General features: G+C 37.6%; 2 protein-coding genes and 1 long non-coding RNA gene across 16 annotated transcripts in view; 2 read left to right on the top strand and 1 right to left on the bottom strand.

Annotated features, from left to right (window-relative positions):
• The window catches only part of IL31RA (interleukin 31 receptor A), a 105,495-nt gene extending 77,454 nt beyond the window's left edge, over nucleotides 1-28,041 (top strand). Inside the window, exons 11-16 of the mRNA XM_056821114.1 lie at nucleotides 4,494-4,595; nucleotides 7,427-7,573; nucleotides 10,812-10,952; nucleotides 14,628-14,721; nucleotides 17,680-17,758; nucleotides 20,123-28,041. Of these exons, the coding sequence (XP_056677092.1) occupies nucleotides 4,494-4,595; nucleotides 7,427-7,573; nucleotides 10,812-10,952; nucleotides 14,628-14,721; nucleotides 17,680-17,758; nucleotides 20,123-20,587 (1,028 nt within the window). The 3' untranslated portion in view covers nucleotides 20,588-28,041. The remainder of the gene's footprint in view (nucleotides 1-4,493; nucleotides 4,596-7,426; nucleotides 7,574-10,811; nucleotides 10,953-14,627; nucleotides 14,722-17,679; nucleotides 17,759-20,122) is intronic.
• A 15,374-nt stretch (nucleotides 28,042-43,415) lies between these two features.
• IL6ST (interleukin 6 cytokine family signal transducer) lies at nucleotides 43,416-110,899 on the bottom strand. Of its 14 annotated transcripts, none has more exons than XM_056824896.1 (17): nucleotides 105,074-110,899; nucleotides 101,357-101,480; nucleotides 83,461-83,542; nucleotides 80,844-81,149; nucleotides 76,990-77,110; nucleotides 74,760-74,923; nucleotides 73,970-74,124; nucleotides 72,419-72,578; nucleotides 60,626-60,708; nucleotides 58,916-59,126; nucleotides 57,487-57,669; nucleotides 55,327-55,428; nucleotides 55,033-55,182; nucleotides 54,597-54,737; nucleotides 51,057-51,153; nucleotides 50,378-50,459; nucleotides 43,416-49,580 (listed from the first exon to the last, which is right to left on the bottom strand). In XM_056824896.1, the coding sequence occupies exons 3-17, from the start codon at nucleotides 83,528-83,530 to the stop codon at nucleotides 48,834-48,836; spliced, it is 2,772 nt and encodes a 923-aa protein (XP_056680874.1). In that variant the 5' UTR covers nucleotides 83,531-83,542; nucleotides 101,357-101,480; nucleotides 105,074-110,899; the 3' UTR covers nucleotides 43,416-48,833. The 14 variants fall into 14 exon arrangements, with proteins under 14 accessions (XP_056680874.1, XP_056680876.1, XP_056680875.1 ...); XM_056824898.1 differs by having other exon boundaries at nucleotides 57,487-57,666; XM_056824897.1 differs by having other exon boundaries at nucleotides 101,357-101,441.
• Nucleotides 106,033-138,939, top strand: LOC130458542 (uncharacterized). The gene is made up of 3 exons (XR_008917949.1): nucleotides 106,033-106,165; nucleotides 133,250-133,317; nucleotides 138,668-138,939. It is a non-coding gene; the product is annotated as an uncharacterized LOC130458542 (long non-coding RNA).
• Nucleotides 138,940-144,179: the final 5,240 nt, after the last annotated feature.

The following is a 144,179-nucleotide window of genomic DNA, read 5'->3' as shown; positions in this document are numbered from 1 at the left end:
GTCTATTCCACTGATCCTCCTTTCTCTCTTAGCCAGTACCAAATTGTTTTGATAACCACTGTTTTATAGTATAGTTTGAGATCTGGGACTGCAAGGCCTCCTTCCTTTGAATTTTTTTTTTCATAATTTTCCTGGATATCCTTGATCTTTTGTTCTCCCAAATGAACTTTGTTATTTTTTTTCTAATTTGGTAAAAAAAAAGTTTTTTGGTAGTTCAATGGGTATGGCACTAAATAAGTAAATTAATTTGGATAGGATTGTCATTTTTATTATGTTAGCTCATCCCACCCATGAGCAATCAATTTTTTTCCAATTGTTTAGATCTAGTTTTAATTGTGTGGAGATTGTTTTTTAGCTGTGTTCATATAGTTCCTGTGTTTGTATCAGCAGATAGATTCCTAAGTATTTTATATTGTCTAGGGTGATTTTAAATGGAATTTCTCTTTCTAATTCTTGCTGCTGAAATGGGTTGGAGATATATAGAAATGCTGATGACTTATGTGGGCTTATTTTGTATCCTGCAACTTTGCTGAAATTGTTGATTATTTCAGATCTGGTCTTTTCTTTACAAATTCTTGGAGTCCTTCTATTTTGTTGAATGACCATACTTTCCCCTGTAAGAATATAGTTAGTTTTTCTGGGTAGTTGATTCTTGGTTCTAGACCTAGTTCCCTTGCTTTCCGGAATATCATATTCCATGCCTTTCGGTCCTTCAGTGTGGATGCAGCCAGATCCTGCACTATCCTCACTGTGGTTCCATGGTATCTGAATGACTTCTTGGAAGCTTGTAATATGTTTTCTTTGCTCTGATAGTTCTTGAATTTGGCTATAGCATTCCTTGGTGTTGTCAGTTGGGGATTAAGTATGGGAAGTGATCTGTGAATTCTTTCAATCTCCACTTTTACCTCTTGTTCTAGAATATTGGGGCAGTTTTCTTGGATAATTTCCAGTAGTATTATGTTCAGGCTTTTTCTTTTGTCATGGTCTTCTGGTAGACCAATGATCCTTAAATTGCCTCTCCTCAAACGGTTTTCTAAATTCTCTGTTTTGTGAATGAGATGCTTCATATTTTCCTCATTTTTTCCATTCTTTTTGTTTTGTTTTATAGTGTTCTGCTGCCTTGTGAGGTCACTTAATTATAGTTGTTGTATTCTGGTTCTTAAAGACTGGATTTCATCCCTGGCTTTTTGGTCATCCTTCTCCGTCTGGTCTGATTTTCTTTGGAGGTCATCTTTCATCCTCTTTACCTCATCTCTCATCTCCTTTGCCTCATATTTCATCTCCTTTGCCTCATTTTCAAGCTGGTTGATTTTTGGCTTTCAGGATACTATTTTCTTCTTTTAGTTCAAGTGCCTCTGTTTCCAGATGACTTATCTTAGTTTTAAAATTCTTTTCCCAATTGTTTTCAGCCTCTCTTAATTGTGTTTTGAATTGCATTTTGAGTTCTTTCAAAGTCTGTATCCAATTCACTGGGATTGCTGTTTTATTGCTTGCCTCCTCCTCTGTTCCATCTGCTCTTGGTTTGTTGCCTGTACAAAAGCTGTCAATTGTAATTTCTTTTTTTTTCTGTTGTTTGCTCATATTTACCCCTTATTTTCTCCCCATATTTCTTTACTCTCGCTTCTCTCATTTTTTTTGTTTTGGGGCTTTCTGTCAGTATCCTTTCTTGGAGCTTTGAAAGAAGCTCTCTCCGTGCAGTCTGTGGGGGAGGGGTGTTGGGGTTTGAGCTTCCCTGTTCTCTGGAGGCTTTTGATTGGATTAAAGTCCAGCAGTCTGTGAGGGAGGGGTGTTGGGGCTTGGACTTCCCTGAGCTCTGAAGACTTTTGATGTGATTAAGTTCAGCTGGGTTGGGCTGGATGTGCTCTTAGGCCAAAACCTCCTGGAAGGCTGGAGCAATATGGAGGGTCTCCGAAGCTGGTCCTGGGACCTTCCTTCTGCCTTCCCCTTAAACCTGAGTGTTCTTGGATTCCAACTTTGGGGGGGGCGTACCTTTTGAATTGAGTCCAGCAGGAGGGTTCATTGGCTCTGTCTTGTTGTTAGGTTTGATTTGCAGTCCCCTAGGAGCATTCAGTTTGTGATTGGTAAGAAAGGTTTTTCAGAGGTCTGAACTTTTGCTGCTTCTAAGCCGCCATCCTGACTCCGCCTTCAGCTACAAGCAGTGGATCATTCTTATTCTGAGTGGGTTCTTTTGTTTTGAGAATTCTTAGTTCTCCCGTCTTAAATGGAAAGCATTATTAATAAATAAACAAGAAAGCCTCTTTGCCAGAAGTGCACCCATTTCCAATAATGAAGCAATTTATTAAAATATCAGAATTGGGACAGAACATTTCCAGAAAGAGTTAAAAAAGACCTTAGAGCTTATTGTTAAAGAAAACAAACTCAGGGTGTGTGTGTGTGTGTGTGTGTGTGTGTGTGTGTGTGTGTGTGTGTTTATTTTTTACTGGGGTGTGGATGCTAAAATCATCTTGGCAGACAGGTTAAACCAGGTTGAGAGTAACCAACAGAGATATTTACTCTAAGCATGTGAAGACTTCCGCCCATTGGAATGGGTGGGTGAGAATACTTTGTTCCACTGGCCACAAAGACAGCTGAAGTAGGTGCTATGGAGTTCTTAGAGCTTGGACATTAATCAAAGAGGCCAGGGTTATCTACTGCATCCTGCGTGCATCCTGGCCATCACTAGTTCTGAATCTGGCTTTGCCACTGAGCTTTGATGACTCTAAAGAAGGGAGAAGTTGATGTTTTGTGCAATGTTTGCACCTCATTTAAATCCAGTTTACATGCAGGCCAAGATATCACCCTAGGATGACAATGATCTTCTTAAAAAACAATGGATGAGCAACAACAGCATACATGTTTGTTTTTATGTATATACATGGATATATGGATAATAAGGGAAAGACCTATATCTTAATTGGCATAAGGAACTCCTAGATGGTTACCAATGCAGGCTGCCATTTTCTCTGCAATTTATAATCTTAGAGAGTTGACTTGATTCCTCACTGACAAGATTAAGTGGTTTGTTCATAGTCACATAATTAGTACATATGTGAGGCAAACTTGAACTCCTTGTTTTTTAATTCTAAGGTTGTCTTTCCAGCCACTCTCCATGCTGTCTCTCTCAATAAATCCAGTAAACATTAACAAAAACAAATAGTCAAATAAACAAAAATTAGAAGTGGAATCTTATTTTTAAAAAATGCTTATTTATTATGATTACAACCAAATGAATTAACCAACAACAACCAAGCAATCAATGTTTCAGGATCAAGCTGAAGCTCTGTTACCATAGGCAGCTTGGGTAATATATTGCATATCACAGTGGACCTAGAGTCTACAAAAATAAATTGGTGAGTTAAAAAAATAAAATATTTATTGAAATATTTAAGGGTAAAAAAGGATTTTTTTCTAAGGGATTCTAAATCCACCCCTGGTTCCACAAGGAACTGCTTCTTCTGTGTTTCACATGCTACACTAATCCTCCCTGATCTGACTAATCCAAATTTATACTATTTAAATAAAAACTACCACTATTATCCTTATAAGTCTTAACTTTGCCTTCAAATTATAAATTAGCAAAGGCTAGCTGGTTGAGTCTCAACAAGAACCAAATGAGGACTCTGAGCCTTAACAGACTCAGAGTCCAAACCAAAGACCAGGTTTTTCTTTGGTCTTCTCAGAGTTAAATTAATCTATAAAAACCACAATAGATAGTCAATAGTGTTTCCCATGTTGGAAAAGGAAAGCACTGAGCTCCTTCAGATCTTTCCCTCAGACAGAGAGAGAGAGGCAAAGATGTTACCTCCTCCAGCCCTGAGAGTCTCTGAGAGTGTGTCTCTGCCAACTGCCAGAGAGCAACTCCCCACTGCCAGAGAGAGTAATTGACACAGAAAAATGGTTATAACTGTCAGCAGTTGAAATTCACAGGCTCTCTCAGCTCTGCTTCAAACTCCAGTTCTTTTTCAAGCAGCCACTTTACTTCTTATCCCTAAACTACTAAAACAATACTTATTTTCTAATATCATCCTTACAAGTCCCAATGACCTGAATTCAAACCCTGCCTCTGATACTTTCACTATCTGAATAACCTCAGGAAAATCACTTACACTCTCTCTGCCTCAGTTTCTTCAACTGTAAATAATACCTATATCCTAGGATTGTTGTGAAGTACTGTAAAGTACTCTATAAACCTCTATATCAATATGGTACTACATCCATTCTATAATAATAACAATAATGATATCTACATAGAATTTATACAATATATCTTGCATAATTATTATAATATAGAACAATTAATATCTTTTATTATAACAACCTTTAAAACTGATGAAGTCCAATCCTCATAATGAGCAGAGGAGGAAAACGAAGTCCAAGAAGGTTGAAGTGATTTCCTCGAGGTCAGCACAGCTACATTGTCTCCCGACTCCTGGTAAATGATCTTTTCCATTAAGCTATGCTGTGGATTTTCATGTGTGTTTTTCTTTTTACAGACAATTTTAAGCCATTTCAGTGTTATAACATCTCGGTGTATCCAGTGGAGGGAATGGAAGTTGGAGCTCCACATTCCGTCCAGGCTTATTTCACAGAAGGGAGTATGTATGAACAGTACTGCATCACTGGCATTTGGAGGGGGGAACCTAGACCTGAGCCCCTTCCAATAAAGGGACAAGGATGGGGCCCTCCAGAGCAAATTTACTGCCCACTTTGTTGCTTAACCTTCCACACTGTGAGCCTGGACTGAACATTCCAGGCCAGAAATCACAGTATGGTCAGTCCTGTGTTTTAGGATAATCAATTTGGCCTCTGAATAGAGGAGGGACTAGAGATGAAAGAGACAGCATGGGTATGGCTTTTGACAAAGGAGATGCTCTCAGATGTGGAAGGAACAGAGCGAGGCATGCATCAGAAGTAGGAAAACATAAGGCATTGCTGTAGAGTTGTGTATGGCTATTTGGCTAAAGGGGCAGTGGGAAATGAGGACAGGAAGGGTATTTGGAGCCATATTACTGAGGGCCTTGAATATCAGGTTGGGTTTGAATTTTAGATGAAAATTTTGAGCCTTTGAAAATTTTTGAGTACAATAGTGGCCTGATTGAGCTTCTATTTAAAAAATAAATTTAATTATTTCTTTTAGAATTAGAGCATTATCATAGATAAAACTATTGCATATATTCATTTAAATAAAACACCAATCCATTAACATTCGAGAATGCTGTTTTATGATAGCTGCCACTGTATTAAACTCTCAACCTCCAAATGACATGGAATGAAAAGCTATCAAAATGTAAAGGTTCCAAAGGAAGAAATCAAAACCACATGGGCTCAAGAAGTACTGTCATCTCCATCATCCTGTCTGCTTTAGGGGATTTCAGTGATCTTACAGATGATGAGTTACCATCCCAAAACTTTTATTTAATGACGAAAAGCACTCATTTTATCCATTTGTATAATCATTCATATATGAGTAAACATAAAAGAATAATAGCAGAATAATAACTGGTCTCCAGACCATTTCTATCTGTACTCCATGTAAAGGATGAGAATGAGATGACATGATAAAACGATAAATAGGGTTGATTCTGCTTCACTTTAAGTCCATTATCATTGCTACTAAATGGAATTAAATATGGCTTCTAAATTAAAGAATGAATCGAACAAAATACCTTGTTGATTATTAATGATATTAAATTACTATAGCTCCTCCAAAAACCACATTAAACAGCTTGTTCTTCTTATGAAATCTTCCTCCAGTATTGTCAAAATGTCATTTGGACTCAATACATGTAAAATGATTTTTATATATATCAAGGTAAAATAGAGACTGAAAGCTTTGTACTTCAATCTGAAGGTTATATTGAATGAACAGATTGGGATAATTAAAAACTCCAGAAGACTGGCTTCTGAGTAAGAATATCAACTTATCGAAGAAGCTAGCATTGACCAATAAATTAATTGCTCAGTGATCTCTGTTAATGATCAAAGACCAGGAAGTCTCCTCTCATGGTTTCCTAAATACAGTTTGGGAGCTCATTATTCAGCTCTCCCTTAGACACCCCAAGCCACCTTGAACTCATAAATAGACAATGGGGAGGTGGTCCATTGAAACTCTCAAATCCTCTCCATCCCTGGGTGATGGTGGCCATCCCGTCATTAGCAATAACTCCTAATCTAACCCAGTTCTTATTTACTGAGCAAGATGAGTTCCAATATTTCCCCTTTCTATTACCAGGCTCTGGTGGGCAGAGGGAGAGGGAGAGATATTCCTTGGGGCTCCTAAGAACAAAGGGATGTGTACAAAGGTCAAAGAACTGATTTGAGCCTCTAATTCAAAACCCAGATATAGAAATTATTCTGTATATATTAAAAAAAAATCCTCTCGAGATAAAGGTAGGGCTTCCATGTCCTTTGACCTCCTCCATATAAAACACAGAGAGGAGAAAGCCTGGTTGAATATATTTAAGAGACTTACTGGCATTCTGAAATCCAGATTGGATAAGAAGGACATTTTTAAAGCAATTGTCCCCAACAAAGAACCAGTCTTAGTGTATACTTATGGAACCGTTAAATAGATTAAAACAGATTTGGAAGGTATCACTAAAATAACCCATATAATTTTAACAAAACACAAAGCCCATTACTCTCAGGCATCTATAGCAAGAATAACACCTCCTCAATGAAAGGGAAGATGATTGATAGACACCCTGAGAGTGCATTATACACCTTTTCTCTGAATTTCATCAAAGATGAGAAGAAATAGAATAATAATAGAAACTGGGCAGTGTATCACTACTGAAAACTAGAAACATTTTACTGTTTAGTCTGTCTAACTCTTTGGGATCCCATTTGGATTTTCTTGGCAAAGATACTAGAATGACTTGCAATTCCCTTCTCCAGCTTATTTTACAGATGGGAAAACTGAGGCAAATAAGATTAAGCGACTTGCCCAGGGTCACACAGTAGTGAGTCTCTGAGGCTAGATTTGAGTCTTCCAGATTCCAGACTATCCCCTGCACCACCCAGCTGCCTATCCTGAAAATACACCCCTCAAAATGTTCCTGAAGAACTCAATGCAAGTTATCATGGACGGAATTGTTGCCCACAATTAGCAAGGCATCATTTTGGTCCATAAAAAGTAAAAAAACATATTTTAAATAGGTGTCCCCACATGGCATGCTCATAATCTCTAAACTACAAGGAATTAAAAAAAAGGCACAACCCTAAAACCTTTGAAATGTAGAGACCTAGCCGTGGCCCACGGGGATATGGGATTGCCTCATGGTCCCAGAAGAGGTGAACTTGGGTGTTGAACTCAGGTCTTCCAGCTTGAATCCTATCTGAGTTGAGTGTTCATAGGAGAGGAGGCAGCAAATGTGGTGGGAAGTCAGGCTAATGCTCACTGTCCATCTTCTTGTCCTTTTAAAAGTCCCAGAAGAAGGTCCACGGGCGAAAGCTCAAAATATCAGCTCTCATACAGCTACAATAAAATGGGAAGAGATTTCCAAAGCCCAGAGAAAAGGCTTCATCCGCAACTATACAGTGTTTTATAAATCTGAAGGAGGAAAAGAATTTGGTAAGTGTACATATGGCTTAACTGGGAAAAAACTCTCTTTATCCCAACCAAGTAGTTTGACTAAATCAACCGTGATAGCTGCATTGATTTCTGATCTGGGCAATGGAATATCTCAGAGGGAGATCTGTTTCCTGGATGACATCCAAACCTCCTCCTTCAGTTAATTCATTTCCATTTAGTCAGTGCATATTGAGCTATGTTCTAGGTGCCATTCTAGGCACTTTGGGGGATACAAAGAGGAAAACTGACATAGTTCCTGCTCTCAAAGAGTTTGAATTTGTTGTTCTATTATTTTCAGGGGTATCTGATTCTGTGATCCCATTTGGGTCTGGAATGAACTAGAATGGTCCAATAAAACATACTAGCTCCTTGAAGGCAGAACTTCTCCTAAAAATTACCTTTGTATCACTAGTGCCTAATTCTCAGGCTTATTCTACCTTGTACAGGATATATGCCTCATAAATAAATGCTGTGGAATAGAATTGAATTAAATAGTCCTCCAGACACCCAGATTTCATGCAGATTCAATAATGCTTCCCCTTTTTGCTCCTGCAGAACTGAGTCCAAAGCGGATGTGTATGGGAGAGTAGTCGCTTTTTTGTAAAGATATTTTAGCAATTACGTGCAATAACAATTTTCCACATAAATTTTCTAAAGTTTTGTGAGCCAAATTGTCTCCCTCTCTCCCTTCTCTCCCCTTTCCCAGAGCTGGCAAATAATTTGATCTGGTTCCATGAGTATTATGGAAGAAATAAAGAAATCTTTGGGCCATAATTCTGAGCTGAAAAACTGACTTTACTCATGGATAAATGGAGTCAATAGTCCTATCATTTGCAGTCTGTGATGAAAGGCATCTTGTGGATGTTCTCAGTTGTTTTTATAGACTTTCTACAGTTGATACAAATCACTGACTGACAAAACTCACATCCTCAAAGTACATTAGCTAATCACTGACAAATTCTAGTACGAGGTCCAAGTGATTCATCGCTCTTAGGACTAATCCCCTCCGACTTTAACTCTTAGGAAGAGACATAAAGGTCAGCAGAGCCATCTTGCTGAGTCACAAAGTCTGAGGACCTTATTACTGACATAAATTCCTAGAAAAGCAAATGCTATTCCTGCTTTCACAACCGACTCTATGATTGCTTCCGTTATCTTTACTCAGAATTAGGAAATAGCAAAGATGTATTCTTAACATAAGAAGGTTTATAACAAGAGCTCTTAAGCTAACTCTCTCCTTATCCATCACAGTTCATTAACCACTGGGATTAGCCTTTTGAACACTCTAGTTTTATTTATATTGCTTAAAGGATTATATACGATTAATTAGTTTTATACCAAATGACCTAAAAAGAAATTAACTGAAATGAATGCAAGTTAAGCTTTTCAATGATCCTGCAAAATATATTTCCGTATTGTTCATTTTTGTAAGAGAATACTCATATAAAACCCTAAAATAAATACCCAAATAAACTACGGTGAAAAATAGTCTACTTTGACCTGCCTTCTGACTCCACCAGCTCTTTCTCTGGAGGTGGAGAAGCATTTTATGTCATAAGTTCCTCAGAATTGTCCTGGGTTATTGTATTGCTGAGGGTAGCTAAACCTATCACAGTTGGTCATTCCACAATATTGTTGTTACTGTGTATAAAGTTTTCCTGGTTCTGCTTATTTCACTCTGCATCAGTGCATAAAGCCTTTTCAGCTCTTTCTGACATCATCCTGTTCATCATCCTTAGAGCACAATAATATTCCATCACTACCATCTACCACAATTTGTTCAGCCATTCCCCAAGTGAGGGACATCCCTTTAGTTTCCAATTCTTTGTCTCTACAAAAGAGCAGCCATAAATAGAAATATTTTTGTACAAGCAAGTCCTTTCCCCTTTTTTATGATCTCTTTGGGATACAGACCTAACTTCTGCCCAGGGTCACACAGCTAGGACGTGTCCAAAGGCAAATTTGAACTCTTGCTGTTAATGGTCTGTTTCGACCCAGAGGGTAAAACTTGGAGCAGTCAGATGAAGTTGCAGGCTTGCGTTTCAGATAATGAAAAACCCTACCATCTCTGACAACTGGTCCTCCAGTGAGGAGGAACCCAGCATCTCCTGAGGCAGCCCATTGTACTTTTGGACAGCTCTAATTATTAGAAAATGTTTCCTTTATCTGAAGACACTTCCTAGCTGTGTGACCCTGGGCAAGTCATTTAATGCCCATTGCCTACTCCTTACCACTCTTTTACCTTGGAACTGATCCTTAATAGCAATTCTAAGACTGAAGGTTAAAGTAAAAAAAAAAAGTTTTATTTTTTATTTGCTTATTTTTATTTTATTATTATTTACTATAATAATAGTTAATATTTACATGGCACTTACTATTATATGTGTAGATGTTTTATACACACTGTGGAAGTGAGAAATATATAATATGTATAATATATAAACATATAATATTACTACATTTCCGGAACTATGGTAAGTGCTTTTACAGTGATCTCATTTGATCCTTACAACAACCCTGGAAGTAGATGCTATTATTTTATTTTTATTTATTTTTTATTCAAAGATATTTTATTTTCCCAGTTACATGTAATAACAATTGTTCACTTACGTTGTCCTAAATTATAAGATCCAAATTGTTTCCCTCTGCCCCTTCCCTCCCCCTTGCTGGAAATAATAAGCAATTTGATCTGGTTTATACATGTATTATCATGCAGAAATGCTTCCATATTAGTCATTGTTGTAACTGAAAACCCCAAATAAAACCATAAATAAATTAATGTGAAAAATGGTATATTTTGATCTATATTCAGACTTTTTCCTCTAGGGGTAGATAGTATTTTGCCATCAGCAGTAGATGCTATTATTATCCCAATTTCCACGATCCTCATTTAGATTAGAAAACGGAGGCACGGCTTAAAAGAGTTATCTAGGGCCACACAATCAGTAGGGATCTGAGACCAGGTTTGAACTAGGTCTTCCCAACTCTAGCCCGCACTCTATCTGCCAAGCCCTCTCCTTGCCTCCTTTTCAGGAATTCTGTTTTCTTGTCTCCACGTTAATCTTCCCCCTACTCCAAAGTCTTCAATGCTAACTTGGATATCCAGGAAGTTGGGGTACAGAGCAATTGGGGTACCTGGCAATTGTCCATACCCCTGCTCTAGTCACCACAATGTTCCGTTATCAGGATTCCTGGACGAGTACCTCTTTTTAAAAATTAATTGTATCTTTTCTTTCAGCCCAGATAGTCAATTCTAGTGTCTTGCAATGTCAACTGGAGTCCCTGGAAAGAAACACTCAGTACACCGTCACGGTTATGGCAAACACCTTGGCCGGCGGCAAGAATGGAACCAATTTCAATTTCAAGACATTATCCTTTAGTGAGTAACAGTCCAAAGGGGCGCTCTTTTGGGGTAATGATTGCATTTCTTCCCAGCTATGGCTGCTTAGCTTGTACGTTTTTCCTGTGATGATTCCTCTTGAAAAAGGGGAGAAAAAAGCAAGCTAAGGATAAGGATAAGGATAAGGATAAGGATAAGGATAAGGATAAGGATAAGGATAAGGATAAGGATAAGGATAAGGATGCTTTTGTTTATATGGAAAGAGCCATACCGCATCCCACATGTTGGTATTCCAGAATGGGATGCAGAAAAATGAGAGAACTGGAACATTGAGAATTGAGTTGGGAATTACCAGCCATTCTGCTGCATCCTAACCCTCTTTGTGTCCCGGATCGGACTGAGCCATTCATCTCAGCAATAACCACATGTCTTCCTTCAGTAGATTCTGCCATCATTAGAGGAGAGGACGTGTCTGCTTACCACGTCCTGCGGTCCTAGTGCTTATCGTAGATGCAGGAGCTCTGTCTAGTCGGACTCCCTCATTGTACAAATGAGATAACCACAGCCTAGAAAGGAGGAAGTGATTTGCTCCACATTAGAGTTAGGAAGTCATGGAGGTCGGACTTGAAATCTGGTCCCATCCTTTGCCCTTGGTATCATACAACTTGAGTCCCAAAAAGGAAACTAATTTGTTATTTTTGATTTTTTTTGGTGGAGAAAACCAGATAAAAGGGTTCACTCATTTCCATGAATGTAAAACGCTATTCGATAAAAACAATAGTTTAGAAGAAATGTCCTTCATTTCCATCTTCATGCTGATGATGAGTCAGAATTAAGGAATGTGAGGAACAAAGGATACTTGACAGACAGAGAAGCAACAACATTCTATATCATGTTCCTAAGAGCTAAAGTTTAGCTCATTTGTTAACAGGTAAAAATGCATCTTCTCAGATGAAAAGAAATGAGTAAATATTGGGCTTTTTATTCTTTAAAAAAAAATGTTAAATTCCTGCCCAAAGTTTGGAAATACTAAAACTTTCATCTTCATTGGAGATAACCTTTGTGACCTAGTTTGCAAATAAGGAATGCCGGATGTACTTTTGCCAAGAAAAAATGGCCCTCAGTTTTCATGGAGCAACACATCCTGTCTTGTGGTAATTTAAGGAATAGTTTTATTGCTGCAAATGCTTATTAAAAAAACAAAACAAATCGAAATAATCAACAACTTTAGTAAAGTTGCAGGATATAAAATAAACCCACATAAATCATCAGCATTTCTATATATTTCCAACACAGCTCAGCAGCAAGAACTAGAAAGAGAAATCCCATTCAAAATTACCTTAGACAAAATAAAATACCTAGGAATCTATCTCCCGAGACAAACACAGGAACTATATGAACACAACTACAAAACACTCTCCACACAATTAAAACTAGACTTGAACCATTGGAAAAACATTAACTGCTCATGGGTAGGATGAGCCAATATAATAAAAATGACCATCCTACCCAAACTCATCTATCTATTTAGTGCCATACCCATGGAACTTCCAAAAATTTTTTTTTACTGATCTAGAAAAAACCATAACAAAGTTCATTTGGAAGAATAAAGGATCAAGGATACCCAGGGAAATAATGAAAAAAAATATAAAGGAAGGAAGACTTGCAGTCCCAGATCTCAGACTATATTATAAAGCAGTGGTTATCAAAACAATTTGGTACTGGCTAAGAGACAGAAAGGAAGATCAGTGGAATAGACTTGGGGTAAATGACCTCAGCAAGACAGCATATGACAAACCCAAAGATCCCAGCTTTTGGGACAAAAATCCACTATTTCATAAAAACTGCTGGGAAAATTGGAGGACAGTGTGGGACAGATTAGGTTTGGATCAACACCTCACACCCTATACCAAGATAAATTCAAAATGGGTGAATGACTTGAACATAAGGAAGGAAACTATAAGAAAATTAGGTGAACACAGAATAGTATACATGTCAGACCTTTGGGAAGGGAGAGGCTTTAAAACCAAGCAAGAATTAGAAAGAGTCACAAAATGCAAAATAAATAATCTGGAATACATCAAATTAAAAAGCTTTTGTACAAATAAAACCAATGTAACCAAAATCAGAAGGGAAGCAACAAACTGGGAAACAATCTTCATAAAAACCTCTGACAAAGGTTTAATTACTCAAATTTACAAAGAACTAAATCAATTGTACAAAAAATCAAGCCATTCTCCAATTGATAAATGGGACATGAACAGGCAGTTCACAGCCAAAGAAATCAAAACTATTAACAAGCACATGAAGAAGTGTTCTACATCTCTTATAATCAGAGAGATGCAAATCAAAACAACTCTGAGGTATCACCTCACACCTAGCAGATTGGTTAACATGACAGCAAAGAAAAGTAATGAATGCTGGAGGGGATGTGGCAAAGTGGGGATACTAATTTATTGCTGGTGGAGTTGTGAACTGATCCAACCATTCTGGAGGGCAATTTGGAACTATGCCCAAAGGACGATAAAAGACTGTCTGCCCTTTGATCCAGCCATGGCACTGCTGGGTTTGTACCCCAAAGAGACAATAAGTAAAAAGACTTGTACAAGAATATTCATAGCTGCGCTCTTTGTGGTGGCAAAAATTTGGAAAACGAGGGGATGCCCATGAATTGGGGAATGGCTGAACAAATTGTGGTATCTGTTGGTGATGGAGTACTATTGTGCTCAAAGGAATAATAAAGTGGAGGAATTCCATGGAGACTGGAACAACCTCCAGGAAGTGATGCAGAGTGAGAGGAGCAGAACCAGGAGAACATTGTACACAGAGACTGATACATTGTGGTACAATAGAATGTAATGGACGTCTCCATCAGTGTCAATGCAATGTCCCTGAACAATCTGCAGAGATCTAAAAAACACTATCCACAAGCAGAGGATAAACTGTGGGAGTAAAACCACGGAGGAAAAGCAACTGCTTGACTACAGGGGTGGAGGGGATACAAACACTCTAGTGCAAATACCAACAGCATGGAAATGGGTTCGAACCAAGAACACATGTGAAACCCAGTGGAGTCGTGCGTCGGCTATGGGAGAAGTGGGGTGGATAGGGGGTGGGGGGGAGGAAAAGAGAATGATCATTGTTTCCAATGATTAATGTTTGGAAATGACTAAATAAAATAACGTTTAAAGAAAAAACAAACAAAAAAACAAAACAAAACCCAACTGTGATCTTGATAGAGACATGCAGGACCATTTCTATAAACAAAAAATAAACAGAAAAAGGGGATTGTATGTGAAAACTAAATTTTAATTGTTAATAGCTGATTTAAAAATACATAATACATTGAATATTGGTCTACGTGCCTATTTGCTAAAGATATTTATAGTTTTTTTTGTATTTGCTCCTCTGGAGGCAAAATGGAACCCCTGTTTGGCGCTTGTTCTGAGTGTCAGATTAAAGTAAACTGAATCCAAAATGAATCCAGTCTACACCTAGACTTGGGGCTATGAGCGATGAAGATAGACTTGGTGGACAGTGTTACATGTTATAAAATAGGGTTAATGAGGAATATACATTAGTTTAACTAGCTAAATTAATTAATTTATAATTTATAATTAGTAAATTAATTAGTTTAGTTCTCCTTCTGGACTAGCTTTACTGAAAAAAGCACAGAAACCTTCTTTGTGGTTAAATACTCTTCTTTTCTCGCAGGTATCCTCGAGATGGTCCTTTTCATCTCTTTCACTGGAGCTGGTCTCCTTTTTCTCGCTATTTTGTTGATGGTGTGCAGTCTTACCAAAGCCAAGTAAGTATTTCTGTGTATTTGGGAAACGGAGATGGGAAAAATTGTCATTTTTAATAAAAGTTTGGCCCGTTGCTTACCTAGACAAGAGGAAACTAGTTGTAGGTCTTTTTGGAGATGTGATTTATTCATTTCTATTTTTTTGTTGTTGCTATTTTGCACTGGACAAGCATTAGTATGCATGAATATTTAAATTAACAAACATTTATTTTTACCCTCTCTTTTCTCTCATCCATTAAAAAGAAAAAAAAAAGACCAATCCCTCTCTATCTTTATTTATGGATAATAAAGCCGAAATTCCTAAATTGGCAATATCCAATGATCCATGTTGCATTCTGTATATTGAGCCCATTTTCTCTCGATTAGAAGGTGGGTAGCCAACTTAATTATTAAAAGTTATTAAATTGGGGGCAGCTAAGTGGCTCAGTAGATTGAGAGCCAGGCCCAGTGATAAGAGGTCCTGGGTTCAAATCTGACCTCAGACACTTCCTACCCATGTGACCCTGAACAAGTCACTTAACCCCCATTTTCTAACCCTTCTGCTCTTCTGTCTTAGAACTGATATGCAGTATTGGCTCTAAGACAGAAGGTAAGGGTTTAAAAAAAAGTTATTTGTTAGAGTAGAAATGCAGGCGATGACATAGGATTTATCACTTGTTTCTTTGGGATTTAGGTCCTATAAGATTATTTGCTTACAACAAATGAATAATTTGGAAATATATTTTGCATGATAATACATTTCTAACACAGACTGAATTGCTGTCAGCTCTGGGAGGGGGAGGGAAAGAAGGAGGGAGCTATGGATCATATAACTTTGGAAAACATGGAAATATGTGATTAAAATAAAAATAAAAAAGGAAAAAATAAAATAAAATAATTTATGTAAACTGTGCCTAACCTCTGACCCAGATATACCACTCCCAGGCCTCTGCCCCAAAGAGATCCACGCAGTAACAACTAGAAACTAAAAGAGTTTCTATCCATCAATCGGGAAATGACTAAACAAATTATAGTGTATAAATGAATGGAACATGGACATTTCCTTATATAAAGAAGAATCAAAAGAGGGGATTGTGAATGAAAGGGCAAAATTCCATTATGCATCGCTTTTTGTTTTTTACAAGTACATGAAAATGAAGTTTCGAAGCTGCCCTGATGTCTAACAGAGCCCTCTCCATGGGCTGAGCAAAGGTCTTCTTTCTGCTGGACAGAGGACCGTCAGGGGTGATGCAGAAATGGCCAGAGGTGCCTTCTGCTCTCTAGAGATGATTACTTAGTAGCACCAAGGGACCACAGAAGGGTTGACCCTCTTCCCTAAACTACTAATGTGAATTAGAGGGGGGTACAGAGTCAGGAGCAGCTAGGAAGCACAATGGATAGACTGCCAAGCCAGGAACCATGAAGACTCATCTTCCTGAGTTCAAATCTGGTAGGCGACATTTCCTTTCTGGGTGACCCTGTTTGCCTCAGTTTCCTTATCTGTAAAATGAGCCTGAGAAGGAAATGGCAAGCCACTCTGGTATCTTTGTCAAGAAACCTCCAATGGGGGCACAGAGAGTTGGAGACAACGGAAAATGATAAACCACAGAATCAAGAAAGAGCAATCTGTTTTCAGAGGTGGGGAAGGATAGAAAAAGTCACAGATTATAGAAGTGGCCCGCATTGGATTGGGAGGGTAATTTGCTTTGCCATTCCTCTTCTCATATCCCATATTTTTCTGATGTTGCTCTTTGACTTAACCTGCTGGGAGGACCCAGTTCTGCTTTGCTGGATCCACCGGGCACCTAACCCAGGACAAAAAATGATGATACATTAAAGGATGGGAGATCCTTTGCCCTTCCTTATCTTAGACTTTCTGCCTGCTCTGGTTGAGTGGCTTGAATATTGTAGACACTTGGCCAAGTCTCTAATTTCTACATGTCTCAAGTTCTCCTATTTCCAGTGGGAATAATAATTTTGCCTCAGATAATTAGTCGTGTCTGTGGACTCCATCTGGGAAGATTTGCCTGTAGATCAAGAATTTAGTAGTGAAATTAGGAACAGCTGGCTGAAAATTGTGAGTTGGTCATCATCTTAAACCACGATAAATTCCAAATGGATTAATAATATTAATGTTCAAAAAAGCACGTGATTTAAAAAAAAATAGAAGGCATGAAAAGGTGATCTCTTTCACAATTGCAGAGTAGAACACGCTTAACCAGCTAGAATTTAGACAAAATTATTAGGGACAAAAGATCTTGATTATATCTTTTTATATAATTTGGAAAGAAAAAAACTATGTATCCAGAATAAGAAGGAAAAAAATACAGATTGAACTTTGCCTCAAACATTTCTGATAAAAACCTGATATCTATAATTTAAAGACTTGAGACGCATTATCAGGAGATAAGGGGTCTAAGAAACAGTTCTTGTAAGACAAGATGATCAACAACTACTCAAAAAAGTGTTCATACTCCTTAATTATCAGGTAAATCAAAACTAAAGCATCTCGGAGGTGCTACCTTAAAACTATTACATTGCAAAGATAGAAAAGGATGATAAGGGGGCAGCTGCGTGGCTCAGTGGATTGAGAGCCAGGCTTAGAGATGGGAAGTCCTGGGTTCAAATTTGACCTTAGATACTTCCTAGCTGGGTGACCCTGGGCAAGTCATCTCACCCCCATTGCCAAGCCCTTACCACTGTTCTTCCTCTAAGACAGAAGGTAAGGGTTTAAAAAAACAAATAAAAGGATAATACAATTCCATGCTGGTAACAGTTGTAGGAAAAGTGATATGCTAATATGTTATCAGTGGAACTATAAACTTATTGAATTATTTTGGGAACAATATAGGGTTAAACAAGAAGAATAACAAAAATGTTGATATCCATCCATCCAGACCTCTACACAGGACTGAAGTCCTACCTTTGGCATGGAGGGGGGAAGAATATAAAACCTCGCCAACTTTTCTTTCTAATTGGCAGATTGAAACGACTGGTTTGTCCAGAGATCCCCAATCCTGCAAAGAGCAATGTAGTCCTGTGGCACGGTGGCAGTCTCCAGGTAAGAGGTCCTGTATTTATTCCTAAAATCACTTCGGCAGCCTGGGAGGGACAGGGTGGGCAGGGCAGAGTGGGACAGTGAGCTGGGATGGAGCAGAGTTATGTGACAGACTCCTAGAGGGACCATCCTGGGGAGAAGTCAGGAGAGGGCAGGTCGAAACATTAATTAAAAATTAAAAATTAAATTAAAAATTAAAGTTTTGTCCTTATGATTCTGATTTCCTAGTTAAAGAAAGATAAAGAAAGAGTTAAAGAAAGAGAGAATGCTAATGGCATAGGAAACAAGAGCAAGAACCCATTGGAGGCGGGATGTAACTGAGAGTGATTTAATGGAGGAAAAACTCAGTTTATAAATTCTGAGAGGGGCAGACTTCAGAGGGAGCCTCATGGGGCACCGCAGCCTAATGACCTCAAACCATGCCCCACGAGGATAGACTGGAGGAACATACGATGTGTTACCTCCGGAGGATGTGAGAATTGATAACTGAGAGACAACATGGTACCATGGAAGGGGAAACTGGGTCTTTAAATCAAGGGTCTGGGTTCGTAATCTAGTTCTGTGGCTTCCTCCCTGTGTGAATTTGGAAGAGTCACTTTCCTTTGTTTTCTCATCTATAAAATGATAGAACTGGTCAACTCTATAATTGCTGCCTCTCTTAACTCCAATTCACACCTGAGTCAAGACATCAGCCATGATGCCATTGGTCCTCTTTAAATGGAAGGATGAACAAAAAGAATTGGATAATTAGAAATTATTAAATAATTAGATATAATAATTAGATAGATATAATAATTAGATAATTTCTAAATTCCTTTCGACTCAAAGTTACATTAGCCTCTGATGTATTTGAAGAGCTGTTATGTGAAAGATGGCTTAGAGGCTGGGTGACCCCATTATCTTTGCCAAGAAACCTCAAAAGGATTATGAAGAATGGCATATGACTGAAGAACAACAAATTAAGATTTGCAAAATGCTTTGGATGTGTGATATCATTTTATTCTAACCTTTGAGGTAAGGGCTTTTATTTTATAGATGAGGAAATTAGACTGAGAGATTAAGTGACTTGCCTATGACACACAGTTAGGATTCATTTGAGTCAAGATTTGAACTCAAGTCTTCTTAATTTCAGATCTGGCACTCTATCATCTATACCACTTAGCTGACTGGAATTTTTTCTTGTTGGACAGAATTATAGCAACATCTCCATTAAGTGGGAATGGAGCGTTATGGTTAACTTTTGTCAAAAACCCTTTTTTTCCTCAAGATTATAATTCAAAATTTTGTTAGCCAAAGTGAACAGAGGGCACTGATAGTGCTTCTGGCTTAGTAGAAGTAATGAACCTTTGTACTGTTTGGAAGAATGATGAGTTAAAATTAGGAAGCTACCAAATAGTGTTTTCTCCCCTCAGGTCCTTCTTCCCCAGGAGAACTTCTTTTATGGGAAAAACCTGGTTCCTCCCCTTTACCGGTAGCTGCCTAACCAGGCATGCCTTGGAATGACCCAGAGACATTGGGGTCTCATGTCCTGTAGTTCTAGATCCTTTCCTGAGGTTTACCCTCCACCGAATTTATTGTAAGAACTTGATTTGGAGACTTCAAATTGCTGTTGCTGTTTGCTTCTGAGCACATTTTATGGTATCTGACCTAGGTTTTAGATGAGGAAATAGTCTTTATTATTAGGGCTGAACTCTATAGCCTGCGTCCCCCCCTTCAGCATCATCATTTCCCTTTTAGTGTGTGTTACCTTTCAAAGAAATGTCAAAAGTTTCTGTGAAGAAAGAGGCATTAGGAACCGATGGTTAAAGGGCTGGCTGGGCAGCCAAGGCACAGTCCCAAACCTGGTTTGCTTGGTACCATTGGACAAATCTTAATATGGTGCAGAGAACACTGGATTTGGAAGTCAGAGGACCTGAGTTCTTGGCTATTCTTACACAAGCCACCTAGCTTCTCTAGACCTCATTTCCTCATCTGTAGAATAAGAGGTTGGGCTGGATGATTTCCAAGCCCCTTCCAAGTATAAGTATCTTTGGTGCTTTGGTCTCCATTTTTTCATTCTTAAGACAGGGTTCAAGGAATTTTGTGACAATAAGTCCCAGAATCCTTTTGAGCTTTCTAGAAGAACAGAACTATGTAGATGTATAATGCATAACTTTTGTCAAACTCAGGGGAATTTATTGCAAAGCCCATTTGTTTGCCACAGTGGAAGCATCGAGGATGGATCAGGAAGACTTGGGAGGGTGGAATGAGAGAGGAGACTGAATTCTTGTCAGAGTATTTTAGAACTCACTGTTATCAAGATCTTTGTCCCATGTGGCATCCTAGTGACTCTTGATCGGGGTGGGATGTTCCTCTTTCTTTTGACAGTCCAAGATGCACCTGGGAGAGGTCCAGTTCCAAGGCAAGACAAAAGCAATTGATGAGAGAATTCCCAAACCATTCTTGTCTTCCTCTGGCGACTTGATTGACAAGTTAGTGGTGGACTTTGAGAACTTCCTGGACAAAACAGAGGCTCAGAGAGTAGAATTGATGAAGATGCCGGAAAATGTGTCAAGTGGGGAAGAGAAGTATGTGGATACTCCATATAGTCGTTGCAATCCCTCCGGGGAGGTTTTCCAAGCTCCTTCGTCAGCTTTGATTTCACTTGGAGGAACACAAGAGCAATCTTCGGGAAGACCAGAAGAGGAAGTCAAGGATAGACTCTTCCAGAGTCCAAGTTCTAGTGAAGCTCTTGAACTGGAGCAGGAAGAAGCTGGATTGAATCCATATTTGAAAAATTCAGTGACAACAAGGGAATTTCTCACTTCTGAGAAGTTTTCTGATCCAATCTAGAAGACTGAGCTGCAGCCATAGTTTGGATTTGTTTACATTTTTGTCTATTTGTTTTGGGGGGGGAATAATGGGGTAGAATGAATCTTTGTTAAAAGGAATGTGTTTGAATTTTCCCAGGCCTTGTTAGCCACAGGATCGAGTAGAGGAGTATTTGCTTATTTCTTTCCCAGTTCATCTTGTTTATGGGTTAAAAAATGAATTGACTTCCAATGCTTAGGAACACATGGTTGTATCCTCAGTTGACAATGACAATTATAGTATATTGGACTTGGGGAATGTAGGAATATCAGGAAATATTTTTCTTTTCCCTCTGTTAGAGAACAACTCATTCCTTTGATTTCCAGGCACCAGGCTCCTCTTTGTTCTTCCTCTTTAGCTAAAATTCACTGGAAATAGTCATCTATTTTTTTTTTTTCATCTACTATCAGCCGCTTTGGACCGGACACCAGACTTTCCTAATTTTCCATCAGGAACAGTGATGATGATAATAAAAGGTCACATTTATATAGATCTTTGAGAAGTGCAAAGCACTTTAAAATACTATTTCAGGGGCAGCTGGGTGGCTCAGTGGATAAAGAATGGCCTAGAGAAGAGAAGTCTTAGGTTTAAATCTGACCTTCCGAGCTGTGTGACCCTGGGCAAGTCACTTAACCCCAACTGCCTAGACCTTATTGCTCTTCTGCTTTGAAGCCAATACTTATTATTGATTCTAAGATAGAAATTAAGGGTTTAAATATATATTATTTCACTTGATCCTCACAATAATTCTGGGAGGTAAGTAATATTATTTCCCCCATTTAACAGATGAAAAAAGTGATGACTTGCCCCCAAATCACCCAGTTACTACGTGTCTGGGGCTGTTTTTCAACTCATGTCTTCCCGACTAGGAGTAGTCCAATGGCTGCCTTTGTGGTGAATTGGAAGCACAGGGTCTGGCAATTGTCAGCTGTCGTTGGTTTCCTAGCATGTCATTTGCTCCTCTGGCCTTCCTGATCACGCTTTATTGTTCAGTTGCGTCTTATTCTTCCTGACCCCATTGGGGGTTTTCTTGGCAGAGATACTGGATTGCCATTTTCTTTTCCCAGCTCATTGAATGGAGGAGGAAACTGAGGCAAACAGGCTTAAGTGACTTGCCCAAAGTCACACGGCTATGGTCTGGGGCTAGATTTGAGCTCAGTTCTTTCCTTGTTATTTAAGTGGGGACAAAACAGGGCAGAGACTTTCCTTTAGAGAATCCTGACTCAGAGTCCAGGGAAACATGGTGGCAAAGGCATCTCAGGCCATCTAACCAAGCAGTTTGTAACTCCTTTGGAACATGCTGGGAAAGAGTTCCATTCATTCAGTACTGTTGAATAATCCTAACTTCCCTTGTTAGCCCCAGCAGCAAGGAGAGATGAGCCTGCCTGGCTCTCAATTTGTGAGAATCTCTCCTAAAGAGCCGATTCAGAAACCCACCGTAGGAACTGGGGACCTGCTTGAAACCTAGTACAACACTGGCCTTACTTCTGGGCTTGGATCTATTTTGGGGAGGATGCTGATTCTCTTTGGCCCTTGGCTGACCCAGGAGAAGCTCAGAAGAGGTAAGCGAGGCGCACCGAAGCAAAGCTGACTCATGGAAGCTTCCTACTCTGCTGTCAGGGAATGAGGATTCACATTTAGAAAGGCAGATTTTTTTTTTTTCCTAGAAAATATCTGCATACTTAGTTCTGGTGAAGTGTGGGTGGGAAATACGGGAATTTTCTCTGGATTACAAATGGGGTGCTTTTAAATTTGATGCAGAAAGGAATGGGGAGGTGGGCAGGATACTCTCTTCCATGGCCTGGGGGAGGGAAAAGTTCTCTCTAATAGCACCCATTTTTTAAACGTTTACAAATTGATTTTTCTTTTATTTTTAAATGTTCTCAATTTTATTCCAGCAACACGTGTACATATAATTTTTCAATGGTTACATGATTTACGTTGTTTCGCTCCCCACTTCCAGAGCTGACAAGCAGTTTCACTGAGTTATACATATATTATCACTCAAATCTTATTTCCTTATTATTTATTTTTGTAATAACCCCCCACATCATATACCCATATAAAGAAGTGATGAATCATGTTTTTATTCTGCATTTACAAATTTTTAAAAAAACATTTCATTTTTTTTCTTATTCTTATTCATTTTTAACTCACTTTGATTGGAATGTATACAAATACCCTAAATACAAGCAGCTAGGTGGCCAGTAGATAGAATGCTGAGTCTGGAATCAGGATGCAAACTCAGGCACTTACTAGCTGTGGGACCTTGGACAAGTCACTTAACTTCTACAGTTTCCTCAAAATGAGGATAATAATAGCATCTTTCTTAATAGGGTTGTGGTGAGGATCAAATGAGATTATATATATATATATGTTCTTATTTCAGTGTTTTATATAAAATAGGTTCTTTTTTACATTTAAAAATTTTTAAATATTTTTCTATGTTTACATATTTCATTTTCTTTCCCTTCCCTTTTCCCTTGCCTCTCCCAGATCCAATAAGCACTTCCACTGAGTTATATGTCACTTCATATCTTAATAAATGCCTCTTTCCTTCCCTTCTCAAGGATTCACATTCTTCATTTGTCCTCCCTTCTCTCTCTTTCCTCTTATCTTCTTTGTCTTCTTCCTCCCAAGAATCCTTTTTGTCTTATTTATAGGATTAACTTACTTTCTAAAACAATAACAACAACAAAAAAAACCAGTTTGATAGGACATTCAAGGCTCTACATTTGCCCTGGATTAGGGTCCAAAACAGCTTTTTTGGAGTGACTGTTTTCTTCCTATAAGAAGGCCTTGTGTTCTAAGCTTTAGAATTCTCAGAACTCCCCAAAATGCAGCTCTTCCAAGGGGCAGCCTGGGCTAATGAGTCGGAAGACCCATAGAGTTGTCTGCCCCAAGGCTGACGCTGACCTCATGGCCACAAATGGTCAGCTAGGTCTTAAGGCTCCACTGTGTGTCATCTCTGTTTATTTTTATGTATTTGTTTTCATAAGAGAGATTAGGAAGACACAAAACAGGAAGACTCTCGATCCAATAAGGACTTTTGAAATGTAAACTTTAACAGAATTCTGGCCAAGGGACGAGAATCTGAGATAAATTCGGACATCCAGGGTAATGTAAACGACTAGGCAGTTCCTACCCTTTTCAGTGTCACAGAGCCCTTCTGCAATTGGGTCAAGCCCACGGGCTTCTTCCCAGCATCCCACTTTTAAATAATGGAAAGAAATACCAAAGTTTGATTAGAGATGAGTCAAAAATAAAAATGTAATTGTTTTTTTCTATCCAAGCATGTGAGTCCTCTGAAACCTATCTGTGGATCCATTAGAGATCCACAGAGGCCAAAAAAGGACATCCATGTTGTAGCACTACTAGACAGAAGAATTGCAAAGCACAAGTGAAGGAAGAGCAGGGTTTTGGACCAACGATTTCATTGGCATAGAAAGTTTCTGGGGTGGAGGAACTGTAGTCCGGCACCTTGTTTTACAATTTATAACTTTAGAGAGTTAGTTAGAGCCCAGAGAGAGGAAGCCACTGGCCCAAGGTACAAATCAGAATATTCAGAGGCACACTGGAATCCAGGTCTACTTGGCTAAGGTCAACTGGCCCAACTTTCCCAATGCCATGCTATGTGTAGTAAAGAAGGGAAATCCTTACTGTTGCTTTCTTCTGGAAACAGCACTGGATAGGTAGCAAAGGCAGGAATGCAGATTTTTGAAAGGTAGGACCTTAGGAGATAGGGCAAAGAAGGAGAGATTGTGGCCAAAAGGACACTAATATCTTAGGATTTAGAGCTGGAAAGAGATCATCTAGTTCAACTACATCACTTTCCAGAGGAGAAAAAGGTCCACATTGGGAAAGTGACTTGCCCAAAGTCAGATAGGTAGCAGAACCAGAATTGGAGTCAACGTCTTCTGATTCCATATTCAAAGCTCCTTCTAATACACCAAACTGGTTTGTACATCTAATCACCATCAACTGCTCCTCTCCTGTCTGCTAGAATGTATATGGAAATAAGCAATCTTTTGTTGTGTTCCATCTTAGGAATCCTGTTTTCTCTTCCTTAGATGGTCCCAAGTCATTTCTGTTACTGCTGCTCAGATATAGACACACACACAAACATACACTATATATACACATATTTATATATGGTAAATATACATGTTTATATGTATATATGCTATATGATCCATTATCTATCTATCTATCTATCTATCTATCTATCTATCTATCTATCTATCTATCTATTCACCCATCCATCCATCCATCCATCCATCCATCCATCCATCTACCTGTCTGTCCATCTGTCTATCTATCTATCTATCTATCTATCTATCTATCTATCTATCTATCTATCTATCTATCTATTCACCCATCCATCCATCCATCCATCCATCCATCCATCCATCCATCTACCTGTCTGTCCATCTGTCTATCTATCTATCTATCTATCTATCTATCATCTATCTATCTATCATCTATCCATCTACCCATCCATCCATCCATCCATCCTTCCATCTACCTGTCTGTCCATCTATCTGTCTGTCTATCTATCTATCTATCTATCTATCTATCTATCTATCTATCTATCTATCTTTCTATCTATCTATCTATCTCCAGATAACCAGCATTCATGGCACCCAAGATGGGACTCTACTTACATGAGCACATCTTGGTGTTTTACAGAATGCAGGTATCAGAGATCTTCTCTGGATGAAAGTATCCCAAGTCCCAAATTAAATTGAATTTTTTGATGAGGTTGTTTTTTTCTCCTTTTTCCTGACTCTGAAGAAGGAGTTTAAGTTGGGTTTGAGCTTCCACTCGGAAGTGATCTTGACATCTGGAGGTGCAAAATCTTTGGCTTTTCTAGGAGCTAAGGCTTTTGAATGACCAAAGTACAAGAGGCCAAGAGATGCAATGGAATTAGACTCGAACCGTTAATGAACTTGATCATTTTGGCATTTAAAATACATTTATTGTAGATTATTTATTTAGTTATTTAGAAGCTGATGTAAATAATTTTCAATAATTAACTCATAAACATATGTATTATTTATCAGTATAAGGAGCAACTAATTGACAAACATTTATCAAATTTTCATTCACCATGTGCCAGAGAGTGTTGTAAGTGTTGGGGATACACAAAAATAGTCTTTGCTCTCAAAGAACTCATAGTCTAATGGGGAAGGTAGTTATTATACATATTTACATATAATTATTTGTCTCTACATCTAATAAATGCATTGCATATGTATACATGTGTCCTCATCTGTATGTATGTATATACACACATATATAAAAAGCGAAATACAAAATACATGTCAAGTATGGTATCCTTAGGAGGCTAGACTCTAACTACAAAGAGGAAGAAGAAAAGCCTCCAGGGAAGTCAGGGAGGAGGGACAAAGACTCAAAAGGGAGAAATGGAATATTGTATGTGTGAGGAATAGAAAGTAGGCCACTGTGGTTGAATTATAGACTGAATAGAAGAGGGCAAAGCATCAGGAAGCCTGGAAAGAGAGGGAGGCAGGGACTAAGCTATAAAGAGCTTTAAATACTAAACAAAGGACTTGGTTTCCCCTGGAGATAATAAGGAGCCCTTTTTGAATAGATAGGTGACCTATTAGACCTATACTTTAGGAAAATCACTTCAGCAGCCATGCAGAGGTTAGATTAGAGGAGGGGAAAGACATAAGGCAGGGAAACCAATTAGGAAGCCGTGGCAATAATCTAGGCGAAAAATAAGGACCCGAACTCTTGTGCCAGCCTTGGGAATAGAGAGAAAGGATGGAAAGGAGACAGGTGTTGTGGAGAGTAGAAGAGATGCCAAGATTCGGAAACTGATTGGCTCTGTGGGACGAGGGAAGGGAGGACTTGAGGATAATGCTGAAGTGATGAACATGGGTGACCGGAAAGATGTAATGTCTTCCACAGCAATTTGGGTAGAGGTGTGGTTTGTGGGGAAAGAGTGAATTTAGTGAGTCTGTGCAATACTGATGAGACTTCCAGCTAGAAATGTTCATTAGACCATTGGTGATATAGTCCTGGGACTCAGGAAAAAAGACAAGGGATCTGATGGATACGTATATCTCAAAATCATTTCCAGAGAAATGATAACTGAGCCATGGAAGCTAATGGGCTCTCCAAGTGACAGAGTAGGCAGAGAAAAAAAGGTTCCCAGAACAGAGAAATATCTGATCAGTGGAGAAGCAATCTGGCATTGTAGAAAGAGTCCTGGACTAGGAGTGATGCTATTTGGGCTTTACATCTGGTTCTGCCCAGCTCATTATATGTGTCCTTGGCAGTGGAATGCCAAAGCCAGCTCATACCACCTTTTGAGAGCTGATTTTTAAATCTGAATTTGGAAATCAGCAAATGCTACAGAGGAGGGTTTGATTGATTGTTTTCTTGATTGCCTAGACAAGAAAGTGATGGAGAAATTGTTAATAAGGCAGATTAAACTTAAAAAGTGTGCTGTGATCACATTCCCCATTTCCCCAGAGAGATGGGTGTTAAACATTTACCAGCACTCTGTTAGACTTTGGACAAGTCACTTCACTACTCTGTGCCTCAGTTTATCCATCTGTAAAGTTGAGGTGATCCCTGCTCACAAGAAGCTTACATTTCTAAGTTCCATTCCCCAACATTTACTGATTCCAAGTCAGTTTATTTTAGGTCAAGTGCTATTAAAGAGAATCAGCTCTCCTAGTCGGTATTTTGTGTTTATCAGAATGTTGCTAAGGTCTTTGATTTACGTTGGAAATCATAGAGACACTCCCTTGAGTTGAAGTTTTAAGTTTAGGCTGAGGACCAAGTATGCACTGAATGAGACTCCTGCTTTCCACACCATAAATTCTTTGTGGCAGAGGTCCAGGTCACAGAAGGGGAAGCGGGGAAGGAGGGGACTGCCGGTAAGTAGAACTAAAATGAACTAGGTAGAGATCACCAAAGGAAGATTGCCATTCAGGGAGAGCAGATGAGTATTTGGGGCCATGGCTTGCTACAGGTGCACAGTCATGGAGTCATGGCACCTTTGTTCGGGCTTCCTCCTGGAAATCTTTTGGGATGGAGCCTTACAACTTGGATTTGATGTATTAACCACAATGACTAGAGTTAGAATCACTGCCTACATTAGTAAAATAGAGGCTTAAACATTCTACTCAGAATCCTCTTTGTAAGCCTAATGTTCACACTCTATCAAGTATGCTCCTAAATGTTATTGTAATGGAAGTGATTATGAAGGCATTTATTTAGCCTTGGTTTTATGGCTTCCTTAATATAATAAAATGATTATAGAATGAATATGACTGTATCTTTTTATTATTCCTCCCACACTTGGATGTTCAAAGTGATGCTAAAGAAGTTGAGTATCTAACTCCTTTAATGAGTCGTGGGGAATCCTAGGATGGTAGAACATGAAAATTGGAAGGGTCATCAGTAGCCATCCCCTTTACAACAATAATCAGCCCCAAAGCACCTACTAAAAAAAGGGGGGGGGGCAGGTTACCTATCAATGGATAGAGAGCCAGGCCTGGAGATGGGAGAGCCTGAGTCCAAATCTGACCTCAGATCCTTCCTAGCTGTGTGACCCTGGACAAGTCACTTAACCTCAATTGTCTAACCTTTAACCGCTCTTCTGCTTTGGGACTGATACTCAGAATTGATTCTAAGACAGAAGGTAAGAATTTTTTTTTTTACTGCACCTACTATGTGCCAGTAATGGTGCTAGACTCTAGGGTTATAAATACCGAGAATGAAATAATCTCTACTTACATTTTAATGGGGGAAATACCCAATACAGACCATACAAGGCCTTTCAGTTTTTGTTGGAATGTGTCCATTGAAAGGGAACCCACTACTTCCAAGACCTCCTCTTACAACTCTGAATAACTCTAAATGATAGAACGTTTTACCATACAACCAACCTAAATTTTAACCCTTAATTAACAACTATTCTACCTGGTCCTGACTTCCACAGGCAAGCAGAAGAAATCAAATTCCTCTGTCTAGACTACTATCACATCCTTTTCTAAGTCTCTTCTTCTCTAAGCATATTTACTTCCTTTGACCCATCTGTATTTGGTTTGATGTCCAGGAGTCTGCCAGATGCTCTCTAGCTTACCAATGGACTTCCTAAAATATGATATGAAGAACCCAACACAAGATTGCAGATGGATCTGACTATAGTATGGCTTAGTGTCTGGATTCTTAGCCTCTCAGTGCCATTTATGCTCATACTGGCATTCTTGGCTACCATACCTAGAGCAGAAATTCCCCCTAGACTTCACGATGGTCAGTTGTTCATAGAGTAACAAAAGGAAGGAAAACAAGTGTCTTCTTGGGACCCCATTGTCTCCAAGTGCTATGGAAAAAATTAAATGGACCACGTAGAGGACCTGGGAGGTGGTTCTATTCTATTCTTATGGCCTTCAGAAAAGAAGGAAATAGGAGAAAAGGAGAATATAATGGGGAAGAAAAGAAGCAAAAGAGGAGATAACTGGTGTCACAGGATGTATGAGACTAAGAATATGGAGGAAAGGATGAGAGAAATGGATATTCCAAGAACCTGACTTTTACCTGGACCAGATAAAGGAAGGCTTAACACTCACACAGACACATATATTCATATATTCAAACAGAATGTTTTAGAAATACATTAATCTCAATAGGGAAATGGGAGGGACAGTGTGACATCGGACCCAAGCCAGAGCATGATTCCAGAGACTGAATCTGGTGGTCAGAATTAGGAGGTCAGAGAAGAAAGCAGCCTGGATGCTCAGTTTATGGAGACCAATTCCATTGATGCCATTAGCCATAGTGAAGGGAATAGTTGGGTGCAGGGCATTCTCCAGATTCAACACACATTCGAGGGTTAACTCTTTGTGTTTCTCCCAGGATGTGTGCATTTGTAAATATAGGCAACAAAAGAAACCCAGAATGGGCAATCAAAAGAAAACCCTTTGACTACAGGGATACTGCTACGGATTCGTCTCTAGGATCCTGGTTCAGATGACCAATTTGGTGTTTTTAATGTGAAATGGAGGTGTCAGCCAAGACCAAAGCATCCATTCTCAGGGGACCAGTGTGGAGAAGCTAGTTAGGCAATGGGTATTGGAAATATATCTATCTGATCTAATCTTTTGCTGTTGACGTTGACTAAGTGTGTCCACTGGTTGGTTGTTCTGATAAAGGAAATATTATTGGGTGGTCATGAAAGCTGATCAAAAACATGCCTTGAATCCGGGGAAGGTTTCCAGAAGAATCCCCAAGAGAGCACGGGTTCCTGGGTATAATCAGAAGAATGGAATTAGAGCAATAGCAATGTTCTTGCAGTAATGAAATCAGAGGATAAAAGGAGTTTGCAGTTTAGTGGCAGGATGATTCACAGATTCTCCTTGGAGAGGCAAACAAAAGAGTAGGCAGACTGGTTTCATCATGTGCCTTCTGGCAGGAGCGCCATCTGTTTTGTGTAGGCTGGGTTGGCTTCTTATTAAAGGGGCAGGACACTATCCTTGGGATTCAGAGCTTGAACTATTGACTTGTCTGTTGCCCAAGATTTTAAAAAACCTCTGGGGAGGTTGATGTGCCAAAGAGTTAATGAAATTTCTACTGTGCTGCAGGAAATAGAATTCAACTTGGTTGGGAGAGGGTTTGAGGAGAGGACCTCCACACGCTTTTGCTTTTCTCTCCCTTCCACTCCTGCACAAGCATGCATGGTCCATTTGAATTGCCAGTTTAGTAATGGCATCTTTTTCAATTTTTTCTTATAAGCCAATATATTTTTATTGACTTTTATGGTTCACAGGTGTTATATCCCCAACCTGAATGGCTACACTGGTCCGGCAGAGCTTATGCCCAAAGGCAAAGCAAAGCATTATTTTATGTGACATCTTGTCATCTTGCACTACAGAAGTCATGAGGAATATATAAGCAAAAGGAGCCATTAATGTACCAATAAATACTACAAAGGAGGAAAAGGTAGAGACTTTCTGCAGAGAATTTTCTAAGGGGTTCCTAAACTATTTAATGCATATTTTTATCTTTGATGACTTCAGTGTGAAAGTAGGTATAGAGAAAGCCAGAGAAAACCAGCGGAAAATATGATTCAAGTCTGAGAAAGGGGCTTATAGACTATTCAAAAGTCACAGCTACATTTTTTAAAGAGAAAGTTATAAGGTGTTGGCTTGGTCAGACTTTACTACTACTGTGGGATCTGTTAGTGACATCAGAATCAGCTCTCTGTGCAGCCAGACTACCAATGAATGAAGGTCAAAGTAGCATCATATTAAGAAGGAACGATAATGATGAATACAAGATACTTCCTATAATTGCATTAACTTCCAACTTAATTTATTCAAACAAGTTGCTAGTGCCAAAAAAGGGAAGTGTATATATATATATATTTAAAAATCCTTACCTTCCATCTTGGAGTCAATACTGTATATTAGCTCTAGGGCAGAAGAGTGGTAAGGGCTAGGCAATGGGGGTTAAGTGACTTGCCCAGAGTCACTAATGCCAAATTTGAACCCAGGACCTCCCATCTCTAAGCCTGGCTCTCAATCCACTGAGTCACCCAGCTGCCCTCTGGGAAATATTTTTAAAAAGGGAGATAGTGACTTGTGGATTTCTGTGGCTCAGAGAATTTTACTTCCTGTCTCTTCCTTTTGACTCTCTCTGGGTCCCAAATCAAAAAGGGTTTGATAAGGAACTTATTCCTAGACTTCTCTGACAGAAAATGACTATGCTGTGATCATATTCATTTCCCCTGCAATAGAGGATATTGAAAAAAAAAAAGTTTGTTGGGCAAGTAATTTGCACCCCCCCCCTGCTGGAATTTAAAAATTATTACACCCAGATTACATGTTGATACAATTTTTATAACAGTTTCCTGACATTTTGTGATCCATATTCTCTCCCTCCTGTCCTCCCTCCTTTCCTCCTCAAGATGGCAGGTAATATGATAGAGGATACACACGCGTTATCATACAAGCCATATTTTCATGTTCGCCATGTGAAAGAAAACACATATCTCTTATGTTAGAGAAAAATTCCTAGAGGAAATAAAGTGAAGAATGGCATGTGTGCTAGATCTTTACCTTGCTGATATAGGCAGTCAAGCCATTCATAGCTCATCACGGAACTTTATTGCTATTCCTGTGCACAACATGCTCCTGGTTCTGCTCACGTCACTTTGCATCACTTCCTAGAAGTTTTTCTTGGTTTTACGATCATCTTGCTCATTATTTCTTAGAGCAAAGTATTCAATGGGATTCTATTACAACCACACACCCCGCCTTGTTCAGCCATTCTTGATCAAGTTGATGGACTTGCCTTCAGTTTCCAGTTCTTTGCCGCCACCAAAAGAGCTGCTGTAAATATTTTTGTGCAGGTAGGTTCTTTCCGGCTTTCTTTCATCTCTTCATACACTTCTGCTATACAGACGGAGTAGTGGCATAAATGGACCAAAGGGGGTGCAGTTTTATGGCCCTTTGAGCATGCTTCCAAATTGTTCTCCAGAAGGGTCTTTATCCATTTACAGCTCCATCAACAGTTTATGAGTGTCCCAATTTCCCCACACCCTTCCAACATTGATCACTTTCCATTTTGGATCATATGATGCAGTCTGATAGGTGTGAGATGGTACTTGGGAGCTGTTTTAGTTTACATTTCTTTAATTAAGAGGGTTTTGAAACATTCTTTTTCACATGACTAAAGATAGTTTTAATCTCTTCATCTGAGAACTGCTTGTTCATATCCTTGGACCACTTGTCCATTGGGGAATGCGTTGTGTCCTATAAGAATATATATTTTTAGAATATAAGCCTATAAAATTTGACTTAGGTCTCCATATATTTGAAAAATAAGACATTTGACTTATAGATATTAATAAATATAATATAAAGTATAGGATACATATACATATATATATATATAATATGTATCTCCCCAATTTGTTGTTTCCCTTCTTTTTGGAATTTTTGATGGACTTGCGAGATCATTGGCCTGGCACGAGGAAGAAATGCTAGGGTCCTCCAGAGGTGATCATGAGCTTCTTTGAATTCTGTCTAGAAATAAGAACTAGGTGAGCTGGAGAGACTTTTGCCTTCCAGACTTGTTTTGTTGCCGAGGAATACTTTTGATGAAAATTCTTCCCCTCTCACCTTCTCCTGGAGCTGCAGAGGACTGCATGGAGACTTCCCCAACACTAAATTCTGTGCAGTAAGTAAAACACAGATAGGGATAGTGATGTCCATCTCAAAGGAATTAGGAGAATTTCTCTCCAGCTTCGAGCTTATTTCATGTATATCAAAACTTCCATGATCCATATTTTGTGTAAATATACGCAAATGCCTTAAGTATAAAAGAAGGAGAACTGGTGGAGAGGACTATTCCAAGAGGGGGAACCAAGAAAACGCAGAGAGAATTACAGCAATGACTGTTTAATATTTTATTCATCAATCCTGGAACGAACTTGGGAAGCCATAGAGTTGAGGGTAAAAGCCACAGGAGTATAAAAAAAATGCAGCATCCCAGATAAAAAGGGGCCAGCTTTGAGTGCCATCTGGTGGCTGGAAGAAATGCTGCATGATGAGTTACTCCTAACCCATAAGAACTACCAGTAAGCTTTCTTTAGATTTAAAAAGATTATGCGAACAAGTGAGTCAAATAAAAAAGAAACAAACAACTGTAACTGGTAGGATGCTCATCCTGAGATTTGGGGGGAAGTTTCTGAAATTTTAACCATTTTGATTGAATAGGAGAGGAGGGATTCTGGAAAGTGCAATTTTTCTTTCAGTTTTCATTTTCAGGATGCTTTTAAAAAACCCCCATTTGGAAAAGTTTTACGGTTTCTTCATTGGAATTATTTCGATGCATCGGTTCTGATGTTCCTCTTTGAGGTTTCCCCTTAAGATACGCTGGGGATTTTCCTTTGTCATCATCCTTAACCTATAATAGAGTAAACTATACATTTTCAAAGATGTGGCTGTCTGTGCCTGCCAAGATGTTGTTGCTAGGTTAGGCCAATTGCCTACAGCAGTATGGCACTGGGGTGACTCATTACAGTTTGTAGCACACACTGTGCTCTTGGTTACATTCTTGCCTGATTGCATTTAGGGAGTGTATTGTTTTGATTTTTCATTTCTATAGCTTACTAAGTTATCATATGTTTCCTTGTTTGTACAGGGCATACTGCTTTGCTGCATTGTTCTAGTACTTGTTATCATGTTACAGAACATTTCTATTCCGCCATTCAATTACAGAGCTGTTAAATATAATTTTTATGTAATATTAATATAATATAATTTTAACAGGTTTTCAACTTGAAGTTGAATCTCTAGAAATGTATAGAGCAATATTTTTCCACCTTTTGAAACCCAGAACCCTTGGTAAGGAATCCTTCTGTTTATGTGAGTGATATTTTTGATTTTCATATTAGAAATGAAACATCTTATCAATATTATGAAAATGATTTTGGCCTCATGGGAAGAGTTGTTGTTCAGTCATTTTCTTAGTCTTGTCTGATGCTGGATCATTTCAGTCCTATCTGATTCTTTGTGATTCTCTTGGGGGGTTTTCTTGACAAAGATACTGGAGATGAATTGCCATTTCTTTTTCCAGCCAATTTTATAGTCTAGGAAACTGAGGCAAACAGGACTACATGACTTTCCCAGGGCCACACAGCTAGTAAGTGTCTGAGGTTGGGATGGCTCCAACATTCTGATCCACTTCTTGGGTGAGTACAAACCTCTTTAATTAAGAACTCCCCTTTCTGTAATCTTTCTGAGAACACCTTCTTCATAAGAGGCTTGGGAAGGGGAAAGGATGAGTGCTGTAATAACCTTATTTTGCAGATGAGAAGGAAAAAAGGAAGGAGACAAGCATTTATTTAGCACCGTGAAATGCTTTACGAATATTATTTCCTTTGATCCTCTCAGCAAAGCCGGCAGGTCCATGCTATTATTGTGCCCTTTTTGCAGTCATGGGGAACTGAGATAGCTGAGGTTAAGTGACTTTACCCAGGGCCCAGCTGGTAAGGTTTGCCTCAGGGGCCCCATGGGTATGTGGGAGGGCATCTGAGGCAGTGGAGGCCAGAGGAGCTGGAGTCTGGGGTTGAGGGCTGGCAGAGAGCCAGGCTTTACCCTGGTTCACTGGAGTCCAACCAAGGGGCAGAAATTCTAGATGGCAATCTACCATCGTAATACTTTCCCTCTTGTGGGCTCCCTTTGCAGATAGGGAACACGGTCCACATTCTGGAGATGTGTGAAAGTTGATTCAAAGGACAAAATTAATATAAAAAGAGGTTTCCCCCCCCCCAAACATATATCATTGAAAAGAGGGAATGATGGAAGCTTGAGGGCATTGAGTCTAGGGGGCCCACTGAGGCACTATTGGCAGAGGAGCTCATGTCTGACCTATGAGAATGACTGTGGTCATCTGGCACAAACTCAACATAGTAGATTTCCACTGAGGCCCAGAGTAATACCAATGGTTCTTGTACCCCCTTTTGTGGCTGTTTCATCCTTTCAGTCTTGTCTGACTCTTTGTGACCCCATTTGGGGTTTTCTTGGCAGAGATCCTGGAGTGGTTTGTTGTTTCCTTCTCCAGCTCATTTTACAGATGAGGAAACTAAGGCAAACAGAATTAAGTGACTTACCCAAGGTCACCCATCTATGAAGTGTCTGAGACTAGACTTGAACCCAGAAAGATGAGGCTTCCTGACTCCAGGCTGCTTGCTCTGGAGCACCATGCCACCCCCTAGCTGCCTCCCTCTAAGACTCCCAGTTTTGATAGAGGGAAGACTCTTTTTAGTGGTCTTTACGGGCACTTCCTTACTAAATTAAGACATGGGCTATCCCAAGATTTTTAAGTGGAATTAAGTCAGGAAGGGATTCTTTCATTTTCATCTTTACATCTCCAGTGTCTGGCATAGTACCAGGGATACATGAGGTCCTTAATAAATATTCATTGGTTAATTTTTTATTTTAAAACCCTTACTTGTATTTTTTCCAAGACTAGGCAATGGGGATTAAGTGACTTGCCCAGGGACACACAACTAGGAAGTGTCTGAGGCTCAGATTTGAACCCAGGATCTCCTGTCATCGGACCTACCTTTTTAGCTCGCTGCCCCCTAAAGCTTAAACTTATCTTTCTATTATCCTTTCGAATTTATTTCTCGCATCGTGGTCCTTCTCCCTGTTAAGTATCTCTGGTTCGGACAATGGAGTCCTGCTTTCCCGTCCTCTTCTGACCCAGGTCACTCTCTTCTGCATACATTTTCACTTTATCAATTCAATCAGCACCTACTGCGCCCTGCACCCTGTGACATGAAGGCAAAAATGAAGTGTCCTTGCCCTCTGGGAGCCTCTGCACTATTGGAGAAAATGCCAGGGACCCAGATAACGCTGCCAGCCTTGCATTCCAGGAGGTGCCGAGGTGCACAGCGGATAGGAAGGAAACAGGGATTTATTAAGCACTTGCTGTATGCCAGGTGTTGTGCTAAGTGCTTTTAACAACTCTGGAAGGCGGGGTTATTATCATCCCCAATTTATAGATGAGGAAATGGAGATAGATGGTGCTTAAATGATTTGCCTTCTGTCACACAGTAAATTTCGGAGGCTGGATTTGAACTTGTCTTTCTTTAAAAAGCAACATTTTTTTTTAAAGAAAATTTTTAATTAAAAAAAATTTTTTTTTCTAAAAGTCCTCCCCTTCCATCTTAGAATCAATACTGTGTATTGAACTCGAGTCTTTCTGACAGTGCTCTTATCTGATAGAACAATAGACTTGGAGTTAGGAAGACCTGAGTTCAAATCCTGCTTCATATACTTGAACTTCACGTGAAAGGAAGAATGCCATGCAGAAAGTAATTTAAATCTGAGTCTCCTTTCCCCCAGGACTGAGATAGCATAGTAAAGCGCGTGCCCCTTGGAGTTGGGTAGGGGATGCATTGCTATTCTTACTGAATCTTAGAAGTAAATATCATCTCATAAAAACGAATTGATGTTTGTTGGTTAAGTGCGACTGGGATGCTAATTGCTGGTGGCTGCAAAGGGGGGAAATGTCCTGGGATGGAAGGCTTGAGCTGAGAGCATTAGAGAAGGAGACCCTCACTCCCCTCAGGAGGACCTGAGCTCGCTCAGATGGAGACGTGGCCAACGTACTCTGTTCTAGATACTGGAGGCACAAAGACAAAAAGAAAATCAGTCCTGTCCTCAGGGAGCTAATATTTAATTCAATGTCTATGAAATAAATCAGAGGCAAAACTATCAGGGAACGGAGGGCAGCAGCCACCGGTAGAGGCTGGGGCTAAGGGTTTGGGGGGCAGGAAAGATGGGTGTGAGCAGAGATTGGAGTCCACCTAGAATTCTATGATGCCGAGGCGCAGTAGGGACATGGGGTGCAAAGACCCTGAGTGGGGGTGGGGTCAGGGAAACTTCCTAGACTGTGGAAAGGGGGGGGTAATAAGAAGCCTGGAAGGGCGGTTTGGGACCTCGTTGGAAGGGCTCAAGAGAGACGTTTGTACTTGATTCTAGAGCCAATGGAGACATGTTGGAATGTATCGAGTAGAGGAGTGACGTGCTCAGACTTGGACTAAGGAAATCCTTTGGCAGCTGAGTGGAGAATGGATTGGAGACGGGAAGGGTTCAAGGCAGGAGAGCTTCCCATTAGGACGTTATCTGACAGCATTATTCATCTCACGAATTTTCTATCTAGTTTCCCTATTTTAATGATAAGGCAATAAAGTTGCAATAATAAAATAGTTACCAAATTGCAGTAATAAAACAATATACAATAAAGCACTGATAACACTGATAGCACGATGCTAAAATTCAGGAGTAGTGTTTGCCCGGATTCTAACTCAACTGCCTATAAAACAAAAGCAGCTGGAACTTTAAAAACTGCTCAGAAAAGAACGGGAATGTCAGAAGGAAGCACCGATCAGCAAGCCCGTTTTGAAGGCCATATGTAGAATTTCTTATGTCTATACAGAAAGTGCCCCCAATTAGCCAGACATCAAATACATGTAGTGAGGTCAGTGTCCCTTTTGGGGTATGAAAGACAAGAACCAACAACAAAGAAGGGAATTTTATTTTATTTTATTTTATTAAAACCCTTACCTTCCATATTGGAATCAATACTGTATTTGGCTCCAAGGCAGAAGAGTGGTAAGGGCTAGGCAATGGGGGTCAAGTGACTTACCCAGGGTCACCCAGATGAGAAGTGTTTGAGGCCAGATTTGAAGCTAGGACCTCCCATCTCTAGGTCTGATTCGCAATCCACTGAGCTACCCAGCTGCCCCCCAAAGAAGGGAATTTTAGAGTTTGGGAATGTGGAAATGGTACATTTGTTGGGGATCACAAGATCAAGGGTATAACCAACTCTGTGTGTAGATGAGGAAGGGTAGAGGAGGAGATCACAGGAAATAAATTAGTCGACATGGGAGTTTAGGGTGTTGTTATAGTTCAGTCATTTAAGTTGTGTCTGCCTCTTTGGGGTTTTCTTGGCAAAGATGCCATAGACATTTGCCATTTCCTTCTTCAGCTCATTTTGCAGATGAAGAAACTGAGGCAAATGAGATTAAGTGACTTGCTCAGGGTCACACAGGATAGCTCCCTATTCACTATGCCACTTAGCTGCCCTTAGGGTATTTGATGGAGTACTAATAAGCATAATGGATACTGAATTCACTGTGGAAAGTAGGAGAGATGTCCCGGAAGTCAGTAGACACCGGATATCAGAAGTTTCATTGGATAATAGATACGGCCTGAATGAATCTCAAAGGAGGAAAAGTCACTGAGCGATGGCGATAGGAGAGTCCAGAAGTGGACACGGGGAGCAAGGAATATCCTAACTCCCCTCGCCTCAATGAATGAGTCAGGGGGAATGAGTGAGAGTGTAGCCACTTCTGCACTTCTGGAAAGGGAGGTCAAGCAGGCTATGTCATCAGGAGAGAGCCAGATCTTGGGGAGAGCCAGAAGAATTGGGAAGGAAAGACCAGAAGATGATCACACATTTATTGCTTACGAAGTTGGTATTCTAGGAAGGACAGTGAAGGTGGTGGATAGTACAGAGATTTGGTATGGAACCCTCTGTGTGTGTGTGTGTGTGTGTGTGTGTGTGTGTGTGTGTGTGTGTGTGAGAAAGAGAGAGAGACAGAGAGACAGAGAGACAGAGAAAGAGAGAGAGAGAGACAGAGAGAGAGAGACAGAGAGACAGAGAGAGAGACAGAGAGAGAGAGAGAGAGAGAGAGAGAGGGAGGGAGAGGGAGGGAGGGAGGGAGGGAGGGAGAGAGAGAGAGAGAGAGAGAGAGAGAGAGAGAGAGAGAGAGAGAGAGAGAGAGAGAGAGAGAGAGAGAGAGAGAGAGGGAGGGAGGGAGGGAGGGAGGGAGGGAGGGAGGGAGGGAGAGAGGGAGGGAGGGAGGGAGGAGGAGGGAGAGAGAGAGAGAGAGAGAGAGAGAGAGAGAGAGAGAGAGAGAGAGAGAGAGAGAGAGAGAGAGAGAGAGAGGAATTTGAAGCTATTGATGCTACACTAAATTGCTAAAGGGTTACTTTAAAGAGTTAGACAAAAAACAAAAAATGCATTTGGAGGAATGAAAAGTCTAGATCTCTAGGGACACTGGGAAAAATTTTAGGAAGGAAGGAAGGAGAATAATAGCATCATTAGATTTCCAACTAAATTTTGAAGCAAGAATCACCCAATTAATTTGAATTTACTTGCAAATTATTTTGTCCTTTCTTTTCTCCCTCTCTCTATTGCTTTCCTAGTAGAACATGCTCCTTAAGGGAGGGAATTGTCTTGTTTATGCCTCTGATTTCACAGGTACTTCATTTCATGTCTTGCTCGTAGCATGTGCTTAATAAATACTCTTTGAATTGAGTTGTGCATTGATTCAAACTTTCTGGACAGCGATTTGTGAGAAGTCATTAAAATGTTTTTACCCCTGGACTGAGGGATCCCATTGCTGAGTTTGTACCTCCAAGAAAGCCAGAGGGCAAGTTCCCACATAAACCGAGCTATTTATAGCAGCACTTGGTTCTGGTAGAAAAGATAACTGGCAACATTGTGGGTGCCCACACGTTAAAGAATGCATTTCTGAACAAACTTGTATGCGAATGTTGTGAATATTATTGTACTGTAAGAGATAAAGAATTTAGAGAATTGGGAGATCTAGTTAGAGAAGTAGCATGAAGTGGTTCAATGAAAATACAAACAAAAGCAATCAAAGAATTGATGTGATAGATCTTGGTCACAGAGAGCTGATGAAACACCTTTCCCTGCCCTCCATAGAAAGATGGTCGCCATATATGGTCCATATATGGGGTATGGAATGTAGTATGTTCTGTCAAATGGAGTTACTGACTTGGTTCTTTGAAGGTTCAATGGGCAGTGAGGTGGGTTCAGGGAGGAGCTTAGAGGGAAAGATCATCCCCTCCTGGCTACAGCTTTCTTCACTCTAATACCATGCCTCTTATTGAAATTCCCTCAGTGCCCTGATTGATTTATTAATAACCTTCTCATCCTGGAATGCCCATTTTCTCTGGGAATATCCCTCCACCTTGTCCTTTCCCATTGGTGAGTTCCTCCTATGCCCTCCATTTTGGGGAGTGGGCCAGGCCAGCCAAACTTCATTCCTTTCTGGCTATGCTTCTGATTCTCTGGACTTCAATGGTATGCTCCCATGTAGTTACCTTTATTCCCCTCCCACTTCCTATTTCAGCTCCCTTTTCCCCCAGTAGAATATATGCTTCTTGAGGGCAGGAACTATTCCTTCCTTTTGCTCCTATTTCTATCACCAGGCTTAGCAAGATGTCTGCCTTGGTAAGTGCTGCCTCCACTTGGGGGAAAAAAAGTGATAATAAAACTTAAAAATAAATCATGTGATTCCTAATTTATTTCCATTGAACTTCCATTGAACTCTTGCTATTTTCCAGCCATGAAGCTTAACCCATAGAGTCTTGTACCCATACGATTTTTATGTCTTTCATTACTACTCTAAATACTGGGGTATAAATGTAAGAAAAAAATTAATTTCTGCTTCCTTTCCCTGTTACTATCTGAGTGTCTGTACTGCTATTCTTTCTATTCTCCCCTTCTCTGTAATATCTGGTCAGCTCCCCCCCACCCCCATTCAATTTGAAGCCATTTTTTCTTTGGATCTGAAAAATCTCAATTTTATCCTTTTAATTTTAATCATTTGCTTATTACTTTCATATACTTAGCTGGGACAAAAAGTATTATAGTTATTAAAAGCAACATTACTGGTTTCCAGACATATTCAAATATGAGGTGGACCCTCTGTCATTTATAATCACTTGATGACTTCATTTTGGACAATTTTGAGGAAGTGAAAGCCAAGCCTGTGTCCTTGGGTGGGGAGGCAGTGGCTGGCTAGATAATTCCCCACCTTGAAATGGATTCTGGGAAGACAGAAGGCAGATGGTACAGTGACAGCAGTTGCAGCTCTCAGCACATCCCTGGGAGGAAGTGATTTCACTTTGGAAGGTTATAGACCTTTCACAGATTTCTAGATGCATCTATCTGCTGCTAAGTTCTATTTAATAGCACTACCTAAGGCTTGGGCCAATGGAATGTCAATTCTCCTCTAATGAAAACAACTCTGTTATGCTGTTGGCACTCTGATGAAATAAATTCTCAAAGCAATCAGCTTCCTTTTCCTGAAACTTGCTTATTGCTCTTGCTGATCTCACACCGAGTTACAGATGTTTTCTTTTCCCTTGGATTGTAGCCTTAAATGGCAGCAATCTCCCAAGAAGATGAAAAAGGGCTTACTTCTTACATTTACTGAAAGAATCACAGGCACAATGTGTAAGGGGAATTACTCGATATTCAATATTGAAGGTTGCATTTGGATGACAACAAATGATGGTTGACGATAGATTTATATAGGCATTTGCTTGCCAATCTCAGAGCACACTGTTGTGTTTTATGGGGAAGTTTTTGTGAATACAGGATTGGAGTTAGGTTAACTTCATGTCTCCCCATTCACTTGAATAATTGTCTGTAGCATGTTACTTTGACACACTTACCCCATTCCAAAGGAATAAAATACTTTATTGAAATGAAAAGTAAGTAATGCAAGTTTTGTTTAGTTTTGAAATCTGCTCCTTAAAAAAACACACCACTGAGAAAAACAACAGAGAGGAGAAAGGGCAAGTGGGAATGGCAGAATTAGCAAGGGAATAGTACATTGGGCATAGTTTACATGTAAACTGCTCAGAACTGGGATATGAAATAAAAGGACACTTTCCTAGTGCTTGCTAGTCACAGCATGATATGCTAGCAAATTACGTATTTGTGATTAAGAGAATTTATGATAGCATAATTTTTTAAAGTTAAATTTAATTAGCTTTTGGCATTCACATGACATTTAAGGCAATTTTATACACAGACTCTAGAGCTAAGTCTAGTTCAGTGAATTTGGCAGGGGATTTGAAGACAAGGATCTAGGTTCAAATCCTAGCTCTATTTCCTTTCTCTGTCACCTTGTGCAAGTTGTGAAATCTCTTTAGGTCTCAGATTCCTTTTCTGTACAATTAGGGGTTGCTTACAACTGGAAATCTGTGTTCTTATGAAGTTTACCTAGAAAAGATATGAGGGCTTCATCAAATGGCCTCAATTATGATTTTCTTAACATTATATGTTATATATATTATATGGTTTGCTACTTAGCACTGCAATTGTCTTTGGATTTCTCCTGATTAAAAATGTTATTGAAGGGAAAAGCTTTTATTATTCCAAAATCTAATGAATTATTAAGTGCTTATGTTAATCCTTCCCTTTTCATTTTAGTTAAAATCATGGATACAATTAAACTTTCTGTACAATGGATTTTTACAAATATAGAATAATTTAAAAATCATCCATATTTGATTTTAGCAAGTACTGCTTCTGTATTTGTATCTGTGTGTGGATATACACACTCATGTACATGTGTTGAATTCCAAGGCTCTGCTTTTTCTCAACTCTCAGAAAAAAAACTTGTATTAGCTAATGACCACCTCAGTATAAATATCTAAGTTCTTGACTTGCAGAAAGTTAAATTCCTATTCTTCCTGCCTCACCCCACCCCGTTCACTCAAATAGACTTGTGTGGCATATTACTTTAAACCATTTAACCCATCCCAATGGAATAAAAGACTTAATTGAAATGGGAAGCAAGGAAGGCAACTTAAAAGCTGAAACATGGATAGGTTTGAAATCTGCAACCATTAAGAAAAAAAACAAAATAGAAGAGAAAGTAAAATTTAAAGTAGAAAGCACCCATTCTTGACTTAATGAGAAAAACTAGTAAACTGGCTAAAGTTTTGGAGGTTCTACAGTGTAATTATTTGAATTCTATAATTGCAATTTTGTTTGGCTTAAGCGCGTATGAATGTGAAGGGAAAAATTAAATGTTTTTGTACTTCAATTCATGTCCCAAACTATTTAACCCCCAGATTTTCACATTTTAGTTGAACAAATGAAAAAAAATATGTGAATTTGAATGCCAGCCTTGTGTGTGGGCCATACTGGTGTTCTCTGTATTGTTTTAGTGTTTTGTGCTACCCAAAACTATCTAAAAGATTCTGCCTAAATTAATCCTTTAGTTAATGAAAGCATTACATTTATTATACACATACATATACATATCTTAATTTAATAATTCTTGTCTTTTCAGTAAGAATCAAACTTATTGGATTGGTTCTTGTTAAGGATATTCCTTAATAAAATCTTAGCAAATAATATGAAAACATGATTAATAATTTTGCTAATTATTTTCATGTCAAAAGAAATTTACTACAAATTTTTGATCATATACACAATTCAGTTTATTTGATGTAAATGTTGGGCATCTTCCAGCATTTAGATTAATATTAAAAAAGACAAAAACACAGCTTTTTATATTTTAATGAATAACAATTTCTTGAAACTTTTATTCTTACAATAGTAAATATTTTGTATATCTTTTCCCTATTAATCGGAATAGAAGACCTCAAACACTATTAACTATTAGTTAAAATTTAATAGTCCTAAAAAGTGTGGTTAACAGAATTTTTTCAAACCCTATAGATGAGCAGAAGTACCTCTTGAACTATTGCATTTGCCTTCCTCCTTGATGAGGTTGCTTTCCAGATAGTGTTAGTATTTTAATGTAGAAGAAAGCCATCTTGACCCCAAATATTTAAGGGCGATAATGAATCAGTGGTGTAGAGGGATAATAATTTTTCTGTAAATGAATCAAATTTGTCAAATTTGTCTTACATATGCAAAGCAGGTACAAAGACAGATATCATTTTAAGTATCTCCCCAGATAGTAATTTAATATTAAAAACAAAGTTGTGGTTTTGTTTTTCCCTCTTTGGATAAAAGGAAGGCGTGTGAAATATTCATGTCTAAATGCATTTTCATCTTTTGGACGTCCATTCTGTAAGTAGGTGAAAATCTGGTGAGGAAAAGTGAATCTTTGCACAATTAGTAAGTTTCCATCTAGATTCTAGAAAGAGCTTTTATAGTTGGATTCAGTTTATGTTACATATATGTATATAGGACACGTGTGTGTGTGTCTCATTTAACACCTTGTTTTCAAGATGCTCTTAAATGACTCCCTAAATCTCTAAGAACTAGAGAAGGGAGGGAGGGAAGGAGGAAGGGAAGGACAGACAGACTATTTGAGGCCAACAGCTTTTATACAGACATGGGGAGGCCCGCACGGTCACCTGAACCGAGTGACCTCAATTCCAATCGCTAATCCCAACGCTCTTTATGGAATCCTATTGACTGATTGCTGTGTAGACACGGCACGTTTCCATGCATGCCTCGTGCCTTGAAACACTGTGACGTAGAAACTACCCGCTCTATCAACTTCACTTTGCACATTCCGCTTGGGGGAAAGAGAAGAACCAGCTTGTCAGTTCAGAAAATAAAGCGTCAGACATTTCAACAGCCGCTTTTAAAGTGAGATTTTTCCCTGAGCTTCTTGAGGAAGATTAGATGAAGAGCACCCCGAATGGACTACAATTCAAGTCACCCTGCTTTAGCATGAGACTGCCTAAACCAAAATGTAGGGATCTCTACTTAAAGATTATGCTTCCTAAAAGAAACAAAAGCAAAAGCATTCCCCAAACCCTCTCAAGGTTGTCAGGAAAAAAGCTGAGTTAGAAAGAAAACCAGAAGATTTTCTGGTTTGGAAATTCTCCTCCCCCTTCCCCAATGAGAATCCTGCACACATACCACCTAGGACAGTATCCTCTTGTGCCTAGTAGAGATACGCTTTCTTTCATTTAAAATAAAAAAAGTTTTGGCTGAGACTTAAAAAGAAATGATGCCTCCCAATTGAGTTATGTTTGAATGTAAAAATGCTTAACTTAAATGAAATCAATTATTAGAACAAGAAACTATTTCTAAGAGTTTTCATACCTTTCTACCCAAATCGAGCTATTCCTAAGCAAGGTCTCATTCTTTTTGGGGGCAGGAAAAAGTGGGCTAGATGACAAGGGCTGGGCAGAAAGGGGTGGAGTAAGAAATGATGCTCTGTAGCTAAAGCAACTGGCATAGAAAAGCTGGGGAGTCCCTCATGATGTCATTTTGGGCCGGAGTAAGGAAGCGGGTTTGATATTGCAAATAACACAACCTGTGGTTAATTCTCGTATCTTGTGGGCATTATCCTGGTGGTGAGAAGGAACAAAAGGAATGAGGAAACTCTGGCGGGCTTGCTTTTATGGAGAGTGGTGATGGCTTCAGAGGTGCAAGCTGCCACTCGTGCACATTTCCCATCTGCACATGCAGAGCCACAGAGATCTGTATTGGCGAGGCCCGTTTTGCTCTCATCCCCGGCAGATCCCCCACTTGTTCCTGCCTCAGTGTTCCTCCTCGGGGGCCCGCCGCGCTCTGCCCCCAGCTTCCGTGAGCGATGCCTCGACATCTCCTGAAATGGCACGATGCCGTCATCTCGATCACGGCTGCCTGTTTCGAATGATGGTTCCGTGGGAACGTTTCCTACGCAGTGCCACGTCCAGGGATGAACATGTTTGAGGCACTCAACCGTCGTCCAGAAATCTGTATTTGTTCTAAGACGGTTTGGTCTTTAAAATTAGATTTTTTGTCTACATGTAGATACAAAGTAAACTTGATCAGTCCATTTGGGTATCAGATCCATAGACAAGGAAGGTTCCAGTTCCATGTTTCTCTAGCAACTGAGGAGAAGAAACAGCTTATGATTTTAACTAAAATATAATTTTATGGGTTTTACCTGTTAGCGTAAAAGAAATTTTGCCAAAAGGTCAAGTTTTAAGCATAGATAAAGGAGTAGAAATTCGATGAAATCCCAAAGGAAATAATCAACAACTATTCTTTTACCTGGGATGAAGAAACCAAACCAAAATACCAAAAACTGTTCTCTCCAAATGGATTGTTTTACCCAATTGCAATCGCTGACTGAAACGCCTTCATGACGAATCTGATAAACGGCATGATTTGAAAAAAGGAAAGTCACGATTGAAAGTGAAACGTTCATCCCATTAGGCTCCCATTCGTTCAAGGCTGTGCTGCTGGTGAGGACCTACCGAGCAGCAGCAGCTCCTGCCTCTCCTCAAGGGTCTGAGGATCTGGTGTAGGGAACGTGGCGCATGTGAGCAGGGCCAGGGGCAGCACCCTGGTGTCTGGGAACGCGAACCCGCGTCCGAGCTCTACTTTGACAGCTTCATAACGGAACATCGCGTATTTTTATTGTCCTTTTCTTTGTCAAGTGTTTCTCAACAACATTTTAATTTGGTTCAGGCCACACTGGGGAGCTGTAAGACTTCTGCCATAAAAGAAAAAGGGAAGGAACACCGTAAAGGAAAATAACATCTGGCTAGAGAGAGAATTTTCAGAATTTGGTACTTGGTAGGGTCTACCTTTAAGTTCTACTTTGTAAGGCAGTCATAGGAGCAGCGCGATGGTTCAGTGGAGAGAGCCCTGAGTTCAAATGTGACCTAGATAGGGCCTCGCTTGTGGGACACTGGACAAGTCACTGAACCCTCACTGCCTAGCCAGAAGCTCCCTTCTGCATTAGAACCGAGACTTAGTATTATTTCCAAGATGGAAGTTAAGGGTTTAAAAAAAGAAAAGGAAGTTGTGCCACTGCATCTTTAACTTGAGACGCGTCGCTGTTATTGAGTTTCGAGTTTTGTAGAATCACAGCATTTCCGAGACCCAGTTCTAGCCTGTACCAGGAAAAAGAATGTTGCTTAAGTGCCAAAATGAAGAGCTTGGGATAGACCTGGAGTCTGTGGACTTGTTTCTAAACATATATGTTTCATCACTGTAGTTCAGTCCAATTGGCTTTCCTTGTAATTCCGTTTTACGTTGTGCATTTGAAGACACGATTCTGAGAAGGGATCCATCGGCTTCACAGACACCCAAAGGGCCGCGCCATCCAAATGGTGGCGACGCGGCGGCTCAGCTGTTACAGGCATGAAGGCTTTTCTCGGTCCGCAGGGCCACGACTCTAATGCTCTTCTGTCCAGGGAAGGAAACCTGGATGTCTGATAAATGGGATCCTCCATCCCGGTGATTCCATGACCGGAGGGAGTGGCCTGGTGTGGAAAACCCAGCCCAAGGGCAGCCGGCAGCCGCTCCGACAACCCAGTCGTGCGGGTTACCCGGGCCCGGGGAGGCTGAGCGGGCCCAAGGGCGGGGGGACACCAGAACCCGGGCCTTCTTGGCTGAGTAGAAAGCGCTAAAATGAACGATTAAGATGCCGACAGCAGGATTTTATTCACCCTAAAATCAACCCCCCGTTCGTTCGCCTGAGCTCTCTAGTCGTGATGTCCAGACTAGTGGCCTTGTCACAGTCAGTTACTAGTAAGCTGAGCCAGACTAAGTCTGCCTGACTCCTGGAACGCGACTTTGACTGACCACAGAAACAACGGCCTGCCCTTCCCTGGGGGGCAGGGACCCGTCTTGCTGCCTTTTCTCATTCCAGTGTCTCTGGTCGGCTTCGGTCTGGCTAAGACGTGGCTGGCCCCGCGGGGAAGTTACACGGATGAATCCATGAACGCTCAGGCTACAGCGGCAGCGGGAAGGGCTCCCCAGAGGACGAGGCGGCCAATAAAAAGGCTCTGAAGGCTCCGGAACGCTAAAGCGGAATTCGTGAGGGTGGGTACGATGGTGGCCCGTTTCCCCTCTGGACTGGGTAGGCAGCATCTCATTTAAAATTGTCAGTAAGTAAGTATGTATCATTCTGATGACACCAGTGATTATAATGCTAGGAAAAATAAAAAAGCCAACGTGTTTGCTTAGTGAAGAGGGACAACTTAAGCGTCAAGGGAGGCAAGGGCTAAAAAAAGGCATTTTCAATGTTGGTCTACTTAGCTAAAAAGAAAGGAAAACACAAAATAGATGAAAATAACAAACCTTTTAAATCAAAAGTTTAGATAAAGTGCTTCTCTAACCACGTTTTCTAGAGCCTAGCAAGTCCATAATTTCAATATATGCCAACAGAGAAATGCGGCCACATTCAAGTCTCTGCCAACGGCACGTGGCTTATGAAAAGGCCCAGTTGGCAGCGTTTGTTCCTTCCACTGCAGGGGAGGAATCTGCTTAAATGAGGGTTACGGCGGTGGCAATGCAGCGATTTCCTCTTCCGCGTCTCCCCTGCTCGACCCATTCTGTGCAGTGAAGATTCTGGTCTGCGTATTAGATGACCACCAACATGGAGCCTTTTCCTCTTCCGACTGGGCCCCACAGTGTGGGGTTGGGGCACCATCGCAGTAAGGAGTCAGCCTTCAGCATGGCCGCACCAGGCCGTCAGGAGGCCCGCCGCGCTGGCGGCCTGGAGGACGCTCCCTCGGTAAGTGCTGTGGGGCCCGGGCAGGATGGCGAGGCAGAGCTCTTGGCTCCCAAGCTCTCCGCTCAGCGCTCCCCTCCCCGGGATGACGGCCCTTCTGAGGCCCGTGCCGACTGCTCGACACCGATGGCAACGCAAACGAAGGGCGTCACTGAACGAGTTTTAGACAAGGTGTTCTTTGTAGAACGCCAGCATCCCGAAGCAGCACAAGTTCAACTCTTCAGACAGGATGCCAGAGTGCGTGTAGTGCTTGACGTAGAATCTCAGTTATTCCAGAAGAGAAATAGCCCAGGAAGTAAAGTACGCGCCAGTGCAGGAGGCCAACAGCCTCCTCCAACAGGTGACTTTTCATCTGAAGTCACAGGTCAAGGTAGGTCCCCGGCGGCGCCTTCCTCACTGGGGTACGTAGCCTCCCCGCCTCACAGTCTGTGGTAAATAGCTTTTAGGCATGTTTTCGTCGGCTGCTGCCTCCAGCCCGGCTGTTTCAGACCTCGGACTAGGCCCCTCGGGACCTGGACCAAGACCATCGGCTGCCTTCACTGCTTCAGAATCTCTCATGGGCCCCAGGCCGGAGGACCGTGACCTCGCATCGGAACCCTGCTGCGGGTCAAGCCTAACGACATCTTCCTCACTCCCCGGAGAAGCCTGCTTTGACCTTTCAAAGCGTGGCAGCTCGGGAGCCGCGTCGTCCCGACCGCAGGTCTGCTTGAAGTACGGCTGCCTGGGGGCTGCGCCGTCACCCCTGCCTCCGTCCTCTACTATCTGCAGGTCTTCTTGGCGTTCCTCGGAGTCCAGTAGGGGCTGGGTGGACTCGGACCTGGAGAAGACCTGGACTGAGGGAACCTGGTGCCTGTAGCCACTGTGGACCACAGTGGAATACTGCACGGTGCTTGAGGTGTTTTGTCCGGATTCGCTTTCATCATTACTAGAGATGCTTGGCCTGGAAGATGACATGCAGGAAGAACCCCCGATGCCGCTGCTGTGTCCTTCGGCAATTACTTTGTCCTTCTTGAAGAGATCCAGGGACTTCAGATCCTCTGGAGAAGGCTTTTTGACATTTGCTTCTATTTCTACCACACTGACATCCGTGTCGGTGAAAGTGCCTTCTGGGTACATCTGCTCCTTGGGGTGCAAATTGTGCTGAGGAAGAGAGAGAACATCTATTATTGATGACGGACGTTCATACTATTTTATCTGACGGAAATAATAAAACAGGCATCCTCGGAAGGGTCGTGCGAGTAGGTGCAATTCACACATCTGAGAGTTCCTCGGAACCCCCCGAACTTAGCACAGGGCTTCAGAAATGAGTACGTAAAGGTAGGTGGAGTTGAGCAAGCCCTCAAAACACCCTGAACCACTTCCACGGACGTTATTTGTCGCCCTATTTCATAAGACTTGGGAATCAGATTCTACGAATATTAGAGAGCGACTGTGAGATTCTGTCTTGCTAGAAACCACGGAATCTGTAGGCGGCAAAACCAAACTTTTACTTGGAGAGAAACCTTTGGGCACAAAGTACAGATGACATAGGTCTGAAGACACATGCCCATGCCCACATGTTTGTCCATATATTCTAATCTGTTAAATGTTAACAGGGTTATTAGGTATGACTAGAACCTTTATTCAAGAAAGGTTTACTGCAAAATTAGTTCGGCATCAAAAAAGGGGGTTCACCACTAAAAAACAACCCCAAGCCTATATATATGTATCAAATTGTTCCAACTGTTGGAAAAGTCCTTTTCTTGCTTAGCAACAAGATGAAAATATGCTACGAGGGTAGCACAAATTTGAAGCCTAATGTAATTTTTTCAGTTTTTAAAGCCAAACTTTTTGCTTTTATTTAACCAAATTTCTCTTAAGCTCAATTCAGTTATTTTGGGGGTTTAGGCTTTATGAATAGATGTACTCCTTTAAAACTCCTGCAAATTGTATCTTACCCTAGGTGGTGTGTGAGGTGACCATTGAGCAATATGACTTTTTGAAGGATCTGGAACATTAGGCCAAATATGTTTCTTAATTCTAGAAAAGGAAAGAAAATGATACGCTTAAGGAAAAGTATTAATTTTAAGAAAAGTTTAACATTTCCAAAGCAGGACTCTTTAATAACAAGTAGCAAACAAAACCCCACAATTCTTCCTATTGCAACAAGTAGGGAAACATTATTAAATAAACATTAAGAGACTTAGTTCATCCACAAGGAAACAACTGAAGGCAAAGGGAGGCATAAAAACGAATATGTCACTTCTAAATGCACTAAAGTTAATTTATTAGGTAATTAGCCATTTTTAAAATCTTTGCAGGCCGCCAGGTGGTAATGAATTTTAAAAATAGTTTATTTACCTTTTCACAAAATATGCTATAAAGTAAATTATAATTCACTTCTAGGATTTTCAGACTTGGACATTTTTGGATATTTTAAATAACTTTTTTGGAACCCCCAAACATGAAGAACTGTGCTTTAAAAAGCAATTATTATTATACTGCTAGATATATCTAGTTCAGAAAGAAAACTTTCACAGCTTAAGAACCTATTTCTGTGTTTATCTTTGTGAATTAATTTTAAACAAGTTAACAACTTGTAAATATAAGAACAAAATGAACAATGAGGGTACTTACAGATCTAGTTTGTTAAAACAGAGCAACACACCCAGAAGAGTAGTCAACAAGAATGCTAAGCAAACAGGAACAACTATGGCTTCAATTTCTCCTTGAGCTAAGAAAAAAAAAGTTACAAGAAATGTAATACTAGAAAGGCTAAAAGTATCTGTGGGGATGGCTGGGTATACGTGTCTGTATGCATACCTATGAATGTATCTCTTCCACAAAAGCCCTAGCATGCTGGCAATGATCATTTTCAGATGCTGTGCTAAGTGTTGGGGAGTCAAAGAAAGATAGAAGACAGCCGATGACCTCAAGAAGTTCCCAATCTAATGGGATAATATGAAGCAGAGGCAAGTTCTTTTGAACTTTTGGAAGGCTGTACTAGCAGAGTGCACATTTTGGCGAGGGTTTAAGTATACTCTTGGCAACAGAGCCAGGCCCACTATGGACCTGCCTAGCCACATGGAGAACAGTACTTTGCTAGAATATTAGCCAGTAGGCAATGACTCTTTCAGTCCTGGTTATCCATAATGAAACAACCAAAAAAAAAAAAAGGAGAAAATGGTCCTTAGACCCTCCTATAGTGCAGTGGTAGAGTGACAGAAAAGGAAAAAAGGACATTAAGACTCCCAGTTTTTAGAACATTTATAAACTTAATTTGGCCAAGATGAGGATCACAGAAAGAACTGAACCCCATTCATGTGGGCATCACCATAAAAACCCCCAGAAGGCATGAGAAAAGCTGCAGCTAAATGGGAGGACACCTCCAAGATTTTCCTCGGAGAAGCAAATAAAGGAGTTGGTGGAATGTGTGCAACCCCTTCATTTCCTGTTACAAAACCTTCCTTATCCTCTGTATCTTCTTCAATCACCCTAATTCCTTTAATTATTACAACACTTAAATGTCATTTCATAGAACACTTATTTCCCAAGGGTCAACAAACAAAAAACCCACGAAACAATTTGAATGGTAGTTTGTGGGCCAGTACTCGTAAAAGATGAGGAAGGAGAAAAATCCCACAGTGAACCTGATGGTGAAAAATGTCAGCAAGTGCAGTGTAGCATTAGGAAGGGAAAGAGGCTAAAGACTCATCAAAGGAGCTGTGAAGTCAGAAGGAAAGTGAGTTTAGATCTTGCCTCCAACATTTGCTGTCTGTCAAGTCACCCTGCCGAGACTTCAATTTCCTCTGGAAAAATGGAGACAAATGCCTAAAGCCTGCCTCACAGAGCTCACTTGATGATCCAGTGTAGGACTGTATCTATGCCAGCTACTGTACCGATGACACATCACTAAGTCAATGACCCATGATTTGTCAGTGTAACTCCCTCAGCCAAACACCCCATTACCTGCCTGTAACTTACAGGAATCACTCTAGGAACTACTAACAGGAAGTTACCGTAGGCTCAGATTGTGGGATGCACGCATACAATGAGCTTCATGGAGTTTTCTGCAAATATTTATAAGCATAACAACACAAGAGAACTAAATGCCTCGTTTAGGCTATTTTCTGGGTCCTTTGGATCTATCTAATAACCAATTCAGCATTTTATCTTTATCTGCCTCTCTGATAAGAGCCTATTAGCCATTGGTCTATTTGGATAGAACTTTTGTCTTCTGATTGCATTTAAAGTTATAATTCAGTTCCTTCAACAGTATGGTAACCCTGGAAAAGACCTCGCATTTAGAATAGCAACAGCCAAGTTAAAGCTGAAAGAGCTTCCCCAAACTGGGCTCTCTCGGCCCACTTTTTCTGTACTCTGACACCATCACTTATACTGTCAGGGGCCATACAGTAAGGTCCTTCCTAACCTAGGCCCCTCCTACCTTTTAGTTCACCTCCCACACCTCCTACTTTGTGGTCCCGTGGTACCGCATTCCTGCTGTTCCTCTATAGGAAACTACTGACTAACTGTATTTTCACTAGCTGTTCCCGTGCCTTGAATTCCCTCCCTCCTCATCTCTGCCTCTTGGCTTCCTTTAAGTCCAAGCTACAATTCCACCCTCTGTAAGAAGCATTACTCAATCCTTTATGCTAATGCCTTTCCTCTGTTTATTATCTCTAATTTATGCTGGATTTCTCTTATTGGTACACAGCTGCTTTAAGTTGCCTTCTGCATTAGGTTGAACTTCTGGAGAGCAGGGACTGTCTTTGCCTTTCTTTAAATATCCAGTGCTCAAGTGAGGTGCCAGTTACAGAACAGGCACTGAAATCCTGTTGGCAGACTGGCTGATTGCTTCAATTGGTCTTTGTAATTATTTTCTTACTATACATAATCTCCTTGCCCCTTTTGTCAGGACATAAATTCCTTATGAGCTCCTATTGTTTCATTTGTTGATTTGTCATCCCAGTGCTAGTAGAGTGCTGACACGTTGTATATATTTAATACTCAATTTTTTACTGATAGGGAGATTCTCCCCTCACTGGAATGATTTAAGTAAAACTGAAGGGTATGCTGTAGAGAGGATTCTTTTTAAGGTATGCACTAAATTAGATGGCTTTTGAAATTCTTTTCAACACTGAAATTCTGGGGCTCACGTATAAAAGCAGAAAAATATTCTTTGGCCCCAATGGAGAATGGCAAAGCAAAACATTGTTTTTTTGTAGGAATTAATTTCTACAAAGTTATAAAGTGCTTTATATCTTATTTGATCCTCCCAATAAAACTGTGGCACCCTATTTTATTGATAGGGAAACTGAAGCTCAGAGATTTTCAGTTTTAATTTTTTTAGCTCCCAGCTAGTAAGCATTAGAATCAGAACCGTTTCATTCTGTCTTTCTATAGATACCTCATAGATATAGTCATATTCTAATAACTAATTTTCATGTCTGATAATGAATATCAATCTTCTCTCACCCAAATTTTTAAATGTAAAATAAACTTATCATGTAGATGTTTATTTTGTCACTAGTGCTAATGATTTTATATTATTTAATAAAGTGATAAATATTTAGATATCATTATATATAGTTTGTTGCACCAGATACACGTCTAAAAAAATCTTGTCCAGAATATTCCTGCAATAAGTAATGCTTCAATGTGTTGTTACAGGCTCCAAGGTCACAACCCTGATCTCTCCACTGACACAATTCAAAATTCTTCTATAGCAAAGCAAACAAACTGTCATGGACAAACAATCGCCTGGAAGCGAATCGCTGGCCACGTAACTTTCTAAATGCAGCTAAGTTGCCCTTTGGGCCACACACAATGATTCGCCGGGGACAGTACCAGAATTTGTGCACTACTGGCAGAGCCCTCAGGAACACAAGATCCTCCACGATTGGGCACCATAGCAGGACTTGTAGATTACGTGTGCTAGATATGCTTTTGCTTGTGAGAAGGAACAAATTTAAAAGGATATTTATAAATTCTAGTATGGGGTAGAGGATGATCCAGTCAGTTACTTCCAGTCACAATACATTTAATTCTTTTCTATAGTTAAATGCATATACAGCTACGAACATCTAATTTCTATCTATCCAGGGATATGCTTTCAGCCAAAAGCAGGGAATTCATTTTTATCTTTTTTAAAAAATTCAATGAATGATCTCTCACCAAACTTTGAAGTAGTAAAGGTGAATTCTGGCCCCTCCTTGCCCCCTTCATCTGTATATGCTGCCATCCGCACCATGTATAATGTGTCACTATTCAAAGGAGAAAGTGTATATTCTCTGTGGGATGAATTCACATGCACAGCTGGAAAAAACAAATAAAAATACTTAGCCACGAAAACTATTTTCTCCACCCAATCCCATGCCAAATTAAGACTTTTTATCACAAGAGAATAATTAATTTTCACAATCTTATTCTTTCTATTGTTGAAAAATGTTAACTTTCCCTATTAGGCCCATGAAAATGATCACAAAGCACATTTTACATTGGAAGACTGTTTCCACACTAAATGTCACTATGAATAAATGAGACTTAGATGAACATTTTAAAAGGCTACACAATTCTGTATCTTAATAGCAGATGTTTTTAGTTTCTTTACCTTTAGTTTCATTTCCACTGCTAGTTTTGTAAAATATAGTATAGTTTCTGATGAATCCATTCTGATCATCGACAGAAAGGTGGTCCCACACTAAGACTGCTTCATTTTTCCCCACTTTCTTTGTTCGAACAGAAGGTCCTTTGGAAGGTGCTATCACAGAAAATATTCACTAGCTTAATTAGAAGTTATCAGGAATCTTGGCACAAGAAATTGGTGAAAATATCATTATTAAAAGTAACAAAATATTCCAAAATCTTTCTTTAAAATATTCAGATAAAGCAATTTTGAACTTACGAGCTTGTTTGAGATATGCCTGCACAGACTGGGGGCTTCCTGGACCATCATCATACACTGGGATAACGGTTATCAAATAGCATTTGCTCTCCAAAAATTTTCCTAAAATAAAAAGTGACAAGTTAAACTCAGCTTACTACAATTAAAGAATTCAATGAACTCCAAACCCTGGTTGTGAATCATGCATTTTATGACCATTTGACAGTCCCTCCTTTTTTTTAACATGGCAATTTTCTAAGCATTGCTTTTCTTCATAATTCACATTGAATTGAAAGCCTATCAAAATTGCCTATAAATTTGAAAGTTGACTTTTGCTCACCAGTTCAGTGAAATACAAAATTTACTCAAACCAATTTAATGAGTTACTTTTGGATAATAACGGACTTTAATTAAAAGTCTGAATTTACCAGACTATACTGAAAAATACTTAAAAACTGGCCTAAAACTGTGTTAAGTCTTTAAGTTTGACGATTAGTTTCACACATTGGTGACTAAGGCAGATGCTTAAATGGCAAGGCTTTCTGCCACTTTGAGTTGTAACCAAATGAGATTTTCCCTGAAATTATTATTATTAGAAAAGACCTTGCTAACCTCTGGCATTACCCTGGGGAAAACCAGAGAATCACTATCATTTTTCTGGGAACATACAACCCTGAATAAAAATAAAAACAAAACATTGAATTTCAAAATCTTAAATTTAACAAGATTATTGTTTTGTGCAGAAGAAAAAACTGACAACAGCAACTTGTTTTTCAGCAATTTAATGGCCATTTCAGCATAAAATAAATTCTCTTTGTTTCATAATAATATCTAATGTTGCTTCTCACGTGCTATAGATTATGCATCTGTAAAATGAGGGGAAGTTTGGCAAAATGACCTCTCAGGTCTCTTCTAGCTCTAAACCCTATGTATTTAATTGGAAAACATGAGGCTTTTGATGTAAATCTAAAGGCCACCTCAATCATTTTTCTATCAAGAGATAATTTTTTGCTTTTTTTCTGGGTTCATGGATGTATTCTCGGAGGTATTATTATACTTAACTAGAAAAGTCAATATAAGATGAATATTTTTTGTTTTACTTTTATAAATTACATCATTCTTAAAAGTTACTAAGAATCACCAAGTACACACACATTTGAAATTTTCTCTGATCTTATTTTTATACAGTGCTTTAATCTTTTTGAAATGCTTCCTCCCACTTATAAAGTGTTTTAAGTTACACTGATATCTAATCCTGGCTCTGTCATTAACTAGCCACATTGATCCTGGGCAAACCATGTCCCTCTGATTCCTTGTCTATGAAAGAAGACTGGTTCTATCAGTTCTTTCCAATCTGTGAGTTCATGGCAAGGGGGTCAATGAATACAAAATGAAGCAAACATCTTATGGGTTACTCTTTTTAAAAAATGTATGTAGATCTGTTGTGATGAGTAGAATTCAAACTCATTTGAAAATAATGTAGATTGTTATGTATTTTCTCAATAAATAAATATTAATAGTATAATGACTATCATAATGTAAATGTTTATGACATTTTTTGACATTAAAAAGGGATCTAAAAACTGGATAAGTTACATAAAAAATCCCTCCTAGCTTCAAGAAATTATTCAGTTTCAAGGAGGAATGGCAGGTAGTATCACGATTTTACAAGAGAGAATACTCAGAACAGTGATTTGCTTCAAGTAACTGGGACAGTCAGGACCAAAATCAAAGTTTCCCAACTCCTTATCCTGGGCTAACTTCTAACTTGGTATCCTAACTGGGTACCCAAGTTTTTCTGATAATGGGATTTTCACCTTACCCTAGCCACATATATTCATGCACACAGCCATCCCCTCTCCCCCCACCCTCACCTTGTGGCTGAATGGATCCAAGTAATTATATGAGTTGATCAATCCAACCTTACTAGCACGACACCTGGTAGCAATCAGTAATGGTAATGGGAAATACTACCAAACCTCTTAGATTTGTTCCTGTGTGTTCGCTGATTAGTAATCTTACCCCCACCATATAGAGAATGCCATTTCCCAGCACTAGAGCACTAGAATATCTTGATGCTACTTTGCTTATTAAACACACAGTTATGTAATAAAATGACCTGACCATAGTATCTAAAAGGAAGTTGAAACAAAAACAATACTTCTTTCTAGCCTGAGTTACCTTGTAAGTAGGTCTGGTGCACGGCACTGGTTTCTTGCTGCCAGTCACGAATACATGGCAAATTATCAGAAAATATACACCACTCCAATATGTATTTATTTACAGGTTCATTTGGAGGTGTCCACTCTACCCAAAGTGCATTATCTTTAGGAAATGCTTTAAGATTTGTTACAGGATGTGCTGCTAAAGAAAGGAAAATTTATTTGAAGAAAACATTAATTGTTGCCTTTAAAGAACACAACAGTCATTTGAGTTTTCAAAAATTTCATATCAACTAAAGCCATTCATTATTTTTGCAATCTTCCTTTTTATATCAATATAGTAACTTTTCTTTTAGTAAAATAAAGTCTACTTTATTCATTTGGAAAACTTTATTTCTTGTTATGACCAAAATCTTTTTGGTACTAACAAAAAATTGATCTTATTTGCAATGGTACAAAATTATTAATTTCTGACATATTTACATTTCTACAAATCTCTAAAGAATGTGAAGGAATGGTTAAAAAATGTTGCAAGAGTATAAAGCAGTAAAGTGAAGGATTTATATGACTCATTTCATTGTTTAAAGCAGTTATTAAATTGGCTACTTGCTTGCTAATAGATATTTTTTAAAATGTGGTCAGAAAACTGAGGGATCCCTTATGTGATTAGGTACAGAATGTTTTAGGACATTAGGGTTGGTATCCCATATCATGAAAAGGATGGATGAGCGAGCTATTCTTGACACCATGAAGATGGTCTCTAAGGCCATTCTCTTATTCCTGGAACCTGAGAAAAAGGTACATTTCTGGTTCTAAAGCTCAATTTTTTTCTTAATTTCTGACTAGTCTATGGATTAGGCATGGAAGAATCTCTGAGTACAGTGAATTGACTGAGGGACTATCTGAAATAAAATTTATTTGGATGAAAAAATACAATCCCATAATTGAATTTGGGGATGCAGCATACATTTGAAGAAATCATGTGGCAAAACATTTTAACTACTTTTATGAAGAAAGTAAAAAAAATGCATGGGCAAAATTTGTGGGAATTCCAAAATGCCCTTTATATGTATTAACATACATTTTAGGAAAGAAAAAAGGTACTTTGGCATTAGATTGATTTTGAGATGTGTTTGAACCATTAAGATATCTTAATCAGGTAGTTGAAAGCTTAATTTTTATAAACTTTGTGCCAATTAATTTCATCATCAATGAGATCTACATCTGGGCATCTAAAAAAAGTAATAAAATGTTAAAAAGGAAATGACATACTTCCTAGCTGTGTGATCCTGAGCAAGTCACTTAACCCCATCTACCTAAACTTTACCACCATTCTGCTTTAGAACCAATACTTAGTATTAATTCGAAGGCAGAAGGTAAGGGTTTAAAAAAAAAAGGAAATTATACATTCATCAACATAGTGCCTAGGCTCTTTCAGACATACGAACCTTTAAAATCACAGCCAGGAATAGTTAAAGTGGATGGATCAGAGCTTCCAACTATATTACGAGCTTTCAGACTCACAACATAAGGGTCATTTGTGACATTCACAGTCAATTTTGTATCATTGGTGTATATTGGCAAATGCGATGTTTTCCCTCCCTTTAGAGTTACTTCATAATCCAAGATTCTTCCATTGGCTTGAGATCGAGTCAAAGGCTGTAAAGAAAGCAGTTTCAATTTATTTCATTAAACGTAGACAAAATTGATATTTTTCTTTGCTTCCATTTGTTCTATAATCATGTCAAGTCTCTGGTTGCTTTGTTGTGATATCTTACCTTAGTCCACAGACGTGGGCACATTGAGTGATAGCACACACATTAATTAGCTCATTTGACCTTAATGACTAACTTGTAAGGTAATTCAAAGCAGGCCTAATAAACACCATTTTGAAGACGAGGATACTAAGGCTCAGAATTGGCAAGTAATTTCTCTAAGCTTTGCGAATGGAAGATGTAGAACCTATATCTATCTGGGTCTTCTGATAACTCTGAAGGCCTAAAAGAGCAGAAGCAGAACCCAAGCTAGAATGGTGGGCACAATGGCAGGGAAAAAAGTTATGTAAAAGATGTTTACCATTGTGCTCCACAACCATCACAATAGTATCAAGAATAATGATAGACGATTCCAAGGAGCTTTAAGGTCTGCAAAGCACGTCCCCTTGTATTCTATCAGTTGATCCTTACAGCAACCGTGTGAAGTTAGTGATCTTATCATTCCCCTTTTTACAGTTGAAGAAGTGGAGGCTGAGAGGTAACATCCCTTGCCTGAAGTCACATAGCTAATAAGTATTTCAGGCAGAGCTTGAGTTCAGGTTTGCCTGGCTTCAAATTTAGTGCGCTATCCACTATCCCAGCTAGTTGCCTCAGACACTGAATCTGAGTTTAATAAATTTATAAATTATATTTGTAATACAAATCACAGATATGGTGGTGTCAGGGCTCCAGGATATTGTCTAGTTCTGTACCTTCATCTCATACGAATAAATCAAGGCTCAGAATGATGAAGGGACTCTGATACAGCTGATACACTGATACAGCTAGGAATTAAATCCCCCCAAAGGCAAGTGTTTTCCCCCCTCCTCTCTTGTATAAACACATGTATATATTACACAATACATAGATACACATGCCTTCTCCACCCCTAACCCTGATATGGCCAAGTGGAGGACAGGTTCCCTTTGTCTGTTACCTAATGATACTCTGAACTGGGAGTGTTTATAACCCAGGCAGGAAAAAACTTAGGAAAATGTTTTACTGTCTTCATGAGTCTTTGAATGCATGTCACATGAAAGAGTAGCCTTGGTTCACTTGGCCTGATAGTGAGAAGCTGTAGATCTAAGTTGAAGAGGCAGGTTTTGGTTGGCAGAAAATTCCTTTCAGAAAAAGCTGTCTAAAAATGGAAAGGATTGTTTTGGTAGATCCCTCCCATTGCTGGAGGCCTTTAAGAAGCTGGATGATTCTGTTAAGGCTGTAGAGAGGCAGCATGCCATAGTAGATAGAATGTTGAAATTGGGAACCTGATTTCAAATTCTATCTCAGATACTTGGGAGTGATTCTTGTTCCACCAAAAAAAAAAAAATTGGCTAAGAAAAGTAAAAAAAATTCCAACAGAAACATGACACATCAAAGAAAAATAATCTAAATAGAATCCTTTACCTTCCATTTCAGAAGAACAAGTCGGTATCCATGACCTTGAGAAGGAATGATCTCATACCAGAAACTTGATGCATTTGATGGTTCTAAAAAAACAAGGGGGGGGGGGAACTTCTTGAAGAAAAAGATGCAAGAATAACCTCCTAGAATTTTTTTGATTTGTTCTCCCTCTACAGTTGTATCCATTTCAATCCCATATAATGCCTGGTCTCTCCAATCCCAGTATCTTTTCCCTGACTCTTCTGCAGACAGATACTTCAATGCTTTGAGATGATCAGAGATCTTGAATCCTGGGTAAAAATGTGGGGCCAGAAACAAATTCTAGCCCAGGTTTATTCTTCACAACACCTGTGGATTTTCATACCCTTCACTTATCAGAAGATCAAAATTTCTACACATTTTCATAGATTATCTTTAGGACTACAAAACTGCTGAAGCCCCCCCAAAAACTGACAACAAATTCTTGTTAACTTTACCCTTCCTTCCTATTTATTCTTATATCACCTTTAAATGTAATGCTAAATGGAACAGATAAAAATTGAGTACATCAATATTACTAAATAATAATTTTGGAAGAATGCCAAAATTAAAAGAATATAAGAAAAATAATTGTTTTCTGTTTTGAACATTGATACAATTAAATATAATAGCCCTTTTGAATCCCATATGATTGAGATTTAAAAAACAAGAAGCTTCTAAAATACTAATCCACAGTTGCTATTGCCACTTTACAACTCATTGAGCTCTTAATGTTCTGCTATTTGACTTCTAATGCTACCAAATGTAGAGCTATGAGGGAACATATAAAAAGGCAAGCCAATATCTCTGCTGGGGAGACTGCAAGGCACCAAATATACAAAGATATGTATAACAAAGCTTGTTCTTAGGGTGCTTACCACTGAAAGAGAGAGAAGGGGGGTGACATGTTAATAAATACATTTTGAATGGGAAGATGCAATGAGAAAGTTGAGGAAGAAGTTATCAGTTTCATCTGGGAGCATTGAGGAAGGTTTAATGGAGTCACCTGAGTTGGTTCTTATAGGATAGGACAGAATGAAATAGACCTCCAAGATTTTGGATATGGGTGTGGCGAGGGGGTTCGCTAATACTCAGGACAGAGGTAAGACACGTTTAGAAATGACTATCATGCAAGCGAGAATACAAAAGCACAAGAGGAGAGCTACAAAGTACTATTTCAGGTCAGGAAGTTAGGGGAACAGAAATTAAAAAGGACATAGAATGGCATTATCAAACAGAAGCAGTGCACGATGGATGTTGAAAGAGAAACAGTGCTTGTTCTGAAGAAGCAGCTAAAGTGTGAGAGGAATATCTAGTTAGAGAATTTAGGAAATGCTACACAGAGGGGGAAAAATCAGTAGCTAAAGGAATAATGTACTAAATGTACTGGGGGTTAGCATAACTGAATAGAGAACCAACAGTAAAAGTATAAATGAAACAATATTTGCATGGGGTCATGTTAGGGGAACAAAAAAAGGATATTCCTTGAAATGAAGAACATAGGTGAGGATCAGGTCACAATCATAGTGGAGTTACTACCTTAGTTGCCACAATATAATAGTGAAAGTGGAAACAAATATGTGGGAAAGAGTAGACAACCAATATTCAATTACATTCATGCTTAGCCATTCCCTAACCTTTAAGGCATGTCTATTTTATTTCTAGGTCTTCCTTATTACCAAAAAGAACAGTTAGAAATAATTTGGTGCTTATTGAGGCTTTCTTTTCTTCACTGCTCTCCTTTTGGGTATATGCCTAGCAGAGAAATCACCGGGTCAAAGGTATGGTTTTCATCACTTGTTTTTTGCTTTCTGTAATGACTGCCTCAATTCACAGCTCCACCAACAGTATATTAGTGTAATTATTTTTTTCACAACTCTTCTACAGGGCAGTTAGGTGGTAGTCGATAGACATCCAGGCCTGGAAACAGAAGGTCCTTAGTTCAATCTGGCCTCAGAGACTTCCTAACTGTGTGATTCTGGCCTAGTCACTTAACCCCATTTGCCTAGCCCTTGTGTCCTTATGGCTTAGAGTTGTTAACTAAGACAAAAGGGTTTAAAAATAAATAATTCCTCTGATATTGCCTTCCCAAATTTTTTCAACTTTGACAATTTGATGGTTGTGAGACAGAACCTCCTAGTCATGTTGTTTCCCTCATTTTTAGTGACTTGGAATATTTTTTCATATGTTTGTTGACAAATTACAATTAAAATTTTGGAAATTGCTTGTTCATATCCTTTTACCCATTATCTACTGGAGAATGGCTTTTGCTCCTATTTTCTTGTTAGTTGTCTGTATTTTTTTATTTCAGGCTATTAGATATATTTGGCAAAAGTCTCCTCTCTGTGTCTTTTCTTAAATTAATTTTATTAGTTCTAAAGTTTTTCAATTTCATGCCATCAAAACTGTTTATATTTTATAATCCCAATTACCTATTGTTTGGTTAAGAATCTACCCCATAGCCATTGTGATTAAAGTTACTTGATCTGGTTCTCTTCTAAATTTTTCTAATGTATGATCTTTAGCAATTAGGTGATACATCCATTTTGAATTTATTCCGGTATATAGCATAAGATGTTGTTTCAAACCTAAATTTGGCCAGTCTACTTTCCAGTTTTCCTCAGTAATTCTTGTTAAATAGGTAGTTTTTTCCTAGGTGATTTTTGTTTTTTAGTTTGTTGTACACTAATAGCTACATTAGCCTCAGGTGCTCTTTTTGCCCTAATTCCTACCCTCCCCCCACCCCCATTAATCTTCTTGATAGTCCAGGGCCCTGTTGGCTAAGGCATACCATGTATACACCAGTGTGCCCAAGGGATCTGCTCCATTACCCCTCTCCACCACACTCAAGTACATTTTTTTTTAATGGCTCACCCCTTTGTGTAGCAGATCAATGCAAGTACTTCCTCCCTCCAAACTCTGGGGTAATACAGGAGGACTCACAGGCAGCCTGAAGGCACAGTTTGGGCACATGATTTCCAAAAGGTTCACCAACACTGGATTAGATTCTTTGTTCCTCTAAATGAATTTAGTTATTACTTCATCTAGCTATATAAAGTAAACCATTGGTAGTTTGGCTCTATCCTTCTGGTTAAGTTGTCCTTTCTTTAAGGAGCATATTGGAACTGGGTTCATTTATTTATTTATTTATTTATATTTTTACCCCCTACTTCACTTGCCTTTTTTTTGTTTTTGCTTTCTTTTTTTGAAAAATTTATTTAATTAGTTAATTTAGAATATTTTTCCATGGTTACAAGATTCATATTCTTTCCCTCCCCTCCCCCCATTCCCTCCCGTACCTGACACACAATTCCACTGGGTTTTACACATTTCATTGAATAAGATCTATTTCCATATTATTATTTGCACTAGGGTGATAATTTAGAGTCTATATCCCCAATCATGTCCCCATCAACCCATGTGATCAAGCAGTTGTTTTTCTTCTGTGTTTCTACTCCCACAGTTCTTCCTCTGAATGTGGATAGTGTTCTTTCTCATAAATCCCTCTGAGTTGTTCTGGATCACTGCATTACCTCTAATGGAGAAGTCTATGACATTTGATTGTACCACAGTGTATCAGTCTCTGTGTATAATATTCTCCTGGTTCTGCTCCTTTTGCTCTGCATCAATTCCTGGAGATCATTTCAGTTCACATGGAATTCCCCCATTTCATTCCTCTCAGCACAATAGTATTCCATCACCAACATATACCACAATTTGTCCAGCCATTCCCCAATCAGAGGGCATCCCCTTATTTTCCAATTTTGTGTCACCATAAAGGGTGCAGCTATGAATATTTTGGTACAAGTCTTTTTCCTTATGATCTCTTTGGGGTATAAATCCAGCAGTGCTATGGCTGAATCAAAGGGCAGATAGTCTTTTGCTGTCACGTAAAGTCAAACTGCTAGGTGTGAGGTGAGTTGTTTTGATTTGCATTTCTCTGATTATAAGAGATTTAGAGCACTTTTTATGTGCTTATTAATAGTTTTTATTTCTTTGGCTGAGAACTGCCTATTCATGTCCCTTGCCCATTTATTAATTGGGGAATGGCTTGATTTTTTGTAAAACTGATGTAGCTTCTCATAAATTTCAGTAATTAGACCTTTGTCAGAGTTTTGTGTGATTATTTTTTCCCAATTTGTTGCTGCTCTTCTATTTGGTTGCATTGGTTTTGTTTGCAGAAAACCTTTTTAATTTAATGTAATAAAAATTATTTTGCATTTTGTAATTTTTTCTAACTCTTGCTTGACCTTAAAATCTTTCCTTTCCCAAAGATCTGAAAGGTATACTATTCTGTGTTCACCTAATTTGCTTATATTTCCTTCTTTATATTCAAGTCATTCACCCATTCTGAGTTTATACTGGAGTAGGGTATGAGATATTGATCTAAACCTAATCTCTCCCATACTGTTTTCCAATTTTCCCAGCAGTTTTTGTCAAATACTGGATTTTTGTCCCAAAAGCTAGGACCTTTGGGTTTATCACAGACTGTGTTGTTGAGGTCAATTACCCCAAGTCTATTCCACTGATCTTCCCTTCTGTTGCTTAGCCAGTACCATATTGTTTTGATGACCACTCCTTTATAGTATAGCTTGAGATATGGTACTGCTAGGCCACCTTCCTTCACACTTTTTCCCCATTATTTCTCTGAATATCTTTGATTTTTTGTTCTTCCAAATGAACTTTGTTATAGTATTTTCTTGGTTGTTTAATAAGTATGGCACTAAAGTAAATCTGTTTCGGTAGGATTGTCATTTTTATTTTGTTAGCTCGTTTTCCCAATTTTTTAATTAATGTTTTCCCAATTATGTAGATTGAGTTTTAATTGTGTGGAAAGTGTTTTGTAGTTGTGTTCAAATAGTTCCTGTGTTTGTCTTGGCAGATAGATTCCAAACTATTTTATATTGTCTAGGGTGATTTTAAATGGAATTTCTCTTTGTAACTCTTGCTGCTGAGATTTGTTAGAAATAAATAGAAATGTTGATGATTTATGTGGGCTTGTTTTGTAACCTACAACTTCACAAAAGTTGTTGATTATTTCGACTAGCTTTTTAGTGGATTCTCTAGGATTCTTTGGATAGACCATCATGCCATATGCAAAGAATGATAGCTTGATCTCCTCATTACCCATTTTAATACCTTCAGTTTCTTTTTCTTCTCTAATTGTTACTGCTGGTGTTTTTAGTACAATGCTAAATAATAGAGGTGATAATGGGCATCCTAGTTTTACTCCTGATCTTACTGGGAAATCTTCTAATTTATCCCCATTGCAGATGATGCTTGCAGATGATTTTAGATACATACCGTTTATTATTTTTAGAAAAGGCCCATCTATTCCTATATTTACTAGGAATAGGAATTAGTGTTGTATTTTGTTAAAGCCTTTTTCTGCATCTATTGAGATAATCATATGATTTTTATTGTTTGTTGATATGATCAATTACGTGAATGGTTTCCCTAATGTTGAACCATCCTTACATTCTTGGTATAAATCCTACCTGATCATAATGAATAACCCTCATGATCACTTGCTGAGTCTTTTTGCTAGTATTCTATTTAAGATTTTTGCATCTATGTTCATTAAAGGGATTGGTCTGTAGTTTTCTGTTTTTGATTTATCTGGTTTTGGAATTAGTACCATATTTGTGTCATAAAAAGAATTTGAGGGGGCAGCTGGGTAGCTCAGTGGATTGAGAGCCAGGCCTAGAGATGGGAAGTCCTAGGTTCAAATCTGGCCTCAGACACTTCCCAGCTATGTGACCCTGAGCAAGTCACTTGACCCCCATTGCCTAGCCCTTACCACTCTTCTGCCTTGGAACCAATAGACAGTATTGTTTCCAAGATGGGAAGGTGAGGGTTTAAAAAAATAAAAATAAAATAAAAGGAATTTGGTAGAATTCCTTCTTTACTCATTATGTCAAATAGTTTGTATAGTATTGGGATTAGCTATTCTTTGAATGTTTGATAGAATTCACTTGAGAATCCATCTTGTCCTGGGGATTTATTCATAGGGAGTTCTTTGATGCCATGTTCAATTTCTTTTTCTGACATAGGGTTATTTAAGTATTCTATTTCTTCTTCTGTTAACCTAGACAATTTATATTTTTGTAAATATTCATCCATATCACCTAGATTGCCATATAATTGGGCAAAATAGTTTTTAATGATTGCCTTAATTTCCTCTTCATTAGAGGTGAGGTACCCCTTTTCATCTTGGATACTGTTAATTTGGTTTTCTTCTTTCCTTTTTTTTATTAGATTGACCAGTACTTTGTCTATTTTATTTTTTTTCAAAGTACCAGCTTCTAGACTTATTTATTAATTCAATAGTTCTTTCACTTTTGATTTTATTAATTTCTCCTTTAATTTTTAGGATCTCTAATTTAGTTTTCATATGAGGATTTCTAATTTGTTCACTTTCTAGTTTTTTAATTTGCATGCCCAATTCATTGACCTCTGCCCTCCCTAATTTACTGACATATGCACTCAAGGATATAAATTTCCCCCTAAGTACTGCTTTGGCTGCATCCCATAGATTTTGAAAGGATGTCTCTTCATTGTCATTTTCTTCAATGAAATGATTGTTTCTATGTTCTTTAGTTCTTTAACCAATTTTGGAGAATCATATTATTTAATTTCCAATTTATTTTTTATTTGCCTCTCTGTGTACCCTTACTAATTATAATTTTTATTGCACTGTGATCTTAAAAGGTTGAATTTATTATTTCTGCTCTTTTGCACTTGTTTGCAATGCTTTTATGCCCTAGAACATGGTCAATCTTTGAGAATGTACCATGTGCTGCTGAAAAGGTGTATTCCTTTTTGTCCCTATTCGTTTTTCTCCACATATTTATTAACTCTAATTTTTCCGAGATTTCATTCACTTCTCTTACCTCTTTCTTATTTATTTTTGGTTTGATTTATCTAGAACTGATAGAGGAAGGTTCAGGTCTCCTACTGGTATAGTTTTGCTATCTATTTCACCCTTGAGCTCTACCAATTTCTCCTTTAGAAATTTGGATGCTCAAAACAACTCTGAGATATCACCTCACACCTAGCAGATTGGCTAACATGACAGCAAAGGAAAGTAATGAATGTTGGAGGGGATATGGCAAATTTGGGACATTAATTCATTGCTGGTAGAGTTGTGAATTGATCCAACCATTCTGGAGGGCAAGTTGGAACTATTCCCACAGGGTGATAAAAGACTGTCTGCCCTTTGATCCAGCCATAGCACTGCTGGGTTTGTACCCCAAAGAGATAATAAGGAAAAAGATATGTTCAAAATTATTCATAGCTGCTCTCTTTGTGGTGGCAAAAAATTGGAAAATGAAGGTCTGCCCTTCAATTGGGGAATGGCTGAACAGATTGTGGTATATGTTGGGGATGGAATACTATTGTGCTCAAAGGAATAACAAAGTGGAGGAATTCCATGGAGATTGGAACAACCTCCAAGAGGTGATGCAGAGCGAAGGAGCAGAACCAGGAAAACATTGTACACAGAGACTGATACACTGTGGTACAATCGAACATAATGGACTTCTCCATTAGTGTCAATACAATGTCCTTGAACATTCTGCAGGGATCTAGGAGAAAAAACACTATCCACAAGCAGAGGACAAACTGTGGGAGTAAAAATACTGAAGATAAGCAACTGCTTGACTACAGGGGTGGAAGGGACATGAAAGAGGAGAAACTCTAAATGAACACCCTAATGCAAATATCAACAACATGGAAATGGGTTTAAATCAAGGACACATGATACCCAGTGGAATCATGCGTTGGCTATGGGAGGAGTGTTGGGAGGGGGGGGAGTAAAAGAAAATGATCTTTGTTTCCAAGGAATAATGTTTGAAAATGACCAAATAAAATAATGTCTAAAAGGAAAAAAAAAAGAATAATAAAGTGGAGGAATTTCATGGGAATTGGAACTACCTCTAGGAATTGATGTAGAGTGAGAGGAGCAGAAGCAGGAAAACATTGTACACAGAGACTGATACACTGTGGTATAATTGAATGTAATGGACTTCTCCATTAGTGGCAATGCAGTGACCCTGAACAACTTGGAGGAACCTATGAGAAAAACCACTATTCACATCCAGAGGAAACACTGTGGGAGTAAAAACACCAAAGAAAAACAACTGCTTGAATACATGGATTGAAGGGATATGGTTGGGGATGTAGACTAAATGAATATCCTAGTGTAAACAACAATATGAAAATAGGTTCTGATCAAGGACACAAGTAATACCCAATGAAATTGTGCATTGGCTGCGGAAGGGTGGGTGGAAGGGAGGGAGGAAAATAATGAGATTATTGTAACTCAGGAATAATGTTCTAAATTGACTAAATAAACTTATTCAAATCGGAAAAAAAAGAAATTTGGATGCTATACCATTTGGTGCATACATTGAGTACTGATATTTCCTCATTGTCTATACTGCCTTTTATCAGGATGTAATTACCTTCCCTATCTCTTTTAACTAGATCTATTTTTACTTTGGCTGTGTCAGATATCATGATTGCAACTCCTGCCTTCTTTTTCTCAGTTAATGCCCAATAGATTTTGATCCAGTCTTTTATCTTTACCTTGGGTGTAGCTTCCTGTCTCATGTGTGTTTTTTGTAGACAACATATAGTAGGATTTTGGTTTCTAATCCACTCTGCTTTTTGCTTCCACTTTATGGGTGCATTCATCCCATTCACATTCAGAGTTATGATTACCACCTGTGTGGTCCCCAACATTTTGATTTTCACTCCTTGTCCTGCCCTTTCTTCTTTCACTATTTCCTTCTACATCAGCGTTCTGGTTTTAATCAGTTCCCCTAATCCCCACCTTTATTTTACTTTCCTTTCTCTTTCCTCCCGTCTTAGTCCCCTCTTATTTTTATGCTAACACATACACTCTCCCTCCCTAGTATTGTTTCCCTCCCCACCTTTCCTTTCTCCCTCCCTCCCTTTTTATTCCCCTTTTATTTTTTTAGAGTCTATTAAATTCCCTTCCCCTTCTCTTTCCCTCCCTTTTTTTTAAACTCCCTACCCCACCCCACCCCCTTAGTTTTCCCCTGTCAACTTCCCTATAGGGTAAGATAGAATTCGATACCCCTATGGATCTAGATACTCTTCCCTCTTGGAACTGATTCTAATGAGAGTAAGGTTTGAGTATTACCTATTAGGGCTCTCTTCCTCTCCTTCTTATAATAGTATTCTTCCCCTCCCCCTCCCATGTGCCTCTTTGTGTGGTATAGATTATCCTAATTTTCTTATTCCTTCAAGTTTCTCTTGGTGCTGTCTTCTATTCCCCCCTTCTTTCTTTCTTTTTTTTTTTGCATATTATTTTAAACCACTTAGTACTCCAATCTCTACCTATGAATAATTCTTCTAACTACTATAATAGTGAATACAATTTTTGAAAGTTACAAATAACATTTTTCCATATAGGAATATAAACAATTTGGTCTTATTGAAGCCTTTACAGAAAAAAAAAAAGACCTTTTCATGTTTCTCTTGAGTTTTCTATTTGGACATCAAATTTTTCATTTAGTTCTGGTCTTTTCTTTACAAATACTTTTAAATGTTCTATATTGTTAAATGCCCATACTTTCTCCTGGAAGAGATATATAGTCAGTTTTGATGGGTAGGTGATCCTTGGTTTTAGACCCAATTCTCTTGCCTTTCTGAATATCATATTCCAAGCCTTGTGGTCCTTTAATGTGGAGGCTGCCAGATCCTGTGTAATCTTGAATGGTGATCCTCAATATCTGAATTGTTTCTTTATGGCTTCTTGTAATATTTTCTCCTTAGTTTGGAAGCTCTAGAATTTGGCAATTACATTCCTGGGGGTTGTCTTTTGAGGATTTAGTGTAGTGGGTCATCTATGGACTCTTTTAAACTTGCCCTCTTGTTGCAGAACTTCAGGGAAGTTTTCTTGGATAATTTCTTGTAGTATGATGTCAAGGTTTCTCTTTGTTTTCAGTTACACATGATTTTTAAATTGTCTCTCCGAGATCTGTTTTCCAGGTAAACTACTCTCTTAATGAGATATTTTGTGTTGCCTTCTAATCTTTCATTCTTTTGACTTTGCTTTATTAATTCTTGCTGTCTTGTGAGATCATTGCCTTCTACTTGCCCAATTCCAGTTTTTAATGACTGGTTTTCAGCTAAGATCTTTTGATTTTCCTTTTTTGGTTTGATCTATCCTGCTTTTTCATGGCTTCTGGCAGGTCATTTCTGGTCTTCAATTTGCTCATTATTTAATTTGATTTCTGGGCTTCAATTTTCAAGTAGGAGATCCTATCTTTATAAACTGTTATTTTCTTTTTGAACTATTTTCCACATTTCTTGCCAAATCACTTTGATCTTTTTCATGATCTCAAATTTGAAGTCTTCAAGAACTTGTGACCAATTTCCATTTTTTTTCCTGAAGGTTTGGGTGTTTTTAATTGTTTGTCATCTTCTGCTGTCTCCTCTTTAGTCTGGATTTTTCTGCATAAAAATTATCAGGGTTAAGGTTTTCTTCTTGTTTTTTTGGTCATTATAGATTGTAGTTCCTGGGAGTTGGTAGCCATTGCCTTGTTCCTTCCTGGTCAGAAGTCTAAATGAGGAAAGTGGGAGATCTTTGTATTGGGCTCCAGAGAGGTTTTTGCCCTTAGGATATTTTTCCCCATCCTCAGCAGTGTCTAACTGCTCTTAGGGGCAGGTCTAGCCACTGAGAACTTAAAGATTACCTGGAAGAGGTCTGAGTGTGGAGTGTAAGTAAGTCTCTGTATTGAGCACTGGAGAGGTTTTTACCTGAAGGCTATTTTTCAGTTCTCTGTGGTGGTGTTTACTGTGAGTTGCCCCCTCTGCCCAAGTTCCACGCCCTATCTCCATGTTTCCTCAACCTCCCCGGGTCCCCAGTCTCATTTCTCTTAGGTACGTCTGTGTTGACCTCAGCCAGTCTGCCTCCTAGAACATTAGAAGTTTGTCCTGTGCTCACTCAGACTCTGGTAAGGTACATGGAGTGGGAGAGGTGATGAGCTTGCTCCTTGATGAGAGTAATTTTTCCCCCTTTTCGCTTGGAAATGGCTGAACTTTGCCTACCTTCTGTGCTGTGCCCTACCGTGGAACTCTTTTGCTCGTTTGACTTTGGTTTTGTCATTTTGAGGCACTGTGTCTCGACTGGTGGAGAGAAGAGCCCTGCTTCTACTCTGGAGCCATCTTAACCTGGACGTTGTAACTGTGTTTATACAGGTACCCAATGTACTGTGGCAGATTGACTCTTGGATATTTTATGTATTTGATAATAATTTTGAATGGGCTTTCTTTTCTATTATTCCCTCCTGAATTGTTGTTATTAAACAGAAATTCTACTGATTTGTAAGACACAGTGTCTACCCCATGTAGCAGACAGAGAGGAAGGCCCAAGGCTGGTCATGCCAGCAGAGGATCTTCTAATGGACCCCAGGCTTACAAGCTACCTAGTGTTTCTTCTTCGGGAGTGTGGAGTATGCAAAATGAAGGTTATGAGTATCTCAGTTCTCTGATATTAATACATGAAGATTTTACCCTGCCAAAGTTTTGTCTTGTAGATTCAGCTGTAACTGTTCTACATCTAGTGTATAATATCTTTTTGGGAGATCTGTGGAAATTACTGACTTGCTTTCCTTCCTGATCACATGATCAGAAGTCCAAAGTGGGCCTCTTATGAGGATCCTAAATTCAATATTTAAAAAATTAAGCTAATAATTTATATCGAGAATTCAAGCAGTTAAGTTTGTGTAAAGGACTTTTACTCACTAGCTTCATAGGTGACTCCACTTGCTTCTGCACTCCAGTTACTCCAGAACCCCTTACCCTCAATGTTCATACATTGAATTGAAAATACATATTCTGTAAAAGGTTTAAGGTCCTGAACTGTAAATGAATTCCGGGTTGTAGCTGTGTCTTCAGGAGGAATCTAAAAAGAACAGAACCACAACAGAAAAAATATTTTAATAACATTTTAAAAATTTATATTACACAAATCAGAGTATTGCAACAAGACAAAACAAATCACCTCAAAATTATGGAAAATTCATAATAAAGAAAGCAGAAAATTAGGAAAAAATTTTATAGACAGTTTCTCTGGTAGAAGTCAGATCTAAAATACATAGAAGACTTTGTCAAATTTATAAGAATACAAACTAGTTCCCAACTGATAGTCAAAAGATATGAACAAATAGTTTTTGAACAAATCAAAGCCATATAGCTATATAAAAGTGCTCTAAATCATTACTGATTAGAAAATGCAACTCAAAACAACTGAGATATCATCTCACATCTTTGAGATCTGTTAAAATGAGAAAATGGTAAAATTACAAATATTGGAAAGGATGTGGGGAAATGGGGACACTAATATACTGTTGGTGGAACAGTGAAGTGAACTAACCATTTTGATAGCAATCTGGAATTATGCCCAGACTTACAAATCTGTATATACTAAGGTTCAGATTAGGTGATTTTGTCCAAGATAGCACAATGGTGGAGCCAAGAAATGAAACAAGCTGTTGTAAACCTAGTGCTCTCACTCCCCCACTCCCATATCATACAACCTTCATACAACCTCTTAACACAACATTCTTGTACTATTTTGAAACTAATCTAATAAAATGTTGTGGCTTTTACATTTTCTAGTCACTTAGTTCAGAGATGGAGTGCAACTGAACTAATGAGGCCAAAGTCATGTGTCTGAGTCTTCTTTGGACCAATTCATTATGCATGTGAATTTAAAGAAAACCCCATAAAACCCCAAATTCTCTAAGAAATCTATTTCACAATCAAATTACAACCTGCTAATCAAGGCAATAATTTCAGAAATCTATGATGTTTTCCAACTGTGGTGCCATTTGCTGCCACTATGGCAAAAATAACCAGGAAACTCTTTTCTGTTACTATTGATGGTTGGTCTGTTACATTTTTTTTTACCACAAAAGTTAAATCTGTATCTTACCTAAAACTTTCCCTTCTCTACAGTTCTCTATTAATCTCTTCCTCTATATATACTCTGAAAATAATAACTTTGATTGTACTGTTTGCCTTTGTTCTTCCACCCTTCTGGCTTATCTCCTTTCCAAAAGGCCCCCAAAACTCCCATATAACTTTTACTTCATAGCTGTTCTATGTTTGTTTGCTCTTCTTCATGTGCCTTCTCCTGAATTTAGGATCCAGGGACAACACAATGGGGATTGTTTTTAGTTTTCAGCACTGTCCATGCCACTTGAAACAATGTATTTTTTAGAATATATGAATTTTTAGGGTAATGGGCCTTTAGGAGAGACTATTTTAACAAATGCTTTCCACATTACCTACCAGTGTCCAATTTGAAGCTTCTTTTTCCCGGTACCGAATGTTATATTTTAGTCCATCAAAAGGCTTATTAACAGGGTTGGCCCACGACACTTTTAAGATACTGGATAGTTCCTTGGAATTGCTGACTGATAAATTATGTGGAGGGAGGAGTTTCACTAAAAGAATAAAATAAAATCCTAGTAATCATTATTTTTTACTTTTATAAATTAGAACAAATATATTTTTATAGAGAGCTTACTTTCTTTTATTTCATACATTTATTCTTCCTAAATGTTCAAAATTCTCTGAAAATAATACATTGCAATTTACTTACTTAATAATTTACTTAATTATAAGTAGTTAATAATAATGCTTATTATTACTTAACAAGTTACTTAATAATAATAATAGCTAGCATTTATGTAGGGTTTTTAAGTTTACAAAGTGCTTTGTGCATATGGTCTCACTTTATCCTCACAGCTGCTCTGGGATAATAAGTACTATCAGTATACTCATTTTACAAATGAGGAAATCAAAGCATCAAAAGTTAAGTAAACTGCCCAGAGTCACAAGGGGTGAGTGTCTGAAGTAAAGTTGGGTCTTCCTGATGCCAGATCTGGTGCTTTAAACACTGTACTTCTTAGCTATTTCTAACTAACTGCAATGGCCAAAGCGAAAAGTTTCCAAAGTCTTATACTATATAAGTTGGCTTCCTTGGTAAGTTATGATTTTTATACAAGAAATTAAAGTCAGGAAATTATATCCTATATTTTTATAATATATGTATTTTATATATATAGTTTATAATTACCATAATCGATGGGATCAAAATTGATACGATCAGATGAAACATTCCCAAGGGCATTTGAAGCTACTACCCAGACATCCATATTGACAAAAACCACAACCATATCAATTGTGCATGAATCATTTACCCCAGGTGGTGGAATGCAATCTGGCAGCTGCCGGGTTGGCCTAAACAGAAAAATATATAAACATTAATTAAAAGCAGGTTTTTAAAACAAAACCACTTAAATACAAAAAATACCCAGAAATTAGAATAATTAAAATCAAGAAAATCACTTAAAATCATAGTTAATAAAAAATTACTCCAAAAGCCTCTCCAAAATTAACTTGCCTTCCTTACATTTGGAAATAGCAAAATACAGGCATATTATTTTCACTTTCTTAACAGTGTTGCTCTTGTAAGCCTTAATGTAACATTCACACTTTTCCCCTATGCTAGTCTTTTCCTCATTTTTATAAAAATTAAAAAGGGTGTTCCTCCACAGTCATACACACACTATTGTCTATTTTGAAACATAAATCATACTAAGTACTCAAAGAAAGATAAAAGCACATTAGGAGTAGAAGAATCACCAAGTTCATTTTGGTCATTCTCTGAATCATGTTTTGTCTTTGGCTAAGTGAGACAAAAGGCTAAGTGATAGAAGGATCTCAAATCCTTCTACTGGCAAGGATGGATGTAGGGAAGAGGTGAAGAGAATGAGCTTTCTTCCCTTTATGCCTTCCAAATGACCTTTTACTTTATTCCCATCTCCTTCCTACGTGCCCTTGGCTCCAATACACTTCACATAAATTCCCTGAGCCTTTTCCCCCTGGAATCACAAGTATTATTAACACCTTAAATCAGAAATGTGGATGCATAGGGAATTCTAAATTAAAATGCCACTGACTATATATAATCAGAAGTTTTTGAACTGGGACCTGGAATGTTCTTTTGTAATTCTATGTATTACATCTTATGCATTTAAAAACATTACTTTGAAATAAATACTGTTATTTTCAGCAGACTTAACTGAGGAAAAGACATACTTAAAGAAAAGTTGTTGCAAAAGGTATCAATCAGCAAAGAAAGGATCAATGATGATAAAGTTAATTTAAAAAATATATTTAAAGATTCAGACTCTTTCCTAGTTAGTGAGTCATGTTTCCTATAAGTAAGTATCTGTATGATACCATATACCTAAAATCTTCACTAACTAAAGTGTATTTCAACATAATAACTTTCTTTTCTAATGAAGGGCTGAAGAATAGGAATAATATGGATGAATGAAATAAACTTAATTTCCTGCTTACATAGGAATAACTAATGTAATTTTTTAAAACCCTTGCCTTCCATCTTAGAATTGATAGTTAAGTATTGGTTCCAAGGCAGAAGAGTAGTAAGAGCTAGACAACAAGGGTCAAGTGACTTGCCAAGGGTCACACAACTGGTAAGTGCCTAAGGCCAAATTTGAATTCAGTACTTCTCATATCTAGACCTGGGTTTCTGTCCATGGAGTCACCTAGCTACCCCCAATAATGTCATTTAATCTCAGTTTCCTATCTGTAAAAAGGGAAAGTTAAAATAATCAACTCCAAGATCCTTTTCTAATGCTAACATCATATGATTTTTCTTCCAATCACTTTAAAAACATGCCTTCTCTTCCCTCTTTTTTCTAGAAAGTCATTTTGCATCTTCTGTTGAACTAAAACAACTGAAGACATTTCAAGAGATCTAGTGTTCAATTAACTTCATTACTGAAAGTGTCACTGGTTCTTTAGTAATAAGAAGTGTGACTCTCACGTAGGACCCACATTTTTTATAATTCTTCCTCTTCAAAATCTCCTTCCAATTTGGAATCTATGATTCATTTTACAAATCTATTTAAAATGTTGTAAAAGAAACATTAGGAAGAAATTAAATGAGTAAAAATAACATGAGCTAAGCTTTTGACTAATTGTATTTTAAAAAAAAAACTAATTAAAAATAGATTCTGAAGAACTTCAATTGTCAAGTGGGGGATTTAAAACTTGTCTTCTCACCTTTTCTTCCTACAATGGGGAATGGGAAAAAAAAGAAACAAGATATTCCCAAACATGAAATACAAAAAAAATTTTAAAGTTCAAGAAAGAAGGTATATTGAAGTTTTTATTTTGACACCACCACTGCCTAATAGGCAAAAAACCTAAGCTTTTTATACAAGATTGATTATTTTACAAAGTTAACATTCAAATTATTTCACAAAGCAACTTACCATTCTGACTTTAAAACATATGTTGTATCCAAATGCGTTTCCTTTCCTGGGTCCCACTGACACTTCATGTTAGTTTGACCATTCACAACACAACTCAAATTTTTTGGTTTCTCTGGAAGCCCTACATAAAAAATAGAATTTATTAAGGCAAACACTTCCTAGGGCATTGAATTAAATATTGTCCTTTTCAGCACACTTGGTCTAAATTAGGAAAAAATATACACAAAGAAAAGTTGATGCAAAAGGTTCTAACAACAACAAAAAAGCTCAATGATTATTTTTCTAAATTTAAAGGTTCATATTTCTTCCAAATCATGTTTCTATTGAGCATATATCTGTGTTATAGTCATATTCCTCAATATTCACTAACCATAATTTATTTCTAAGTATATTTTAATATAACAATTTTCATTTCTAATGAAGGACTGAAGAGCTGGAATAACGTGGGCAAAAATGACATGGATGAATGAAATGAATTATTAATTTCCTGCTTAAATTTTAGCCATTAGTATTAGCCCCCTTAAATTTGTTAATTTGTTAATTAAAGTTAAATTGTTAATATTTAGCAATTCAATAGCAATGTTGACTTGTATTTCCAATGGGGGTACAAAGAGTAAAATGGTTGACCAAAATAGCAAGAAGAAGAAATAGCATAGGAGGGATGTAATGATTAACATTTTCTGAACACCAGAACTTAATCTTTTTTTTTTTTTAAACCCTCACCTTCTGTCTTGGAGTCAATACTGTGTATTGGCTCCAAGGCAGAAGAGTGGTAAGGGCTAGGCAATGGGGGTCAAGTGACTTGCCCAAGGTTACACAGCTGGGAAGTGTCTGAGGCCAGATTTGAACCCAGGACCTCCCATCTCTAGGCCTGGCTCTCCATCCACTGAGCTACCCAGCTGCCCCAGGACTTAATCTTATAGTTATTATTTATTAAAATAGGAAGAGAGAGAGAGAGAGAGAGAGAGACAGAGACAGAGACAGAGATGGATGGACAAACAGACAAAGAGATACGAACCACTTATTTGTCTACCAAAGCCAGCACATCTAGCCACAAGCCAGTTCATGGCCTCTTGTGTTGTTCACAATTCCCAGAAAAAGCACCTACTTCCTGTCACCTCAATTTATGCTTTTCATGATGTTCCTTTCCAGGGCCTCTCTGATTTGAGGACTCAGATCTCAATCAGGACAAGGGGTGGATCTTGTGGGGACCCATGTGGCCTGTGCAGGGATTTCATTACCTTGTCCCTCAAGAGAATTAAATGGTTACATAGCTGCCCTTAAACCCATCATCTTTAACAAGGACCTCAACGAAGGGAAAGAGCAGCACACCATTCTGATCGACTGAGGAAAGTACAGTCTGTTCCCTACCTAGTTAGGGCGTCTGATGGTTTCACAGAAAATATCCCAATTCAATATTAATTTTTTTACAGGGAAAACGTTGAAGAGGCTTCAGTAATCCAAAGGAATTAGATTGAGGGAGAGTGAGCTTGGTTATATTTATCTGAATGAATCTGAAGTACCTCTTCAAATACTTAAAACTTTTCTGATTTCCGAGATGCATTTCATAGCAATTAATATGCATTAGAATTCTATGAAAGTTTCAGCAAGAAGGACGTTTATTTGTGGGTGCCTAATATCTAGACTTAGTTTCTCAAAAGGTGACCATCTTTACTACCCACATTTTTGGGTTATCTGGTTCAGAGTGAAGTTGTTGATGATGCTTTTCATTTCCTCTGGGTCTTTGGGGATTTAAGATTTTCCTCCATGCCTTTTAATATTTCTATCTTCATTCCAAGACTAATATAAGCAGAGTCAGTCTTTCTAATGGGCAGAGCAGAGAGGCAACTGAGAGACACTTAAAAAAAAAAAAGATTTCTCCTGTTCAAAAACATTTCCTTCTTTGACCTGATGAGACAGGATAAATTCTAGAGGTTCAGTCTTCTAGGTTCCTGAAGTCTTCAAAAGTCACAAGATCAGATATATGGGGTTTTTAGAAGTCATCTCGTTCAATGATTTCATTGTACTACTGAGAAAATTGAGGCCTAGAGAGGATAAGTAACTTGCCTGAGGTCACATATAATTGTGAATGGAAGAACTGGAATTTGAAGTAAAATCCTCTGACTACATCTATCTTAAGGCTATCTACCTTCACTTTTGATATATATTTCTGTCTTCTAAATCTACCTGGGATCACAGTACCATACAGGTTTGGCTAATATCTTGTAAGTACTTGACAAAATAGGTAAAAGGAAGACAGTAAAGGGGGGGATACGGAGGAGAGGGGGGAAGAGAGAGAGAGAGAAATGAAAAATTTAAGCAAGAGACTGGATAGTACTTCAGGAGGGAAACTAGTGAAGGATTTGCTGGTCCAGAAACAGCACTGTGATTGAAGTCTTTATGAAAGTGTGATGGCAAACCATGAGACCAAATAAGGGTGAAGATGCAAAGGGAAGAAAGAAACTGAAATGCTCATCTGGAATGTTTTGTGATGATAGAAACATGGCTAGCCTGTGGAGCAAGACCAGTGCATCAATGCAGGCCCCTTCTCAAGCAAACCAGTGTAGGCCATGGGGGCAGCTGAATCAATGGTAAAGGCTTCTGGAGCTCTCAGTCACAAATGGTAAGGCATTTGGACAATTAGTCAGGAGATTATAGGGGTCCCTTTGCTGGCTCAGGATATATAGGACTCTTGCCTTGCCCATATGCAGATCAGAATCATAGTCCCAGGGTGAGGAGGAGCATTAGGATTCTAGTGCTTGTGGCAGGAGGGAAATAGGGGACTTAGTTCACAGTTCCAGAGTGGAAAAGAGTCCTTGTAGTTGCTGACAGACTGGAGTACAAGCTTGGAAAGTATTAAATATACCTTTTCTTAGATCATACCACCTTGGAAAAACTGAAGCTTAGGAAGATGTCCTCTTCATCATAGAATGGAATCTGCTTATAATAGTTTTTTAAATTAAAAGAAAGGAAAAAGGCTGAAAAATGATCAAACAACAACAAAAAAGAAACTCATCATATAAAGTTATTTTGGTGAGACAGAAGACCAAAACACAAAGTCAGAAGAAGATAACAAAGTCAATACTGCTATACCCAAAGTCTCTAATGTGAATTGGTTTCAAGGCCAAAAAGGATTTTAAAAATCAAATGAGAGAAATAGAAAAAAAATTGGGAAAAGAAATTAAGAGTGATGAAGGAAAATCATGAAAAAAGAGTCAACAGTTTGATAAGAGCTATAAAAATTACTGAAGAAAAAATATCTTAAAAACCAGAATAGGCCAAGAGACACAAAAATCCACTGAAGGAAAAAACTTCTTAAAACTTCTTAAAAAGTAGAATTGGCCAAATGAAAAAGGTACAAAAATTCACTGAAGAAAATTATTTTTAAAAAATTAGAATCAGGCAAGAGGAAACTAATGACTTCAAGAATATCAAGAAATAATCAGTCAAAAGAAAAAAAATGTGAAGAAAATGAGAAATATCTCATTGGAAAAACAACTGACCTGGAAAATAGATCGCAAGATCCCAAGGAGATAATCTAGGTATCTTTCAACTCTTCCAAGCTAGGAAGCCTTTTGATATGGGCCCAACTATACACTGCAAGTTAATCCTCTGAAGACAGGTACACCCCTTGTTCTCATGACCCAGATGTCTGCCCTGATACTAGGCGTATACCTGCTGCTTGAAAGAACCTACTAAGGACTATAATCCATCGGCACAGACTTGAAAAATGCAGTCATCTCTATATCTCAAGGAGGAAGGAGATTTTAGTGGGGGGAATTAAGTAAATATAAAAGAATAAAATTTAGCATTAATAAAATTAAAGTTAAATCTGAAAAGATATGCATACTTACAGCCTATTTGCATTTGGATCCCATAAATAGTCTGTTCAATCTGTCCATATAGTAAAATGTTGCATGTTAGTAGACTACCTAATGAAGATACATCTTCCAATGTAACACTGGCAGCTGTTCTATTAATGACAGTGTATTGTTCCTTAGGAATATAGGTATTTTTTATTTTCCAGAAAATGTGACTAGCATTTAAGTGCTGATCATTCACACACTCTTCTTTTAAAATACATATTGCTGTGAATTTGGTATTAGGTGTTATAATTGGAGATTCTGGGATGATATGACCACATGGTTTTAAAATTCCACCTTAAAAAGAAACAAAATAGAAGATACTATGAATCAAACATGTTTTTATAGAAAATAATTCTATATTTTTCACTTTTTGGAAAACTTCTCTATTTGTTTGAAATAGGGCATACTCAATAATGATTACTAGTAATAGGGTAACTTGCTTTGGCCATTGGATTCAAGATAACCCTATCCACTATTCTTTGTTTTGTTATCTTTGTTGGGGAGAGATCTGGATGAAGAACATATTGTGTTCATTTATTGCATGAAACAACTATTATCCTATGCCAAACAAATCCTTTTTATCCTTTCCCTCACAAGCTCCTATGTATCCATTCTCCTTTCCTTAGGTCTACACAGGATGTCTATTCAGCATTAGAGAAAACTGTAGTAGTGGTAACCATGGTCCAGATGGAAGGTGAATGTTACACTGATCTTAATCTAAACAGAAGGCCCCTATTCTGAGGACTAAGGCAGGGAGTGATCTAATAAACAATATAATCTTCACTCTTCCTTCCCATCACCAATGTACAACAAGCTCATCAACTGAGAATTAAAGGAATGTCCACCAACCCTTTGGGAGTTCTGTGGTGCTGTTTCTATGATAAGCTGCCTGCTCAAATGTTCCCTGGCTTCTTGAAGATAAGGGGCCACATCAATTGATCTACAAGTAACAACCTAGCAGGCCTGTGCTAGGCAATTCTCAATATTATCTGGGATCACATCATTACTAGACTTTGCTCCTAACTACTACTGCTGCTTAATACACTCTCTTTAAAGTTGGCTTTTATTCCTTAAGATCTCTTACAGGTTTCCTTAAACTAAGGTAAATTAAAACTGAAAAATTTGTCTTCCTTAGGAGCCTTAGCATCAGATGCTTCTACTGAAAAAGAAACTTCCTGTTGTAGTACTATCAGGCCCATCAACCCTATCTTTACTTAATCATTCTGGCTATCAAGAAGCATTAAAAAAATTTTTTTTATGAAGACAAACATGACTGAAAAAGATGATGGATCAGTCACATAAAAAAGGATGAGATAGCTGCACAGCCTGTAGTACAAGGTTAACTTTGAATATTAAAAGAACAAGAAGAAGGTCTTCAGTGAATGGGGTGGAATTCTTTATAGAATATTTGTGGGAAAATAGACAAAGATTGTATTATATCAAAAGTCCTTAAAGAGTTGGGGTTGTAAACTGCAAAAAAAAGTGAGAAGTGGATGAAATAATGTATTTAAATATACCAAAGTGCTAAAGTATCATTAGAGGGAACTAAGATAATATTTGTAAAGTTTATAGCATCGTACCTGGCACAGAGTAGGAGCTACATAAATACTAGCTACTATTATGGGGGCAGTCATTTGACATTGTGGGTAGAGCACAGGGCCTGGAGTCAGGAAGACCTAGGTTCAAGTTCCATCTCTGACACTTACTAGCTGTGTAATCCTGGCCAAGACCCTTAGCCTCTGCCTCAGCTGCATCTGAAAAATGGATGTCTCTAGGGGAGGTATACTACCAATGCTATTAATTAAAAGTTACTAAACAACAGATAAAGCTGTAAATGTTTTTATTTTCTAACTCCTCCCTTTCTTTTGCTCCTAACCACTGCTCCTTTCTACTTATTTTTCTCCCCATTACTTCATCTTTCTTTAGGGTCACCAAACACTGATTATTTTTAGACCTATGGAGATAGTTGATCCCTACTCTTCAGGGCCAATATTTCTGTTAGAAAAACATCCTTTCATCTAAAAATATGTTTAGCAAAACTTATAGCTCCTCCCTTATAGAATAGAGGCATAAGAAAAGGTGAGATCTCTTCTACTGAAACTCAATAAAATATCATTACATTTTAGACAACTGACTGTAAAGCATCTGGACAATGATTTTTTTTTTTAATGATAAGTTTTTATAATGTGAAACTACCAAGTAAATATACTAAAATATGTAATAGATTGTCAAAGAATCTATTTTTATTGGTAATGTCCTATGAATCATGACTACTAATAATTACTTTATTAATGCCTAAATTTGGCAAAGCTCAAGTACTACCTACTATGTGAACTGTTTCCTTATTCCTCTGACAGTCCTTTCCCTCCTGAAATTCTATTTTAAATTTACTTCTTAATAGTTACTGTAGCACCATGAACTTCTTGTGGGCAGGGACTATTTCATTTGTCAGTGTTAATTCCAGGGACTGGTAGAATGCTTTGCATATAATATGTACTTAATTTTGTAAATAAGGACATATTCAAGTGACACCACTACAGCCACAACAACCTGAAGAATAACTATACTAATTAATTGTGTATAATTCTTATACTACAACTCTTACCTTGTACTGAATCAAAGGTGATGAAAATAAGCAAAGCTTGTACTTTCCAAGTCCACAGAGTCAACATCATGCATAAAGATTCCTGTAAGAGATATAGGCAAATACTGGATTAAAATTTTGCTCCTGTAACTGTACCTATTTTAAATGCAAATTTTAGAATTCTAATTTTTTTCTGACTGTTTTCTAGAAGTAAAACAAACCCCAACAAATGAAAAAATGTGAAGCATAGCCTTAAGTCTTGCAGAACAGAATCCTTCCCCTGCCCCAACTAATTTTTTTTTTAATCTTTACCTTCTGTCTTAAAATCAATATGAAGTATCAGTTCCAAGGCAGAAGCGTAATAAGGGCTAGACATTAGGTGTTAAATAACTTGCCCAGGGTCACACAACTAAAAGGTGTCTGAGGTCACATTTGAATCCAGGACCTTCTGTCTCTAGGTCTGGCTCTCTATCCACTAAGCCACCTAACTTTACTCCCCTGCTCCAGTTATGATTTTATCAAATATTGAGGCAACTAGATGGCTGAAGGAACAGAGCACTGAGTCTAGACATTTAAATTCAAATGTCACCATAGACATGGACTATGTAACCTTGGGCAAGTCACAATGTCTGTTTGCCTCTGTTTCCTCAACTGTAACCTGAGAATAATTATATGTTAAGAGGATCAAATGAGATAATATTTGTAAAGCACTTAGCAAAGTTCCTGGTGCCTAGTGAGTACTATATAAATTCTAGCTACTGTTGTTGTTCTAGTTTTGCAGAATGAAAACTGAGGTTAAGAGAACACTGAGAAAATCAAGATATACATACTTATTTATACATAGTACACAAACTTAAAATGAAAAAAACCCAGGTAAGAAACTAGAAGCATATCCTAGCCCCAGAAAGGTGTGTGTATCCTACAATGAAACATCCTGTGGTCTAGCTACTAAATACATGGCTTACTTGGACTAGGTATAATCACTAGGATTGATCTACTCAACGTTACAACTTCTTAGTCTTAACAACAAAAACTACTATCATGGAAGGTATATTTGACTTGTGACCAGTCTACTGACTGCTTTCTCTCTGTTGCCTAAACTAGGAGTATAGCTCATTCTATTCTATTGCTTTAAGGTAAGTCTTGAGGAGAAGAGTTGGGAAAAAATTCAACTTACAAAAAACAAAAAAACATGGGTTTGCCAGGCTACCATAAATTAATTACTCTACTCCTTGACTACTACATGCATGCGCGCGCACACACACACACACACACACACATCATTAATTTGTTTTTAATCAATACCTTTTAAGGAGACTATAAAAGAAATTTAATTGTGCAGTAACCTTACAAAGGAAAAATGAGGAATGTAGTTTAAATTTTGCTAAAGATCATACAGACTACACTGTCTCTGATGCAATATTCATGTAAAGGAAGGTTTGCAAGTCTTATGCTACAAAATTATTCTATTTTTTGATGAAAAATAAATAACAAGTAAAATTACATTATAATGAACTATCTTATGTCATAAGGCCATTTCTATATCTTAGTGCATATATAACTAGCTTTTGTGGGTAATAACTTTATTTACTTTTTTTTTCTATACTTGCTCCCTCTGTGAATTTATTCACTCCCCGTGTTTTAACTTCAGTCAGTTCTACATCCTCTTCTCTTTACACTTGTATACTGCATTCTAACCATTATTGAAATGAAACTTCTTTCTCAAAAGATATGAACCCTTCATTGACAAATTCAGTGGTCTTTTCTCAGTCTTCATTTTTCCTTTCTACAGTTTCTGACACTGTTGAGCCTTCTCTCCTCCTGATAGAGTCCCCTTTTCCCTTTTTTGTTCTCTGGATTCTCATTTCTTTCTACTTGTCTTCTTTTGCTAAGTCATCACCTGTATCACCCCCCCCCCCAACTATGGGAGTACTCCAAGGTTCTGTCTTGGGTCGTCTTCTCTTCTTTATGTGATCTTTATGTGATTTCATTAGCTTTCCATAGATGTCATAATCAGTTCCATGTAGATGACTCTGCAATCTATTTATTTCACTTTAACTTCTTTTGAGCTGCAATTCTTCATCACCACGTCTCTACTGGACAATTTCATTCAGAAATCTGGTAGCTATCTCAAACTCAATATACCCCAAACAGTAGCTTTCTTCCCAAATCTATTCCTCTCTTTTCTTAACTTCCTTATTTCTTCCAAGGGACACTAGTCTCCCAGGTTCTCAAGCTTGACATTGTGTTCTCCTTGACTCCTCCCTCTCCCTCATATGTTCAATCATTTGCTAAGTTTCATTGATTATATCTCCACCAAATCTCTAGCATCCATCCCCTTCTCTCTACTCACATGACCACCACCTTTGTTCAAGTCTTTTAGCACCCCTCCTCTGAACTATGGCAATAGTCTCCTCCTAACTGGTTGCCTATCTCAAATCTCTCCTCTCTATAATCCAATTTTAACACAGCTATCAAAGTGGCATTTCTAAAGTAAAGGTCTAACCATGTTACTCCCTCACTGAAAATAAAAGTTGCAATAGCTTACTATTGACTCTAGGATAAAATAAAAACTCCGCTGGTATTCAAAGCCTTTACAAATATGGCTCAATCTACCTTTTGTAGCTTATTTCTCTTAATATTTCACATACTACATTGCTGACAAACTAGACTACTTGGTACTCTCTGTATACAACAGGGCTTCTCCTGTCTCTACATTTTTGTACAGACAAGCCCCTTATACCTAAACTGCATTGCTTCCTTAATTCCGACTTAGAAATCCTCATTTTCCTTCAAGACCCAGTTCAAATGTCATCTCTGCATGAGGCCTTTTTGATACTTCCTGCTATCAGTATATTCCCTAAATAAAGGTATTTTCAAATTTTGAAAGCAGACTCTTATTTTCGTCTTTGTGTTTCTAGTACTTAATTACACAGAACTAAATCATATATATATATATATATATATATCATATATATATATATATACCTTAATAGAAGGCACTTAGTAAATACTTATGGATAGATTATTAATATTGCTTTAGGATGATGACTCTAAAATCTACTTCTTAGCTTAGTCAATTAAGGTTCCAAACCCTTTCTGGCCAGTGCTATGAGTGATTCCCATAAGAAATGCTACTTTTAGTTTTTCTTTGACTTTTCTGATGTTTAAGAGTATTACCATTTCTGCCTGTCCTCGGCCAATTACCAGAGTCAGTTCCAATTACCAGAGTCATTTCAGAATCAAAAGAACTTTTTACCAAAGAAATTATCAAGCTAAAATACACAGATGAGATATAATAAAGGAAAATAAAATGTTAAAGGCTTAGTTTCTAGCCCAGGATTATCGAAATATGTCCCACTCAGGATTCTTTTTTTATGTACATTTCTCTTCTTCCTTCTCCTGTTTTTTAAAGCCCTGGATAAAACTTAGATGAGCTAAATAGAGAATGTATTGAGATAAAAAATACTGCAAACATAAGGTTTAGACTCTAAATGGCTAGTCCTTGTAATGTGCTGAAAAATGCCTGGTGATAAAACTCACATTGATTTTAAATTTGCAATAAAACAGGGAAAATACACAATAGTATCAACTATTAATCAATTCAAAGATGAAAGAAAAAGAGAAAAATGCAGTGGGGAGAACTCTATAAACTGGTGCTGAATAAAGTGAGTGAAACTAAGAGAATAATTTATACAATGCCCACATTATAAAGAAAAACTTCAAAAGACTTTATTAGTCTGTATTAATGCAATGATAAATACTGTGCCAAGAGGACTGATGATAAAATGCATTATTATTCAACTCTTGCCAAAAAGGTGACAGACTTAAAATACTGAATGAGAAATATTAGGAAATTCATGTCTGAATATATATATATATATGTATATATATATACACACACACACACAAACACACACATTTCTCAGTTATACATGTTACCTTCACAAAAACTAACCCTGTGTCTTGGCATAAAAAAATCTCATAAACAAATTTTTAGAAAAAGATGAAATATTAAATGTATCGCTGACAATGCAATAAAAAACATATCCAATAAAGAGCCTTTAAAGAAAGGATTTGTCATAAAGATTTTTTTCCAAAATTGTTGCTTCCCTTCTAATTTTGATTGCATTGGTTTTGTACAAACAAAACCAATACAATCAAAATTATTCATTTTACATTTTGTAATATTCTCTATCTCTTGCTGGTCTTAAATTCTTTTCTTTTCCATTGATCTGACAGTTATACTGCTCTGTGTTCACCTAATTTACTTAGTTTCCTTCTTTATATTTAAGTCATTTACCCATTCTGAATTTATCTTCGTTTAGGGTGTGAGATGTTGATCCAAAACTAATCTCTCCCATACTATTTTCCAATTGTCCCAGCAATTTTTGTCAAATAGTGGGTTTTTGTCCCAAAAGCTGGGATTTTGGGGTTTATCATACACTATCTTGCCGAGGACATTTACCCCAAGTCTATTCCATTGATCCTCTCTTCTAAAGAAAGGATTTAGACTTAAATGGAGACTAAAAAATTAAGTCCTAACAAGTTGGTGGGTCACAGAAACAATCAATAATTTTGTCAAAGAAAATGACAAGGAGACAGCATACAAAAATTTTTGTGATTTGGTTAAACAAGTCCATAAGGGAAAGTTTAAATCTCTGAACACTTTTATAAACAAAAGAAAGAAGAGATCAATGAATTGGACAGGCAATTTAAAAAACTGTAAAAGAAAAAAAATGCTAAAAATAACATACTAAAACATGCAAATTAAAACAACTGTGAGGTCCACCTCTCCCACATATCCATCATATTAGTAAATATAACAAAAATGAAGATGATTATTGTGAAGGCAAGGAGGAATATAGGCATACTAATGCTGGAATTGTGAAATGATCTAACCATTTGGGAAAGCAATTTGGAACAACATTCATAAGTCAATAAATTATGCATAGCCTGTGACCCTAGTGATTCTACTATTAAACACATCTTCACTCCCAAAGAGATCAAAGAGGAAAAAGTATCATGTGTACAAAAAATATTTGTAGCATGATTTTTTGTTGTAGCAAAAAATGGAAAATCTATATCAGATTGCTTATCTCAGGGAGTGGGGAGGGGTGGGAGAGGATGGGAAGGTGGAAGAGAATTTGAAACTTGACGCTTTAAAAAGTGAATATTAAAAATTCATTTTTATATGTAATTAGGGGTAAAGAAAATATTACAAAAGGACAATTATGAAGGGACTTCCTATTCCAGAGTCAAGATGGAGGCTTAGAGACAGCAACAGCTCAGACCACCATAAACCTTTCCTCACTGATCAAAAACACAATGCTTCAAGGAGATTGAAAACCAAATCTAACAACAGGCCAGAACCAGGGAATCCTCCTACTGGACCCAAATTAAAAGGTACGCCCCCCCAAAAAAGCCTGAACTCTAGAACACACGGATTTAAGGGGAAGAAAGAAGGAAGGTCCTAGGACACCTCCCCCACCTACAGCGCTGAGCCTCCAGCAGTGGCTGGAATCTCTGGGCAAGCAAGGGTTCTAGTCTGGAGGGAGTATGTTTCTGGTTAAGCTGTGCCAGGCTCAGGGCGTAGAACACAGGTGGAGTAGCGGGAGGTGGAGGAGAAGCAGAGAGGAGGCAGCCTCTAGTTAAGAAAGATAGGGAAGGTAATTACATCCTGATAAAAGGTAGTATAAGACAATGAGGAAATATCAGTACTCAACATGTACGCACCAAATGGCATAGCATCCAAATTTCTAAAGGAGAAACTAGTGGAGCTCAAGGATGAAATAGATAGAAAAACTATACTAGTGGGAGACCTGAACTTTCCTCTGTCAGAACCAGATAAATCAAACCAAAAAATAAATAATAAAGGGGTAAGAGATGTGAATGAAATCTTTAAAAAATTAGAATTAGTAGATATGTGGAGAAAAATAAATAGGGACAAAAAGGAATACACCTTCTTTTCAGCAGCACATGGAACATTCACAAAAATCAACCATGTACTAGGGCATCAAAATATTGCAAACAAGTGCAAAAGAGCAGAAATAATAAATGCAACCTTTTCAGATCACAATGAAATAAAAATAATAATTAGTATGGGCACATAGAGAGGCAAAAAAAAATTGGAAATTAAATAATATGATTCTCCAAAACTGGTTACTTAAAGAACTGAAAAACACAGAAACAATAAACCATTTCATTGAAGAAAATGACAATGAGACATCCTTTCAAAATCTATTGGATGCAGCCAAAGCAGTGCTTAGGAGGAAATTTATATCCTTAAGTTCACATATTAACAAATTAGGGAGCAGAGGTCAGTGAATTGGGCATGCAAATTAAAAAACTAGAAAGTGAACAATTAAAAATCCTCAGATGAAAACTAAATTAGAGATCCGAAAAATTAAAGGAGAAATCAATAACATCAAAAATGAAAGAACTATTGAATTAATAAATAAGACTAGAAGCTGGTATTTTGAAAAAACAAATAAAATAGACAAAGTACTGGCCAATCTAATTTAAAAAAGAAAAGAAGAAAACCAGATTAACAGTATCAAAGATGATACCTTTAATGAAGAGGAAATTAAGCAAATCATTAAAAACTATTATGCCCAATTATATGACAATAAATATGGCAATATAGGTGATACGGATGAATATTTACAAAAATATAAATTGTCTAGATTAACAGAAGAAGAAATAGAATACATAAATAACCCCATATCAGAAAAAGAAATTAAACTAGGCATCAAAGAACTCCCTAAGAAATAATCCCCAGGCCCAGATGGATTCACAAATGAATTCTATCAAACATTCAAAGAACAACTAATCCCAATATTATACAAACTGTTTGAGAGAATAAGCAAAGAAGGAGTTCTACCAAATTCCTTTTATGAAACAAATATGGTGCTGATTCCAAAGCCAGGCAGGTCAAAAACAAAGAAAACTACAGACCAATCTCCTTAATGAACATACATGCAAAAATCAAGTGTTCACAAGAGTTATTCATTATGATCAGGTAGGATTCATACGAGGAATGCAAGGATGGCTCAATTTTAGGAAAACCATCCACATAATTGACCACATCAACAAGCAAATCAAAAAAATCACATGATTATCTCAATGGATGCAGAAAAAGCCTTTGACAAAATACAACATTCATTCCTATTGAAAACACTAGAAAGTATAGGACTAGAAGGGCCTTTCCTAAAAATAATAAACAGTATATATCTAAAACCATCAGCAAACATCATCTTCAATGTGGATAAACTAGAAGCCTTCCCTATAAGATCAGGAGTGAAACAAGAATGTCCATTATCACCTCTATTATTTAACATTATACTAGAAACACTAGCAGTAGCAATTAGAGAAGAAAAAGAAATTGAAGGTATTAAAATTGGCAATGCAGAGACTGAACTATCACTCTATGCAGAAGATATGATGGTCTACTTAAAGAATCCTAGAGAATCAACTAAAAAGCTAGTGGAAATAATCAACAACTTTAGCAAAGTTGCAGGATACAAAATAAACTCACACAAGTCATCAGCATTTCTATATATCTCCAAGACATCTCAGCAGCAAGGATTAGAAAGAGAAATTCCATTTAAAGTCACCCGAGACAATATAAAATACTTAGGAATCTATCTGCCAGGACAAAAACAGGAACTGTATGAGTACATCTATAAAACACTTTCCTCACAATTAAAACTAGATCTAAATAGTTGGAAAAACATTAATTGCTCATGGGAAGAATGAGCTTACATAATAAAAATGACAATCCTACCCAAACAAATTTACTTATTTAGTGCCATACCCATCGAACTACCAAAATTTTTTTTACTAAATTAGAAAAAAATAACAAAGTTCATTTGGAGGAACAAAAGATCAAGGATATCCAGAGAAATAATGGAAAAAAAACAAACAAACAAACATGAAGGAAGGGGGCCTAGCAGTACCAGATCTCAAACTATACTATAAAATAGTGGTCATCAAAACAATACGGTACTGGCTAAGAGATAGACAGGACAATCAGTGGAATAGATGTGGGATAAGTGAATTCTGCAAGACAGTCTATGATAAACACAAAGATCCCAGCTTTTGGGACAAAAATCCACTATTTGATAAAAACTTCTGGGAAAATTGGAAGACAGTATGTGAGAGATTAGGTTTTGATCAACATCTCATGCCCTACACTAAGATAAATTCAGAATGGGTGAATGACTTGAATATAAAGAAGGAAACTATAAGCAAATTAGGTGAACACAGAATAGTATACCTCTCAGATCTTTGGGAAAGGAAAGATTTTAAGACCAAGCAAGAGTTGGAAAAAATTACAAAATATAAAATGAATAATTTTGATTACATTAAGTTAAAAAGTTTTATACAAACAAAACCAATGCAACCAAAATTTGAAGAGAAGCAACAAATTGGGAAAAAAAATTTCATAACAAATCCTCTGACAGAGGTCCAATTGTACAAAAATCCAAGCCATTTCCCAGTTGATAAATGGGTAAGGGACATGAATAGGCAATTTTCAGATAAAGAAATCAAAATTAGTAATAAGCACATGAAAAAGTCCTCTAAATCTCTAATAATCAGAGAAATGCAAATCAAAACAGCTCTGAGGTATCACCTCACACCTGGAAGATTGGCTAACATGATAGCAAAGGAAAGTAATGAATGCTGGAGGGGATGTGGCAAAGTAGGGACATTAATGCATTGCTGGTGGAGTTGTGAACTGATCCAACCATTCTGGAGGGCAATCTGGAACTGTGCCCAAAGGGCGATAAAAGACTGCCTGCCCTTTGATCCAGCCATACCACTGCTGGGTTTGTACCCCAAGGAGATAATAAGGAAAAAGACATGTACAAGAATATTCATAGCTGCATTCTTTGTGGTGGCAAGAAATTGGAAAATAAGAGGATGCCCTCCAATTGGGGAATGGCTGAACCAATTGTGGTATATGTTGGTGATGGAATACTATTGTGCCCAAAGGAATAATGAAGTGGAGGAATTCCATGGACTGGAATGACCTCCAGGAATTGATGCAGAGTGAGAGGAGCACAACCAGGAGAACATTATATACAGAAACTGATACACTGTGGTATAATTGAATGTAATGGACTTCTCCATTAGAGAACTCAGAGGGATTTATGAGAAAGAACACTATTCATATTGAGGAAAAACTGTGGGAGTAGAAATACAGAAGAAAAACAATTGCTCAATTACAGGGTTGATGGGGATATGACTTTTGGATGTAGGCTCAAATGATCATCCTAGTGCAAATATCAATAACATGGAAATAGGTTTTGATCAAGAACACATGTAAAACCCAGTGGAATTGTGTGTTGGTTATGGGGAGGGAAAGAAAATGATTCTTGTAACCAAGGAAAAATATTCTAAATTGACTAATTAAATAAAATTAAAAAAAAAAGGGCAATTATGAAAGACTTAAAAACTATGTAGTTTTCTCCTAACGGGGCTAAGGAGATGTAGCAATAAATGTGAATTTTCTAAAAGTATACAGATATATTAAGCCATCAAAAGCAAATGCTCTGATCACATCATAAAATAACTCTAAATTTTTTTTGAGAATAACAGATATACATTCTACTTTATTTGAATTTGGAGACCATTTTTTTAATGAATGGCCACATATTAGTGTAGGAAACCCCTGGTGAGGAACATCCTCTACCTATGTAAACTGGTACAGTTTCCACAATTCATGCATGGTCTTAAGAGAGCTGCCTAGGCACTGATGTGAAATCATTTTTCTAGAACTTTTATCTGTAGGTCCTAGCTCTGCTTTCTAGGTCATTTTGTAGGGTTAAACAAAAGCAGTATAATCTGTTTTTCATATGACAACACTTTAAATAAGACTATAATGTCCCTAAACTGCTCAAAACACTGAGCATAAAAATAAAAGTTGAAAGCAGCCTTCAAGGAGGATATGTTCTAATGGGGGCAGACAACACAGTCATAAAAAGGTATGTATGAGCTCAATACAAAACAGATACAAAGCAATTTTACAGGGAAGACACAAGGGGCTCAGAGTGGAGGTGGAGGATCACTAAAGGTCTCCTAGTGGCATTTAACATGGGTTTTGAAAAGAATCCAGGGAATCTATGAGGTGGAGATAAGCAGGGAAAGCATTCTAGCCAGCTTGAAGGCATGGAGATGGGGGATGAAGCATTATATGGAAGGATCTGAAAGTAATACAATATGGCTAGATCACAGACTGAATAAAAGAAAATAATGTGCAAGACAACTGAACAACTTCAAAAGTCACCCCACCCCCAAAAAAGATTTCTATTTGACCCAAGAAGTAACAGAAGGCTAACAGAATCTGAGTAAGGGGTGATATAATCAGACTGGTGCTTTAGGACAGTGGTGTCAAACAAGTAAAAATGGATTCTTGAAGGCCATGTATTTATTTACTAGAAAAACACAAATTAACATTATCTATGTTGTATTATTAGCTGTGTGGCCTTGGGCAAATCACTTAACTTCTTTTTATCTCACATATAAAATGGGGATAATAACAACACCTATTTCCTAAGATGGTTATGAGAATCAAATGAGATTATATAAAATTGTTAGCTATCTTCATCATCGTTACTATTGTATTTTTATTCATTTTGTTAAACATTTCCAAATTACATTTTTTTTTAAACCCTTACCTTCCGTCTTGGAGTCAATACTGTGTATTGGCTCCAAGGCAGAAGAGTGGTAAGGGCTAGGCAATGGAGGTCAAGTGACTTGCCCAGGGTCACACAGCTAGGAAGTGGCTGAGGCCAGATTTGAACCTAGGACCTCCCGTCTCTAGGCCTGGCTCTCAATCCACTGAGCTACCCAGATGCCCCACCCAAATTACATTTTAATCTGGCCTGGGAAGCACTCCAGGCCACTTGCCATCTATGGGCCACAAGTTTGACAACTGTACATTTCATTTGTCGGAACAGTTCTCCACTAGCTGGCAGAAGGACACTAAAAGTCCTTGACTTGGGCACAGACTGCTCATCTGTCAGCAAGAGTTAACAGGTGAGAATGCTTGGCCAGGGAATACATTTAGTGATGCATTAAATTTGAAGCTGGCTAGAAAATTTTAATCAAAGCATGTGAGAAGGCTTGCTACACTCTGTTTTTAATCCTACATACCAATATGCCCTTTTGACACTTCTAGGATCTATAATATTGTTGATGTGGATACTTCCTCCACTCACACAAATCCTAAAAATATGTGTCTTTAGTTAATGGTGTTCAAATTTCAATGAACAGAAAAATCCATCATCCAGTGGGCAGCCTGGTGGTCTTTGGAATTTAGCTAGAATGATCTATAGAGAAGAGAAATAACAGTTGAAAATGGAGCATCTGACTTTGAATCTGAGCAAGTTGGGAGTAATAATAATGCTAAACCTAAAAAAAAGAAATATTTTCATTTTCATGTTGAACTTGTTATGTAGAACACATTAGAATTTGACCAAAAACCAAAATGGTCAAAAGAGGTGAACAAGCTTTTAATCAACACACTTCTAGTTCATTGTCATAAAGTGGACCATTTTCCTCATGCTCTTCTAACTCTAATCAGTCCTCTCTATTTTGAGACATTATGGGAATTGAAGAAACAAGTTCAAACAATATTATCAAGACTTAGAAAAGGTCTTCAAATGCTGCTTCAATCTTAAAAAAAAGTAAGAATGTGGTTGCTAACACATATTCAATACAAGTTTATTAAAAATACTATTTTACCATTTAACCAGTAACTATTTTACCATTTACAATTTTATCTACAATTTATCATTTAATCAATAATTATTTTTATAGGTTTCTAAAGAATTCAAATTCAGGTTAATACTAAGTTTCTATCAGAAATTTAAAACTTCTACAACTGGTTGAAATAAAAGGAGTAAAATGATGCAATATTAAATTGCATTTAAATGATATTTCAATTATGTCAGCATTTTATAAAATTCAGTTAAGAAAATTTTTAGAAAGGAAATCCGGGACTAAATATAAATTTGTTGCATTAAATCTGGGTTCAGAATTATGTGAAATTATATAATATCACAAAATTAAGACACTATAAAATAACCCAATGTATGACATTAAAATTATTTTTAAAAATTGAGGTGAATGACCAAAAATTGAACTTTATAAGCAGATAGTTTCTCAAAATAATACTAGTAATAATAATTATAATAGCTCTCTCTCCCATCTTCTATCTTAGTATCAATTCTAAGACTGAAGAGTAGCAAAGACTAAGCAATTGGAGTTATGTGACTTATCCAGGCTCACACAGCTAGTGTCTGAGGCTAGATTTGAACACAGGTCCTCTTGACTCTAGGGCTGGCACTCTTTCCCCACTGTCCTGCCTCGATGCTCCTCATCAACTGCCTCTTTTTATAAAAAGAGAGAGGGAGGAAAGGAGAGGGGAAAAAAGAAATATGGGGAGAGAGAAAGGAGGAAAAAAGAAAAGGAAAAGTAGCAATAGTCAGGGGCATGAAATTAAGAGAGGTCTGGGACATTTCACATTTTTTTCTAAGCATCAAGAGTCCCAGTATAAAATCCTATGATCCAAATTATGAAAAACTTATAGAATGGCAGTCTTGCTCAACATATTGTACAGCCACCTAATTTAGGCCGGTCACAACTACTAACATATAAAGCTTCATAAATCTCATTTACACCCTCAGCATCATACAGAAAATTACAGATACAAAATACTGAAACACAGCTGCTTCATAATCACTTCACTATTTGCAACACAGATCTAATGAACTGAACATGTGTGGAAGCAGATGATAGATGGATATTCAAATAAGCTACAGCAGATTGGGTAGAAGAAAACTGTAGATTGTCAGTGAAAAATAGTTTGATTATGCCTTTTGGGAGGTAAAAAAATACAGATTCAAACTACCACAAATAAGATGACAAGAAGTTTACTGTGAACAAAGAGAAAACAGTAGTCTAAGAAACTGCTGTAAAAGATTCTGCAGATTTTACTTATTTTCAGGACATTATTATCACATGCTGGATTTGTATACAGACTCTGAATAAGAGGTATCTTTTTCAAAAACAAAGGACAAATAATCTGTTTACATTCATGTCTGGGCACTCCACAGAACAAATATTCTAAAACTTCAAAATGATGTAGAAACAGCCATGGACTCTTTGGGGTTATGGCAGAAGATCACAAGCTTTATCAGATTTTCTATGAAGTTAGAAAAGCTTTGATTGTGACCCACTACCAGTCTATGCTGTCTGAAAATCAACTTAGCTAAGCACAAATAAGTTAATCAGTAGCCATTTAGGTCACACTGTATTTTTTGTTGTTTCACGAGGCATTCTTTGACCATTGTAACTGATGAAACAAAAATACAAAATTACTATCAGTACTGTGCAGCTTCATTCTGCTTCCATAATGACAGTCTGATTACATCTAAATTCTATCAGAAAGGCAATAAATTAATCATCACAAAGAAGAGTCCACTCCCCCCCCAAAAAAAACCCCATACAAAACAGAAACAACTTCAGTAACAAAAAACTGATTTCCCTGATAAGCAGGGATTGAGTGCAGTCAAGGACAGTTTTGGTTTTGTGAATGAGCTAATCTGTAAAACAGAACAAATTTTTTGGATTGGTATTAGATTGATCTGAATAATCAATGTGAACCAGGTGATTTAGACACCTAGTTAAATTTTTTTTCTTTATACTTCATTCCCTTATTTAGAAGAAAAAATAAAATTGGGCAAGAGTAAGAAGTGCAATCAGCATTAGGTGCCTGTAATTTTCATTGTTCAGAACAATTTAATACCAATCCAAATCACTAGCTCTTGAACTGTTCTCTCTCCTCTCCCTAGCTAGCATATATTTTCCTTTTTACCCCTCTATTTGTCTCATTTTCATCTATAAGTGTTTTTAGGATGATCTTGGTTGGTCTCAAGTCAAACTTTCTGTAAACTCATCTTCTACTACTTTTCACTCTTTCGTAAGATGGAACTACTTATAAGGACTTAAAAGGACATGAAGAGCAAAACAAATTTAAATGAACATTACTATGAATGAGACAAACACCCATAAATAGAAGAAGGTTAGAGAGTCATAATTTTTGAGATGTAAGGTATCTTTATAGATAAGTAAATGGAGGTATAGAGACATTGTGTCTTGTCTAAAATCATGTAATAAGTAGTAGAGCTAGAATTCAAGCCAATTTCTTTGACTCCAAATCCAGCACCCTTTTCACTGGACCATAATATCTAGCAAAAAAGATCAGAAGGCAAATTCTGTAATTTATTTATGTAAAATATACTTAAAATTAGATTCATGTTGAACTAAAATGAAGTTGGAGTAGAACTTAACATACCTCAAACAAATTAAGAAATAAAAAGTTGAAATAATAAGCATAGTCAAAAATGATAACCAAGGGATTTATACAATGTTTAAAGGCATCATAGATAATAAAATATCAATATTAAATATACACACATATACTGACTGGCATAGCATCTAAGTACTTAAAAAAGCTAGTCAAATTACAGAAAAATCAAGACAATGCAACAATTTTTAGGCCTTCAACATGCCTCTATATCAATTATTGAAGAATATAATGAAGATAAACAAGAAAAAAGTTACAATTTAGCCAGAATATCAGAAAAATTAAATGATAGAACTTAAATGAGAATCTTCAAGAATATGTTTTTCAGTATTGCATCATACTTTACAAAAACTGACCTTGTACTCTAGCATAAAGCATTCATAAACAAATAAATGCAGAAATAGTAAACATTCTCTATAAACCAATAAAAATAATGCATGAAATGCATATATAAAGGATTCAGAATTAAATGAAGACTAAATAATATATTCCTAAAGTTGTAAGAACAAATCAAAGAAACATGCATTAGTGAATTAAAGAAATAATATAAGCACATCAACACAAAAAATAAGATAAATGAATTAAACATATAATAAAAAGACTAAAAAACTAACAAATTAGTAACTCCCAAACAAACACAAAAAGTGAAATCCTGAAAATCAAAGGTAAACAAAATAGAAAACAATTATTGTTAGGTTGTTTTAAAATGATCAAATAGGTAAAATCAAATGTAATGTACTTCTCTAATAGTAGCAATGCAACGATGCAGGACAATTCTAAGGGATTTATGAGAAAGAACACTATCCACATTCAGAGGAAGAACTGTGGGAGTAGAAACACAGAAGAAAAACAACTACTTGATCACATGGGTCAATGGAGATATAATTGGGGATGTAGACTCCAAATAATCACCCTAGTGCAAACATCAACAACATGGAAACAATTTTTGATGAAGGACACATGTAAAACCCAGTGGAATTGCATGTCCACTACGGGAGGGGATGAGAAGGAACATGATTCTTGTAACCAAGGGGAAATGTTCTAAATTGACTAATTAAATAAAATTCTAAAAAATAAATAAATAAATTGTCAAAATAAAAATGATAATCAGGAGTTCACTATGTAACTAAAGGAAATAAACTGTCACAAGCTATTATAGCCAATTCATGCTTTTAAAAAACCAACACTTAATTATGTGACTCTAATTGCCTACTGAAAAAATTCTCTTCCCTATACCAGCACATTTCCAATTCAACATATTTAAAACTGAAGTTGCTATAGAATCTGAGATTTGGAGAAGCTCTTCGGGATCATTTAGCCCAAACCCTAAAATGTAGTAAAGATCCTACACCTGTACCCCCACAGAAGTTCCATCCGGGGACAGCTTTATTAAATTTTTCCCTGTTTTGAGACAATATCTGCCTTTCTATAATTTCCAGGAGCTGGTGGTAGTAGCTGAACTATTGCCCTCTGGGCCTAATAAACTGAGCCTAATCTCTCTTCTACTACATGATAATCCATTAAGTACATGAAAATTATGATCATTTTTACCATTCCTTCAAGACTCTTATTGAAGCTAAAAACAAATAATTTATTTAGCCATCTTTCAATATATCATACTTTCAATTTCCTTTAACCAAGATTGCCCTCCTCTGAGCCTGCTCTGACTTGTCAATGCTCTTCCTTAAAATACAATGCATCAATGGCGTATTAGAAATAATATTCCAGTTATGGTCTAATCAGAACAGGATACTCTATTATTATCCACAATTTGAGTGCTATAGTTCTATTAAAGCACTTACTTTAAGGGCATGATTTTGAGGATAGATCTTGATTATAAGAATGGATTATATTGTCAAGAGTTGAGAGGATACGAGTGACATTTAGCTTTCCACTCCACACTTTGGCTTTGTTAGCCAGCGAGACCAAAATTCAAGCATGCTTTTCAGACATAAGCACAGACTGGAGATATCTATAGAAGCATAATGAGGGACTTGTCTAGTCCCTGCTGACAGTCTTCAGATAATTGGGTATATTATTCTTACTATCATAAATTTTTCAGTTAAGGCACATTACTTGAGAATATAACAGTAGTGACTATTTCCTTGACACAAATTCCTTTGGAAAAGGCAATAAACAAAATATTTTCCAAGCAATGGTTTTTAAAAAAAAAGATGCTATATTTATAATTTAGATAAAATGTTCAATATGCTATTTTTGACAGGTGGATTACTAAACTAGACATCTCTAAATGATCAAGTGGTAAGCTCCTTAACAGTTGGGTCTGGTTCTGTCTTATCTACAGCACCTAACAAAGTGCCGTGTATACAGCACTTTTTAAATTTAATTTAAAAAATTAAAAAATTTTTGTGGGTCATAGTTATAAGAATTCAAGTCATTCTCTAACTGATAATGCTCAAAAGGATATGAACAGGCAGTTCTCAGATTAAGAAATTAAAAGTGTCTATAGTCATATGAAAAAAGCTCCAAATCACTATTAGATAAGTAAAAATTAAAACAACTGAGATACTACCTCCCACCAATCATATTGGCTAATAAGAGAAAAAAGGAAAATGATAAATGTTGGAGGGGATGTGAGAAAATTGGGACACTAATATACACTACTGGTAGAACTGTGAACTGATACAACCATTCTGGAGAGTAATCTGGAACCAGGCCTAAAAAGCCATAAAACTATGCTTTAGACCCAGCAATACTGAGTCTATATAAAGAGATCAATTATGGGGGAAAAGGATCTACTTGTAAAAAAAAAAATTCTTAGCAGCTCTTTTTGTAGTGGCAAAGAATTGGAAACCAAAGGGGTGTCTATCAATTGAGGAAAGGCTGAACAACTTGTGGTATATGGTTGTGATGGAATACTATTGTGCCGTAAGAAATGATGAACAGGATGAATTCAGAAAAACTTATATGAGTGGATGAAAAGTGAAGTGAGCAAAACCAGGAAAATAGTGTATACATAACAGAAATATAGCACAATGATCAACTGTAAAAGACTAAACTATTATCAGCAAATCAATATTCTAAGATAATCCCAAAGGCCTCATTATAAAATATGCTATCCCTGTCCAAAGAAGGAACTTTTGGAATCTGATTACAAATCAAAGTATACCATCTTTTACTCTATTTCTTTCATGTGTTTTTTAAAGTATGTGTGATATATGTCACAGATATTAAAGTATCTGTGATATATGGTGAATATGGAAATATATATTGCATGAAAGCAATAGTATAATTTATAACAGACAATTAATTTACTGCTTTGGGGGAGTGGGAGAAGAGAATCTGAATCAAGAAATGTCTGAAAACAATTGCCAAAAATAGTTTCTACATTTAATTGGAAAAAAAGTTAAAACATAAAGCCAAATATTTGTTGAATATCTCATCTAATCTTATAACGAGAATTCCTGATGACAGTAATTTTTAAAAAAAATCCTTATCTTCCATCTTAGAATCAATACTGTGTATTGGCTCCAAGGCAGAAGATTGGTAAGGGCTTGGCAATGGGGTTAAGTGACTTACCCAGGATCACACAGCTAGGAAGTGTCTGATGCCACATTTGAATCCAGGACCTCCCATCTCTAGGACTGGCTCTCAATTCACTTAGCTGCTCCACAAATGACAGTAGTTTTTAAAAATAGATTTTCTGAAAGAGAAAATCTAAATAATTGCTGAAAAGTGATTTAAGTTAATTTCCTATTTTCTTTTAGCATCAGATTCTAAAAGGGTGATGTATCAATAGGCATTAACTTCATTACAAACTACCAGATCTAAATTTTGTATATTCAAATGGATAGAGTGCCAGGGCAGAGTCAGTAAGATTCACCTCTTGAGTTAAAATGCAGCCTCAGACACTAGATTTGTGAACTTAGGCAAGTCATTTAACTCTGCTTTGTCCCAGTTTCCTAAATAAGCTGGAGGAAATGGCAAATCACTCCAGTATCTTTGCTAAGAAAACCCCAAATAGGGTCACACAAAGTCAGAGATGCGGACAAAAACAAACAACAAAAAACTGCAAGGGAACAGAAACATAGTCTTTAAAGAAGGGGAAGATCTAGAGATCATTCATTTTCCAGATGAAGATAGTGTCCAGAAAAGTAAATGGCTTGACCAAGTTTCCACGGTTAGTTATCAGCAGAAACAGGGCTAGAAGAAATCTCTATTGGTGATACAATCTAGTGCTTTTTTTATAACAAGATAATAAAAACATTTATTTAGTATTCACTGTTGAAAATATTTTAAAATAAGCACAAAATACCATAGTTCAAGATCAGGACATCAAATGAGACATAATAAAATATCAGTTCTACAAAGGAATGCTGTAGCTTTTTAATAGTATTTCTTAGAATCATAGATTTGGAGTGAGAAGGGACTTAACAAATCTTTGAAGCGAAGAACCATTACAGATAAGGAAATCAAGACTCAAGAAGGTTCAATGTCCAACACTCTATCTTCTGTCATGTTAAAACTTAATTCTATCACCTCTTAAGAAAATGAATCAATGTAACAGTACTAACAATAAACATGTAATTTAACTGAGTTTAGGGGGGGAAAACTACCCCAGAAAATGGGGTTCTCCCTCTCCCATTAGCACAGTCAGTTAACAAGTATCTATTAAGTGACTACAATACATCAGGCATTGTGCTAATTACTGGACATACAAAGAAAGAAAGGCTTCAACAATCCCTGATGTCAAGGAGTTCATAGTCTAATGAGACAACATGCAAAGACCTATGTACAAACAAAATATACAAGATAAATTGGAGATGAACAGCAGAGGGAAAGCACTAGTATTGAGAGGGCCTGGGAAAAGCAGAAGGCAAGAATTTAGCTGGGTCTTGAGGGAAGACAAGGATACAAGAGGCAGAAAAGAGGAGGGAATTTTCCAGGCACTGGGAACAGCTAGTAAAAGGGCCCAGAGTTGGGAAATGGAATGTGTTTTATAAGGAAGAGCAGAAGGCCAGTGTCAATAGATCACCAAATACAAGGAGGAAGTAAATTATAGGAAGACTGGAAAAGTAGGAAGGGGGCAAGGCTTTATAAACCTTTATATTTGATTCTAGGGCAATATTGAACCACTGCAGTTTACTGAAAGGGAGAGGGTGTGTATGACATGGTCAAACCTAGGCTTCAGAAAGATCAATTTGACATCTAAATGGAGAATGGACCAGAGTAGGAGCCAGGAGACCAACTGGCAGATCACAATAGTCCAGGTGTGAGGTGATAAGGATCTGCACCAAGGTGGTGTTAGCTTCATAGGAAAGAAGGGTCATACACACTTATAATTAACACACATATATAGATGTCGATCTTCAGCAAATTTTTAAGGATCCCCAAAACTTTTAATACCAAAGGTTCCTTTTGCAAAGTGGTCATATTAGATGGTTACCAAGGTCCCTTCTAATTCTCAAATTTTAGAATTCTTTGGTTGTTTTATATTAAAACCTAATTATTAAAAAAAAAGACTTCTTTTCCTGAGTCCTGTTTTTGTCACCATAGGTTCTTCATCTCCTTTCTTCCACTGGGAACTCTCAGTGGTAACTATCTGTGATAACAGATGCTTCAGTTGGGAGGACTGGGTGGTCAAGAATTAAGATATTTGATCTTAACAGATCTGAAAGATATTTGAGATTAGGAAATACTGCTATATTGTTCATTCTCTTTTGTCACTTCTAATAATTCATTTGGGATAAAAATATTCAGAAAAAATGTAAAGGAACTGAAAGACTAAAAAATAAAAATGGGCTTTAATTCAACAATCAAGTTGCCTCAGTTTTTCAGTTTGTAATTAAAATAAGTAGGTATGAGATTTACAAAATTAAAATAATTGTGACCATCTCAAATTCTCATTTGAGTCAATAAGTTTCTCAAAGGTGTTGCTTCAGCTTCAAGTTGTCAAGTTATATAAAAAAAAATCTGAATTTGCTCTGAAAGATGTAGCCTGACTTAATAATTACCAACTATAAAATAGAATAATTTAAAAGGTCCAATGCTACTAAATGTGATTCTGTGACCAAATTCCACTTTTACCAGGTAAAGGAAAAGACAGAACCCAAGAGAAAGAGTACTGCAAAACTGCAATATTTATTTTCAAACCTTAGTATTTCTCAAGTGAAAAAGCTCTGCAAGAAGAAGAAAATAGTTTTCAAAGCCTTAAGTAGAGGCTGATACAGAAAACCCTTCCCCTCTTAATAATAGTGCCTTGCTGCTTATAATAACCTTTAAATTTTAGTTTTCAATCATTAAGTGGGTAATAAGTCATATTTAACATTGAACAGTGGAGTCTGCTGCTTTTTTGGAACGGTATACAAGATTAATTGAAAAAGAATGTAAATGAACTTTGAAGGAGAGGGGAATGAACAGTTATTGAATATAAAAGTAGTGTGAACTTTGATAAATCTAGCTGTTGTGGAGATAAAAAACGAAACACAACTATTTCTAGATAGAGTGTTGGTGGATAAATAGAACACCTAATGCAATAAGAAGTAGTAATCCTTTAGGACAAGGTGAAAGAAAGTGGTGGTTGAGAGAACAGCAGAGAGTTAACTGAATTTAATACGGATAAACAGATGTGTAAAGCTGGGGGAGAGAGAGAACAGGGGGTTTGGTTTAAGGGAGACGCTGTTCAAGGCTTATTTTGGGGAGGAAACAAAATTGGGGAAGTAGAAATAAAGAGGTAGAGACTTGGAAAGGGATGAAGGGGATTTCCAAGCAGGGAAGTCAGAGATTTTTTTTTTTTTTTAATGAAACGGCACGGTCATTCACAAGCCACAGATTCCTGTCTCTTACAGAGAACCTCGGTCCTATCCCCTCATACAGCCGCCTCTGGGGACCCTCTACCAACTCGGCCTCCCACGTCCTTTATCTAACTAAGCCAAAATTCCCCGGCCCTTATACAACCAAATCTGAACCTCCGCCTCCTCTTCCAAGTCTCCTCTCCGGGTCCGTCACGCGGTCAGGCTGGGTTCCCCCTATTTCCCCATGTTCTCTCCTCATCAGTTTCTTCTCCCCCAGTATCTCCCAGACCTCAGCCCCTCCAGTACCCTCTCTCGCCGGATCCCCCTCCTCTGCCTCTGGAGTGCTTCCTTCCCCAGAGCTTCACTCCTCATCCCCTCGAGTGCTCTCCTGTCCAGAGCTCCCTTCCTCATCCCTTCGAGTCCTCTCCCCACTGAGGGCTTCCTTCTTCGGCCCCTAGGGTCCCTCTCCCCTCCTTAGCCCTTCCCCGGTTCCCGTCCTCACCAGCGGCCAGCAGGCAGGCGACGCCTCCTCCACCCACCTACTCGAACTCGGAGGCAGGCCCGGGGCCTGCCCTAGCTCTGGCGGGCAGCAGCAGCAACCCAGTCGAACTTGGGCTTCACTGCCCCACCGCGGGTCTCGCAGCTCCGGCCTCCCCACCGTCCTCTGGGCGGGTAGGCAGGCAGCCGGGCAACAGCCCAGTCTTTTCTACCCCAGGCCTCCTTCACGGCCCCTCCCCGGCGCACTCTAGCCTTCAAGTCTAGGCCCGGAGCTGGGAGGCCTCTGATTGGTTTCGGCGCCACCGGACGGGCGCAAGCATTGGTCCGAAGAACGAGGAGGCGGGGCGCCGAGGGGACCCTATTCCCGTAACGTAGCTCCAGTTGTCCCGGATTCCAGCGGCGCGCCTCGAGTGACAGCAGCTTCCACACAGTCAGGGGGCCCGCCCCGCTCCGGGGAGCTGCGATATCGGAGAGCGGAGAGATCGGAATGTTCCATTTTTTATGGAATAGCGGGGTCGCGAGCATAAACGGAAGCTTGGGAATTCCCTGCTCCAGCCTCCCCTCCCTTCATGGCTTTGCCCTTCATAGCTCCCTAGAGGGACACGAGTCTGTGGTCTGAGGGAAAGCCGGGTTGTGAACTTCAGGGAAAGTAAAGGCTTGGGGGAAGTGGCGCCTCAAATTGACCAGTGCCGCCCAGATAAAAGACTTATGGTCTAACAACGGCTCTTATTTCATTTCTTTTTTGACTAGCAAACCTCAAACCAACTTCAAGAGGTGAAGTTTAGAAAAAATGATTCACCCAACCTTCTGGTGACTAGTAGATGAAATCGTGTTAGTGTGAGGCAGGAGGGTCCCAACCCCCAAACAAAAAGCCAGATGAAGGTTAATTTCCTCACAATTTATCCCTTTCTTCGTTCGTTCCTTCCTTCACCCCCGAATAGACAATACTTTCAATAGATTGCTATCATGCAAACGAACTCCAGTTCTACAGAAGAGTCCTTTGCCTGATTTGAAAATCTGCTTCGTTGAAATGTTGTCATAACAAAGAAATACGGCCTATACAATAGTTCCTGAGCAATCTAGCAGCAAATTCAAGGTACGTAAGTGTCCTGTTCCAGGAAGGAATATGGTCTCTTCAGCAAAATCTACCGAAAGATTGAAAGATTAGCACACGCTAATTCTGTATTCATTACGTGATGGTGGAGACAGGTTCATGAGACAAATGACTTCATTTTGACGAGGCAGGGAAGTGGGAAAAGGTGTCAAATAGACATAGTGTTCGATTGGAGTTTGAAAATGGGATCAGTGCTGATGCCCTCATGGACTTGACTGAATACTGTGTACTGCTAATGTACTGTCATTGAAGCAGTCCGTGGCTGGACTTTGGAACTTTGTGGGAGTTTCATCATTTGGCAAAGAGTTGGAAAGCTGAAAAGGAAGGCAGTCCTGGGTGTTAGGTAGCACCAACAGCAAAGATTTGGTTCTCAGACTTTAAAAATGTATTGGCAATTAAAGGATCAAAGATGGGATTTGAACCCAGGTTTTCCTGACTCCATCTCTGGTATTTTAAAAATGAATATGGATTTCACCTAAGGAAAGGATAAACTTCTAATATGATTAGAGTGTATGCTAGGCTACCAATTGGGATGTAGAGACAGTCAGTAACAAGAGAGAAGCTAGGTAGACAAGGTCTGACAGAGTTCATTGAAAAATCGAAGAATGCTTTTGTTCTTAGATAGTATTAAGCCCTTAGTAGTTTTCTTTTTGAAGCCCACACTTTCACTGGCTCTCTACTGCTTATCACATTCGAGAACCTCAACACTTTGCTCCTAATTTAAACTTTTCCTGCTCTATCTCAAAATACTCTTCATCATATTTCCTACATTCTTGCCAAACTGAATAATTTTCAGCCTCATCTTAATCTCATCTCTCTCCTTTTAAAGCCCAGTTTTAACTTATTTCCACCAAGACTTCCCTGTGTATCTAGGTGAAAGTGACCTCTGCCTCCATAAATTCCTCATTGCATTTTGCTTGAATTTTTCTTTTTGATTTAATTTCATTCTGCTCTTGTAAATCATCATTTGTGTACTTGTTCTTGTCTATTTTAGCCTGAGTTCTTTTAAGAGAAAGGATCTCTTTCTTTTGAGAGAAAGGATGTCCAGCTTTGGGGCTCCAGCACAAGGCTTTGTACTTCCATATTCCAATGTTTTATAAAGTAAGGTAAATTGAGGCTCAAAGTTCTAAGCATGGTGAATTTATTTGTAAAGCACAAATTTACTAGGATTTCGGCTTATACAGCAAAACTAAACCTCAAGTGATGAGGACAGCTCTCTTTTAGAGTTTTGGGGAGTACAGAAGAAAGAACAAGGCTTCATTAACGAGGAGCAAGTTATGATTAGCTAAAGGAGCTTGACATCATGAATGGTGAAATCAATTTGAGCTGGGATGGGTGGAACAATAGGATTGGTTGGAAATTGGGAATGAGGGGCTAGCAATAACCTTCTTCCCTCCTATGATCAAGAAATTAGGTCTATCTGCAAGGCTAAAGATAATGGACCAGATTCTTTTGTATAGCAAATCAGACATGTTGAAGTTATAAATTTATCATGTAATTATATGAATTCATTATATAACAATATAACTATATTTTGCTATTTTCTTCTCATCTTTATCCCTTCTTGTAAATTGTGTCTTGGTTTTGATCTATGCTTTAACAAATCAACAGTCTGACTTTTCATAGACAACTGATTCAGGGATGACACCAACACAGGTAACCAGTTTTTCCTGTCTGTTAAGATATAATCAACAATTTTTAAAAGGTGTTCATACATTTGAGAAAAAGAATGTCCATCTTTGGGCATCATACTTTCTATATCTGGTACCTTCTGACACTATTTTTTAGAGAACATTTGGAAATAAATCTGAATTGAATATAGACCAGAAGAAATGAATTGTTTCCATTTATAAAGTAGTACAGAAAAAGAGGATATATGAAACTGAATCTCTCATATACAGTTTGAAATTTTAAAAATACACATAATAAATTCAACATATTTTCAAAACTGTCTTGCTTTTATGTGTTTCCTAATGAGCTTTCTTCTGTTCTTTTCTGTCCATTTGAAAACTCCTTCATTTTCATTCTTTTTATTTTTTGCAACATTACTACTAGCTGTCTTTTTCTCAGATCCTTCGACCTCTACTTAAAAAAGGAGCAAAAAACACAATTCTTGTAACAAACATTGTCAACCAAAACAAATCCACATAGAGACTATATCCAAAAATGTATGTTTCATTCTGCACCTTAAGATTATCACCTTTCAAGAGGTGAAGAACATGTTTTATCACTAGTGATTTAGAGTTGACCTTCTAACATTCTTCATGAAGAAAGTATTCATGATAAATAGATATAAGACTCCTGAGTGGTTTACAAGTCTTGGGCCTCCTATTTCTTAGTACCAAATGATATTTGTTTCCTCCCCCACCCCCATCTGTCCCAAGAGCACCTTAGCTTAAAGTCACCAAATGTCAATGTATATTTTGAATTTCCTCAGAGGACCTTTTCGAATTCTTCATATAATTCATATAATGAAGGTAAACTCCTTCATCCTCCAGAAAAGATACTAACAGAGAAGCTATGATTCATTTCATGGTGGCCTTATTGCCTGTGATCTCATGAGCACTCAACAGAGAGATATCAAAGTATATTCTGAAGTGCTGTTTATTGTCATTCCATAGTACACAATGAAAATAACTACTTCTTTATTTATCTTTCCAAGAAGAATTTATCTTCTTTTTAGTCACATCTTTTTGTTTTCAGACTTCATTTTTAGCAATAATATCAATAGTTATATAGTTGGATACATCCAGCAGTTTATCTACTAATTGCTTGTTGGTCAATAATCTTAGTTGCATTAGCATATTCATATTCTGTGACTGGAGTTCTTTGGCCCTTCAGTCCCCCTTTTCTGCAACTCTGACATCATTGCAGAAGAGGAAGGATGCTAAATGAGACTAATGGACATTTTGTAATTTTCTTTGTTTCATGGGTTGCCATAATCAAAGAATTCATCACCTATAGTCAACTAACTGGTTGTGATAAGAAACTCTGTACTTAGCTGGATTGGACTTTGGATAATAAATATTGTCTATCTTTGTTATTATATTTGAAGCCTGTTTATTTTGGCAGATCTGTGTAGAAGTCATTGTTCATTGCCTTTGAGAACTCGGGGTCACCTCTGTGTTATAGTGAGGCACCGGAATAAGATTTTTGTGTGGTTGTTGCATTTTACTTTCTCCCTTAATTTTTTAGTAATATTTTAAATAGCAATTTTATCTCAATTCAATTCATGGAAGTTAGGCTTGTTAATTGACGCCTAATCCAGAGAGCAAGGAAAGATTCAAATTTCCTTGATTGTCTGGGTGAAGTCTAGTAAGAGAACTGAAGTTACCTTTTGGGGCAAAAATAATTAGCTTTAGAGGTAGATCTAGTGACCTCCAGGAAAGCATAGAGGATTGTAAGGACGGTATTAGAAAATTAGTATTGTTTTTTAGTTTAAGGATAAGAAGTAAAGTGGCTACTTGAGAAAATAACTGGAGTTTGAAGCAGAGCTGAGAGAGTATGTTAATTTCAACTGTTGACAGTTATAACTATTTTTCTATGTCAATTATTCTCTCTGGCAGTTGGCAGAGACACACTCTCAGAGACTCTCTCTCAGGGCTGGAGGAGGTAACATCTTTGCCTCTCTCTCTGTCTGAGGGAAAGACCTGAAGGAGCTCAGTGTTTTCTTTTCCCAACTTGGGAAACACTAGTGACTATCTATTGTGGTCTTTATAGATTGGTTTATGTCTGAGACCAAAGAAAAACCTGGTCTTGTCCTAACTTGATTTTTGTTGAGACTCAACCAGCTAGCATTTGCTATTTTATAATTTGACAAGATTTATAAGGATATTAGTGGTAGTTTTATTTAGATAGTATAAATGTGTTAGTCAGATCAGGAAGGATTAGTGTAGCCTGTGAAACACAGGAGAAGTGGTTCCTTGTGGAACCTGGGAGTTTATTTGGGTGGATTTAGAATCCCTTAGAATTAAACATCCTTCTTTATCCATATATTGAACAGTTTCAATGAACACTTTATTTTATAATAAGAATCTCTTTAGACGCTAAAAGATTGTCTGCCCTTTGATCCAGCCATAGCACTGCTGGGTTTGTACCCCAAAGAGATAAAAAGGAAAAAAGACATGTACAAGAATATTCATAGCTGTGCTCTTTTTGGTGGCAAAAAATTGGAAAATGAGGGGATGCCCTTCAATTGGGGAATGGCTGAACAAATTGTGGTATATGTTGGTGATGGAATACTATTGTGCTCAAAGGAATAATAATGTGGAGGGATTCCATGGGGGACTGGAACGACCTCCAGGAAGTGATGCAGAGAGGAGCAGAACTAGGAGAAGATTATACACAGAGACTGGTACAATCAAATGTAATGGACATCTCTATTAGTGGCAATGCAGTGATCCTGAACAACTTGGAGGGATCTATGAGAAAGAACACTATCCATATCCAGAGGAAAAACAGTGGAAGTAAAAACACAGAAGAAAAACAACTGCTTGTTTACATGGGTTAATGGGGATATGATTGGGGATGAAGACTCTAAATGAACATCCTAGTGCAAACATCAACAACATGGAAATAGGTTCTGATCAAGGACATATGTGATACCCAGTGGAATTGCATGTCAGCTACGGGAAGGGAGAGGTGAAGGAGGGAAATAATATGATTCTTGTAACCAAGGAATAATGTTCTAAATTGACTAAATAAATTAATGTTTTTAAAAAAGAGTCTCTTTAGTGTTCTTGCGCCTGGCCCTGAAGGTAAGTTCACATTTGAGCTTCACTTAATCACTGAGGATACTTTTGCTTACCTCTATCAAAAGTATCCAAACAGTTTGGACCTGATTGGCAAGTTCAACAGTTTTGAAAAGTTTTGAACCTCTATTGGAACAGTTTCTCCATCTAAATATTTTATAACTTGCTAATTTATTTTTACAGGATTGAAAAGTATCCTTAAAGCAATACCAAGGTAAAAGGGGAAAATACCTGCTTTAGGGATTATCCAGTCAAGGTCAGAGAATTGTTGGTGGGCAAAGAACTCTTTGGTTTGATAGAGAGACTTCATCCAGAATAATCTGGGACTAGAGAAAAGGAATTCAATTCAATTCACAAAAAATTTTATTCAAAAGTGAAATGCTTTTAGACAGTCACAACTCAAAACTGGAGAAGCTCATCAAAGGGCTGAGAGTGTTAAGAGGCCCCAGAAATCACCCTTGCTTTGAACTTGTTTATAATCCTTACTTTGCATTTATATTGCTTTATATTTGTGGGGTTTTTTTAGAGAACTCTTTCTGGGAGTATCCTAATCAAGAGTTTCTAGCCTTACAAAAATGAACAATATGGAAACATATTTTGCATGATAATACAAATTACTTACCTTCTCTGGGAGGGGGGGATAAAGGAAGGGAGGGGGACAATTTGGATCATATAACTTCAGAAAATTTATGTGGAAAAATGTTATTATATTTAATTGGTAAAATAAAGTATCTTTTTAAAAATTATTTATTTATTTTAACCCCCTAACCTTCCGTCTTAGAATCAATACTGTGTATTGGTTCCAAGGCAGAAGAGCAGTAAGGGCTAGGCAATGGGTGTTAAGTGACTTGCCCAGGGTCACACAGCTGGTAAGTGCCTGACATCAAATTTGAACCTAGGACCTCCTGTCTCTAGGCCTGGCTCTCAATCTATCCCAGCAGCCCCAGGTAAAATGAAATGTCTTTTAAAAAAAGTTTCTAACCTTTTCCCAGGCCTCCTAGAGCCTCCTTTGGTTTGTTCCAAGCTCTGAGAAACATGTTGAGGCAATGAATGAAACAAATAGTTACAAAGGGAAGAAGTTATATTTTCCCTCTATTGAACTTGGAGTAAAAAAATTGTGATAGGGTGGGGTGGGAAAAACCTCTTGTTTTGCTCTAGTTATAAATTGTGGTCTTATCAATATTTCAGATATGTATGACATTTTAAGACTGAGCTTTAGCTGACAAGGAAAAAAAATAGGAAAATGAGTGGAATTTTACTCATTGTCAGTTATACTAACTCTCATAATAGGCTAAAAAAAGGAATTAATGCATGTGGGGGTTTGAAACTTAGAGAAGGGTGCATTCCAGATAGATCTGAAGCTTTAACCTGGGAAAGAAAAGTCCTGAGCAAATAGAATAAAATAAAATGAAACCTCACCTTCCTCCATGCTCTACTTCCCCAACATCTATATAGTTGTATTAACTTTATATTTATGCTGTATATATTTTATATGTACTTGCTATCTCTCCTATTAGAATGTAAATTCTAACTGTGAACAGGGATTCTTTCTTTCTTTTTTTTTAAACATTGCTTTATTTGGTTATTTTCAAACAATATTCCTTGGAAACAAAGATTCTTTTCTTGTTCTTCCCCGCCTCCTCCTACCCCTCCCCTAGCCAAGGCATGATTCCATTGGGTATCACATGTGTCCTTGATTTGAACCCATTTCCATGTTGTTGGTTCCTGTTCCTTCCACCCCTGTAGTCAAGCAGTTGCTCCTCTTCAGTGTTTTTACTCCCACCGTTTGTCCTTTGCTTGTGGATAATGTTTTTTCTCCTGGATCCCTGCAGAATGTTCAGGGACATTGTACTGATACTAATGGAGAAGTCCATTATGTTCTCTTGTACCACAGTGTGTCAGTCTCTGTGTACAATGTTTTCCTGGTTCTGCTCCTTTCGCTTTGCATCACTTCCTGGAGGTTGTTCCAGTCGAAATAGGGATTGTTTCATTCCCTACTACTTAGCATAGTGTCTTCTACACATAGTAGATGATGAATAAATTGCTGTTGATTGATTGATTGATTGTCAGACAGATCAGCTAAATGCACAAACAAAACCAATGCAACCAAGATTAAAAGGGAAACAAAAAATTGGGAAATAATTTTTTTGTAGCAGATGTTTCTGACAAAGGCCTCATTTCTCAAATAATAAAGAACTGAGTCAAATTGATAAAAATACAGGTCATTCCCCAATAACAAATGGAAAAATATTTGAATAGGCAGTTCTCAGACAAAGAAATGAAAATGATCTAGAGGCATATAAAAAAAACGCTCCAAATCATGCAAATAAAACTAATTCTGAGGCACTACTTCACATCTATCAGATGGACTAATATAACAAAAAAGGAAAATGATAAATGTGGGAAGAGGCAGATGCTGATACACTGTTGGTGGAGCTGTGAACTGTTGAAATCATTCTGGAGAGCAATTTGGAAACATGTCCAATGGGTCATAAAACTGTGCATCCTCTTTGACCCGTCCATATTGCTACTATATCTGGATCTCAAAGAGATTAAAGAGAGTGGAAAAGGACTTGCTTGTACAAAAATATTTATAGCAGCTCTTTTATTTTTGTGGTGGTAAAGAACTGGAAATTGAAGGGATGGCCATCATCTTGAGAATGACTGAATGACTTGTGGTATGTGCTTGTCATGGAATATTATTGTGCCATAAGAAATAAGGAACAGGATGATTTCAGAAAAACCTGGAAAGACTTATATAAACTGATGCAGAATAAAATGAGCAAAACCAGGAAAATGTTATACACAGTAATATCAATATTGTACCATAATTAACTGTGAATGGCAACTACCAATGCAAGGATCCAAGACAACTCCAGATGATTCATGATGAAAAATACTATCCATAGTCATAAAAAGAACTGATTGAGTCTGAATGCAGATTGAACCTTAACATTTTTCACTTCATATTTTTCATGAATATTTTCTTATATGTGTGATATATGCCTTCTTTCACAACATGACAAATATGGGAATATGTACTGTTTGATAGCACATATATAATCCTATCTATGCATATATATTGGGAGTTGGGAGGAAAGAATTTGGAGCTCAAAATATCAGAAAATGAAAGTGTTTCTGTAGGCATTTGGAAAAAATAGTAAAGTCTTTGGGAATTGATTGACTAGAGAAGGTTAGGGGGTATATATTATCTAAACTTTGTTCAATATTCTGCACATACTAGACATTATAAAAGCATTTGCCAAATTGAATTGACCCTCTCTTCATCATCTTTAAGGAAAATTTACACATTTGAAGATATTGTAGTGTTATAATCTACAAAACTACTTATCTCTAAGCCTAATAAGGAGTTAATTGTAGTGATTTGGTTCTAAGAGAAACTTTTGATTCTTGTTAATAGCTATGGAACTAGTTTTCCTTCTATATGACCACATCAGTTGCATCAAGTTGCTGAACTAAGTATGCTTTCCAGTCAGCAGGAAGTGAGTTTGATTACCTTGTAGCTTGCTGTGTCAAACCAGTTTCCACTGAGTATCACCCATGATCATGTTATAACTGAATTTGCATATCTGAGAGCAGGAAATAATATTCTCACCTGCTATAAACCAGAATAGAGTTATGATTGTTCTATTAAAGCTGAAGATTTCTTAGAGACTAGTTCATAATGATTATTTCATTATAACCTCATAGATATATCTATGTTGTATATACATGAAAGCAGGAAAAAAATGTCCTTTTTTTGTCTGAGGAAATTTCAATATGATTTAAATGTAGATGGATGAGTGAGTACCAGTTATTTGCTCCTGGCTTCAAAGAATGTCTGGATGCTTCTAATACAGAACATAAGACATAGGATAACATTTTTTTACCCTCAAACATAGCAGTATTTAATTCCAGGTAGAGGGACTACTGTAGAGCAGTGGGGAAACAATAAGGAATAGTCTAATACCTGTCTCACACACATAGGATGGGGAGGTGAGCTACTTGGAACCAGACCTTTAGAATGACATAATAGATTGATATCAGCATTTTTGATTACCTAGTCTTCACTGAAATAGTCTTGAAGGGAGTTTCAGTGAGTCTGGCATTTGTTTATTCTTTGATATAACCAGTAAAGGGACCAGTCCTAGAACTTGTTCTTCCAAGTTTATCAAACCTACAAAATGCTTGATAGGTCTTCATGGAGCAAGTATTTTTTAGTTGTAATAGATAATAATAAGGGACTATATTTGGTTGTTAATGATAACTAATAGATGGGGGCAGTTATCTTATTTTTTGCCTACCCTCCCTTCCTCCCATTTCCTCCCTCTTCAGCTTCCCTCCCCCTTTTCTTGTTCTTGTTCTTGTGAGTTAATGATGTTTCAAATGAAATATATATATATATATATATATATATACATATATATATATATTATCTTAAGTAAAGGTTTATTTGGGGAAGACAGGAAAAGAAAGAGAATGGAGGTAAGAGGGTTGGGGATTTCCCTAACACTACAGTAAGCCTTAGGTTGGAGGATATTGGGATAGAGTTCAAATTGGGAGGAATGATTGATAGGTCTGGCAGTTCAGTCACTATCATAAACAGAGCAAGTCAAAGAGATATCTCTGGACAATTGTCCTTCCTTTTTCAATCTTCAAGATCAAGAGAACCACCTCTCCTTTCTGTCTTTCAAGGTTAAAAGACATAATCCTCCAGTTGGTCAGTTCCTTCTTTCAACTGCTTCTCCCAGTAACCTTCCAAATGGAACCTTTGTTTGATTGACAAGTCATCAGCCTCCACTTCTGCCTTTTGCATGCTTCCCAATTCCTCTCTTCCACAATCCTCCCTTTTCGTCTTGGAAAAAATGCAACCAGCATTTTTTTTTAATGATACTTACCTTCTAGATATATATTTTGTTATATTTCTAACTATCTAATTCTTAACCCTGTACTATATTAACTATTCCTTTACCCTCCCAAAATAACAAATCCTAATCTATCTTAGCTGTGCTGTCTATCTAATTCTATGCTAAGTTTGGGTATAGAAAAATGGTTTAGGTAAGCAAGGAATTTTACATGAACAGGGGTTTTTGAACATAACATCATGTAACAATATTTAAAAAATTTCAACAGTATTTTGAATATGTAACCATATAAATTCAAGTAAAATTTCTATTACAAACAATTGCTGACCTAAAATCATAATGTAATCTAACTTCTCTACTTAAGTTGTTTTTATGTCTGTCCCTACTTCCCTAAGACTTTGAACAATTTTCTAAACTGTCCATATAGTATAGTTATTAGAACATTACTAAATTATTCTAATATACTTTGTTAGTACATTAGTATTCACATATGTACATAAGTTGTACCTATACAGATTTACATATGTACAACTATAATACATTGTTCTTGATTTCTGTGCAAACTCATGTAGTTAAGAAATTTCTTTGAATTTTCCACAGAAATTTATATATCAGTGTGAATTTTGTGTTTTGCAACTGTGCATATGTTGTATACTTACCCATTCCATGAGATTTCTTCCTACATTGTATTTCTGTGTAGCATGTGTATGTATTTATGTGATGTTAACATGTAAGTCATATTCTTACATAACCTCATGATCACAAGTCCAAACTTTCAAAATCCTTCCATGTCTTAATGCTGATTTTAGAAAACTGTGTCTTGATCTCTCGTCATCTGGTCAGCATGCCACTTTTGTCTGCTGTTGGTCTTGATTGTGGTCCTGTGTTCTTTAATTAAGTAACATACTGGAACAATCAGGAACATACTGGAACAATTGGGAAGATGCATACATGTAAGGTTTTTACCTGTGCATGTAAGATTGAAATTTTCATTGTGCATGTAAATAAGCTATGAGTTCTTCATGAGTGCTTGTCAGAATTCACTAGTTATTTTATGTGTGGAAGTAAGCTATTATATATGCTCATCTTCATTAGTGGGTATATGCAGTATAGTATAAGTTTTTTTATCTTTTGATGTTTGAATTTGTTCAAAAGGGGATTTATTGTATGCTATCTTTTATATATGCCTTGGAGATAGAATTTGGATATAATGTAATTCTGTTGGTCATGGAGTTATGTTTTCATTTTGAAATTACTTTCTTTGTTGTTACTGTGGTTGTTATTGGCAGAGACTTGTATAGATTATGTGGAGACTTTTCTTTGGAATTAATTTTTTAAATGCATATTTTCCTTCTATCTGTTTTACTGGCTATATTTCTTTCTGGAACTGTTCTATTTGCTTTTGCAGAGCTTTTCTGTTATCATTTTAACATGTGCAATGGTCTCTTATCTGTGCTTTCTGTTGATACATACTCTCGTGTGTGTGTGTGTGTGTGTGTGTGTGCGCGTGCTTTCTTTACATAGTGTGAAAAGGAAACTAGAAATAAGTTCTGAACTTTCTGTCACTGTGTTGGAACAAGAAACAGTGGGGATATCAAGAGAGAAGAAATTGTCAGGACTGACAGTTGATGGGTGAAGGGGCAACTGGGAGTGGCAGTTGGGTCTTGTGACTAGCACTTCCTTCCTGCCAGTTTCACTTCCTTCCTGGTGTTAGAGGTTGGAGGATTGTTGGCTTCCCAGTCTGGATTCAGAGTACCTCTTCTCGGTTCAGCCCAAAGACACAGGCCCAATCAGCTCTGAAGATAAGAACTTTCCTTGGTTGCTTGCGGTATACTGCTAAGTGTCTGAATTTGACAAAAGGTAACACAGATATAGAGTAGACAGGCGTAGGAGAAACCCTCCACCAGTCTGTGAGGCCTGGCCTTAGCTCCAAAGCCGAGGAAGACTCCAACTTTATTTAGGGACATTCCTTGTCCCTTTTTCCTGATACCTCTAAAATCCAAACTGGTTATTAAACTTTATCTTATTTGAATTCGCAGTCAGATAAGTGGACTATCTTTTCTGGGGCATAGAGGGAGCTGAACATCAGTTCAGTCATTAAACGACAAATAGTCCTTATCAGACCCCTGCTGCTTCCTCTCAGCAGGGGACATCTCTCTCCTTTGCCTCACCAGCAGCAATATTCCCTCTCTCCCTTAAACTCCACCTTACCCTGCTACAAACCTCCTGTATCCCGGTTCTTCATATATTCCACATTCTTCCTCAATAAATATTACAATAGGAACTGTTATTGATTATTTTCTAGGCCTACTTATGTTGATGCTCATGACTAGGACTTTTTTGTTTATCAGATGTCATTTGCATGTATCTTTATTTATGACATGACCACATTGTTGTTTATTGTGAGATATCTGAAACTATGAGGTAATATTTTCATGGTATATCCTCCCTCTCTTCCTTCCCCTGGTAGAGATTGTTTTAGGATGAAGGTTAAGAGATATGGTTAACCTGTTTCAGTTCTCATCTATAACTTGATGTTAAAACGTTTGATAACAAATTCATCCAAAGCGAATAGATGCTTCAATAACATTCTAGGTGTTTGTATTTGTCATAGTTATGAAGTTGGAATTTTCTGCTAAAAACTTAGGAATTTTTCTAGTTGTTATTGAATTACTTAGTTGTTCTTTTGCTGGAATATTTTCTTTTTCTACTTAAAACTAGTCCTCATTCTCACAAGGTTTTGTGTTGTATGTTACCCTTTGGAACTCCAACTAATTTTGGTTTTACTCTTACTGCATGAATGGTATTTGTCATGTTTTTTAAGTTAGGGAATAGATGGGAAATCATATATCTATCTCTTCCTCCAGTTCTTTAATATGTTCCTGGATATCCTCCTTCCCATTCAAAATCATTATCTGTACAAGCCATGTCATTCAAATTCTCTATTAAGTCATCTTCATTATAAACTCCTAATCTAGCATAAAGTTCCTCTAATGGTGTACAACTTGTTCTGTGCCCAAAGACCATATCATCATCATCATACTGATAAGATTTTGATTGTACTGATTTCAGGTATTCAATTTTCTCACTTGTGTCCCACACATCCCCTTCTTTGTTTACCTCCTCATAAAGCTTATAAAATTGGTAAGGTACTTGTCCTAAATCACTATAGGTCCATTATTATTATACCATCTGGTATTCCTTCTGACTCTGTTTCTGATTCTGAGTCACTGAGTTCTGTAATCCTTGTGTTATTAATTGCATTTTGTTCAGTGCCTTGTAAACTTGTGTCAGATTTTGTTAACTCTGGCTTTGTATGTTGATCTACCCCTATGTCACCAGCTTTTATATTTCCCAAATCAGCTTCTGGTTGTTTCTCATTGCTAAGCTTTAGATTCTTGTTTTGAGGTGTTGTATTTGATGGCATGGGTTTAGTTTCTTCTTGCAGATATGCAATGCTGTTACTAACATTTATATATTCTACTCTATCATCAGCCTAAAGGTTATATTCATCTTCCCTGACTTTTAACTGTGTAGAGATAGAAATCTTTCCCTCTATGATGTTTCATTCTGGGAATAAGTGTAGCACATCTGCATTTTCTCCTGCATCATTAGGATGTGTGCCTTCATTCTTTCCCATAGTACTCCATACATATGTTTTTGGCTGTGTAGCTAAGGTGTGTATTGCTACTGAGTCACTGTTTATTTCTTTGCTACCCTCTGCCAGCTGTATGTTTGAATCAGCTAAATCTTCTTGATTGGAATCATTTCCTATGAAGTCTTCATTTGAGGTTGATTGTACTATATCCTCTACTTTTTTAAATTTAAATTTTAAATTTAAATTAAAGTTATTGTTTATCTCATATAAGTTTATTTGGCCAGACTCTCCTCTGCCATTTAGAATGTTGGCTTCAAGTCTGCTATTTGAATCCTTTGTTGTTCTGTCAGTTACTAAGTCTGTCATTCCATTCCTCTTTTCAAATTTAACTGTCATTTCACCTCCATTACTTTGAATATGATTATTTTCAAATGTAATGTCAGCTTCATTTTCAGTAAAATTTATATTGTTTAAATCAGTCATTGTAGGATGGAAAGTTTCAGCTTCAGGATTCAGATTAGATGTTTTTTTAAGGAGATCTGTGCCATATAGCTATTTGAAGAATTAACTGAGTTTTGTGGGATTTTGTTATACAAATCTGTGAATGTTTCCAAAGTATTTACATCTATAGTAACAGTAACCTCATTGGTAACAGTAAATTTGTGCTTTGATTTTCTGTTACAACCATCTAGCTGCAGAGAATTGAAATTTTGTTTCTCTGTATCTTTCACTAACTCCTGCTTGAGTTTATGTAACTTTTTCTGACCTTTTGTTTTACAAAATTCAATCCCTGTGCCAAATCTGCACTGAAAAAAGTTCTCCAAGAATGTTTTGACTTGATTTGTACTTTTTTTCATGTATGGTTACTATATAGTTTTCCTCTAAGTCTCTTATCTCTGCTGTTATTTGAGAAATGATGTCTTTAACTTCTGCATCAAGCTGTTTTACTTCTCTACCTGTCATATGATCTTTTGAATTTGTCATCACTCACAGATTCAATTTCTTGCACCCTTTTTCACCATTTCTCATCTGTTTTCTCCTAAGTATAACATCAATCTCTTTTTAACTATTTCTTCTATCTCCATGTACCAAACTACATACATTATAAGCCTGGCTTCATAATTCTCTCCTAACCCTGTCTGAATATTTTGGTTTAGCTCCTGATTTAATAGCATTTTTCATTTCTTATAAATCTGTTTCCTGTTGTGTGGATTTCAGCGTACAATGAGCACAAGTGGGGTTTTGCTTTTTGTATTTTTCTGGTGTGCTTTTGTTGTTACTAACTCCATATTTCTTTTTTAGAAAACATTCTTTAATCAGATGTCCTGTCTTATGGCAGAAAAAAAAAAAAACATTGCCTAGTCTCTCTCTGCACTGTTCTTGGCTTGTAAGCAGGTTTTGTGTATGTCCTAATAGTATTCAACTTTTTAATTTCCTCCATCTCCTTATCTCTTAAATTTTTTTTTGTGATTCTTCTAATTTTTCCTTTAAATCTTGCATATGTTTACTTTGCTCTGTATGATTGTCATGAATATAAGTTGCCATATCACATAATTCAGTTAAACTCACTGTATCATATTTTGGAAAATAATGTCTGAAAAAGTTTTTTAAGTGTGGTGTGCACCCTTTCAAAAATTGTCTCCTTACATGTGATATAGATTCCTCGGTATCCCTTTCTACACCCATTATAGCTTCTGCTGTCTCTGACAGGCAATCAATATAGGAAGCTGGGGTTCCCCTTTATTTTGCACCTATTTGTCAAATTTTTCCCATGCATTAAGCTTTGAATAATACAACTTAATGGTTTGGAGCAAGTCTTCCCTACATCTCCTCAGGTAGGTTATACTGGTGGGATTAGAAAAATCAAGGTCTTCCCTTTGCTCCTTTGTTGGCCAACTTGTCAGGTTGTTTTCTGACCTATTCTTTTTGATAAATTAATGATGCTCATGAGGGCTAAAAAGTTCTGCCAAAGGAAATTCCACATCTTGAAAATCAGGTTCAAAAATTTGGAAAACATGCTTAAATTCCTTCTGAGTTTTATAGGGCTGGTCGATAAATTTTGGAACCCTTTTCTTCAGGGAATCTAACTCCTGGGTAGTAAACTGTCTATGAACCTTTGAATGTAACACATCAACTGTACTTGATATCTTGGTAACATCTTTGAGTAGAAAAATTTTCTCAGGTTCACTACTTGTCTTAGTGTTCTTATCACTGTCATTCCTTTGTATACTAGACTGTGCTTTCTTGGCCTTTCTGTTTTTCTCTTTGGGTGTGCTATATGCCTTGACCATTTCCCTTATCCTTAATCTGATCTAGCTCTTTTGTCTTCATAAATTCCTCAAACATGTTCTTTACTACTGCCTCTAGGTTTCTATCCACTACCATTATCTGGGCTGTCTGTTTGGGAATCACAAATCTGTAGATGTTCTTAAGATAAGTCAGTGTCTGTATTGTAGCCATGTAAATGATATAGATCTGTGTTAAAATTTGCCAGAGAATAGTTTCTTTTTGGAATGGCAACTGGAGTATGAACATAGTGGTATTACTTATGTATTCCACTCTATCTACTATCATGTTAGTTATTTTGCTGTATAAAATAGTGTAGATCCAATAGCCTGTAATGGCTGCCAGCACAATTACCCCACAGAGCACTTGTTTGAACATCTTAGCTGTTGTTTTAGAGATTGTGAAGTTCAGTCAGTTGTGAGATTTAAAATGGTTGAGGTCTTAAACTGTAGTGATTAAAATAGTGGAAGATATAAATTGTGATAGATATGAGAGGGTGAGTAAATTTGACCACAGAAATATGTTTCACTACAGTGTCTTGGGTTTTAAAATCAAATATAAGGTGGTCACCAGGGAAATATTCCCAATTATTCAAATACCCAAGTCAATTGGGTTTATAGAAATTTTAATTAACAATACAATGAGTAATCAAAGAAGGAGAGAGAGAGAGTAAGAAAGAATCAGTTTTTTTTAACACTCACCACAAGGTCTGACTAAACAAGGATTTCTAATGACACCAGGCCAGCAGCATCTCAGCTGCTTTCACCAGCTCCCTCCTCCATCTGAATGTTTCAGAATCAGTCTCCTCAGAATGAGTCTCTCCAATCTGAATGTTTCAGAATGACTTCCCAGCTCTTCCCTGAGCTCTTATTTTAAGGGCAAAATCTTCTCTGTCACCTCCCCTAAGTCCTTACATCTACCAATCACTGTAGATGTTTCTAAAGGACCGCCCATTCTTAGTTCACACCTAAGAAGCTGTGGATTTTTGAGTAACTCACACCAGGAAAGCTCTGAGTAAGTTTTCCAGTTCTTTGTTCCTTGCAAATTCACAAGTTGCTTGACCTTTATAGGTACTTAGCTTAAGAAAAGTATGGGTTTAAGTACTTTTCATTGTTCAGAAAAGTTTACAACTTTATCTTCCCCTAGGGCAGACCCAAGTAGGTAAAGTAGAATTCTCACATTCCTGCTTTAAGTAGAGTTCACTGCCCAAATGGGGAATGGTCTTAATCCAATCTTATAAAGTAGGGTCTGGGAAATTTTAAGGTTTACACAGTCTGGGTGCTAAATTGCAATAAATAATAATAAGGGACTATATTTGGTTGTTAATGATAACTAATAGATTGGGCAGTTATCTTATTTTTTGCCTACCCTCCATTCCTCCCTTTCCTCCCTCTTCAGCTTCCCTCCCCCTTTTCTCCTCCTCCGCCTCCTCCTCCTCCTTTTTGAGTCTGTACAACTTCCCAAGGAAGTGGCATAATCTACTGTTGATTACACATAGGGGCTAATAATCATGTGTCCTTAGGAAACCATAGACGTTACAGCAAAATTTGGAGCTAGAGAAGGACCTTTACATGTATTGAATTTTTAAAATAGTTGAACAGTACAATCTAACTAATGCCTATAATGAATGGGAAATTCAATCATGGATAAAGAACTTAGGAGCAAAACAAATAAGAGGAATATGATTTTTACAACTAGGCAAACCCATCCTGCCTAGAACTTTATTTTATCATGTGCACAATGTCAATACATGCACAAGGACACTGTGGAACCCAAGCTGTGATCGATTCAGTGAAATGATTTTGGACAGCACCAGGAATATCCTCATATGCCATAAGAGTCTGTCAAAAATGTAAAATTTATATGCAGTTCAATCAGGGAGTATATAAGACCAAAGGGTTAGGAGGTCATCCCTTAGCATAAACTCCATTTGAATGCATACAGATAAATTTTGTCAATATGCCAAAAGACAAAGGTTTTAAGTATTGCCTTGTCATCATAGACAGACTGACTAGATGGCCAGAAGTTTTTCCTGCCAAAAAGAACAATGAGGCATTTGTGGTAAAAATCCTATTAAAAGAAATCATTCCTATATTTGGGATTCCCTCAAAATTGGACTCAGACCATGGAAGTCACTTAATCAATATTAAATGAAATTTATAAAAATCTAGGAATACAAGCAACATGCCACACACTGTATCATCCTCAAAGTTCAAGGCAAGTGGAGAGATTAAATAAAGACATCAAAACATTGATAGGAAAATTTTGTGCAGAAACACACCAAAAATGGACAGACATTCTGCCATTTGTTCTGTTCCATCTTAGAATATGATCCAGTGGAGATTTGCACATCTCTCCATTTGAAATGCTATATGGACACACAATTTGGCAAGGAAGGACTTGTAAACCAGCTTACATGGCAATGATAGGAAACTGTCAATTAACAAAATATATACAAGCTTTACAAACAAGAATAGCAGAGTTGCATGAAATGGGCTTGATACAACAAACAGTACCCCTGGATTACAATTTGCACATCAAACCAGGAGACATAGTATACTTAAAAAAATTTCAATAGGAAATTGGCTACAGACATAAAATGGACTGGACCACATGAAGTATTGTTTACTACCCCAACAGCTACAAAAATTGCAGGGAAAGACTCATGGTTCCACTGTTCCCATGTAAAACCAGAAAAAATTCAATATCACTATAACAGACATAGAAGATAATTAGACAAAAAAATGATGCTGAGAAATGAAAACAAAAACTGATTACCATAAAAAAGTACACCATAAAGAAATAATAGTGACACATAATGTTTGAGACAACTTTCCAGCCCAGAGGAAAAGCATCCTAGAGGAAAAGATCCCAGAGGAAAATATTTTAAACCAGCCCAGAGGAAAATATTTTAAACCAGTACAGAGGAAAAGCATCAAGAAAAGCTACTAGAGGGAAAAAACAAAGAAAAAGCTGAAATGGACAGCTAAGACTTTGAACTTTGTAAATTTGTTTATATAATAAGAGGACAGATGGAAAATGAGACTTATATGTAAGACTGAATGTGTTGAAATAATAAAAGAAAAGTAATTTCACATATTAGGGAAATAGCATGGATCACCACAGACCTTGGAAGAAATAAGAGATCCATCAGTCAACATGAGAAGTGGAAATCAGAAGAAACTTGATAACTATTAATTCAACACAACACTATTAGACATAAAACATAAAATCACAAACTGACATATTGGGAGACCTTGTTTAAATAAACAAGTGTCTGAAATTGTATTTATTCAAAATGTAAATATGCATATAGTTAGTTCCATAAGGTGTTAGGCAAATAGAAAGATAGTCAGGATGTGGAACAATGTATATTATTATATTATATGTAAAAAATCTCTATAAATAATGTATATATTATAATTAGGTTAGTAACATAGTGATAGTCTATAAATATTTAGCATAGCATGTATATATGTTGTACATAAGATAATAGTTACAATAAGTAGGGAATAGATTAGGAGTACATTAACTTAAACATAGCATAGACAATTAGTTATACATAGGAATAAACTTAAGCGGCATTTGCAGATACTAAGCTTTTAATTGTTTATTGTAAAACTGATGCAGAATTTGTGTTTAATGGATATATATGTATATATATACATATATAAGGTAGTCTGCAAATATTAATATATATATAAAATAGGAAAACTTTGTTTGAGTTAAATTAGCAAAAGTAGTATTAGCACTAGGATTCAAATTTCTTGTAATAGTTTTGTTCAAACATTTATTGTACTGAATTTATTGTAAAACCCTAAAACTACCCTTACCCAAACTTTCCTGCTAAGAATTCCTTAGAGTAGATTTAGTAAATTGGTAACTATAATATAAATAAGTGACCTTGGGAAGGTCACAACAAAAAAAGGAGACGATTGTGGAAAGGAAACAAGACTGACAGTTGGTGGGGGAAGGGGCAACTGGGAGTGGCAGTTGGGTCCTGTGACTAGCACTTACTTCCTGCCAGATTTACTTCCTTCCTGGTGTTGGAGGTGGGAGGAGTATTGGATTCCCAGTCTGGATTTAGGAGTGCCTCTTCTTGGTTCAGCCCAAAGACACAGGTCTAATCACCTCTGAAGGTTAGAATTTTCCTTGGTTGCTTGCTGTCTACTGCTAAGATTCTGAATTTGACAAAACTAGCACAGATATAGAGTAGATGGGAGGGGGAGAAACCCTACACCAGACTGTGAGGCCTGGCCTCAGCTCTGAAGCTGAGGAAAAAACTCCAACCTTATTTAGGGACATCCTTCATACCAATATCTCTCCAATCCAAACTGGTTATTAAACTTTATCTTATTTGAATTTGTAGTCAGATCAGTGGACTATCTCTTCTGGGGTATAGAGGGAGCTGAATATCAGTTCAGTCATTCAATGACAAACAGTCCTTATCAGACCCTTGCTGCTTCCTCTCAGCAGGGGACATCTCTCTCCTTTGCCTCACCAAGCAATATTCCCTCTCTCCCCTCAACTCCTCTGTACCCTGCTACAAACCTCCTATATCCCCTGTTTCCCCCCATCTTTCTTCAAATAATATTACAGAACCCAGGACCTCCCATATCCAGGGCTGGCTCTTAATCCACTGAGCAACCTAGCTGCATCCAACACAGTGTGAAGATTAAATTTAACACTCCCCTGATTATAACAATGAAAATACTTAACTCTCCTATGATTGTGAAGATTAAATTGCAACCCCTGTCTATTTAGAATATGGTACTTAAAAGTTAGGTATGGAGATCTTTAGATTTTTATTTAGATTTAGATTTTTAGATTTAATTACCAAAGGTGCTAACACCCCATTTCACACATTGAGTGGGGAAGGTCTGTGACCCACGTGTGTGGTAGTCGATGACAAATCAGAACCGACTGACTGCCTTCTGAACAGTCCTAGAGCAGAGCGTCAACTGTGATTAGTAGATGTAGAATTAGAGGAAGACACAGGAAGTGATACAAAAAAGAAGCATCTTGAAAAGGAGCTGTTACTTCTTGTGAGACACAGTTATTCATTTTTTGGAAGTGGAGATGGAGGACAATTCTTCATTCCTTGATCTGCTGACTGGACATGAGAACCTGTTTCCCTGGTGAGGCTGATAAAGAATATGCTGACTGGACTGACACATGGTGAGTGAAAGGTGGACTCTTAATTGTTGGTTTTTCTCTTAAGAGTCCGGCCTCAGGAAAGACCTACTCTTGAGAGATACTTCTGGGTCCTTGGCTTTGCTGAGGCTGGTTGAAATTAATTCTCCCTGCCTGGAGATGCTGGAGTAAATTACTTAGTGCTCAGGCTAGATAGCTTATCTTATCCTCTCTCTGGTTTCTTGCTTCACCTTTCTATATTTTGTAAATAAATTGTAAATAAAATCTCTTTGGAATTAATTAAATTCCTGCAACCACACTCTTAAATAATCAAGCCCAACCCTTTAAAAATTAATCCTATTTCCCCCTTACAACAGAAGATTAAAAATTGCTTTTTTGAGTTAGATCATTTAACCTGGTCTGAATCCATCTGAGTCCAATTGGTTAGAGTAAGTAGATAAGAGAGCCAGAAGTTGGGGGAAGGCATTCATTTTCTTTCCTTTCCAACCTCCATCCTAATTTAGCAGCAGAGATAGTTACCGAGGAGGAGAGATCCAATCTAGCAACTGGAGAATCAGTTTGCAGAAGTTTGAAGCACTTTTGAACTTGAGAAGCACAAGGCATATACTTCATACAGGATAATAAATACAGTGAGGCAGTCAGTTAAAAAGCAGAAGCAGCCTCAAGCAGGAAAGAGTTGATGGGCTCTTGTGATGAGCAGACCCTTGGAATTAAGCTAAGCAATTTGCTCATGAGAGATGGTGCACCTTGGAAGAATGTATAAGGACTCCATAGAAAAGAAAGGATTTCAAGGCCCGTCATTACTGGAATAGCCTTGACCACTTGTTTTCTTTACATGTTCATCTCACTACCATTGTACTCTAGGTATTGACCTACTTTTTCTAGTGATACTACATTTGTGGGAATGTACACCTTAGGTTTTGGGAGAAAAGGTTTTGTAACAATTGTTTTACTACAACATCGTAGTAAATACCTTTCTTAAGAGCCAACTGAATCTATTGGTAATTATACTGGTTGGGGCTTGTTGAATCCTGAAATAAATGAAACATATAATAAAAAAAGGAGTCTTTAACTTAGATTAAGAAAGTCACAAGAACTGGGATAATACATTGTACAAATGAGTATCCACAGAGAAAACTTAACTGAAAGGTTTTTATGCATTTAGAGGGTAGATGGTGATAGATTGATAGAACGGTATATCATGAGATGTTTGTCATTTTAATAGTGGAATCATTTAAAATGCTGAGGGTGGGAGGGTAGGTAGTCTATAGGAAAGAAGAGCAAGAACAAAGGGGTTCTCTGGAAGCTGGCTTAACTAATTTTGTTAAATTTGGATGCATTCTGATAGTACTGTTAGGACTAAGATATGGGAGGTCGCCTTAACCTTGGAGTATCTATCATAACATTGTTTTAATTTCTGATAGGGCAGGAGTTTAAGACTGCCCAGTTCCGCTTCACATTCCACACAGGTAACCAGAATAACTGCCTAGGATTATCTTATCCAAGAACAAGGCAACCAGAAATTGATCCCAGCAGAGGTTGCCCAAGAGTATACCTTGGAGGGAGATGATTAGAAATAGAGTAAGAGAACAGTTTTCCAGGGGTTCTTTAGAGGTTCATGAGTTAAAATTTTGTTAGTGGGTATACACATGATACTCCTAGAATTTGAGGGAGCAGTCATATCTCTGGGCACCTACTCTATGCATCTGCAAATGCTTTGTCTGGGGAGTTGTTATATTTGCTTTTGTGTGTTCATATTATAATCAAGTAAAATAAGATAAAACTTTTGTTTGATGTTTTAAATAATAGTTGTTGTGCTGATTAGTGATGTAGTATATAAGGTAAACAATTAACATTAGTGATCATAATTAATATTTGAAATCAAGGCAGGTCTTGGAAAGGGATTGGGAATCAAAAGACCCAAGTACTCAATTCTGTTATCAAGTTGTGTGACTTTTGGAAAGTAACATTGCTACTGTGAGACTCAACTTTCTCAAATGTGTGAAGCACCTGTAGTTTCCATTACACAAAAACCTCAGAAAAGACATGTTACTTTTCTAGGAGGGAAGGTTGGGAGATGAAAACCATAAACTTTTTGTACTTTTCCTCTACCATACCAGTCAGTCTAAGCAATGTGATTTTAATTATTAAGACCATCCATCTGAGCTTTCTCATCTCCCTTACTACTCTCCACAAAACTCTCCTACTTTATCATTCATCTCCTTTTTTAGTCCCTGAGGAAGAAATAGCTTCTATTTCCAAAATTAAGCCATCTACTATGTCTCCAATATCATCTCCTATCAATCATTTTGTTACTTTGCTTTATTTTTCTTCTTTCCCTGGCTACTGAAATAATCTCTATATCTCTACTGCCTACAAATAAGATAAGGTCTACCTCATGCTTCTCTGGATTCTGTCCTGCCCATAATTTTCTTCCCTTTAATTGTGAAAGTCTTGGAAAGAATTTTTATAATTGCTGTATCTACTTTGTCATCAACCACTCATGTCTTCACTCCTTGGTATCTGGTTTCTGAGTTTATCTAATCTTCCCTTTTTCTAAGGTTACCAGATATCTCTTAATTGCCAAATCTGATGGCCTTTTCTCTGTCTTCATCATCTTTGATCTTTGCAACTTTTGTTACTATAGACCTTCTGGACAATCTCTCTTTTCTTGACTTCTGTAACATAATTGCTCTTCCTACCTGCCCCACCATTGCTTTCCAGGGTCCTTTGTGGGAATATAATCTATCTCCCAACTACTAATTAAGCATGGATGTCCCCAAGACTCTATCTTGGACCCCTTTCTCTTCTCTGCTTGCTCTCTTTCTTGATGAACTCATCTACTTCCAGGGATCATATCTTTGCTAATAATCTACAAATCTGTTTGAAAAGTTAATCTCTATAATTTTGACTCTAAGTCAGAGCAGTGATGGTGAACCTTTTAGAGGTGGAGTTCCAGACCCCTCCCCCCCCAGACTGAGTGCCAGGCATGCCCTGCCCCTCCTCTTATCTCACACAGCCCATTGGGCTGCTAAGGTAGAGGGGTAGGGGATGTGAAAAAATATTGTCAGGCATGGGGGAGAGGGAGAGGTGAGCAGCTCTACCTAAGTCCCTCTGCCTTTCTAATAATGAACTTGGGGGGAGGAGGGTAGCCAAGTGCCCACAGAGAACACTTTGTGTATCATCTATGGCACCCGTGCCATAGGTTTGCCATCACTGTTTTAGCCACCTGCAATAAAAAAAATCAATATTCACTAAGCACCTACTATGTGCCAAGCACTGTGCTAATCTAAGCACTGGAGATTCAAAAAGAGGCAAAAGATAATTCCTGCCTTCAGAGCTTATGGTCTAATGGAGGAAACCTGAAAACAAATATATATATAGAAACCATGCTACATATAGGATAAATAGGAAACAATTAACTGAGGGAAGGCACTGTAATTAACAGGAATTAAGAAGGGCTTCCTGCAGAAAGGGAGATTTTAATTGGGACTTAAAGGAAGTCAGGGAGGTCACTACCTGGAGTAGAGGAAGGGGAATGGTCTAGGCATGGGGGTATCCAGAAAAAATGCCTGGAATCACAAAATGGATTGTCTTGTTCATAGAACAGCCAGGAGACCAATGTCACAGGATCAAAGAGTATGTGTCAGAGAGTAAGGTGTAAGAAGACTATAGGGGTAGTAGTGTTCTAGGTTATGGAGAGTTTTGAATACCAAACAGAATGTTTTGTATTTGTTCCTGGAGGTAATAGGAAGTCATTATAGTTTATTGGGGTGGGAGTTACATAATCAGCCCCTTGTTTTAGGAAAATCACTTTAATGGCTGAATAGAGGATGAATTAAAGTGGGGAGTGACTTGAGGCAGGTGGACACACCAGCAGGCTATTACAATAGTCCAGGAGTGAGGTGACGAGGGCTTGTACTAGAGTGGTGACAATGTTAGAGGAGAAAAAGGAATATATGTTAGAGAAATATTTTGAAGGTGAAATGACCAGATCTTGGTGAAAGCTTTGATATGATGGGGTAAAAGATAATGAAGAATCCAGAATGATTCCTAGGTTTTCTGCCCAAGGGACCAGGAGGGTGTTGCCCTTATGGCAACTGTTTACATACATTGAGTTTAAGATGTATTCTGTATATTCATTTTGAGATTTATGATAGGCAGTTGGAGATGCAAGACTGGAAGTCAGCAGAGAGATTGGGGCAGGACAGGTAGATTTAAAAATCATCAGCATAGAGATGGTAATTATAGCCATAGGAACTGATGAGATTTCCAAGTGAACTCATATAGAAGCAAAAGGAAGAGGGTAGAACCCTAAGGGACACTTGTGGCTAGAGGGCATAGTGTAGAGGAGGATCCAGCAAAGGAGAAAGAGGAGAGGCAACAGAAGTAAGAGGAGAACAAGGAATGAGTAGTGTCATGTAGACTAAGAGAAAAGAGAGTATCAAGGAGGAGGGAGTGATCAACAGTGTCACAAGCTTTGAATGCCAGAGTTTGTATTTTATCTTAGAGGATAGCTAGGTAGCGCAGGGGATAGAGCACCAGGCCTGAAGTCAGAAACTCATCTTCCTGAGTTCAAACTCAGCCTCAGATACATACTAGCTGAGGGACCCTGGGCAAGTCACTTAACCCTGTTTGCCTCAGTTTCTTCATCTGGCAAATGAGCTGGAGAGGGGAATAGCAAACTACTCCAGCATCTTTGCCAAGAAAACCTCAAATGGGGTGGGCCTAACTGAAATGGTCTGAATGAAATGAAAGTCTGAACCACAATCTACTTACAAGGGACAATTCTCTTAAGGATGGGTGGGTGAGTCAGTGGCAAATAAAAGTAATTTTTTAAAAGTCAAAAACTTCAATAAAGCACTTTTAAAGTCACAAAATACTAAGCGGTTATGGTAGGAGCACCATCAATATAGGGTCTCTGTCATGTAGGCTGAATTAGTTTTTTTTCCTAAAAGCCAGGTAAGCTGTTCCAGGAATTAGATTGGTCCAGAGAACTAGGACTCAAATATTAAAGTGGCTTCCTGGTGGCCATAAAAGGGATTCCATGAGGAGTCAGCGCCCTTCAGATTTGAGAAACATATTCCCATAATGTGAGTCAACATATGCTTCTAATACAACACACTTTCCTAACCATATCTATCTATCTATCTATCTATCTATCTATCTATCTATCTATCTATCTATATTTATTTATTTTTGTGGACATGAGGGGATGCTGTGTCTACCAGGATTAATGCCATTTCCTTGCTGAATATCTTTTCCAGGCTATTATTAAACATATATATATATATATATATATATATATATATATTTAGTCAAGTATTAGATATTCTAGAAATTTCTCATTTTGTTTTAAATTTCAGCTAAACTAAATCAGGTCTAATCTAGAATAGTTATAAAGTGAGGATTTGAATTCAGATTGCTTAATTCACAATCTAATTCTATTAATTTTATGCCACTGCCTCATATCTGACTGGAGAGGGACACACACCAGTAAGTGGGAGGGACAGTCACAGTTGAGGCCTTCATTAAGTTTGTCATTTCTATAGATTCTACTCCTAAGTACTAATTCTGATATTAGATCAGAGTGACAATAATGGAGGGATATAGTAATAATATAAAAGGGTAGGGTAATTTTGCTGTTGTTTATTCATTTTAGCTGTGTCTGACTCTTCCTGCCTGCATTTGGAGTTTTCTTGGCAAAGATACTGGAGTGGTTTGCCATTTCCTTTCCTGACTCATTTGACAGATAAGGAAACTAAGGCAAACAAGATCAAGTGACTTGCCCAGGATCACACAATTAGTGTCTGCAACCATATTTGAACTCAGGAAGATGAGTCTTCCTGACTGCAGGTCCAGTACTCTATCCACTGCATCACCTAGCTTCCCAAATAATGGTAGTAGTGGGCTTTGTGGAAGCATTATAGCTTCTGCACTCTTTTTATCCCCCCATTTTTGCCCCATATAGGGAAGCTTTCTCTCTCATACCCTCCCTCCTTATCATGGACAACTTCTTATGGGTAGAAAGAAAAGGATGGTGGAGAAAGATTTATTTAGCACCACGGGAGATCAAAGGTGGTATACATCATTGTCTCATAAAGATCTTCTGTAGAGCCTGGCATCAATACCCTAAAAAATTGCAGACTTCTCTTGTGGGTTATATCTTAGTTTTTGTTGGAATTCTCACTTGCAAGAAGTCCAATTCCTTATGCCCAAAAGGCACTAAAAGGCTGTCTGCTTTTTGATCCAGCCATAGCATTGCTGGGTTTGTACCCCAAAGAGATAATAAGGAAAAAGACTTATACAAGAATATTCAGAGAGGGGTGGAGTCAAGATGATGGCCTAGAAGTGGCAGAAGTTCAGACCTCTGAATATCCTTCTTTACTGATCACAAACTGAATGCTCCTAGGGGACTGAAAATCAAACCTAACAACAAGACAGAGCCAAGGAACCATCCTACTGGACTCAATTCAAAAGGTACGCCCCTCACCTCCCAACCAAAGCTGGAATCCAAGAACACTCGGGATTAAGGGGAAGGCAGAAGGAAGGTCCCAGGACCCACCCCCCTCCCAGAGCGCTAAGCCTCCAGTGGTAGCAGGAACCTTTGGGCGGGAAAAGGTGCTGGTATGGAGGGTGTTTCTTGTTGGCAGGGCTGTGACAGGTTCAGAGCATCAAGCACAGGTGGCGGGGAAGGAGCTGGAGAGGGAGCACAGAGCGGGCAGCTTAGTCAGAGCTGCTCCAGCATTCCAGGAAGTTTTGGCCTCAGAGCACACCCAGCCCAACCCAGCTGAACTAAATCCCATCAAAAGTTTTCAGAGGTCAGGGTAGTCCAAGCTCGAACACCCCTCCCCCACAACTGCTTGGAGAGATCTCCTGACAAAGCTCCAAGAGGGGAGACTGACAGAAATCCCAAAACCAAAAAAAAAGAAAAACCCCAAAAACGAGAGGGGCAAGAGCACAGACAAAGATGGGGAGCAAAGAAGGGGTAAATATGAGTAAACAACAGAAAAAGAAGACAGAAATTACAATAGACAGCTTCTGTACAGGCAATGATCTAAGAGCAAATGGAACAGAGGAGGCAAGCAATAAAAGAGAAATCTCAGCGAATTCATTACAGGCTTTGAAAGAACTCAAAATGCAATTCAAAACACAATTAAGAGAAGCTGAAGACAATTGGGAAAAGAATTTAAAAACTAAGATAAGTCATCTGGAAACAGAAAATAGTGTCTTGAAAGCCAAAATCAGCAAGCTTGAAAATGAGTCAAAGGAGATGAAAGATGAGGCAAAGGAGATGAGAGATGAGGTAAAGAGAATGAAAGATGACCTCCAAAGGAAATCAGACCAGAAGGAGAAGGATGTCCAAAAATCCAGGGATAAAATCCAGTCTTTAAGAACCAGAACACAACAACTAGAATCAAGTGACCTCACAAGGCAGCAGGACACTATAAAACAAAACCAAAAGAATGAAAAAACTGAGGAAAATATTAAGCAATTCATTCACAAAACAGAAGATTTAGAAAATCGTTTGAGGAGAGACAATTTAAGAATCATTGATCTACCAGCAGACCATGACAAAAGAAAAAGCCTGGACATAATACTACAGGAAATTATTTGAGAAAACTGCCCTGCTGTTCTAGAACAAAAGGGAAAAGTGGAGATTGAAAGAATCCACAGATCACCTACTGAACTTAATCCCCAAATGACAATACCCAGGAATTTTATAGACAAGGTCATGAACTACCAGACGAAAGAAAAGATATTACAAACTTCCAAGAAGAAGTCATTCAGATACCATGGAACCATAGTGCGGATAATACAGGATCTGGCTGCATGCATACTGAAGGACCAAAAGGCGAGGAGTATATTTCAGAAAGCAAGAATCAACTACCCAGCAAAACTGACTATATTCTAACCGGCGAAAGTATGACCATTCAACAAAATAGAAGAATTCCAAGAATTTGTAAAGAAAAGACCAGACCTGAACAGAAAAGTTGATGCCCAAGCACAGAACTCACGAGAATCATCAAAAGGTAATTAAAAAAGAGGAAAAAAAAGAAACAAAATAAAATAAAACAACAAGAAAACCCTTTTTTAAAAGAGACTCAATAAGTTAGAATGTTATGTATCCCTATAAGAAAAGAGGTCATTGGTAACTCTTAAAAGTTGTTATTATCACCTGGGCAGCTAGAAGAATTACATTTAGAGGGAACAGTGACAAACTCTATAGGATGAAATGACAAGACATAAATAGCTATATAGATATATTTATTCATAAATGCATATACGTGTGTATATATATGTATATATATATATATATATATATATATATATATATACAACTAGAGCTAAAAAAGAGGATAATACTAAAAGAAATGGGAAAAGAAACAAAAGGGGGTAAATTTATGTCACAAAGAAGCTCATGGTGGGAGGGGGGAGAACATCAATACACTGGAAGGGTAAAGAGGTTGGAGACAGGAAATACTCAACTCTTACGTGCATTGAAATTGACCCAAAGAGGGAAGAACAATCCAATCCATTGGGGCAGAGAATAGATTTGCACCATATAGGGGAGTAGAAGGGTAACAAACAGACTGGTGCAGAGGGAAACAGTACAAGGGAGGGTTAGGGTGGGGGGTAGTTTTAGAAAGACTGCAGGGAAAATAGGGGGGGTAATAAGAAGGGAGGGGGATAGAAAGGGAAGTAAAATAAGGGTGGGAACCAGGGGGACTGATTAAAAACAAACATTGGTGTAGAAGGAAATAGTGAAAGAAGAAAAGGCAGGACTAGGAGTAGAAATCAAAAAGCTGGGAAATACACGGATAGTAATCATAACTCTGAATGTGAATGGAATGAACTCACCCATAAAACTCAAGCAAATAACAGAGTGGATTAGAATCCAAAACCCTACCTACCATATGCTGTCTACAATAAACACACATGAGGAAGGTAGATACACATTGGGTGAAAGTAAGAGGATGGAGCCAAATCTATTGGGCATCAACTGATAAAAAGAAGGCAGGAGTCACAATCATGATATCTGACAAAGTCAAAGTAAAAATAAATCTAGTTAAAAGAGATAAGGAAGGTAATTATATCCTGATAAAAGAAGTATAGAAAATGAGGATATATCAGTACTCAACATGTATGCACCAAATGGCAAAGCATCCAAATTTCTAAAGGAGAAACTAGTGGAGCTCAAGGATGAAATAGATAGAACAACTATACTAGTGGGAGAACTAAACCTTCCTCTATCTGAACTAGATAAATCAAACCAAAACATAAATAAGAAAGAGGTAAGAGAAGTGAATGAAACCTTAGAAAATTTAGAGTTAGTAGATATGTGAAGAAAAATAAATAGGGACAAAAAGGAATACACCTTCTTTTCAGCAGCACAGGGTACATTCACAAAAATTGACCTTGTATTAGGGCATAAAAATATTGCAAACAAGTGCAAAAGAGCAGAAATAATAATTGCAACCTTCTCAGATCACAATGCAATAAAATAATAATTAGTAAGGGTACATGGAGAGGTAAATCAAAAATTAATTTGAAATTAAACAATACAATTCTCCAAAACCAGTTAGTTAAAGAACAAATCATAGGAACAATTAATAACTTCATTGAAGAAAATGACAATGATGAGACATCCTTTCAAAAGCTATGGGATGCAGCCAAAGCAGTACTCAGGAGGAAATTTATATTCTTGATTTCATATATTAACAAACTAGAGAGGGAAGAGGTCAATGAATTGGGCATGCAAATTAAAAAAAACTAGAAAGTGAACAAATTAAAAATCCTCAGATGAAGACTAAATTAGAGATCCTAAAAATCAAAGGAGAAATTAATAAAATTGCAAGTCAAAGAACTATTGATTTAATAAATATGGCTAGAAGCTGGTACTTTGAAAAAACAATAAAATAGACAAAGCACTGGTCAGTCTAATTATAAAAAGGAAAGAAGAAAATCAAATTGACAGTATCCAAGAGGAAAAGGGAGACCATACCTCTATAAAAAGGAAAGAAGAAAATCAAATTGACAGTATCCAAGATGAAAAGGGAGACCAGACTTCTATTGAAGAAGAAATTAAGGTAATTATTAAAAACTATTATGCCCAATTATATGGCAACAAATATGGCAATCTAGGTGATGTGGATGAATACTTACAAAAATATAAACTGCCTAAATTAACAGAGGAAGAAATAAATTACCTAAACATCTCATATCAGAAAAAGAAATTGAACAAGCCATCAAAGAACTACCTAAGAAAAAATCCCTGGGTCCAGATGGATTCACAAATGAATTCTATCAAACATTCAAAGAACAACTAATCCCAATATTATACAAACTAGTTGATAGAATAAGCAAAGAAGGAGTTCTACCAAATTAAAATTAAAATTAAAATGTTTTTGAAAAAAGAAAATGAATTCATCCAAAATTAGAAGGGAAGCAACAATTTGGAAAACAATCTTCATTACAAAAACCTCTGACAAAGGTCTAATTACTCAAATTTATAAAGAACTAAACCAATTGTACAAAAAAATCAAGCTATTCTCCAATTGATAAATGGGTAAGGGATATGAATAGACAATTTGCAGTTAAAGAAATCAAAGCTATTACTAAGCACATGAAAAGTGTTCTAAATATCATAATCAGAGAAATGCAAATCAAAACAACTCTGAGGTATCACATCACACCTAGTAGATTGGTTAACATGACAGCAAAGGAAAGTAATGAATGCCAAAGGGGATGTGGAAAGTTGGGACATTAGTACATTGCTGGTGGAGTTATGAATTGATCCAACCATTCTGGAGGGCAATTTAGAACTATGCCCAAAGGGTGCTAAAAGACTGTTTGCCCTTTGATCCAGCCATAGCACTGCTGGGTTTGTACCCCAAAGAGATAATAAGGTAAAAGACATGTACAAAAATATTCATAGCTGCTCTCCTTGTGATGGCAAATAATCGGAAAATGAAGAGCTGCTCTTCAACTGGGGAATTACTGAACGAATTGTGGTATATGTGCCTCCAGGAATTGATGCAGAGTGAGAGGAATAGAACCAGGGGAACATGATACACTGAGATTGATACACTGTGGTACAATCAAATGTAATTAACTTCTCTAGTAGCAGTAATGCAATGACCCAGGACAATTCTGAGGGACTTATGAGAAACAACACTATCCACATTCAGAGGAAGAACTGTGAGAGTAGAAACACAGAAGAAAAACAATTGCTTGATCACATGGGTTGGTGGGGATATGACTGGGAAAGTAGACTCTAAAAGATGACCCTAGTGCAAATATTAATAATAAGGAAATGGGTCTTGATCAATGCCTATGTTAAACCCAGTAGAAAGCCAGATATGGGAGGAGGATGAGGGGAGGGGAGGGAAGGAACATGAGTCTTGTAATCAGGGAAAATTATTCTAAATCATCTAATTAAATAAAATAAAAAATTAAATTAAGTTAAAAAACAAACAAAAAAAGTCCAGTTCCTTTAGACTTGGCATAGTATCTGTCAGACTCTGAATCTGTGAAGTACCCTCGTTTGCGGTTTATCAAAAGTAGAAGAGTGAGGACATGCATCACAGATTAACTGGTAGACGATGGACCAAGCAAAATAAATACTAATGAAGTAAGTAAGAGCTGAGTGCCAAACTTCTACTTATACATTTGTTACATAAGGTAATGAATGCCTCATCCTCAGAGATAGCTTTTTGAAACTGCATTAAAGAATATCATGTGATTATGTTTATAAGCTTTCTGAAATTCTTGAATAAAAGTGCCCCATAAAGAAAGGCAGTTATTAATTTATACTTTGTGTTTATAGATGGTGTTCCATTTTGTAGAGAGGTCTCTGATTGAAATTTTTGATGAGACTGTTACAAGGTAAGAGAATAAATAACTGGAGGCACAACTAGTAATTTTGTTACCCAGAAAAAGAAGGATGTTCAAACAAGTACCATGAAGCAATGCCCTTGAGTAAATTTTGTAGTACATGATGTGAAAATAATATAGGAAGTGATTGAGACAAATTCAGAAGAGCGAGAAGAGGAATTCATCACCATAGTAGCTCACAAGAGGGTATTATTAGCAATACAAAGCTGGTAGCTGAAAGAGTGAAATTTTTTTAAATTTGTTAAAATATTAAAATTATTTATTTATTTATTAAAAAACCCTTACCTTTTGTCTTGGAGTCTATACTGTGTATTGGTTCTAAGGCAGAAGAGTGGTAAGGGCTAGTCAATGGGGGTTAAGTGACTTGCCCAGGGTCACATAGCTGGGAAGTGTCTGAGGTCAGGTTTGAACCTAGGACCTCCCATCTCTCAATCTACTGAGCCACCCAAGTGCCCCCGTGAAATTTTTATATATTCTAAATTTTAGTTCCCCTGGGCTCTTAATCTTTCCTCTTTTCCTCCACCCTCCCAGCCCCCATTTACCCTACCTTAGTTACAACTCTGCCATTATCCATTGAGGGTGGTATACCACTAGAGGATGTCTGTGCTCCCTTCTTGCTAGAGAGGAGAGTGCCATGAGAGTAGTAACTGGTTAGGCAACAGGCACCTAAATTAGTGCCTTTCACATATATTTAATATTTTGAAAGATCTATGATTTCATTGGTGTGATTACTCCCTCTACCAAAACAGATCATTCCATCATTGCCCCTTCATGCCTCCTCAAGCTAGTTACTTTTTGCCCTTATGTTCCCATAGTGCATGGATCTATACAACACATTAGAGGACTATCTTTTGTCCTGTCAGTTTGTCTAGGGGCTCAGAGTAGCATTGAACTGTCCATCCCCTACATCCACTCTCATTACAAGCCTATATCTTGTTTTCTCTTCTTTCCCCAATAATGCCCTTCCTGTTGTTTTTTGCATACAAATTGTTGTCAACATATTGCACCCCACACATACATACACACAAAGAGAGAAGTGGAGATAGAGACAAAGAAAGTCAGAAAAATTGAGAGCAGTTGATGAATTTTTCCTATATTGTTCAATACATAAAACTATAGTTGTTTTAGAACATTGTTTAGATTTGTTACAAAAAATTAATTATTTTTAATGCATGTGTCTATTTTTCTTTAATCAGTAGGGCAGTTTCTATTCTGAGCTTGTTTGTGTTGTTGGTTTATATCCTCTTTAGTCCCTGGGAGAGCTAAAGAAAAAAAGTGTGATGAAAGGATTTACCATCTTTTTGCTTGAGCTTTCTATCATTTGTGGTGTCAGAGACAAATTGATTGCCAAATACAATTTGTCTGAATCAATTCTTTGACAAGAGGAATATGAGGTATTTTACTATTTGTTCTCTTCCCTCACCACATGCATTTTGGGGCCCCTCCTACTCTTTAACTTTCTATCATCTTTCTCTCCCTCTAACACATAACACGTTCTCTCATAACAAATGCTATGGAGTTAGTGTCTTTAGAACAGCCATTTGAACTGGCTTTCTGGGTCCCTAGTGTGTTGCTATTTTGTCTCCCCTTAGGGTTCTAGGGTTCCCAATGGGGACAAGGGGTGGTTTTCTAGTACTATAGGTCATGTGTACCCCCATTGTTCCCATGACTATCATTTGATATAATTTAACAAGTTGTATTTAATTCGTTTTTATTAAAGTGGCACACTGTAGATGAAAACGCACAAAGACAATTGTCATTCTCGGTCACCGAGAGACTACCACTAAAGTGGTAGTATGGTAAGAATTGTTGGTACAATGCCTCTTCTCCACTCCAACCATAACAAGAACAATAACCCAAACAAATGGAGGCATTCTCTCCCACAAATACATACACAGAGTCCAGGGAAAAGTGGGCTGTAGCATAGCATGCATGTGATAAGGGTGAGATGACTCAAAGCTCTTGAAAATCCTTTTTTTGGAATTGTTTTCTCCTTTTTGAGGGATCTTTATGAATTTCCTTTAGGCATGGTATATTTTTTCTGCTAATAGAGTCTTGAAGCTGCCTTTCTTTAGTAAGACAGTTTGGGCTCCTGATACGGACATTGCTGCCAAATGGTCAAGACACTCTGTTAAGATTCTGATGAGAAGTCCAAATCCTCCAACCCTTTGAAGTTCATTAGTTTACCCTCTGATCAACAGGGGTGGGAAAAAACAGAGTCTCTACTTCTCCCTGACCTTCCCTTCCCCACAAGAAGTACCTTGCAGGATCTTGGCTAGAACTGTTCTCTCCTCTAATCTGCTAAAGTGCTGGGTTCTGAACTGATTTTCAATTTTATAAAAGACCTACAGATGTGTCAAAGAATAATTAGTTTAGTGCCTTTGATTGATTGATATATTAATTGATTCAGAGATGGTATCACCTGATTAAAATATAAGGGCTAGAATGATTTGTTAGTTACTTTAAGTAGAGAATGAGGTAATTTATTGATTGATTCAATTAATCTCTCCCCTCCCCCAGAACCTATTTGAATTGGTTCAGCTATTAGAGTAAGGAAGAAAAGAGAAAAAAAACAATTATACTGTGAAGTGAGAGGCAACATGGTGTAATATTTTATTATTGCTAAGTAGATACTAAGACCCACCCTCTGAAAAATTCTTGGAATTTAGGAGACCCAAGTTCAAGTAATAACACATATTAGCACTGGAAGCCTGGATAAGATATCTAACTTCTCAATGCCTGTTGCAATTCAATAGGACTATAGTTGCAGAAAGGATATATGGGGTATTCAGGGAAGACAAATACCTCTGATATGAGGACTTGTTGATCTCTTTTCAGGCCTGTTTTCTTACTTTGGTGAACCATCCATTTATCACCTGTGGCTCCAAAAAGCTGGAGCATGCACAGGGACCACATCCTAATAAAACTCTCTGGTTAGAGGAGCGAAACCAGGTTACAAATAAGGCCTCAAATCCATTGATGAGTTAGGGGGATGTCTACTTCAAGCATGTGGAAATTTACCCCCAGTGGAATGGGAAGATGAGAATAATTTGTTCCAATGGCCAGGAAGGTTGCCAAAACAGGCTCTGTGGAGTGCTTAGAGCTTGGGTTAAACATTGAAACCAACATCATCTCCTGCATCCTATACCATTACCAGTTATCTTGACTTTTGACTTGCCACTGAACTTCTATGACTCTGGAAGGGAAATGAGGCTGATGACTTTGTTCAACTCTGCCTCACTTAAATCCAATTTATGCACAAGTCAAAAAGATATCCATGATGTCATTAACAACCAACCAACAAAACACTAAGTTACAGAAGAAGTTCCTCAGTGAGAAGTCCTTATACCCTTGTTGGTGAAGCTATGGTACTCATGCACAGCTGACATTCAGGGAGTTGCTCCATCGCCCCTCTTCACAGCTCCCCCGAACATTTTTTGCATGCCCCACACCTCTGTTCAGCCATTCAAAGCAAGCACTCTCTCCCTCAACTCTCTGCAGTAACATGGGGGTGAGGGGGGGTGTTGCTCACAGACAGCTTGAATTTGCGCTCTGGGCACTCGAACTGGGAAGGTTCACCAACCCTGCTTTATACAAATGAAAGGGTAGAAATTGACCAAAATAAGGTATATGTGTGGGATGATAAAGCATTATCTTTCAGTCTATCCTCCCATCTTCCAAACTTCCTTGTTTCTATCAAATACATCATTCTTCCGGTGTCACAGTTTTATAAGCCCAACATTATCCTCTTCTCCCTTACTTTACATAGCCAATCACTTGCCAAAATCTTGCTCTTTCTATGTTCTGACAATAATCAGATTCCTTTTCACTCATAGAGTTACCACCTTGTTTTAGTTCCTTAAAGCCTATGTTGTTGCTACACTCTCCTAATTGATTTCCCTGCTTTAGTCATTCTACATAGTTTGTTGTCAAATAAATTTTCCTTAAGTGCAACTATGACCATGTGACTCTGCACTCAACTAATTCACTGACTTCCTATTGCTTTTGAGATCAAATATAAATCCCTCTGCTTACTTTTAAAGTCCTTCAATACCTAGCCCTAATCAATCTTTCCAAAGTCATTGGGTATCATTCCCCCTCTTGAATTCTCACCAGTCAAGCTGGCCTTTTGTTTGTCAAATATGGCACTCCATATTCTGTGTTTAGAGCTTTCCACTGGCCATTTCTCATACCTAGAATTTTATTCTTCCTTTCGTCCATCTCTCCTCCTTTAATAAATAATTAGAGCACTATCTTCTTCATGAAGCCTTTCCTGATTCTCCCAACTGCTAGTTCCTCTCTTTCCATCAATTTGTATTTAACTATTTCATATGCATTTAGCTTTATATTTATGCTGCATATTTTATATATGTTCTTATCTCCTTATTCGAATGTTAAATGCTTTGCCAGTAGGGATTATTTCACTCTTTATACTTATATCCCCCGTACCTAGCACTGTGTCTATCATGTAGAAGAGGTGCTTAATAAATATTTCTTGATTGATTCATTCATTATGAGGTGACCCAAATTTGATTAGATATGAGAATAGAGATCTAGAAAGATTGGAGAAGGGAAACTCTTTTAAGGTCAGGACATGAGAGATCCTCTTTCCTCTGTCTTGGGAAATATGGAGATGTATGTATGTTTATATCTATTCTATGTAGAGAGGCTTAAAGTTTTTCACTATACATTCTGTTATTGAGCTGGAAAGATATCAATTGTTTAGAGACCTAACCAGAACTTTTGGTGCCTGAAGCAAACTTCACAAAATTTGTCTTGGGAAAATAACTTGAAACATTCCCTCAAAAGTTTTCAAGAGAAATTCAGTTGGGACTAGGGACACAGAAACAATTCTCCTTGGGTGGGGCAGAACATGAGACCTTTGGAAAGTGCTTTCTGTGCTGAGAGAACCTGGGATTCTAAGGCTGCTGTGAGGAGACTACCACTAGTTGGAAAGGGAGAAGAAGGGAGATTGGAGAGTATATGGAGAGGTATCAGGGCAATGTAAGATTTAAATTAGGTTTGACTCAATATGAGAATTAAGAAATAATATTGTGGTCTCCATTTATAAAATAGTAGCGCCTAAGTCAAAATGACTGTTAGCAACTTTTATTTATAACAAAGATAGAGATAGTGAAGGTGGAAAATATAGGAAGGAGACAAAGCCTGTTCTAGCCTACCAGCTCTAAGTGCTTCTCTGGTGAAGTCCAGCTCAGCCCTTGGCAGGGGCTTTCCTAAGTCCTGATCTCCATGTGGATTTCTCAGTAGTCCTTAGCCAGAAATCCTGGTGGTGTCTTTAGCCAGAGTTCCACCAGTGCAGAATAACTCTAAGGAAAAGCGTGTCTCTTCAGCTCTACTCACCAACATGGAATCCAAGGGTAAAGGCTCTCTAAGGGACTGGCCTCTCCAAAACCAAGGAAGCAAAGAGCACCCAGACCATGTTG

This window comes from Monodelphis domestica, chromosome 3, assembly GCF_027887165.1.
Source record: "Monodelphis domestica isolate mMonDom1 chromosome 3, mMonDom1.pri, whole genome shotgun sequence".
In the NCBI taxonomy this organism is placed as follows: Eukaryota; Metazoa; Chordata; class Mammalia; order Didelphimorphia; family Didelphidae; genus Monodelphis; species Monodelphis domestica.
The sequence above is the reverse complement of the archived record's forward strand: the minus strand, read 5'-3'. Positions and strand labels throughout refer to the sequence as shown.

Excerpts from the sequence above, each read along its gene's own strand:
- IL6ST (XM_056824896.1), bottom strand. The coding sequence starts at position 83,530 with ATGATGTTGACTCTGTGGACTTGGAAAGTACAAGCTTTGCTTATTTTC. Across the intron at positions 74,924-76,989 it reads TATGTTTTAAAGTCAGAATG|GCCAACCCGGCAGCTGCCAG; the intron begins GTAAGTTGCTTT and ends TTTTCTGTTTAG. Across the intron at positions 60,709-72,418 it reads TGGAGTCACCTATGAAGCTA|AACCATCAAATGCATCAAGT; the intron begins GTGAGTAAAAGT and ends TTGTTTTTTTAG.